The 144179-nt window shown below is 36.3% G+C and overlaps 1 long non-coding RNA gene across 1 annotated transcript; it reads left to right on the top strand.

The window, feature by feature from the left end:
* The first annotated feature begins 68656 nt into the window (after positions 1-68656).
* LOC142603643 (uncharacterized) lies at positions 68657-135980 on the top strand. Its single transcript, XR_012837542.1, has 4 exons — positions 68657-68731; positions 108552-108639; positions 129954-130140; positions 135805-135980. It is a non-coding gene; the product is annotated as an uncharacterized LOC142603643 (long non-coding RNA).
* Positions 135981-144179: the final 8199 nt, after the last annotated feature.

Genomic DNA, 144179 nt, shown 5'->3' with positions numbered 1-144179 from the left:
AAAGTTACCCTGAGAGGTTCTAAAAATCTGTGTAGTGATTATCTTTCTTGAAGAGGAAAGATCACTTTGTACTTGTATTGCTTTATACAGGCATTTTTTTTGTTGTTGTCATTTTGTTTACTTCTACCATTTGACACAGGCCAGTGCTGAGACAGGATGTTGTGCCTAGGTGATATGAATTGTGATCTGCATTAGTCAGACAGTCTCCATATTGACAGTATTAAGAAGGTATTCTTCTCTGTGTGCCATACATTGTACTTTTTTCCATCAAATCTCTATCAAGTTTAGTATCATGTCAGTTTTCAGTTTTAGGTGTCTCTAAGCCTGTGTTTGGAAGGTGTTGATCAAAGTATTCATGCGAGAATCTAAGCAGGTGCTTTACTGTGTTTTATTATGGCTAATACCAATCAAGATCACAATAATACACTAGCCCCTTCATAAACAAAATGTGGAGATCAGGCTAATTTTGTAAGTGGGAATGTTTGTTGTGAGTGAATCAGTATTTTCAAACCTGTGAATAGCTTCATATTTTCTTAAGCCATACGTACTTAATTGTATATTGTGTCTGTACAATCCATTGCTGTGGTGAACAGCCTAGTCTTCAAGAGAATTTTTTCTCAAGTTAGGTCATAAGCCAACAGTCTGACTTTTGAAAATGTGCCAAATTCAAAGAATAAATGTCATCTCTGATGTGATAGTTAAGGTCTGTCATGAAGCAGAAACCTGTAAGTAGTGATTCAGTTCCGTGCTTTCTTTTCTTTTCATTCTCCAAACAGCCTCTGTTTCTAGTGGCAGATTTAATGGTATGATTTACAGCTCTAAAAGACCTTTATCAGGGCCAGAAAAATGACAAACAATAAATATATGGAGCATTATGTTAACAGCCACCACACAATACCTTGTCAGTTACAGCTTGATAGTGATACATTTTAATTTTGTCTTTCATAAAAAATCTTGGCATGTATGCCTCATTTGAACACAGACTTGGAAGTCAAGTGTGTCATCCAACCATGCAGTTTATCACCCTCTATATTTTTTGTCCTTTTCATTTAATGTCATCTCTATGGCAACAGGCATCGCCCTGGAAATAATTTTCAAAACAGCTTATTTGTTTGAGGGGGACTGTCTGAAGTTCAAAGATGTTTGGTTTAGAGGAGCAGGTTTAGTTTATGTTTAATAATAATTCTGAAGAGTTTCATGTAAGCAGTACCAAACTGCATACAGAGAGAGAGAGATTAGGAAGATATCCTTGCTAATATGCTTAATGTTTTTACATGCTGCAGAAACTAATAGTAAGCAGAACAATTTGACCTTTGAACTTCCGTTTACCCCAAAAATAGATATCCCTCTGAATAGACCAACATATTCGATCCGTTATGGACCAAACCTGGAGCCGTTGCAATTGTGCTTGCAGAGTGTTACAAGAGCTGCTGCTTACCTCAGAAAGGAATGGACTTCAGTCTTTCTGGAATTCTGTACATGGTCCCTGATCAGAAGCTCACTAAGACCTAAATACAGAGGAAGGATTTACAGTTTGGTCCATTTTACTTAGGAATGTGGCTAGGGTTTGACTAGGTGTTATGTATTTTGATTGGTATGGATCTAAATGTGCATTTCAGTAGAAACCCTCAATACAAGCAATAGCAAAATTGAACCTTTCACAGACCGCATCTGTTTCAATGTGCCAGTGGCCACATTTAGATGTCATAAGTTAAAATCCTAGCTAGATGACCCTAACAGTGTGGGGGTTTTGTTTTGTTTTTTTTTTTTTACATAGATAAATAGTACATGTTGCAATTTTGTTGGTCTTTTAAATAACATGAACACTTAACTGCATGAATTCCACAAATAGCATCTGCAAATGTTCAGTGCCTACAAAGATTTAGAGACCAAGGTGTTTTCACAAAATGAAGCGCAGAATATTTTTAAAGGAACAGTGGTTTTTAGAAATTAGTAAGTAAAAGGCAACATGTAACCGGAAGATAAATAAGTCAGTCACAATAATTCATATAATACTTGCTGAACTTCACAACTTTCTTCTAAGGTAACAATGTTTTAAACAAGGGTTGTATGCAGTTATGCCAAGTTTGGTGGATTAGATGATAGTGGTCTGCTTGTGGCAAGTGCAATGCCTGTTTGGGGAAGAGCTGTGAGACTCAGCTGCTGCTGAGAAGTTGGAGTTCCTCTGGTCCCATGGCTATACAGCTGGCAAACCCCAGTGCTGTGGCACACCATGGGCTTGTTCCTGCTCGTGACAATTGTGCTAGGAGCTGTATTGGAGAAGAGATCTTTGCTCTGCAGGTGCATAGTTCTAGCTCATAGGAGCCACCAATGAGCCACGTACATATCTACATTTTGTAGAAAACAGAATTTTATGAACTGTTCCAAGCCACAGATTGAGTTGGTGATAAGGGTGAAGAGGACTTCATGATTTAAATACTCTTCTTCCTTTAAGGCTTCCTGCATTAAGTAGGAGTTTAAGACAATTTTAATGACAGATAAATAGGTTCTTACCTATGAATTCTGTTTTGTTTCCCATCTTCTTTACGGTACTGCTGTGAAGCAAAGTTAATTAGGGATATAAAGCTTGGGGTTTTTGTTGTTCGGTTTCTTGGTTTTTTGAGAGTTTTTTTTACAGAAGAGGTAAATTTGCTAGTATAAGATTCTTGATTTGGACTATATCCCAACTCTGAAGATAGAAATATATGTGATTTTTAGTTGAATTCTATAAAACAACAGATAAATAACTATATTGCTTTTCGTTACTGGTTTATTAAATGTTTTGTTCACTTTAAGGTAAATTACACTATTTCCTCTCAGGCTTCTCTAAATTATGTGATGAGTTTAGTTGCATATAAGATTTTTACTATTTCGAGGACCAGGTTAATTTATTTGGAAATTCCATCTTCAGCATAGGGTGGCTTTCTATTTGCTTCAAGTAAGGTGTTGGTGAGCATATGAGGTTTGCTTTATGTTTAGCAGTTATGGAAAAGCTTTATTTTTATTTTTTTTAAATCCTTTTGCTTTCACTATGATCCTTTGTGGCTAACAGGCAGTCCAATGTGAGCAATGTTTGCCATCTGCAATTTAACGTTGAAGTCTTTGTAGAGGTCATGTGTATGAGCACCTGAAGTAACCATTGAATCAGCCCCCAAACTTCTAAATGTTATATTAAATTAAGAAAAAATAAAAACCCCTAAGAGAATTAAAACAAATTTCATTATTGATGGCTATTCACAGATTTTAATAAATAATTAAATAAGAATTTTAAAAAACCTAACAGAGGCCCATGCATGTATTTGTCTCATTGATGTTCTGCACTAGAAAAGATGCAGAAGAAAAGTTGGTCTTCAGAACTCATTCTTAGTGATGCTGCTCAAAGATTTAGAGTAAGGAAGTATGTGATTCTCCTTCCAGTACCAAGCAGGTAAGTGCTCACACATTTCCATTTCTGAGCACCTGGCAAAGGGAACTTTCCTTCAAACCATACAGTGCATGAATTCAGGAGAACAGCAGATGAAAGAAATTATAGCAACTTTCCACATCATCTGGGTTGATGGCTGTTACCACTACCAGCTTGCTCTGGAGAACTGTTGCAAGAAGGGGATTATACAGAAAATGGACTAGTGAAAGATATGGGATTAAAAGCAACCCCAAGGGAAGACCTCCTTTTTGGTATTTTGCCATTACATTAACTAATGGAGTTTAGTGGTTTCCTTCCTTCAGCGTAAACAGACACACACATAAACACACATGTATATTCAGACTTCTAGAGGGGGAGGAGAAGTAACAGTTTTTCTCTGCAATAATTCAGAGCATATGGTAAAAAAATATTGTTTTGTTATAGCTCATGGGCTTATGATGTTTAAATTAAAATAGATTTTCCTAAATAAAAATAGTCTTTATGACATATGGCTATTAAAATGGTACCACTCTGTTTCTCAGCATTGTTAAAAAGTAATGTTTTTTAAATGTCTTATACCACCTTGGATTTTTGGCTGGCATTCAACAGAACTGAAACTTGCCATTCAGAAATTAAAAAAAAAAAAGGCAGCATAGATAGCTGGGTATCTCCATAGCACAATTAGCTTCTCAGTATTTCCATTTTGAAGATTTTTCTACTTCCTTTATAATTTCTTAGAAGCTTTTCCTTTTTTTAATTTTTCTTTTGCATAAAAAATTTAACTCAATGCTTTAAAAAAAAAAAAAAAAGAAAAATCAGTGAAGAACAGCTAGTTGTGAATTGATGGCAGGGAATGTTCTTGATGATGTCAACTCTCGTTAAAATTGAGCAGATTGTTTCCACAGCAAACATCTAACCAAGCAGAATCCAGGTGCTTCCTACTTTCCACTCACCTCTCCTTTTTTTACTTCTAAGTTTGATTTTATTTCCTTGAAAAATTATTCCTTCATTAATTTTGGGGAATACAAAAGAATTGGATAGGTACTCTAGCCTTGCTAACACAGTTGAGAACAATATAGTAAATAAAAATAATTCTATAAGATTTTGTGTCTCTGTAAACAACAGCATGTGCTATAAAAATACAATAAAATAACGTACATAACCCCTTTCAATGTTCCCAGGGCCAGAAGTTCAGAAGGGCTGAATATCTGAAGTTCCTACTGATTTTAACCAGTGTTGAATACAAAGTGTTTCTGTTAGAGATGCAGCTTTTAAATTTCTGTATGAATCAAGTTTTTTCTATTCAATTTATTTTCTCTTTATAAGCAGAGTATTAAACACAATAATTTATTTTATAGCTTTATTTGAATGATGATACCTCATCTTACCTTTTATATGCAATGTGCACGTAGACAAAATTCTAACGCTTTGCACTCTTAGTTTGCTAACAGTAAAATTGAAACTGTACAGCAAAAAAAGAGCCTGGTATACTTTTAATAAAAAAAAAAATTGAAGTTTGCATTTATGATGCTGGGACACAACTAAGGACTCTAGGTAGACACTGTAATGCTTGTGAAATATTCCGCTGTTAGAATAAGGCAGAAAAAAGAATGGATGTTAGCATTCCCAAGTAGTCATTAATCCTCTTTTCAATTTGACTAATCGAAGAACACACGTCCTTTCCTGATGAAAATTTATCAGTACAGGAGTGCTGAACCAGTAGTTCACAAATGCATTCGCCTCTCCAATTAGGAACCATACCTAGGCTCGCCTTTTTTTAAGTATAGTATTCTAAATCACCTGAAAACATTCAGGTGACCTAAAGCTTTGCATTACAGGGCAGCTTTTTGGATCATGTTTTCTTCCAAGAAGCCTTTTGTGTGAGAGCTGGGTGCCACGAAACAAACCTCAGGGACAGAGAAGTTGTTACTCTCTGTCTTTACTTGGACAGATGGAAGCTCAGGTAAAGGGACTGACTGAGATGTTGGCCCAATATAGCCTTGGGGAAACTCTCTGCCTTGATCTGACAAGTGAGGTATTAGAGTTTCTCAGGCACAGATTTGGCAGGCATATTGGCCTATATAAATCTAATGTTCATTCAAATGGGTTTTATAGTAAATTTTACTCAGCAACCTGCCTTTCTGGTTCTTCAGTGTAGGAAACCATTTTTAGAACTTAAAGCAGGCTGGTCTTCAAAGCTAATTATTAGCATGCTTGCCCTGAGCGTTGTAATTAGAGTTTGCTATAGACAGGTGATTTTGAAGACTAATCCCCAAAACTGCCTCTGGCAAATTTTCATTGAGTCTTTGATATCTTGAAGTGTGAGTGCAAACAGATCTATTCTTCAATTTTGCAACTGCAGAACCTGATGACTACAATTTACCTAAGCAGAACGTAATGCAGCAGAACTGTACCAGCAGAAGGGAGGCTGGGATTTGGCCATGCTGAAAAGGTAGACTGAAATGTTTGGGCAGTGGTGAAAACTGCAAAGGTGAAACTCTCAGCATGTACTTCTACCTTTCTTTTGTCATGAGAATAAATGGTCCTTTGAGGACAGACTGCTTTATGCGCTATACAAAAACATACAGAAGGATGCTAAACCTTTAACAATTGCTAAATGATAACCTGCCAGAGAGGAGAGAAAATGGGAGGAAATAAACTGGATGGGCTTCAGAATTTCCTTTTTTTCTAGGGGACAGGTTCACAACATGAACTGTTGATGAGGAACTTAGGAAAAATAAAAAGTTTGGAATCTTGCTAGGAAACTGAGTAACCTGCAAAACCAATTTCCACTTTTTCTGCTTTCTTTAATAATTTCTCCCTTTTTTAAGCCCCTTAAGCTATATATTTCCTACAAATGCCTTTTGAATGGAGTTCAAATCATGAAACTAGTTTACTTTTGACATAGTGCATTTTCCATAATGTTTAAAAGCTGCTTAGGTTCACTGGAGATGACATATACCAGCTGAGATGAGCCTGTTATATAGGAAAAAGAAGGAGAGGGGGAGGCACATAGTGTTTTTTAAGTGACTACAAATATACCCTAACCTAAACCAGTTTACGTTATAGGTTAAAAAAAAAGTAGTCACACAGGGAAATAAAATTTTACGGTAGGATTTTCACTTAAAAGCAAACTATATTCTTAAAATTAATATAATTTTGTTGAGCAAATTGTACAGAGCATACATTGTATTCTAGAATTCTTAATTGTAGAACATTTGTTTCAGCCTCTTGGTTACTCTAGGAGCTTGTTTTCACACACAATCACAGTCAGCTGGAAGTAAGCACAGCTCTTTAAATAGCATGGGTCTTGGATCAAGATATTCAAGTAGTTAGCTGTAGTTTTAATCAGAATGAGCTTGAAACATCATTTATTATGGTTTTATGTTAATAATTTTGTTCCCTAAAAAAACCCCCCCGTATTTCCATGAAAGAGTGCTAAATAGTTACCATTTTTCCTTCACTGAAAAATGATAGCTTCCTTGAAGATATGGCATGCATCATGGATACCAATAGGAAGGAAAATGTTATTTTAGCTCTAGTTTTGTTTACATAAATACACTGTAAAAATTAAGAATTTTGGTCTGTTTTGACAGAAAAAAATTACTTTTTTTAAAAAAATGCTAAGTAAATGATCCTTTGTTAATTAGGTCTACTAATATTGGGCTTGTACACAAATTTCTGCTTCTTTTTAATTCTCATAGTATTATACCAGCCTAGCCTATTGATGAAGATTATTGGTAAAAAACATCCCATGCATCTCATGTTGCATGAATTTATATTAATAAAGGTATATTAAGCTCTATTAAAGGAGCAAAACAGAAATAACAACAACAAATTGTTCTATTAATGCCTTAAACCTCCAAAAGTATTAGGATTAAAAATTCAGTCAGGTGAAACGGCTAATCAAACATTCCTATATAAGAGACCAGATCCTATTCTAGCAGATGCTTAGGGGTTTTTTGTGCATTGTTTGTGGGTTTTTTCCCAGACAAATGCACAATATATTTGTAAGTCCAAAATTATAATGTTGTAAAATATTTTTCAAGTATTTTTTTATTTCAAAGTCAGTTTGAGCCTTAATTCATAAGCAACCTGGATTAATTTATAACAACTATATTAGTTCTTCCATTTGTATTTTACAGCTAAGAACCTGGTTGTGGTCAGGTAGCAAAGGGCACCACTATATCATAGGTGGAAACTGGGTTTAATCTAGAAACTATACTTGTCTGCTTTCACAAAAAAAACCCCAAAACAAACAAACAAAAAAACCCCCACAAAAAAACCCAAACAAAAAAAAAGCATGTTCAGAGAGATTATAACTTGATTAATAGTTAGCTTGCGAGATTTGTTTCACAGAATGTTCTTTACTTCCTTCTAGGATATGATATGTACGTACTCATTCTCTGCTGTGCCATGTAAAAGTAGTCTTGGCATAAAAAACACACAAATTTTCATAGAACAAGCTGTAGGAATTTTGTCGTGTGTATAAACAATAGCTCTTCTTTACATAGCTTAAAGAAAAACATACATTTACGTAGATGTAAATCATAGGAACAGATTTACACTAATGTCTTAATTCTCCTCTAAGGCCAAAGCTGCTTTGCACAGCTTTACTCCTACTGTTGCTGTAACTGAATGATTAAAGCAATTTACCTCCCACTATACCCAGCTCTCCTGTGCTTAATGCACACGGTGATGGCAGACGGTGCAAGTAGTGAGGAGAGGGTCTGACGAGATCCTCCCTGCATCTCAATCGTGGCAGCCTGCTGTAATGATACTGTGATTGATGGCTTCTCTAGCGTGCACTGGGAAGTAGCCCAAATTTGTGGGCAAAGTAGTGAACAAAGGGTATCTTTGTGCATTTTTTTTTTCCTTTCTTGTTGAGCCATGTTTAACTTTTCCTTGTGTAGTGAGTGGGCCTAGAAAGTGCTGGACAGACTTAGATGAAACAGTCTTTAATTTTAAATAGAATAATTTTGGATTTTTTTTTTTCCCTATCTCTCATAATAAAATCACAGCTAAAATCCACATCTTCTTTTGAAGCGGGGGGGGGAGGCAAACATTCTCTTGACTTAATTGTTTGTGCTCCCCCTGGATTTTGCTTGGCAGTAATACTTCTGAAATACTGTGCAAGAATTCAGTTTGTCTTTAGATTGTCTTGTGACAATCCTGAACAATTTTAATTCAGCGAACTACGTGATAAAAGACCATGAATAAGTTGTTCCAATGACCGTTTTTTCTTTTGTTTATTTCTGTCTGTAAAACAAATTTACAAAATTGCATCAGAATATTATTCATAATGTAGTGTACTGGTTGTAACCTTCCTGTTTGTTTTCGCGGTTTTCATTGTTTAATTCGCTGCAGTGAAACATCATTAACCTAAAGACTTTGGGATTCCTGTAAGTGTTTGGACTTGTGGAAGTTCTGTCATTGCAGTATGACTGTTAATAGTGGAAATTTGGAATATTTTTCAGATAAACAAATGAGTTCTCTGTCATTTAAGTGTTTTGATATAAAACAAAGTAAAATAAAGTGTGAAGCAGCAGATGCAGTGACAGAATTAGTATTCAGCAATCAAAGTTTTTCAGTGAAGGGAGTTCCAAAATGGTATGGTTACATTATATTTCTAATGCAATGTCATAGCAAATCCCTTTAGCAAGTGAAAGAGTACAAAATTGCTTTTGTCAATGTAGCCATAGGATTTTTTTAGCAGCCTCTGCTTCTGCACAGTACAAGAAAGACATAGAGCTGTTGGAGTGAGTCCAGAGGAGGGCCACAAAGATGCTCAGGGGGCTGGAGCACCTCTCCAGGCTGAGAGAGTTGGGGTTGTTCAGCCTGGAGAAGAGAAGGCTCCGGGGAGACCTTATAGCAGCCTTCAGTACCTAAAGGGGCCTGCAGGAAAGCCGGAGAGGGACTGGTTTACAAGGGCCATGGAGGGATAGGACAAGGGGTAATGGCCTTAAGCTGAAGGACGGTCGATTTAGATTAGATATTAGGAAGAAATTCTTTACTGCAAGGGTGGTGAGGCACTGGAACAGGTTGCCCAGAGGGGCTGTGGATGCCCTCTCCCTGGCAGTGTTCAAGGCCAGGCTGGATGGGGCTTTGGGCAACCTGTCTAGTGGAGGGTGTCCCTGCCCATGGTAGGGGGGTTGGAACTAGATGGTCTTTAAGGTCCCTTCCAATGGAAACCATTCTATGATTCTGTGCTGGTAGGAAGAAAATAATGTAGAATACCTATGTCATGTAGTGTTCTGAATAAGCAAGCTTAGGTCTGGAACCCGATTGAAGTATAGCGGATAAGTATCTTTGTCTTGGGGATAAAAAGCACATTGCAGCGTGATTTATACTGCTTCTTGTATCCATGCTAGTATCTCTGCTTAGTACTTTCTTGTACCCAGTAGACATAACCATTCTAAGGGAATGTTGAGGTCCTCTAACTATTTGGGTAGTTTATCATCATATGGATCTAGATCCTAGTTTGGAAATACTTTTTAATTGGTTTGAAGGACTTTTGACAGTCACTTCAAATGAATAAGCTGTTTTGCAAAGTGATAATTAATTAGAATTACAGATTAGAAGGTGAAATACTTCTCATTGTTCTTCATGAAAAAAGGAAAGGCAAATTAATTTAAAAGAATAATTTTATTCTACTTTTTTCACTGTTGCCAAGTTTTACTACCAATGTAACCAACAGGGCTCTTTAATCATGGTATTGCTCTCTGTGGTAGAGTCCTGGGAGACTGCTGAACACGGGCTGTCTGGCTGCTTTCTGCTCTTTACTTAGAGCATATCTGTGTATGATTATTCTGCTCTGACTGTCATCTAATTTGAGGTTCAGAAAGGAAAATTCTTTTTAGCAATGAAACATAGTGCAGCAATGACTGTAACAATTTACAAGCATTTCCTACTTTTTCTGGGATTTTTCTGAATGTATCATACATAAGGAGACAATCACAGTATCTTGAAGTGTCTTTCTAATACTAACCTTATACTTTCCTATATTTACTTCTGCTAGATGTTCCCTAACCTACCTTAGAACTGTAAATTTAGCAAGTATAGAATTGTAAAAAATATTAGTAATTACATTCTGTCTTGCATTTCTTTTTTGTGTGTGACTTCTCCCCATTTCCTTTTTTTTCTCCACCTTCATTTTTTTTGTGTAATATAAACTTTCAGATGAGGATAGTAGGTTATGAATCAGTTTGTTTCACTAGAATATGGATATGTTCTAGAATTCTTTGGACACAGAGGCTCACGGGAGTTGCAATAGGTACTTGCCAATCTGGATGCATGCTTGTCTTGGACTTTTAGTTACTAGTATGAAAAATCTATTTCATGTGCATAGATTTTTTTCAATCACTGTTTTGTTCCATGGAGCAGCAATTTTTCCACCATAACATTCAGCTCTGTACTGTATTTCCTTTATAGTGGATATCTAGGTGATCTACATTAAATGTCTTTTTGTAGGCTCAGCAAAATTCAGACCCAAATTAGAGATTTTGAGGCAGGTTCTACTGCAATGAGTTTGTATGGCTCATTCACTTTGAAATTTCCTGAAAGATATTACCTCTTAGAATCTTACTCACAGAAACCTGCATTACTTATGGAATTATGCTGCACGGAAAGACAAGGGGCAGGTATATATTCATGGCACATAACAATTTGTTGAGTCATCAATGCTGCTTCTCTTTCAGGGGAGACAAATGTCGTGTTTCTTTAAAGGTGCATTTCTTAAAAGGCATCAGTTCTTTTGGGGAGTTCTGGTGGCCTTGAACAGAGATGAGTTCCTGCTCTTTTAAGTATGTTTGCAGAGGAAAGGGTATAGAAGCATAGGACACTGTAGCTTAGTAATTTGGTTGAACATCTGATATATAAATGATTATGAAGCCAAATAATTTTTCAGGTTAATTTGATATAACATTGAAAAGAGTGTTAGTGCATGCAACACACTATCAGTGTATTTTTTTCATGGTGCGAGGTCCTTTACAGCTTGACATAATTAACTTTTTATGTGCCTGCTTCCTTCCTGTAGGACGATGAAGAATATACAAAGAAAAATGTTTAGGTTTTATAAATATGGGGATGGGAGGAAATGGGACTCATTTTAAGATGAATGTATTTTGGAATCACAGATATATGAAAAAGAAGCCTAGTATGAAATGAAATTGTCTGAAAACTGTCATAAATGTTATATATATAAGTTCTTATTCTCTGCGCTTTTAGTCCCATTTGTAGCACTATAGCACTTTGTTGGAAGGTGTGTTCTCTTAAGAAAGGTGCTGCTGAAAAGAGCCAATGGATGTTTAATAAGCGTTCACTATGAATTAAAATTACACCTTGGGATAAACTATTCATTGGGTTTTAATTATGATTTAAATTTACACAACTTGTTGTCATGTTCAGACTACTGTCTGTGCCGCCTTCTGAGTATATGGTTAACATGCTGAGTGGAGCTACACACATGTTCCATGAACTGCAGTTTGCTTTGAAATACCTGTAATTAACCCATTCAAGTTTCAGTACTCTGTGTATTATTGAAATTTTAAAAAATATAGTGGTTTTTTTTGTTTGTTTTGTTTGGTTTAGATGATTTATCAATCCCTCCCCTTTCAACCCCAGGTGTCTAAATTTCAGTATTTTTGAAAAGCTCTGGAATGCAAACTGGCATAAACAGAGTAGGCCATGTGTTAATGTATAATGCTGCCAATCCTTCCAGTGGGACAGCAATCGTACCCTTCCTTCTGATAAGTGTGCCGTTAATGGTTGCTCCTGCCCTGGTTTGCAAGAAAAGAAGGAAAGGGGGGAGAAAATTTTAACCACCTCAAATGCTATAGTTATTCTAAAGTACATCTCTGAAAAGCCCATTTATCTTTCTGAAGGGCTGAAGTGGAGCAAACAAGGTATTTCTTCTTCCATTCCTTAGCTGAAATAGTTAATTGTAACACTAAGGATCCAATCCTGCTGATATTGACAAAAACTCTTAATTTCTCCATGCGAATAATCAGTATTCACTGTGAAATCTCTCACCTTCCTGTACAGAAATCTTTAAGAATATCCTAAAAATTTCTTTCCTTCCTAGGCAGAGACAATCCACCTTACTGTGTTTGATAGGAAATTTCCAAATAATGGTATTTTGTTGGTGAATATAGTAGTTTGTTGTAACCTGATTTCTCATGTTTCTCATTTTTTGACCCATATTAAGTATTTTAATAATTAAATATAATTCATTTTATCTTTCTTTATAATTCCAACTACAATGTAATTATGAGATTTGTTGTATAGATCTGAAAGGCTATTGATGCTGCTGTGATTAGACAATGAGGGTGCTGAAGATTAGATATATGCAGAGTATCCTAGTACACATTTGTGACTACTGCATTTGCTCATGTGATCCAAATTCAGGCATTAAAAAAGAATTCTCTTTCACTGTTGGATTTAAAATCTGTTGTGTTGCTTTGGTTTACCACCTCCTCTCTCTTTTGTTTCTGTGTTGAAATAACACCTTGAGAAGATTACAGAATAAACTTTTACACCTGGCAGAATGAATTATTGATAATAATACATGTATATGTAGCACAATCGGACAAAATGATGCTGCCGCTTAGTACAAAGGAATGGTTAAATAAAACATTGCTCAGCAATACTACCATGATCACCTGATAAAGACATTTGGAGATTCATAAAAAATGAGCAAACAGATCTCTCACTAGCCCTTTGACTAAGAGAAAGGAAGAATAAACTGATGAGATTAGAAGCAGGAAAGCTGAAGTCTCTTTCTTCCAGAGCAGCAGGGTATATGGAAGGGACAAGGGCTCCTTAGTGATTCTGAGGGAAACTCAAGGAATGCTGAAGATTGCTGATGAAAAACTGACTCAGGGAATTGATTTTGGCTTCAAACATTTATTCAGATTCTATGTTGTGCTAGCTAGAAAGGGTATTTATCTCAAAACATTAAGTCTTAAAGGTTGTGAAGGACCCTTTTACTTTTGGAGGCTGAGATAGACTATTTCTGTGAAATGGCAACAGCAAGAGAGACTTTATGGTCAGGATGTAACCAATGAGGCCAAGGAAAAAGGGGATTTGGTTGTGGTCTTTGATTACGATGAAAGAAATCTAGATTTTGGGACCCAGTCACAACAGGGATATTAGTATTTGAGCTGTAGAAGAAATGCAGGAGTAGTATTTTTCTTACCATCACTGACACCTGGTTTGGAGAGTCCTTTTATAATTTTCTCTCACCTAGAAGAGTGTAGTAATATTTTTTCATGTGACTTTGTCTCCATAAGCAATAGATTCTTTATCCAAAGTATCCTTAAATTACTATAACTCAGAGTGTCCTTAAATTACTGTAGCTCAGTCTGGAATCAAACCACCAACTCTTAGGGTAGACAAAGTTGCTGTCCAGAGACAGGCATTACAATATATAATATGTTAGTGTGTAGTTGAAGGTGGTGTTGGGGCTCAGAGCCTTGATTCACTGTTTCCAGTATCTGAGCAAAGCCAATCTCAGCTGGCCATTTATGTTTTGGTGATTTTAGAAAATGCCACCCCAAACTGTGTATTCCAATCTTCTGCTTGAGATTACTCAGAAATCCTAAAGTGTGAGGAAATAGGAGGAAATGAGAAGTGTGAAGGCAGAAAAGGAAACGTGCGCAGGTGTAACCCACCAGTTTTGGTTTGCACTGGTGCGGTTTGCATGCTGGGAAGCGTACATTTGTTTCTACTGGCTGTACCACAGACCCGAGGTAGACTGTTTAGCTGGGTTGATAAGTTCAAAAGCATTCAGCACAGTTTAGTGGAATTCACCTGAAAATACTGTTTGAGAAATCAGGACTTCTGTAACATCCGCTTCTGCAGCTAGTGGCATATTTCTTGTATTGCACAATACGGCTGGGCAGACAACATTCTTGCTGGCTCAAAACAATAATTTAAGGTTGTGTGTTGTCATGCTGTGGTTCTGTACTGGTATATGCTCAAAGAACTACACTGTGAGAACTTGCTGGCTTTTGTGGCCAGTAGCTCTGGCATCTGTGTTATCATGCATAGTTTAATATAAAGTATGCACTGGAGACTTAACTGCTGATAGAAACAGAGAAGCAATGATCCTTCTTAGATGCTTGTAGAAGGAAGTATAAGAGATATTTTTATGACCCCTCTCATCACCATTATACTAGGCTATTAATAGAAAGGTGTAATTATTTCTTTTAAAATATCGTTTAATTCTATTTCCATTGAACGTTTTTATCACACAATCTCTGCTATTCCTCTGTTATTTCATTTACATTTCTTTAGATTCCAGTGCCATTCTAGAATATCTAACAGCCAGTAAATGTTGTTCATGTTGTCATAAAATAGGATTTGATCCATTAGCTTATTGTTTGGCAGAACAATATATTGTTATTCATAGCAGCTTATAGATGCATATAGGAAACTTCAGCTTTACTTGTTGGCTACAAGTTGATCCTTAAAGATAAGGACATTTGGTACTGAGTGCCTCAAGGCAATACCTTTTTAAGTTGGCTGACCCCTGAGAAGATGAGCAAGTGTGATCATTGTGAATTCCTTTTATCACTGTCACTTTAATGAATGTAGATGAAACCTTTGTCATTGATGCTGACATTGAGTCTCAAGAGAGATGAATCTAAGACCATATCAGATGACTACTCACAACTGTGCTTTGTCAAGACTCACTGCATCTGAAAATCATTGTACTGGTCTACAGGTCTTGCTGCTTTAAGAGAAATTATTCTCTGTTTGTGACATTGCAGAGACCACAGTGATAGATTTTAAAAGGGTGCAGATTTTCAGTACATATATATAATTTTCATTAATACCATGTTAAACTAAATCATCGATATACCAGATATAAAGTCACTATTTTGCATTCAACAGAGTGAAAATATCGAAATGGAAGGATGAAAGAATTTCTAAAGGAACATATAGGAGAGCGGGTGTGGGAGTAACAAACTCTAGTTACAGTGGTATTTTTTAAAAATTGTATAAAGCAATAATAGCAATGTGGTAATTAAAATAGAGTGTAAATTGGCAAGGAGATTTGATGCTTATATTTACCTGTTCTTGTACCCTGGTCTACTTGTTCAATAAATAAAATATGAAGTGCAATTTATTTTTTTTTTAATTATGTGTGTGAATTGATGATATTTAGTCAGACCAAATTGTGCAAGAAAAAAGTTAGACCCAAAAAGTCGGTGCTTTTAAACAATGCAGTTTATTACTATGTTTCAAAGCAAAGTCAATATAATGTAGCTCAATTGTTCTCTGACAAAGAAGAGAAGGAGAATATAGATGTATTGTAATTGCAAAGAAGCGCAAACAAGAGACAGACAGCTTGGTGGTTGGTAGATCTCATCCTGGTAATTCTTGCAGCTTTTAACTTGGTGGTGGGTAGCTTCCATCGTGGCAATTCTTGCAGCTTTGTTTTGTTCCTTCAATCCTAATAATAAGGTCTGTCTCTCTCCAGTTCTCCATACACAGAGGGAAGAATTGCACTAGCAAGAATTTCCTAATTCTGCAGTATCCATGTCTTAATTCTGCTGGATGTCTTAAGATACACCTGGCTGGACACCTATGCAGAATGATTGATTATAGGCAAAATTATTTACTATAGTCTGCTGTGTTGGTTATTATAGTAGTGTTTATTGGTGTTTAGGCATGGAGCTTAGACAGCGACATCTGCAAGTCTTATTTCCTGCATTTACTGCTAAAGCTTAGAAAAAGAGACATTGAGAACATCTTAATCTGTTAGTTGTTTTACATGCACAGTGTTAGCAAAGGAGCTCAAACAGCAAAAGGAAGTTTATTTATTCATCAGAAATTACAGTAACATCAGTTACTGTGGCTCTGTCCACAGGGGTGTTTTGGGTTTTTTCGACTTTGTTTTGTTCATAAATGACATTTTGAAGCTATGTTAACTCATTGGAAAAGGTCCTGGGGTAAAAGCAATGTGTACATTGCTATCTATATTGAGACCTAGGTTAATCCATTGTACTAACTCTGACCTTTATTTGAATAAATGCAATCTGACTGAAGGCAATTTTTCAGTTTTACTGGGTCTCATGTTAGCCGATATTCCTCCTAAATTCCAGTTTAATAAGGCAAGTGATCATGGAATCTTACAAACTTTCATTTGAAGAGAAACAAGGAGTGGCCTGATTGACTCATATGATTAGGAAGAGTTGTGACCAGAATGTACCCTGAATACTCCAATATAGAAAGCAAACTAATAAAATAATTTGTAACAGATTTCATAATTTTGGAGATATTATTATTGAGTTGACAATAGTATTTCTTTTGTGTAGCAGTTAAATAAAATTCCTGTATATATCAAAGATGTAACTCTCTGGCTCAATAAGAGAAGCAGCAAGCTGTGAATAAATAAGAAATTCAACCCATTTTTATTTTGTGTTGAAACATATCACAAAGAAAACTTTTATACAGAAGGGTTTGGGGACTTTTCTGTATGTTACATATGAACTGTATATAAAAGTTCAGATTTTCCAGAGGTTTATTTTGAACTGGGCTATTGGAAATTCTTCGGTAGGATTACATGTCCTTGTTTCCTAAAGGTTTGCTAAATTAGCATTTCGGGGCATGCCAGTTTAGGCCCAAGAGTTTTTTTCATTTGTGTTGGCTGGGTTTGTGCATATCAGTGGCATCTGGTCGCAACTCTATGTACGCAATGGGATGTTCACATTTTGAAGGCGCAGCTAGAGTATGTTTCAAAGCATGTAAAAGCTAGCACATTGACTAAAGTAAAGTAACGATGATGTTCTTGTTTGTTTCAAGTATACTTCTGAATGAAAGAATCTGTTGACATTAACAAGCTGAGGAATTTATAGTAAATCTCATAAAAAATCAGTAGCAGGTTTGGGCCAGTTTAGATTTTTCTGGGCAGGAGGGATGGTCTAGAGATGATTAATATATCTGAGAAAAGTGCGGAGGCAAGAGGACCTTCACAAATATTTATTTGGAAACATTTCTCTGGAGCAAAAGTAGTAGTGGTGTTGTGGGGCGGGGAGGGGGGTATGTGTTGGAATTGGAGGCTCCAGGAGAAACCCCTGAGTGCAAGCTGTAATTATCTTGACCAGCTTCAACTTTTCTGGATGCTTTCCAGGATGAGTTTTAGCTCATGTTTAAGCTATACCAACTTAAAGACGATTTGACTTAGTTCTGAATTACTATTGCTACAGTAAAAAATGGTTCTTTGGTAGTGTATTTGGAAGGCTGCATTTTCTCTAACAGTTGATAGAAGAATATCTTCTGCTTTGAATTGTTAGTTTGCTTTTATTTGCACTGTGTTAACCACTTGCTTTTTGAAATGTTGCAGTACATTTAGTTTAAATACGAATACAGTTTCAAGTTAGTTTTTTTCCTATTCGAGGATAAGGAATGTTGAAGAAATGAAGAGGGGAGTAATCAACAATGGGGTTTTTTGGTTGGTTTTTTTATACAGGTTTGTTTTGGGGGTTTTTTTGAAGGGCTGAATTCCCTATCATATCCTTCTGCCAAGAGTCACAAAACTAAAGCTATTTATTGCATTTTTCTGTTGCCCAGGTTCTGTGGCTTTTAAACTAGTCATTTGTCCTTATCTTATGGTGACGTTTAATGATTGTAAAAGTACTAGATTGTTGAGCAGTAGAATATTACTTCTCAAGCACAATAGAAATGAGCTCTAATGATTCAAATTTATAGTCTAAAAGAAATCAAAATTAATGGTGCATATATTAAATATGGATATTATTTCAAAATCACTTTTCTTTAGGTTGAGATTCTACCTCAAAATGAGTTTGAACTCATTAGGCAAGAAAGGCATTCAAAACAATAGACAAAAAAGAGAGACTTATTAAAATTTTCAGTTTCAAAATCATCAGAGTTCTTTCCTCTTGAACAGTGTTCATGAGGACATCATCATATCCTTTGCATTTGGATATATAATATTACACATTTCCTTAGAAACCCACTTATATAAATTCATGGCAAGATCTACACTCTTCATCAGTCGATCAATGTCACAATGATTAGGAGCAGATAGTTTGCATTTTTTTTCTGTTGAATAAATGTATATATATTATTGCCTTCAAAGTTTAGCAGCATGCTGCTTCTTATAGTTGTACTGTCATTTACCTTGATACTATTGTCATCATTACAAGAAGAGTTCAGTGCATAATCTCTCTTTCTTGTTATTCTAGAGAAACCTGCAGAAGGCTTTTATCATAGGTGGCCTTTTCTTTTCATCTTGATCCTACCTTTCCTTTTCTTGTTATTTCCAATATTGCTTTCAATCAATTCAAAGCAAGTTTTGATGCAATCCAATTTTTGCTTGAACACAGGTAGTCAGATACAGAGGTTGAGGGGTTTTTGGTATCATCCTGTACCCTTAAAAAATACTTAAGGAAGACATATGATCTGCTTGGCTGGTATATCCATATAATTATGGATACTCTACCTCTTCTTTCCAGGAGATCTGTGCTTTACTTTGTCTTCAGTGTTCTTTGTCAGCATATCAAAAAAAACCCCCACTATTCAGAATTCCTAGATTGATCCAACATATAATTTTTTTAAGCTTTTTTTTCTTTTACAAATAAGTGACATGTTTCATTGAAATACTTTGAATGGTGATGAGCTTATTTATTTTGTTGCACAAAAGTAACCTTTGTAACCTAGATTGCTTCTCATATGCCATCCTAAACTACCTTTGAACTGAAACAGTCAAATATTAGACATTTCTTATCCATTAGGAATTTATTTGCCAGATTTTTAGTCTTTCTGAGATTCAGTATCACATTTATTTGTCCAAACTGACTTCTTGTAGGCTGAGAAACTGTTTCCTCTGAGGGTTGGTATTACATTGCTAATCATGACAGAGAACAAGTGACCTTTGTAATCTTACTTCTAAAGAATGCACCTACCTTAAATGCTCAAATAATTCCAGTGACTTCATGTTATTTACTGACTTTAAGCATGTGAACACATGGGTTTTCCCTGCAGTATAGTAGTAAGAGTGTATTGTATGCTCTCCGTAGTTTTTTGTGTACCTTATTTAGATTTCCAGCTACAGAGACAGGAATGAAAACATGACGTGTGTTTAGGGCTTGTCTGCAAAAGTTGGAATGGTTTGTTTTATCTGAAAATGGGTACCCCCTCTGATGCCTCTTTCTGTCGAGATTCAAGTGACTCTTGTTTTCCAAAATAAGCTTGATTAAATATTATTTGACAACTAATGCTTTTGCATAGTGTTGCTGTTGCGTGGTGATAAGTGGTATTTGGATATGTTAAGAAGTGAGCTCTAATTTGTTTTCATCTTCTCTCCAAGGCTATGTAAGTGTAATTCTGCAAAAACAGGTTTTATACTTTTAGGTCATAATGTGTAGCTGAATGAAACATATATATTAAATTTGAAAAGAATCTAATTAAATAAAAACATTTTTAAAACAAAAAAATATAATCAAAATTAATTAGAATAGACAATAGCAAAGTGCAGTTGTCCTGTGATACATATTAGCTAGAAAAAAGAATAATTATGTTTTTTCTGAAACTAACTGGCAAAACCCAACTGCACTCATGTTTTATTAAAAGCCACTTTCATTGCACTGGCTGTTTTGTCTGAAAAGTAATTTACATTTCCATCTGCAAGTACTTACTTATAAAATTCTGTAGATAACTTCCAGTTGTCAGTACTTTTATACTATAAACTTTTCCTTGGTATATACTGAAAAATTGTACGTTGATTAACATGCTTTAAATATGTGTCTTTGTTAACTTACAAGATTGTAGCACAATGTGTTAATGAGATTTGCTAAATTATTTTCTGCCAACTTACTTTAGTTTGGCACTCCCTCTATGCCCTTTTACAACTGGATTTCTTCACATTTTTAGTATACTGGTTATTTATAGTTCCAGCTACAGCAGAGCTTCTATTTAATGGGTGAAGTACATAAATAAAGTTCTAAATCAGAAATGCAAATGGCAAAGCTGAGCCAGTCCTGACACATGCTGAATTGCAGCACAGTTCACAGCAGCAAACAATTTACCAAGCAGGTATAGAACAAAAAATGGGTTCAGTACCAGAATGGATTACCCAGAGCAGCTGTGGAGTATCCAACTCTGCAGACTTTGTGTCAAAGAAGTTCTTGCTCTCTTACCTCCATTTTAAAAGATTTCTCCGTTTTGAAACATTTGACCTGAATGAGCCCTACTGAGCCCACTCTCCACGAGGTTTTGGCAGAGATGAATTTCTGCCTCCCCTGATGTAGCAGTAGCTTGGGAAGAGTCCCTGCATCTGTGGGATATGGACACTGTCATGTACAATTTCAGTCTGGGACTACAATCTGGATCTTTGTATGCTGTTTAGACAATTCCAGTGGTGTTTGTAGGTTTAGGCAAGCTACCATCCGTCACGATCTTTATCCCTTGCACGGAGCACAAATACTGAGGGTCTTACCTGAAATCCATTTAAGAGTTGATCAGTATACATACGTTAGGTGGCTCCTATCTTTCGTACTTTATTTCTCTGAGAGGCTGAGGAGAGGAAGAGGAGGAAGCTCATTTTTCAGAGTTTAAGTCCAGTAGACGTTGTTCCCTTTGTTTTCCCAAATATTTTCCTCAGGTAACTGACTGAACAGGTTCAAGATGAGGCCATTAAATGGAAACAATTCCAGACGTTCATCTCTAAAATTAAGACAAGATTTTAACTCATTCATTTAGAAACAACTTATGAAGTAGACTTATTGAAGCATGAATATTAGCAGGAAAAAGTTTCAAACAAATCTTATGCTGTTACATCATTGCTGGAGGTTTTAAAGTCAGTGACTTAGAGCATAACTGATCTTTATTTAGGCAGCAGGACAGATTGGGTGAACTTGTAGATACCTTCCAAGTTCCTGTTTTCTGCAAAAATGCATAGAGGAGTTATTTGGATCCAGAGTACACTGCAGGAACAGAGATACATGATCATACATAATCCCCCATGAACAAGGGAGGGACTGGCTAACAAAGTTATTTAAACATGGAAAGCAAGAACCTGGTTATGCACGAAAAAGCATATGATGGTACCGCAAAAAGAGAGGTGTCTTTCTATATAGGCTCTAGATGACAAACAGTACCTTCATACATGCTAAATGTTATCTTAATACTGTCTACTCTTTGTACAAAAATTTATTAATGCTATGGATTCTTTACGTGATGAGCAGTTCTTTAATCTAAGTGAAGTTCAGTAATTAAAAATTGCTTACATTGGGAAACAGATAACTAAAAAGTGCTAAATTATTTACAAAAATAAATTTATGAAAATAAATTTTGAAATGCTCTCTAAGGCACAAGATCAAATAAACACAAGTGCCTTGAGCTCGTTTTCTGTTCAGCAGTATCCGTTTGTGTAGATCACTGCTACCCAGAAGAGAATCCCTTGTGTTGTGCTGCTCATATGTGAGATTTCAGTTAAAGATTGGCACATAAGCATTCAGCATTCCTTAACAGATTGAGGTCTTCGGGATCTTGAGAAGCTTGCCAGATCTATGTTTACTGTTCACAAATGTCACTGAAAACAATTGTGATTTAATTATTAACCTGGCACACTTCTCAGTGAAGTGCTAACAGGGACATTTGTGAATCATACATAATGACCTAAACAGATATTTTTTTTCATTCGGGTCTACAGAAATACCACCAATTGTAAAAACTGAAATATAATCAGGGATTTTCAAGTGCTCTGTCTCCCATTGGGGAATGAGGGAGAAGAAAACCATCTTCTCGCTCAAGTTGGTTGGAAAATCTTAGCTTAAAACAAAAGGCATAACCACGAGCTCTCTGACTCTAGGACAAGCATTTGTTTTTGTCACATTGAAGTATTCTGGATTAATAGTTGCTGCTTTTTCTCCCCTCTCTGAAGCAGCCTAACAATCAACATTCTGTGAAATTCCTGGTCATTTCTTGTTACAAATTTTAAATCTTGAAAGTTTCAAGTTTGTTGTATTTATACGTACTTAGCGTTGAAATCTTTAATTTGGATAAGGTTTCTTTGGATTTTGGTGAGACAGATGTTGGCTTCCAATACTGCTACTAGAGTAGGAAAAAATATCACCATTTCTTCCCCATGTTGTTGTTGTTTGTTGGACAGGGATAAATTTTTGTTTTACTTACACTGAGATTTTTTTTATTTTTTGGGGGGGCCAGAGTAGCATCCTTGTGGTTTTTAATCATGCAGGCATTATGTCATGTAGGGAGAATGTTGCCTTAATTTCTTTATTACAGCACAATCTTTGGATGGTAAGAAGCCAGCTTTCCATTCATTGTCTCTGTGTCATCTCTGGTATATCAGAACCCTTTCTAAAAGGAATAATGGGATCTCAGAGCATAGTGCTGGTTTGCGTTCATTAGTTGTATAGAAATACTGGTTTCAGGTCTTCATATGCAACTGTATTGTACATTAGTTGCAGAAAAATAATTTGGGGCAACAGCATATACTTTTGGGTAGCCTTTCTACAGAAAAGTCATCTATTCTGTAAGCAGACACATTCTTTTAACTTAAGTGACTACACATACTCATACAATGAATAATTTTTCCTTAGAAAAAGCTTAGGATCCCAAAGGATATCGAATCTAATTTTACTTAATGAGAAAACATAAGCCTGAATAAGCAACTGAAATACAATATCTGTTTTGAGAAGGGTAATGTATGTATGCTTTTGATACTCTAGCAAACTGCATTTTTGGTGGTTTCATCGCTGTATTTTATGGATATCGCTTGCTGGTGGGCTGTTCATTTGTACCATGAAAGAGCTTATAAACTAGCTTTTCATTTTGTTGCCTTAAATGGGGTGGGTTTCAAACTCTGCAGATAATTAGATGATCACTAGAAAAATACGTTGTTTGTTTTCTGAGTTTTTAGTCACTTTTAAGCTGTGTAGTGTACGCTAAGAAGTAAACATGTATCAGTGTATAAGAAGCACAGCTGCACTTTGTAGGCATAATACAATGATATAAAATCTTTAAGTGGCTTTGAACCAGTGTCCCTGATTGTTTTACTCCAGTCCACCATGGGACCAGTATTTCTTCCCAAGAAGTAAGATAATTTTAGAAGCTATTTTCACATTGGGAAATCAAAAGTTGTTTAACACAGGTGTTTCTGTGGTTTTAATGGAAAGGTGGAAAATATAGCCTTGAAAACTGGACTTTCACCTGCTTACAATGAAGCTTTGGGATACAATATAAAACAGTAAAGTTGCCTGGCTCAAGCTGTTCTAAAATGCTGGAGGGGGTTGGGGGGTGTCTGATATTATTGGTGCTCCTTTGTTCACGTGTGTGTGTATATATATGTGTTTCTGGATTCACGAAGGACGAAAACTTCTTTCCCTACCCAAACCCTGTGTTGTAAAAATAACTGTATAATTAATGGAAAGCTGGTGGAAACTTTAGAAAAGCTATCTCCCAAGATAAACCTCAGCAAAGATAAGACTCCATGAGTATGGATCAGATAAACGTATTTTAAAAGTTGTGTAAGTTGTAAAATTAGTTCTTACATAAATTTCCATAAGGAAGTTGCACCTTATTTTTTTATGAACAGAAATCTAAAGCAAAAGTACCTTTGCAGAGGCATAGCATCTACATCAATATATATTTATGTTATGAAGCTATAGAAATGCATGATACTAAATAAGTACATTAACCTTTTATATGATTTTTTTTTTTTAAAAGAAACATTTTTTCATTATGTTGTTTTGTTCCAGGTACTGTAGAATTTAGTAAGTATTTCTATGGAATTGTTAAACTAACCTATTGAATTCCATGGTGTGAATTAGGTTATATGTATTTGCAAATAATTGCTGTAGAACACATTTCTTTTCCTCTCTGCCTCCATCTACAGATGCATAGCAAAGTATGTCCTCTTCTGAATTCTTTTGTTGGACCAGCTCAGTCTTGAAGTCAGATTAGGTACACGTGTATTTTACTTTTGATTTGAGATTATACAAAATTTAAAAGATCATTAAACATGCAAGTTTATGCAAGCTGGGGGGTTTTCTTTAGGAAGTTGGTGACTTGCTCCTACCACGTAGGGACTTTCAAGCATGTGTTTCTTTGGGTGCTTGAAGGCAGTAAGTAAATGAAATGATTGTCAGATTGCTTTTTCCAATCTTGATATTGACATTTATACATGCCTATCAAAAGCCTAAACTTAATTTTTAAAATCCAATTTAAAAAATTTAATTGTCTTTCAAACAACAATGTAGTGGGTTGATTTTGTGTTTTGTTAGGGTTTTGGTTTTTTTTTTTTTTCCCTCCAAGGATATCAGATGGAGGATGGGGCTGACAGACTTCTGATGAGTATCACTGCAGCCTGTCATTTCTGCAAATGTACTTGTATGGCCTATTGCAATGGAAGTGAATTCTGGTTACAACTCAGTTCCAGTGTGTTTCTAACTTGTGAAAAGTGGATTTCCTGATAGCAGCTAGATCATGTGCTTTGTGCTGCAGCAGGATTACACATGTGCTGCTGTGAAATGTGAAATCAGAGCAGAGCTAGACCTCCCCTGAGAAACACAGGCTATAAATTGTAAAACCTTTAAATGAAGGGCTAGAAGAAAAAGGCTTGCCTTAGGTTAGGGTTAATTGGTTTTGGTACAAAGAGTTTTATGTCCATAACTTACTGTCTGTCTATCTATCCTCTTCCTGATTTCTCTAATGTTGTTTTGCTTTGGGGCAAGTTTGTATTTGTTTTTCCTGACAATGATATGGTTGAAGTTGAACTGTTCTTCAGCTGCTATGAACTTGAACTTATTTGCTCAATATTTATCAGATCTTTGCCTTGAATGCAGATTCAGTTTTTTCTAAAAAGTTTATTTTCTGAATTAAATTTCTGTTTCAAGTACTTGTACTTTCTCCTTCCACATTAACAAGCCACATTGTTTCATGAATTTCTTTCAAAGTTGAAGTACAGCAAATGTTACTAACGCAAATCTTAAAATGACAGAAAATTGCCTGGGAAATAGCAGTTTGCCCAAATATTCATTAACACAAATAACTTTTAAGGTCAGATCTGCTGGTAGCGTAAATCAGGACAGCTCTGTTTTCTTCAGTGTGGTAATATTTGACAATTAACTCTAAAGTATGATTGGGTTAATTCTCTCCATGAACCCAAGAAACCTAGAAGTGTTTTTCAATCTAAAGCATTCAACCGATCTGAAACAAATCAACAAATAGTTTTTTCCTTAAAACTTCAGTTGCCTTGGCAAAACTCTGCCCTCCGACAGGTCCGCTTAAAAGCAACTCAAGCTTGCTGAGAAACGTGAGCTCTTCTGTGTAAATTAGCAGGCTACTCCACAACATTTAAATGAAATGGTGCCAAAAGAGGTCAGATCTCTCTTAGTACTGTAGTGACAGTCTAATAATTTATTAGAAAAGCACCAAAATGTAATATTTGGGAAATGTTCCTGATAGGGTGGAAATCAGGTAACTCACCATTGCTTTATGCTATGAGCCAGAATTATCCGTTATCACCTCTTGAAGTCAAAGCCTGTTTCATTTACACTGAAGTTGGCCCAACTTATTAAAACTGCAACATGTTAAGAATGTAAAATGTTCCTGAACACAGCTCCATATACAATGAAAATATATTTGTAACTACTCTGGATCTGATACCTCACTTTTATTGCCCTTTAAGATGGTTTCCGATCTCACTTACGCCCATGTAGTCACGGGAGTCACTTCTGCTTAATACAGATGAGACCAAGATCAGAAACAGACCATAAGTGTGTTCATAGCAAAGTGGGAGTAAAATGCAGCAGGCTAGAGTAGACTTGTTACAAAGGCTAGAAAGTAGATGCATCGCCTGCAGGAAGAAAATGATTTTATGTTGCCCTGGAGAATTAGGATATATTTTTGTATCAGATGTACAGGCTACATGGCCATGTCCATATAATCCTGTCAGATGCTGTTTGAGACCATATTCAAAACTAAACTCATTGATTGTTCCTCAAGCTTTAGTACATTCACTTTCTCTCTCCTGTGAGCTCAGTGGCTTTCCAGGTGAAGAAGATTAGAAGTGGTTTTGAGGACTGACTTAAGTTTAAATACCTGGTCATACAGGCAGTTTGAAGGTGACTAACTTGAACTAAATGAGTTGGTGCACTCAGGCTCTTTTTTTTTGGCATAACTAGTGCTCATAGACATAGCCAGCAGTGCCACAGAATTATACTGTGATGCTAGACAAATCAATTTATGATCATTTATTATTTAGTATAAGCATTTTGCCATGGGATTTCACAGTGCAATTGAATGCTGAATGTCATTGTTGTGGCTAGAGCCTATGGGCACACATGATACTGTATACTGCAAAGCCGTTTGAAAGAGTGAAGTCTTATGGTTCCCAAAGTGGGCACTTGGAATTACTGAAAACTTTTGATCTTAGTTTTCTGTACTGCAGTTTCCTGTCTTTAAAACAAGTGTAATAATGCCTGTGCATTTTAAACCGTCATTATAAAAGTAAATGGATGAATGCTTAGGAAGGAAATATAGTGGGGGTTGGTCATAGAGAAGCTGTTTGGAAACTAGCAGTTCACTTATCAAGCAGGAATTACAGAGTACGTATTAAATAAAGCATCAATTCATTTGTTGAAAGAGGAGGTAAAAACGAGCATAGACTAATATTTCATTTGGTGATCCTCTTCCACTCTCCGGGGGCGGGGGGAGCAAAAACATTGAAAACAGTAAAAACTGTAGATACAGTTTAGATATTTAAGGTTGATTTTCAGTCTACCAGGACAATTCATCTATCCTGTGCATCAGTTCCCTGTAGTCCTTTCTGGTGGAGGCTTCTTCCCTTGTTTCCTCGTTCCCTACGATCAAACGTAGCTTTTTCTTGGGGAACTTCCAAGCTCAGGAGAGGCGGGTAGCTGTGTCCACAGTTAATCTCTGCCAGTTTGTGTAAAAGGCCATGATAAAAAGAAAGGCTGTGGCAACTGCTCCAACAGTTGGCGTTCTGACCCCGACTGCCATACTGCCAGAGCACTCCCTAAAACTGGGCAGGAAGCAGGCTGCTGCCCAATCTCTTGGCGAAGAGCTGATCTGCGTCTCTGCACTACGTGTGATGCTTCCAGGAAGCGTGTCCAGGGCAGAATAAAGAGATGAGGTGTGCAGTACATCCAGACACGACGTAAGTCACAATAGATGGTCTTTCCTTGCTGTGGGCAGAAAGTACAACGCTGTCCCTTGTATACGGGTTAGCTGTGTTGGAATAACGTATTGGAAATATGGACTTTCTGATTTTTTTTACTTTGTTAATTTAGCTTAAATTTTTATATGCAACATGGATTTAAAGATAACATGGCTGTTTGCCTATAAGAAAAGTGCAAATGAAATTATGGAAGGAATAGGAAAAAGTTTTGAAAACAGTAGATACTCTGATTCCCTCTGGGTTGTTATTACCCTGAATACTGTAATGTCTCTGTATTCTTTCATATTTGCTGCAGCAGATTGGATTTATAAATACTCCCACTGTCTTTGATTGCAGTTAGATTGTTGTGTTGATTAGATGAATTTGGCAGGCACACAGCAATAAGCAAAGTACAAGCTGAGCAATAAAATGGATAGCAACATTTAATTTAAAAGATGCTTTTGACTAAAATCAGTAAATTAAATTTACGAAACATACATGGATTGTGTGCTGTGTAATTTGAACCATGTTGGCAATAGGCAAATTAAAAAAAGTAATAATTTGTTGTAGATAACTAATAACATTAGAAATTAAATTTATGTAGATTACAAAGATGCTTAGAACTATTTCTAGGAAGGAATTTATTATTTATCTCAGATTACAAGTAGGGAAACTGAGGCATAAACTGAAGCATGAAATATGCTTAACGGTCACTTGTTGAATCCAGCAGTTGCGAAAGACCATGAATCCTAAGAAATTTTTTTTCCCTTTGGCTTTCAGCCTTATGTTCAGTGTCCCGTGCAAATTATAGAAAGTGAAGCTATTATATTGCTAATTGAACACATAGTGGTAAAATCCTTATTAAGACAGTTGCATTATTACATTCTATTGCTATGAATATTTCTCAATTCTAAGGTTTATTTTAATAGGACTTTTGGTAGAGCGTTTACCACCCTTGTTACGGTGAAGGGGTCAAATTATGACCTCAGTTTTACACTGATGTGGATACAGTGAACTCCTTTGACTCAGCCCTACCATTTCCAAAATTAGCACACCGTTTGCACCACATGAATGAAGAATGAAGCTCTGCTGTCATCAAATCCTCTGTCATTAAAAACATTGGACGTTTCATACCAACTGAGATGAGAATTAGGTCTTGTGCATATATTAAAAGCTATAAATTGCTCATCTGTTCATCCTGGTTTTGGAAATTTTTGGGGAATTGCTGCTGTCTTGGAACACAACATGTCTGTCCATTTTACAGTTTGACGAGTCTTTTTTGCTTGATCCTGGAAGAGATGTGCTCATACTGCCCTAGGCTCTGATTCTGGCTCCAACAGCAATCTCTTGCAGGAAGAAGGCTTTAGCTAGTGTAACAATACCTAGAAAATGTTAAATATTTAGGACTAGTTCTTTTAATGTGATACTGGTTTTTTGTGTCAGCTTTCTGGCAGACCCTTAGTGGTGAGTTGATATAACAAACATGAGACAGAAACACCATAGTGTGAAGAGAATTCAGAGGAAGTAAAAAGGTGTCTTCAACTTGTCAACCCAGGCTGTGCACACAGGGAAGAGGAAGGGAAGGGGACAGGATGTCAGTCTTCCAGAACCATTATCAGCTAGTATTCCACAGTGTGCTTAATTTTTTTTTTTCTGCTACATATTGGCATAGAGTGACCTCAATACTAAGGAAGTGGTGGGGTAGTTGATGACATCTTTGTTATATCTTGCTTTCCACTTCAGTTTTAGTATTTGAAAAGCCTGCAAAAGCTTGCGAAGGCTAAATTAAATTTAGAATAAGAGTAATTTTGCATCAAAATAATGTTTCCACATGTGAGATTTTACAAACAACTGTTGGAAATATTAAAATGTATGTTAAAGTTAAAAGAAGCTAAATAATCAACCAACATTTATGCAGTGGTTTCCATTTGCAGTCTTGACTGATCTAGATATTGATTGCTTTGGTGGTGACTGAAGTGGGAGCTTCAGGACCTGCAAATGTCCATATCTCTCAGTAGAAACTCAGCTAGTATCAGATTCACGTCTTTTGTGGATTTGACATACAACGTGCATCAAACAATAAGTTGAATTTGTCTCACAAAACCTTCCATTTTGACAATAATAGATTTGCACAATGCAAGTTTAAACAGATGAAAAATCTGAAGAACAGAGGTTATGGTGAATTTACGTACTCTTCCTCATGCTGTCATTTTCTTAATGGGAATTCACCCATCAACTCCAGCAAGCCTGAGTACAAGCCTCCAGCATAAAAATACAGAATTTCAAACTGTTGATATGACGTCTGCCATGAGCATTAACTTCACTCGAAAAAAAAAGTATCAGTATTTTCTTATCAGTAACTGGAAATTTTATTATATAGAAACATCCAGTTAGTTCTCAGATGTTTAATAATTAAGTAGAGCTGTGCTAACTTGGAATGTAAGTGAAACATGCATTTCTTGGAACGTGAGCCAAAGCCTGTTAAAGTAAATGAAATGTTCCTGTTTATGTAAGTGGACTTTGGATCAGAGCCTGCACAATCACCTGAGAAGCAATTTACTACCTGGCCTTTTCTGTGTATAATGAGAAGGCTGTTAAAAATGCAGTGTGTAGTGTGCTCAGCTGGCTACCTGGCTGCATTGAAGGGATGCTTACAAGCATTGCAGTTGTGTGTTCACGGCCCATTATTTTAAGTCATATTTTAATTATAAAGGAATTTGAAATAACTTTGTCTATTTTGGGGAGAATAGACGCTACTTTCAATATTTAAAATACTATCTGATGGGATTAGAGCTCTGTGAAGTGCACCACCATAAAAGTGATCATTAATTTCTGAGCTGATTCATGATTACTAAGGCATTAAAGTGTACATTCTTAAATCACCATTTAAAATTGCACTTTATAAATCATAAGAGTATCTTGATAAAATTGCTCTAACTAGCACTTCAAAGGAGCATCAGTTAGCTCATTTTCTGTGACACCTTTACGTAACCTTTAATTCATGCACTCATGGGGTAGCACATATTTCACAAATACTTCCCCTAAAATGAGTATGTATGTTCACATAGCAAGGTTGTATGCAAAATTTTACTATATTCCAAGAAACCTATGGTTTTAAGATTCCTTTAAGAATAAAACTTAAATGCAGACCTAAAAATGCATATGCAGAATCTTAAGACTAAGAATTAGTTTTATTATCATATCATTGGTTTGATAATCAGAACAGTCCCATCCAGATCAGTGGGGGAGTCTACTATGGGAAAGGGATTTACCATTTGACTTTCAAAATTCATCTCATTATCCCAATGAAAAATGTATAGATAAAACTTGTGACCTAGGCAGTTTGAAAATGCTTCATGTGTCACTGTGGTTTCTGCCCTGCCAGTCTTTCAGTAAAGCTTATTGTGACAAATTATGCTGGGATCCTCAGTATGTTCTATCCTAAAGAGCAGGAGCCCCCTCAAACCTTTTGAACTTTTCCAGATGAAGATATTTCCCTTGAACCTCTTATCAGTGCTCAATTTAGCTATTATACTACTTCTACAGAAACATAATCATACATATATCAGAGGATTCTCATCACAATTCCAAAGGCCAAATTAATTCTTAATTCAAAGAATCTGCCAAGGATAAACGATATATTTTAGCACCGGCTAGTTTCTTCTTTCCTGATACTATATTTAGAGCCTGTTGTTAGGCAGAGTCTTTGCTTGGGCAATTGGCCAGGTGAGAGTTTTGAAGTACAGTTTTTCATTAAAATTTACTTTTATTGGGAGGTTTATTTTAGAGGAGGAAAAAAAGGATTATTTTTTTTTAATCACTTTATTTTCTTATTAGCACATTAGATACTGAATACTGGGATAAATATTAAGCTGAACTATGTCACATGCTGGATCCTACAAAGTAAGAAGACTTTTAAGTACTTTGGTTGCCTAAGCAATATTAAAATCTAAATGTTCATCTCATTTTGGGCTAGTAGCAGTGAGGAAGGCCGTGCCAGTCATAAACGAAAGTAAGTGAAGACAGATTTTTTTTATCTTCCTCCTCCCCAGTATTTTTTAGTTTAAGGTCTTCAGATCATGATGTAGATTGCTGATAGCTTTAATAGTGTGGGATTTAATTGTTTTACTGTAGAAATGCGATTGTGTTAGTCTATTACTTAAGTCACTTTTTAAGCAGTAAACCTTCTGAATGCATAACTGAATCCCACCACTTACCATTTCATAGAATTAATCATTTATGTCCGTATTCAAGGGGAAAAAATCAACATTCAGCTTGATTGCAATCCAGAAAAAGTAGGCATGTTGTTAAAATTTCTCTGGAAATCTAGACTCTTGTCTGTCTACAACCCTTCCACTGTATTGCTATTGATCTAATGTGGTATCATTGCACTCTAGGTAATACCAAGATTCAAATTTGCTGAGAAGAGTAGATTTAATTGGTGAATTACTGAGCTCTTGTGAAATCTCCCGCCACTCATGATATCTAATGCATGCCTTCAAGGACTGAAATTAAAATACAATTGCAACCAAGTACTGTGCACAGTCACCCTTAGGTTAATATATTATTTGAAAGGTTTGACTCTCAAGAAGTCAAATTAACTATTCTCACTTAAGTTGAGGGGAAAGTTCCCATTGACTTCAGTGGAAGCCCCGAGAACTATGCTACCTGTGTGCATTTCTGAAAACTCCGCATGAAATCCAACACAGTGTCAAACTGTTATTCTTAAGATCTGGAGTTTTAAAAATGAACTACAACCTTTCTACTGCAAAAAAAGTGGATGACATTTTCTGGAGAGTAATGGAAAGTAAGGAATGGAAAGGATTAATAAAGGTTATTAGGCCAGCGCAGCGCAAGTATAGTATGTCTGAAAATATTTTGTGCTGTGGGTAATTATTTAATATTTAGGACCATGCAAACAAAGCAAATGGCTTTTGGCCTTTCCTTGAAATCATCTGACTGATTTGCATTGATGTCATGATAACATACTTCAAAGGTTGATGCCTGTGAAAAGTACAAGGACACATACCTTGTGACTCTACTACATATTGCTAGAGGCCATTCCAATTGTTCCCATTGTGATGTGGGGAGTCTTCTACTTCATTTATTTTTTAACTGTTGATCTCTAAAGACTGTTGTTTGCATCTGTTTATTAAATTGCAAACTCAGCTGTGAAAATGGTTTTTATGGTGTCGTTTTATTACGGTCCCATTTAGAATTGGAGCTGAGCACAAACATGATAAATATTTTTCTTTGTGGAGGCACACATTGTTGGAGGGTCATTGAAATAACATGAAACTGGAATTGTTTGTTTACGAGATCAGATTCATTCATTACTTTGGTGAGGAGCTGTGAAATGTAAATCTCACATTCCACTGGACAATAACAGCACCAGCTTGAACTCATTTAGAGGTGTGATATTCCATTCAAAGGACGGCTGTTAATTTTACTGACCAAATTTTGGAATTGGGGTAGCATTGATATTCAGGAATGCTTCTGAATTGCTTTCCTTCTATACCATTTTGATTATCTTTGGGAAGGAGGAGGAGTTCAAACTTTATCTAAGAACGTTTCTATTTTGAAAAATACATAATTTTATTGTTATTCTTTGTTAATATTCTTCTGTTTCACATCTTGCCATCTTTCTCAGAAAGTGTGTGTTGTGAGTGTGTGCAGGGATATAAAGAATGGATGTAATTGTATTCTTTAGAACCAGTGTTCATTTTTTCACATAGGTTTGTGCTTGTGTCCATTTTATACTGGTGGAATTTAATTATTTTATCAAAGTTTTGAGCAGTTAGAGACAAAAGATTTGATTCTGGTGTATAGATTTTGTAAAATAACAATTTAAGCCATTAAAGTAACATTTAAGAAAGATTTTTAACTTACTGACTGAAACTTCAATGATTTAAAGGAATATTATGGAATTTAGTAAATTCTTTAGGCAAGACTATTTAAAGCCCAGCCTGATTTATAATACGCATGAATAAGAGTAAAAGCAACCAAAACTGAGACTGATCTTATTAAAAATTGTTACCAATTTCAGCTAAAATTACTCAATGAGACTAATGACTCAATAGGAAACATTTTAAGTGCATGGGTTATTTAACAAGTGAGTATTCAGCACTTTTCTAAAATTGCCTGGCTTATTCCTGTTGGTTTTGCTTTGGCACCTAAAAACTAAGTACCCAAAGCCTCTAGTCAGATAAGAACAAGATCAGTAATACTGTCTATATACACCTATGTGTTGCCACTTGAAAGTATTTTGCTTTATGAAAAAAGAGAATAAATGTCGCATTATCCCTGGAACTGACTTGTCAGATCTTAAATAGGAAACCCATCAGATTCGTTTTGTAACTGCTGACTTTCCTGTGTTTTGTTACTGGCTATGACATGCTGCTGTTTGGATGTGATATTGATACCAGCAAAGTAAAATCAAAGAAAAACTATCAACTGCTACTGCCCAAGGAGCCAACAGCAGCCCGAGTTTATCAAGGGATTTGACACCATGCTAACCTTGATGTATTCCAGATAACATACGTCTCAAAGAGAAACATTAGTAATCTGGGTTCTTGAATATTTGGAGGGAATGACTGCAGCTGGATCTACCTTGTATGTGGATCCTTATTTTTAAGTTTTTATCTTTTTTTTTTTTTTTTCCCTCCCCTTGAGAAAGAAAGAATATTTACAAAGATGTTCTAGGGGAAAAGAAACTAAGTTTGGAGTATTGAACAGTGGCATATAAAAATATCAATGATGTCACAAAAGCTCTGTCATGAAGACATTTTATTGTTGATGAATTGTAAGAACCATCTGGGTACTATTCTAATGATTCAGAGGCCTCTGTATGGATGGTACAGATGCTTCTTTTGTTATTGGTGTGATCTTGTAAATAGTTAAAATATTTACCAAGGCACCTCTGAGCCGAAGCTGTACCATTTTATTATTTATACCTTTTCAGAGGGACAAAAATGGAGGTGTCCACTAAATGTGATGGATTAGGCTTATAAACAGCCATTATTGCCATCAAACCTCACATGTCAGCTCCCCCTTTTGTGTCTGTGCATTTCTAAGCTAACCAGTGATCCATGCATAAGATAGAAGGTTAAGAATGTGCAGAGAGAAAGGGGGTTGACTCCAAGCAAGATGTATCTTCTGCTGATTAGAAATACAGCTGTAGAAAGGGAGAGAAAAGAGTTTTTGCAACATGACACTCCCCTTTTCATTTCACACAACTCACTGTTTAGAACCTGCAAATCACTAACTAGCAGAGTCACTTTGCTGTTTCATGTAACTTAGTGCAGCTGCCTTTTGTTTTCCCAAGATAAAAATCAGGAAATGCAAAAAAATTAAACAGGACCAGAGAAGAGGAATAGCAGAGGGAATGGGAGGAAAAAGGTTGAGCAAGTGACTTCACAACTTGTTGACAGAGCAAAGTACCATTTCGTTATAATTAAGTATGCTTTAAAAGCTAGACAGAAGGGAAAGCTAACAGAGCTTATTCAATATAATCCCTGTCAGTACCTTAAAGCTGAAGAAGTTATTTCTACAGCTAATGCACATGCAAAAAGAGAAATTATTTCCAAAACTAGTAATGTATCTTTTAAAAATGTTTCCCTTTTCTCTGAAAACGTAGAGCACATCACAGCAGCTTTTCCAAATGTGCATACCTTGTCACGTGATTTTTTTCCCTATTCTTCATGAAAAATTATTTTTATGCTAAAAGCTTTATGAATATAAAAAAATCTTTTGAAACTTCAAATAAACATTGAATAGAGTGGGTTTGTTAATTTTTGGTGTGATACTGAAAAGTAATGTGCTATAGTCCAATTGTTTGTGATTTATTTCTTGTTATTGTTAAAATTAAGTTGTTTAATATGGCAGCGTGTAACTGCTGGAGGAGCAGAACTGATTAAAAAATCATATTTGATGTTCTGGAGGAATTGCATGAGTGCAATGGTGATTTATTTAGGCTTGTTTTTATGTTACTACCTAGCTAATTTCTCTTTTGTCTTAACCAGAAACTGATTGTGGCAAACTATTAGGTAATTCTTATGCACAACTGAAAACCATAGATTTGTATACCCACGGGCTACAGAAAAAAAGATAAGAAAAAAAAAAGATAGAAAATGTTTTTCTTCTTTCTAATATATTGTTTGAGAACTTCAATTTCAATGCCACTGTTAGAGCAGCTGAAAACTTCAACAGTGAGTTTACAAAACTGTCACTTAGAAATAGGCGGTGAGACTGGAGGTTACGTTTCAATCATAAAATTATGTGGAATGGTATTTTCAGACATTAAACTGTGGTTTTACTTTAATTTATAAAATACTAACAATGGCCAGTCTAGTAGTCGGAGGCATTAGTATGCTGGTGCACTGACCATCTCGCCTCTATAAGTACTGTGATCTGAATTGCACAACCAATGTGGCAAAGGTCCAGATTTCAGTTGCCACTCCCACTGGGAAAGGAAAAAAACAAGCTTGTATGCAATTTATGTCTGCAGTTGGTCCACTGTATACATTGAAGAATGGCAATTCAATCTCGTTTTGGTTAAATGTAATCTGTGTCAACACCATTCAAAAATGCTTAAAGAAGAAGAAGAAAAGGGTTTTTTTCTAAAACTTACTATTGCAGTGAAGCGGACGTACAAATGTAGACGCTTTTGCATGCAATAATCCAGGTCTGGTCTCCTGTCTTGCTGTTACCTAGCATCTCCCACAAGAGAAAAATAACAGTAAAATGACAAATGCCCAATAAACAAGCATCTGAAATAAAGGAATATCCTCATCTCTGACCTCACAGTTTATACAAATTTCTGCAGGCTTTGATGTTATTCTCTGGCATTAGCGCTTAGGAATGTGAAATTAAATTACTCAAAGCAGTGAGTATGGGAAGAATTTCAAGTCCCAGTTAGTCTTAATTAGTGTTTTTATTTTTCTGGGAGTTCTGCTTGATAGCCTGATAGCTAAATAGGCAAAGAAGGTAAATGCTATGCCCCTTGAATCAGATTTTAATTTAGGATACGGTCAGAATGCAAGAATCACAACTATGCTGTTTAATACTGTATTACTAGTAAAGCTTTAACTTTGTACTATTTTTGTTTCTGCAAAACACATAAAGATGTTCTTGAATACCCTTCAGAAGGCCCCAGTGCTGTGGTGAATATCTGCAGGTAGTTCCATGCCGATTGTCTTCTGTTAAAATCAGCGACGGGATGTGGAAATTTTGCCTTGCATGTATTTTTGCAGGATTAGGTCATGAGGGCTGATTTTAGTTTCAAGGAACCGAAATATACGTTTGGGTTCTGTGTGTGATAAGTGTTTTCATTAACATCTCCTAACATCCAGACTGTTCAATTATAAATAAAAAGCAACGTACAGAACAAAGCAATCTAGGAATGTGCGTTCTAGTGGCATTTTCATATTTTATTGTGTTTTGTGAATAAAGTGGGGGTTTGTTTGGGACTTTTTTTCGTCAGGCAAAAGGCATACATCACTGCACTGATTTGTAGCTCGGCTCTCTTTGAGAGCTTGAAAAATGTTAAAACAAATCCTTCACCATTGTCTCTTTATGGCCTACAGAGCGAATGTTGGGTTATTCAGTGTTTTAGACCTCCCATTAGCTGGGCAGAATCTGGAATTCTTCTTGGTTATGATTCAGTGATCATACAGGCAAAGTGTAGGTTTAACTGAAAAGAGAATTTTATATACTTCTCAGCCCTGATGCTGTTACTGATGCATTCTGAATATATGAAGGGGAAGAGGGAAGAGGCTTTTAAAAAAAGAAGCTCAAATCCAGACTTTCTTGTAATCTTGTAGGTACCAGTGACTAATATCTCATGCAGACAAAAGCTGGTTAAAACTGACTTGAGATAAGCATTCTTCTGCAATGACTCATCTTCCCTAACAATAATGGAAATGTAGCCCCTGTTTATGAGATAGCTGGAGTGCAAATAGAAGTGTCCATGAAGCTGAGGTTAATTACAGGAAGGACTTTCATGGTAATTGCTAATAAACAACACTTGTCCTCCTTTGAATCCGTATTATTCTCTGCAGAGGAAGTTAGCTTCTGCAGTTTGAATAGAATTTTGAACATTTGCTCAGGAGGTGTAGGCACTAAGAGGCAGGAGTGAATAATAAAAGTCAGCCATAAAAGGGTAGGAAGCTGACCACATTGACATTTTCTCTCTTATAAAATGTAGAATTCTGCACGGGTTACTAAATTCCCACAGATCGTCACTGTCTCAGCATGTAATGTGGTATGACCAAAAAGAAACAAATGCCTGCATCCATTCAGAGATTAAAACTGAAAACTAGTCAGTCTGGGAGTGATCGTGTCTGCAAAGGGACAGTAAAATTTTTTTTAAAGGCTTCTAGTTCTCGGGGGTGTCTAGAAAGCTGATTTCAGCTTTAAAGGGTGTGTTCTCTGAGAGATTAAAATGGATTATAAATCCACATAGAAATGAAATTGTAGCAATTAAACTTGGAAACGTGCTGCTGGTATTTTAAACTGTAAAGAAAGAAACTATGGAAGTATTTTTGTGATATTAATTTTATAAAAGATCTTAAACTGACACACGCACCCCCTCCCTTGTGTATCATCCTTCTTAAATTCTTAAATACCTGTGTATCTGCTGTATAGCCTGCTCCTTTCGCAAGAAATGCCCACGGAGGTCTGTAGTGGGAAGGTGCAGAAGGTGACCAGGTCTTAGTCTGTGCTCTTTGCAATACCACATAAGTATCTTTATCTTATCTATATTTGTTAAATCAATTAAAGGAACATATGGAAGTTAATCCATGGCTGACTTACTTTTGTAGTGTGGCACAGTATGAACACGTGGGATTTCTTGTCAGTGCAGAAAATACAAACTAGCTTTTTGGTAAATGTCAGCAGGTCAGGTTTGTGGCTGTGTGGAAAACAAGTCTGTCCTCTTTGATAAAATTATTCAACATTTATTTTAGGTGGTTAATGATTTAAATTCCTTTTTACCACAAGTATTACAACAGTAAAACAAGAATGGTATGCAGCCTTTTTGAGAGATGCAGAGTTCAACTGGCTTAGCGACAGAGCTGTTGGAACTGTATTTAAATGTTCCAATAACTGAAAAATGTAGATTCAGTGGTCTAAAATTAATCTGCCATAATTCTTCTTTCTTATCAGCCTGTGTGTAGTTGCATTTTATTAAAAAATCAAAAATTCAGATTGCTTTTGTTTAGATGGATTTGAACCTGCACCTTTTACCTCCAACGGGTTGCCTTGGGCTGGAGATATGGGACCCTCTTCTACTTAATCAAAATAAACATTTACTGGAGCAGGCACCAAAATCTGCAAGAGGTGGAGCTATACACCACAACCGGATAATTAGGGCATTCTCAGGAAGTGGGAGATTTAGGCATGTTTTCTCCAAGGGAGAAGGGAAAAAGAAGTAAAGATGACTACTTTCTTTTTGCCATCTTCGTGGACGTAGTTTGTCATGTCCCTTGTTTTTCTTAGCAGTATCTCAAAATGAAGTGTTTTGCTTGGTCTTCAATGAAGTATTTAATATCAAATATTTTCTTCTTCTGTCATTGAGAAAATATAATTTGATCCAATATTTCAGGGTGAGTTATCTTCTAGGTGGTTTTATAGCCTGATTTTTCATAGTAATGGTAAAGTAATAAGTGACTTTTTTAATAAAAGTGTTTGGCAATGCAGGGCACCTCTATCAGTAGGAAATGAGATTGGTGAGTGCTTTGAAGTCTAGCATACTCCTAAAATGCATCTGCAGATGAAAGTTGTGCTGCAAGCCATAGATCTAGTTGCATAAAGATCATAAACGTAAATCACAGGTATGTGTATGACAGGAGCTGTGATAATTGGTGGGAAGAACCAGGGCTATATATGCAGCACGGGATACAGTGTTGTTTAGGATCCTTGGTGTGGATGGATGCTCAGTGGATGGAGAAAAAGGAGCCGAACTTCATCTGCATGAACTTCAAAAAATGACTGAAGTTTTGGAAGTTGTCCTTCTTAGATTCGCACAGAGATGCTGCCAGGGAGAGCAGATCTTGAATAAAAGGCAGTGGAAGAGAGGGAGAAGGCTTCCTGCCTTTGCCTCTGCCGGGCCCTCTCCTGGAAGGGCTTTGCTGGGGTCTGTCAGACACCCCACGTTACAGCGGTTGCAGGACCCAGCACATGCACACAGGGCAGTACTATTATCAAGGCATGGAGGCAGAGAGAATCTCAAGTATATTATATTAGTATAATTACCTCTGTAATTGGAAATTACCCTCCAACAGGCTTTCAGTTTTCAAATCATAAATAAATCTTTTCATTTAGTGAAGGCGTCCCTCTTATGCTAAGCATTAAGAACATACTGTACCCTTGATTACTTCAGATTTTGTAATAATATTTAGTTGTTCAGGACCGATCACATAATTGGCCTGTAATGTGCAAAATTTTGGCTTCCTAAGTCATCAAGAAGTTTTGATGTGTTCTGCCTAAATACATATTCAAAGTGATTTGCAAAATTACAGCTACACAATTGTCTAGAGCTGCAGAGTCTTCGAAAAAGCCAAAAAAAACAAGACCATGAAAAATGTACAAATATTTATTTTGACTGTAGCCTCCTTAACAGTGCTCTATTTCTAATAATTTCTCAGGTTTTTTAAAATTAAAAATAGTTTTTTATTAAATTTGCATTAAATGGATATTTTAATGAAATAATTCCTGTTTCATAGAAATACAAAACTGTGAACAGTTCATTTTAAAAGATGTAAGTGGAAGCTTCGGTATGAAGCTTGGAAAAACAGACGTTTGTGAAGCTTTTCCTCACAACTTAATGCATACATCTTTGAGAGAGATCTGCAGAGCATGTCAGAATCCTGAGCAGGCAGTTCTAATGGAGTCTGAGACAATAAAATATTTTTATTCCTTGAAAGACGTATATAATCATCTTGTTAACATGATTTTACTTAAGATAAATGGATAGTGGGCAGAACAGAAGGGTAATTAATAGTGACCTTGAAGAAAAAGCTTCAGTTTGTCTTTGCCCCAGTGACATACCAGACCTGTCTCTCCCAGCCAGGCCAAAACTCCAGGTGGCAGAATACTGGCTGCGTAAAGCTTATGTGACTGAAACATTCACACGCTATTTTTTTCCTAAATCACATTTGCAAAAACCATGCTTTCTCAGAGCATAAATCTGGACAGAATCTGAAGGTAAAATTTCCTGATAAGTTTTATGGAATTGTCTGCTCCAATAATACAAACCTCCATTTTTTCTGTCTTTGGAATGGAGTGAGTTGTTTGGCACCTGACTAATGCAGCAGCAGGGCCAAAATTAACTCCTGTTTCACCAGAAAACTTCTTGCTAAGAAGTCATCATATCACATTTGACTGTCAAATAAATTGTTTTGGTAACTACTCTTTCCTTTTACATTTATAACATACATTGTTATAAAAAGGAAAAAATTCTGTTAGACCCATAAACTTGAGAAAACCCAGTTCTCACCAGTTCCATAATAATTGGATTCCGTTACCATTGTTTTCAATTGGGCGGTATACCTGGCCTGCAACTCTGGGTTGAAAAACTGGAGGGACTGTTTGGATAATGAGTTAGAATTCAATGCAAATTGGAACCATTAACTTACTCAATAAGTTTATAATTTAAGCAAATGCATAAATTGGATAAAGTAAAAATACAGGAAAGTTCAAGGTTAAACATTTTGAAATAATTGGAAATAATTTCAGAGGTATCAATTTTACTTTGTAAAACATCAATAGTTTTATTAAAATAGTTATTTTTATGAAAGGTTGGATTCTGTGATATTTTTAATAATTATGGCAGAGATCAGAATTATGAGGCTTCTTCTCCTCTCCTCTTATTCCTTTGAATCTCTCTTTCATCTTTCTGTGACTGAGTTTTGATATTTACCAAGAATTTCAGGTAGTATAGAAAAGCCCAGCTGTTCACATCCATACTTTTCAGTAGAGGACCTCATTAGACAGAGTTCTAGTTGGCTATGAATTTATTCTCATATTGTAAGTGCTTAGTAAACCTATTGTCCCACACGTATGTCCTAAATTAATTTACTTATAAAGGTTCTGAAACTACTTGAAATTTAAGTGCAAAAACACGTGACGGAATAATCCATCCCGCCATGTTTTTCTTGGTGATGATTGTCTGGGTCACGGCAATACAGTCTGAAGATGCTGCTTCTACCGCTGCCACTGTCCTGATGAAATACTGTTTTCTGTATACGATAGCTGAAGCTGAACAGTGGGAATCTTAGAACCCAGAGTCCAATTTCTTCATTCAGCTTTTCAGAAACTGATTTTCATAACTCAGTTATGAAAATCTGTTCATACCTGGCCATCACACTGTATGCTCCAATATCCAGGTGAGCATCTAAACAATATAAAAAAAACCAAAACCACGTACTCTACAGTTACACAAAACCATAGATGTAAACACATTTTTCTGTTTTCCAATCATTTATTAACATGCATCTTATTTTCCTTGCAGTCTAATCCCTTTTGAATTCTCTGTACTGATGAACTTTCACATTTAAATGTCTTTCATTGCTCACAACCTTCTTGTTTTCCAAATTCTTTCTTCACTACTTACTTTTTATAACTTCTAATATTCATATATTTTCTTTTCTGAAGGCACCTGGTTTCTTTCTTGTTTCTACTAATTATTGTTTTCATTCTCACTAGTGGAGGTAGGTAAAGGGGGAAAAGTTCACAGAAATGTTCATTTTAGCTTAGCAAATACATATTCCTCTATATTTGTAGCCTCTCTGCATTATCTTTCAGAAAGATTAAATATGTTTATTTCATTTATTTGTGTAAAGGTGCACTGAATTGAAGGGAAAAGAAACCTTGCTGAAAGAAAAACACATCAGACTGTGGTGCGCAGAAAGAGAATAAAATTTGAAAATTATTTCTGCATCTACCTTAAACACAATATATAGTGTTCGGTAGAATAAAGCCTTACATAGATGGAAGTTTTTTCTACTATTTTTTCTACTATAGCTGCTATTATTTCTTCTTTTAACTTGCAGTCTCAGCTTGTTTGAGACTATCCAGTACAAATAAGAGTCCTCTGCTGATAATTTTTACCACCGTGGCTTCTGTATATAGATTAGATTCATAATCAATAAAAAAAAAAAAAAAATCCACTGTTAAAAATAGATTATTTGTTTAAATTAATAATCATTTAAATAAGCAATAAGAAGCAGTTCTAATGTTAGGGAAAGCTATTAATCACCAGTTGGGCGCCCTTCTAAATTTTAAGATGAGCATGAGGCCTGGATAAATTATCAGTGTTTTGGTTTCCCTTCCTGACATTTTATCTGTGTGGTCTTCAGGCCACAGGAGTATTTGTTGGTTCAAACCGTGCCTGAAGAGATGGGATGTTGCTTATTTACTGTAATGCAAACCAAAAAAAAAATCTAAACAATCAAAACCATCAAAATATAGCTGTTTAGTTCCACATGCTTAAGCACAATGAAGTTTTTAGGACAGCAGAGTGGGTGTGGAATGGGAATTTCCTGAGTTTCAGTCCTGAGCTGCTCATGGCTTTGGCCGATAGCCCTAATGCGAATGACATTAGAAACGAAAGGGACCAAAGCCCCGTGTTATGAGAACGCCAGGCAGGCATTCTGCGTGGGGGTGGAGCTTCAGTAAAGGGCAATCGGGCAACCCACATTTTGGACTATTCTTTTTTTTCCACATATTTATGACTGACTCTAATCAAATTACATTTTCACCTGTTTTTCCACAGGACTTTGAAATCTTTGGGGTTTGTTGTTGGTTTGTTTTGGTGTTTTTTAAAGGCTTAGTGAGAATTTTCTTCAGTAAGTCAAGAGAAAGTTTTATTTGCCTTATGAGATTTTTAAGAATTAATATATTTAAACCTACAAAAGAGAGTTTTCATTTAGAATCCGAGATATTCATGTTAGACATTTGGTAATGCCTTGAAAATAATTGCCTTTGATTATTTAGAGGTTAGTGGTAGTTCTTGAGGTCTCTGAGACACGCAAGGGCATATCTAAAAGGTTTCTCGTGAGTGGCCGTACGTTTATTTAAGATCAGTCTTTGCTATTCTGTGCAGTGTTATGTCCTTAGACTGGCTTGATCTTCAGGTGCAGCTTTTCTGTGCTTCTTTAAAAGAAAAAAAAAAAAAAAAGAAGAAGAAAAGAAATGGTTCCATCCGCATTTGGTTTTCTTGGCTTCTTTTGGAACTGTTTAATGGACAACTGGTTTGTTTTATTTATCTGACAGGGTTTCTTCATATTGTTTCAGGTTATCAGCACTCTTGCAGATCATATTACAGCTTGTGCTCGGGTTTGACCCTCGCTAGGGTTCACTTTAAATCAGATCCTTATCATTAATGCAGTGATAAATAGAGATGCTTTGGAAGCAGTATACAGATTATTTATTTAGTGCCTCTCTGTATCATGTTTTATACAGCCAGGGATCAATGTCAGACCTTTATGGATATAGCTTAGGTTGCTTTCAGTAACTACAACCTAAAGCCCTTTAAATAATGTTAACTTAATAGCTGACATTTTTATGAAATAAGTCTGCACGGAGGGGAAATGTAATATTGCTCTACAGTTAGGAAGATTTTGATTTTTAGTTTCATCCCAAACCTAGAGGGATGTTTTTAGTTTAACAACTGCCTCTGAAGTCCTCACTTTAAAAAATAAATAAAAAGGAAGACAAATGCTTTTAAGGAAAAAATTGAGTGCTCTACCACAGGGATGACCCTGGGTTATTGCTTTTGTAATGATACTTTTTGGGAGGTTCTAAATAATTTTGTGGTTTAAGGTCTCTCATTCCTGTATTTTTCCCCTTGTAAGTCTTGCTGGTCCTCTTATGTCATAAGTGATTTTCTTTTTTGTTAGATAAACTTATCCTGAATTAAAACATATTTTCCCATTTTCAAGGTTAACATTGTTCATAGTCTTATAGCTTTCTGTAACATTTGTTCTCAAGTCTTGCTCTGAAAGATGGCAGATTTGTAGTCTGTGTGTTTCCTATCTTGGTTGTTATTTGTGTTAGTTTTAAAGTCTCCTTCTAAGCAGATAGCATGTAATCTTAAGAATGAAGAAAACAAGGTTTTCTATGAGAATTATCAGAAGATTACTGTGTAACAAGCAAACTGAACTATTGCTAGGTAAATGAAATAATTCACTTAAGCTTTTATATTGTTACCATTTTTATAGAAGACCTTTTTTAAAGCAGTTTAATAGGCATATAAATAGAGAAGTCCCCAGTGGAAAGATATTTAAGTACAAATCTATGTACTTTTGAAGATAGATCACAGGATTCAGGTTTGGGCATAAATACCAAAATCTCAAGAGTTGTTCTGATAAAATTTCAGCCCCTATGGTAGAAATTCTGAGTATTCAGTGCATTCTGAATATTTTCTTCCTGTTCTTGGAAATAAAATCTGTAAGGGTAGATTGAGTTATTTGATTTAGTTAGAAATCACCCTTCAAAGAGAAAAGAGAAAATATCAAAAATATTCAGAACTGTGGAATGGTTTTGAGATTTGCAACTGATGGATTTCATCCTCTACATGGTCTGTTACTGTAGAAATGTGTTCTATAACGTATAAAGCATTTGAAGTCTAGCACGTTCAAGGAAAGCAGCTATAGGGCTTTTGTTACCTTGTCCTTTTTCTTCCACTTGTAATTTTAGTCCAATCGTATGGCTAAGATGAAGAGAAAACCAAAACTGAAACAAAATTCAAGCCCTTCAGAGATTAAATCTCCAAGCCCTTCCATCATATTAGCCATATCTATTTCAAAGTTTATCTGAAAACCCATAACCACCTTTGAAGGCTTGCTTCTGCAGGAGCTATGAAATATTGCGCCTGGTCACTGGAAGCAGGGATAGTGACTATCCAAGCTGTCACCCTCCCTTCAGGAGGCAGCCAGGGAGCAGCTGCCCTCAGGGAAATGTGATGGGTGTTAGGTTGGACAGAACAGTGCAAGGGATTTATGGTCTTCAGAACTTTATGCTGACCAGAAGATGGTTATGTGCTTATATCAAAATCAAATTTTCATTTAATGGAAAAGTTGGAAAGATGTTTGTATTACTTACTTTGAATGGTCTGTATAATTCCTCTCATAATCTTGTATTGCTGTAGTAGCACTAACAAATACTAAGAAAAAAGTCAAACGTTCATTACAAAGTTATAGTTAGTTTTACTTTCCTTTTTTCTTGCATGTTAATCTTACAATTTGTTGGCCTTTCATTTCCGGAGTCTTGGTTTCTGTTGTAGTTATTAGCAATATAAGAATATTAGACCAAGTAGGATTCTGTGCGACAGGGATGTCCACCTGGGCTTCATACAGAGCATTTGAAGTTGTGGCTGAATTAGAGTGTATTTCTTTAAAAGGATGTTTGTACTTCTTTAATAGATTAATGTAATAGATTAATAGATTATTGTTTAATTGGAGATCTGTTAATGGAGAATGATATGTTTGATATAACAAGTTTCAGTCTTTATCTTGGAACGGATGAAGTGATGCCTGTTAAATGGATCCAAGGAAATCTAGGAATATTTTCCAATATAATTTTTGAAATTACTGAAACACATTTCTTATGAATGAAATAAATTCCTCCTAAATAAGAAAACTGGAGGTACATGATTGATATGAGATGCTTAAAGAAAATTTAAACAGAATGCATTCCTATTAAGCAAAGTGTTAATTCGTTCATCTGGAAGTCATCCAAAAGAAACAACTATCATCTTGGTTAAGTTTGTTCTGATACTGTGAACTGTATTGTTGCATGTTTGTGAATGAGCTTAGTAGCTTACTTAGCTGGATTTCAAAAATATTATTGAAATTACTGCTTTATTAATTTGTCTATGACTTAAAATTTCAAACTCTCATAAAATGTGGGATTTGGGGGGGGTGGGTTTGGTGTTTGTGGGGTGTGGGGTTTTTGTGAGGAGAGAGAGTATTTTTTTATTAGACTAGTTTGGCAGGGGGGAAGATGTGGACTTTTTCTGGGGATGGGGGAAAAAAGCTCTTCTTTTTTCCCTTTTTCTTTTTTCTTTTTTTAAACTTCAGTTTTCAGAATTACTCGTCTCTTCCCATCTATACTGGCCCCTCTAATAAAGGTTATTAATTAATTCACTGTGGCTCATCTTGCTTACATCCTTGAATGTTATGGTTAAAACAACACCACAGCACTTGATTTTAGTCATCAATGGTTTTATATTATGTCATTTGTCTTCATAAGTCTCCACATAAAGCTAAGAATTACTCCAGTGATTGATAATCCAAATTTCAAATACTGTCTGGTATAAATGTCACTTCCAGGTCATTATTAATAAAGCATGTACCTATGTGGAAGTACACGTCTGCCTCTGCAGCTGGTTTCTGTACAAGCTCAATAATACCAAGTACGAAAGGGCTTTAGATGGATATTTAACTGTATTATCTGTACTTGTTGACATGTTAATTGGTCTTAATGGATCTTGACAAATACTAAGTTAACGATAACTGAGTGCAACAGATGGATAATAAAGGAGTCTAAAAAACTAAACCCAGATTTTGTCAGCAAATACTGAACTTGCTATACAGTAGGCTGTTTCTGTTACAGCTCATTATTAGATAAAATGCTACTGTTTGCAAAACTGCATTGTTCTACTTTTCCTACCACGGCTTTACATCCACTTTAAAGACAAGGATGCATTTAAATCTAGATGCAAGCAGGAAGGGCAAGAACTTCCCCTGAATGACGGTTACTGATATTCTCTCAATGTCATTAGTGATTACTTTTACTCACACACTCCTGTGAGAATGTTAATATTGCTCTGTTGGCTTGGAACTGAAATACTTATAAATATCCATTTAAAGGAAAATTTCCAAACAGGAAAATATAGAAATACAAACATTTCAATTCATATCAAACACGCTGTGTAGCATGTTGTTTACAGTGCAGTTCTAAATGCTGAAACACTTCACAAAATCATCTTATGGGCTCTTATGATTTGGGGACTGTAATTGAGTGCCAGAAAACCATGTTTAAATAGAATTAGGGATTTGACAGTCGTTGACAACAGCCGGGCAATTCCACATTATCCTACATGCTGGCCCACATCATGCAGTACTCGTGCCATCAAAACTGTTGCTGAGCTACAGAGAGATCCTGTCCGCTTAAAGCCTGGCCTGTCAGTCTGTCTCGGGCTGGGATTTTCACAGGACTGTGTAAGACTTGAGCACCCACTTGCTATTTAAAGAGCTTTAACTATGTTCTGCAACTGTTTGTGTAAAAAAAAAATTGCCACCTTTCCAAATATACCTGCAGGAGTACAACTAGATGCTTCATTCACATTCAATCAACAGAGTTAGGAGGAGAAGGGATGGGCACCGTGAGCCCTGAAAGTAGCTGGAAGATGGAGATGAACTGTGTACTGGAAGCTCTGCTCAAGGCAGAGACCAACTGACGTGCCTTGCAACTGATGAGTGGCTCCAGCTTCATTAAAACCTTTGAATCTGTTCTTGTTTCTGCTGACATTGGTCCTTACTTAAAATGTCAATGTAAAAGGCCGGTGCAGATTAAAGATAACAGAATTTAGCATATGTGGAGGGTGTTTGTTGATACATCTGCAGAAACTGTAGAGCGCTTATCCAGTGTGCTAAATTAAACCTAGTGTATTTCTGATCCATTATCTTCTGTCTGACCAGAGGCTTCAGAAGTAGGTGAATGAAATGCACAAGCCCTCTTACATCATGACAGTGCCATAATCTCCATATGGAAAAAGGGAAAATCTTTCCTAAACCCTAAAAGCCAGTTAGATTCTACCTTGATGATTATCTCATGACCCAGATCTTACATTCTCAGCTTACACTATATGAATTCCAAGCAGGTCTTTTGGCTTTAAGTTACTCTTGGGCATGCTTACAGCATTGTGTCAGGTTTTTTTCAGCATTTCTGGTACATTTTCTGTTTCCTAGTCTCTAATGTAATCTCTTCTGGAAGCAAGATCTGCAAATTCAGCTTCCCAAGGTAGCCAGAATTTGGTCCTGAGTGTGACATTCCTATAGAATTCACAAATCCATGATATCTCTGGCCAGTGTCAGCTGTGAGCATAGTGATTTACAATTTACCTCCTGCACTGCAACAGTGGTTACAACATAGACTCAACCTTAGCAAAAGCATTTCTAAGAGCAGTCACTAGCCCACAAAAGTGATCTTTAAGGTGAATGATTCTGAGCAGAACGTTGCTGAAGTTCAGTGATTTTTAATCTGGTGATCTTAGCAAATATTACACTAAGGCTAAGTAATAATGATGGCAGATAAAGACAACAGATCAAAATTTAATTTTACAGCTCAATTTTCTTTGAGTAGACACACAGAATCTAATAGATTTTATATTTCCATTGTCCTGGCAAGTTAGCGTTAGATTTTTGTATCCCTAAGAACAGATCTAACAGTTACATAAATGTTAACTTTTCTTTTTTTTGAAGAAAAATATTACATATATTACTTTTACAACTGTATAATGTTGATTCAATCTTCAGGTTTTTAATCATGGTTTGTATTTTATATGTACATAATAATCAATCACTTTTTTCTTATTAATTCAATATCTTCCTTTAAACATCTCTCAAATGCAGTTGTGCTACGTACATTTACTTTATTTTACCAAATAACCTGGTTTTATATTTTGCATTTGTAATTCTTTCATGTTCTCTTCTTTCATATTCTTTCATTTTTTCTAAATGAGGCCACCTATGAAACGGCTGGCAGGTAGTGAGAAAATAAGTGTTTAATGAGTGAGGAAACTATTATAGCAGTCAGGAAAGGGAAATTACAGCATATGTAATAGGACAATCATTACTTTTATAAAATGCAGTATGAAATTGTTAATGTCTCTTGACAGTTCTTTAGTAATTAAGATTTCATCTTGATTGTCTTTCTGTTAACATGAAATGATATGATCGTTAATATTGTTTAAATCACAATGTTAAGTGAATGAAAAAATCATAGCGTATAATCCTCTGGATAGTATTTGTTAGAGACTTGAATGTTATACTCAAGTTAGAAAAATGTTTTTTCATTGTTGTGAATGTAAGTGTATAAAATTGAAATTGCTTCTTGGTAATGTTATATTTATATAAAATATATATATGAACACACATATATACTTTTCTAGCTTTTGAAAATACATAAACTGTATAAAGGTTAATTATGAGGTATGACTAGAAGCTAGACTTTCAGGCTAATTGATAATCCAATGAAACTCAGTATGCGTTAAAAACATTTGTAACAAATGTAATTGCTCAAAAACATATTTATGAGACAAGTAGACAGTTATTTTATCATTATTGTAGCCAAGATAGTGTTTCACATTAGATATAATCTAGAAAAGAAACATCGAGGCAATAATCAAGCCAAGCAGGTGCTTGCTCCGAGGATAAAGGATGTCATGAAAATCAACCTCCCACAGAGCTGGAAGAGAAGGGTTTACAACTATTGGGTCTTGTCATAATGATGCATGACAGAGAGGCACAGCCCTCCTAGCGAGAAAATAAAACAGCAACTTACCTCCACCCAGAGAATTATGAAGGGTGCATTAACAGAAATAATCCTAAAATACGAAAATGAGCTAACATCAACAGAGAAAACTGATTCAATTCATTTCATAAAGAACAACGCAAGTAAGGTCTTTGGCAAGCATAGTGTGCTTAGATTTAAGCAATGGAAGTTAGATTTCTGACTGTTGGGACTTACTCTGTGGCTCTTGGAAAGTCACTTGGTGCTAAAATCTGCTACAATTTCCTACTGTCCTGTAAAAGATCTGAAATTAGTTTCTTGATTTCTGTATTTTAGTTCCCCAAGTGTAAAACAGGAGTAATAGCAATTTTCTGTCTTGAAGGCTTGTCACAAGGATGAATTAATTAATTTATTAGCTGATAAAACACGGCAATGACAAGCGCATCTGTATAGTACGATAAAAAAAGTAAAATTTTAATAGATCATTTAAGAAAGGGAGAAGAAAAAAAGACAGTATCGCAAACCAAAAGCATTCCCAAAAGAAAACTATGATTCTCAGCTTCAATAACTTTATTCCTAGGAATATTTAGTGATATTGTGTCTGACGCAACCCACCTGTCACTGATCACACTGTTGAATGCTGTTTTATGTTCTGCTCGAGCACTTTTCAAACATCGCTGACATGTTCTGTCCATGAATGCCAGAGTATACAAATTATTTTTTTTAAAAGAACCAACCTCTAATTTTGATATTTTGCATTTCATTGCAAGGTTTTTAAGATATTTTTCCCTACCTTTGTTCCAAGCGCTCTGTTACACAACAGTGAACACATTCTTAGGTAAAAAGTGGAAAGCAACGAGTGCTTACAGTATGTAAGGTACATATGGATAAAAATCTGTAGGGTTACTACCAGGAACATACAGACTTTCACTATCAACCATTTAAAATCAATTTGAAGGCATTTGGAAAGCATTTTAAAGAGCAACTAGGCATCAATAAAATTTAATTAATTAGGTCTATGGATGCACATGTAAATTGAGTGTTAATGGTGCTAGCAATGCTTTTCCATTAAAAATTAAACTCATGATTAGTAACGAAGGAAAAAACAAGCCAATGTTGTTCCATAAACAAATCTCATTTTCTTTAATTGTGCCCCTACTTTAGATAACAATCATAATTCTCCATTTGCTTTGTTAAATGTGAGCGTCACTCCAGCATGGGAAAGACAGATCGATTGCCAGTTGGTTTTAGATATCACAGAAGTATCATTCAAAACTTTTGGTGCAATGTTTTTGTTTATATTGCCTTATCCTGCCTTTGAGTAAGAATGGAAAGTTCTTTTCTCTTAATATCAGGTAGACTACTTAACGTATTAAGGAGAAAAAATATGTTTGTCAGCCATATTTTTATAAAGAAGGATTTAATAGTAATGTGGGGATTATTGGGGTAATCTACTTTATTTACCTATAGGTCTGAGTATACACAGATGAGAATTAATGTGTCAATTCAGTCCAGGATATGGTATTTGAAGCTTCGATTCTATTCCTGCCTCTCCTACAAACTCGGCTCCTGTAACTATACTTTAAGAACAAATATAAATCAAGAAGAAAAAAAAAAAAAGTGCTCAGTTTCTGGAAGAAAGTCAATATCTTTCAGGAGCAAGTGTTAGCATCTAGCGCTTGTCAAACAGAAATACATCCACACAAGTTGGACTAAGGCTTCTACAGTGTTTTAAAAGCAGGTCCTCTCCTCGTACGGTGCTGTAGTATCTCCATGGTTCTGGATTCAGTTCCCAGGCAGGCAGGGGTAGTTAGGAATTAGAGACTCTGAGTTTTATTGGCCAGATCCTCTGAATGATTTAGGCACTCATTCTCCAGTTGCTCCACCAGCAAAATGAATATGTCACTTCATTACCTCACTACTGTAAATATATAAACACCTTAAAAACTGCAAAGCACGCAGCAATGAGGTAGACATGGTTACCATATAAGTAAAGAGCAATGCTATTATTGCCTTTGAATGTTATATGGTGGACAATGATAAAAAGAAATATTAAAGAGACAGGCAAACCAAAAGAATCTGAACCAATACACTCTGAAGATTCTGAATCCAAAGCTTAACTTGTCCCTTTATTCATACCAGCTTTACTGGCAGAGCATCGCTTAGCCTGTGGAAAAACTATTCTTAGTTCACTCTGTCCCTCCATATGAGGAAAAATGTTAGGACAAATCAGCTTGTGACCACACATTTTTCATATTAATAGTTAACCCGTGCATTTTATCGAGAGCTTGGATTGTGGGTGGACTTTACAATGTTACTATCCTAGAAGGATTTGAAGTCGAAATCAATTAACCCAGACAAAGTAATGTCTCACTAGAATCTAAGCAGATAACAGTAAGGAGACTGCCATGTTCTGTGTTTGCAGAGAATCAGTCAAAAATATTTAAGTAGCAGTAAAAAGTGACCTGAATAAAAGGCATAGGAGTAGCAGGGCAGTATTTTACAGATAATGCAAAATCAATCAAAATATGAAGAGAGTATTTTATAGCTTCCACACTGAGCTTTGCAATTCCTCATTGTTGGACTTGGGAACTGGGAATTGCATCTCTCTGTATAGCGCCCTCATTTCTCAGGAGCTTCTTTGATAGTGTTGAGTAGAATAACAGGAAAAAAAAATTGAGCAATATCACAGGCTTCTTTCTGTGGCCTTGCATGCCTTCTCACTATTCATAACAACGTACTCTGACAGCTGGGAAACAGGGGTGTTCCATACTTACATGCTAAACTAGGCGAGACCAGTTCAAATTCTTCATAGCCTCAGGGTGAAAAGCAAGAAAACTTTGTTAGAAGCAAATTTTCAAAGGCAGAGAATTGATTTTCTCTTTTGTTCTTGAAAAATCAGGAAAAAAAATGTATACTAGTAGTGATAAAACCTCGATTGCCTAAATCTCACTGTCTTAAAAGATAAGTATGTGTTTAAGTTATTGATTAGCTTCTGTCACCTAATGTGAAACTTTTGCCGCTCATATGTGAAACTTAGAATTTTCATAAGTGAGTGCAAACATCCTACCAAATGAAAATTGTGCTCCAAGGGTTTGTGGGTTTCTTCTTTCTCCACATAGAGTTAAGGCGCCCTTCCCTTCCAACATCAGCCTTCCTCCCCTGAAACACCTCATGTCTCTTTGGTTGAAGTTCTCTGTGCTGTCAGTGCTTGGCTTGTGACTCATGTTGACCAGTGACTGAAACAATAACATGAAGCAGTGTAAGGGACCAGTGTTCTAGTTCCATAATTGCTTCAGGACTAATTCAGCGTAGGTTGATTTGCTTTCCCAACCAGTATGTCCTAGTCATCCCAACATCTTCAGACCAAAACCAAGGAAATGAGTGCACAAATTTAGTAGAGGAAGTGACCAAATCTTGGTCATTTTGTATTTATCCATGCATTTGATTTATAACAGCCATAACAATGTACTTCTCTGAAGCACATAGAAAACTGTAACTTTGTGTGTCTAATAGATTTTATACTTTGAAACATGACCAAAGTGCTTAAAGATAGTATAATGATTAAATATTTCACGTAGACAGCAACCCCAGGAAATTTGTGCATCTAACTGAGAAGTGGCTTGTGCCTTTTCACTGTGGTTTGGAGGACAGACCTCGCAAATTCCATGTGAATCATTAGAAAAGAGCACAGAAGGCAGCATCAAGCATAAAGTCAGCTACTTGAAATCCTGGCAGTCAAGTCTGTGCTGATCATTTGTCTGATCCCAGAGATGTCTGTCCACTGGCAGATTTTCAGGGCACACAGATGTTCAAGTAGAACTCGACTGTGTCTTTGCCTTACCTGCTCGGATAGGAAAGTAAAGGCTCTTCATACTGTGCATTGCCTTGCACCTAAGGTACAGTGCAGATCCTGCTTATTTCTCGGTATTCTGTGATTTAGTGCTGTGGTCTGCCATTAGGTGGACAGAGAGGTTAGAGGTAGCTCGCTTTTAATTTCCCTCTTGTGCTTGGTTGCAAGTAGGGAAAAGAAAGTGTCTTTTGGAAGGCAGTTGTAGCTGACTTTGTTAGGCACAGGAGGAGCAAAGAAGGTACTTCAGAACAGAAATACTGGGATCCTCTTAAAAAATCCTGCTCGTAACTGCCCCCTCCTCCCACGTCAGATAAAGTTTGTAAGCATGCTTTCAAGCAGCTTAAGTCTCCTCCTAATCTTATAAGAGAAATGGAACTATTTGCTGTTGCTTATATCTGCAGTGGTTTGTCTCTTCTGTCTGTCATGTGACCCAGATCCTAAACCTCTTTGTAAACTTCAATTAAATGTTTAGCAACAGATTGGGGATGTGTTTTATACAAGTGTTGGTGAGTCTACTAGCATGTTTTGAAGACCTGTAGTTTGAAATGATAAAGAAACTAGGTGGAAATTTTTTTTCTGTTGGACTTCCAGCTGATCTCATATGTTCCTGTTTTCACACACCAATTGTGTTTTTACGAGTGCAAATGAGGATACATTCAGAACTGAAGACACCATCTTAAGGCTCCTTTTTGTTAATGTGAGCCTTGTACTGATTAGCATTCAGTCAGAATGGATTAAGAGGTGGGGAAAGAAGGGGAGACTTATAAATGTGCTAAATAGCAACAGAGAGATGGGGGGTTTTGAAGTTTTGGAGATTTGGGCTTTTTGCCTCCCCCCCCCCAATCTGTTAGTTACCTCTGGGTTGAAATATCATTGAAATATCATTACTCTGGGACCTTGCTGTCCTGCCTAACGTTTGTTCGTTTAGGGCAGATTTACAGCAGAGGGAAAGGGTTGTGTTTGAACTGTCAGATAACTGTTAGCTCTGCTGCAGCTTCTTCAGCTTGAACAAGTTATTGCCAAAACCAGTCGTATTGATTCCGATACAGCTATGGGCAAGCAGCAGTTTCTCTTTCCTGTACATCTTGACTGGTTTTTATTCTTTGCAAATTCTGATAACTGTGTACGATTGGATTTGGCAGAATGTTGTGAACAGGAGATCTATTCTCTTGTCTTGGATGTTGAGCAAGCAATTTTGTACGAGTTGCTTTACTTTCTTCATGGTTAGTTTTACTTTCTATTAATTGTGAGGCCACTTATTAAACTAGTAGTGAGAAATGAATCTTCCAATTCTGTTTCTAGAAAATGTCACTTTCAAAATGCTTTTTCAGTAGAAATTAAAATACCTTTTATGAAATAACACAATTTTACACTTTGTAAAATGTGAAGATCAGTCCATATTTTGAAGTAAAAAGAAATTAGTTTTTCTATGGAAAGAGAGTTATTTTGTTTGGAATATGTACTGTCCCATGCTTATTTCCATCATAGTAGTAGCTACAGCTACTGAATCTCAAGGTAGTAGTCTTCTGTTATCAAAAGCTGTTTCCACAAACTTATTTCTTCAAACATTATATTAATTTTATACCCTTAAATATGAAAAAGACAAGGCAGTATTTTATTTTGAGAAATAATTCCTTAGACTGTGAAAAATGTATTTTTTTTTGTTACTGTATTGAATTTTAAATTTCACAAGCTGAAGTTATGATGCATAATGAATATGAAGGTGAGAAATTATTGCACTATGGCAGACAAAAGGCTTTTGGTCTAAAAATGTTGATAAGGTAGTTCAATCAGTGCTAAATAAATAACTTTTCAAAATAGATTAAATCTTACAAATTGTAATCTATTGTCATACTGTAACATTTCACTAGAAGTAGCATTATGACAGACTAATATTACATGATATAACACATTTTAATGCATGTTAAATGACATATTCAGCTATAACGTGCCAATAGCAGTATTCTATAATACACATTACTCCTCTAAAGATATATAACAGAAAAGTAATGATAAATCTATACAATGAAAGTATCCATTACTGCTCTTTGAAAGAGAACACGAGTATATGATTGATTATAAAACAGATATTTTTGAAAATTCATTTAATATGAAATTAAGAAAGTAATGATTTTTATTGGGAGCAGAATTCCTCATGGGAAATGAATACATTTCAATAAACTGAGTGTTTAATTTAAAACACAAATTCCAAGATTGAAACTGGCTGTGCTAGGAACTGTCAATAGGATGGCAATTTTGGTTTTATAGTAGATTAATAAATGCAAAGAAAGAACAATCATATGAGACAGTTGCCGCAGTCTCTTTTTCAACTCAGCTACTATATTTTTCAAGATATCAAGCACAATCTCGTTCTGTTAGCAACTGAACATACAGTAAGCAGGTCTCTGTTCTTGCTGTCTAAAAAAATACATGAAGAAAAGACCAGGGAAGAGTTGAAAATGTTGAAGCAGCTTTTCTAGACAGGATAGTGGCAAGATCCAAAGCTTTATTTATTCTCAGTATAATGTCCTATTCTATGAGGCTGCTTCTAATTTATTTTTGCCTATATTATTATTTCTATTTACTGTATAATAGATAATACAAAAAGGCCCATCATGAGAAATATGCGGTTTTTCCCCTCATCAACTAACTCACAAGCTGACTGAGTTTCAACAATCATAATCGTTTCGTTGATAACCGCTCTATATTGATGGTAATTCGGTGCTGATCTGCAGGTGGTATCCCATGCTGGTGACTCCTCTCATCTGAGTTGTCTCTAACTTAGTTCTGTATCGTGCTGTGAGTTTGGATAGTGTTAAAATTGACGATGATTTCATGCTATCCTCTGACCTAGAAGGCATATTACCTTCATGAGGAAATATCAGAGCTTTATGAAATCTAGTGAGAGAAAAATGAGAGGGAGAAAAAGTTTCTGATGTTTGTTTTTCTCATGCTGCTTTGCTTGTGTCAGGTTTCAGGCCTTGAATGCCTTTTGGTTTGTCCATGTACTTTTTGTTTGTTAAACTTCATGTGCTTATCTAACTTCCTAATCTCCTGTGGGATTTTGATAACCTTAGCGGGTTTTTTCATGCTGCTTCTAGTGCCTTTGCCATGATTAATGGGGTAGACCACTAAAGTGGCCACCTCCAAAATTATGGAATGTGTTAATCAGATGGGCAGATGACCTCAGGGAGTGCAACGACCCTTAGGATCAAAGGTCAGATTTAAACAATATGACAAATACAAGGATGTTGTCATTTCAAACTGAAAAAGCGTAACTAGATAAAGGGTAACTTGAGAGCGACATACATATTTCTTGCAGTTTTTATGTATACAAATTGACTTTTACCATTAAAGAGCAAGTAATGTATCTTTTATGGCTTGCTATCCAAGGTCAAAGTTACAAGGAGAAGATTACTGGTAAGGGACAAGACAACAAAGAGCACAAGATTTGGTTTCAGTGTTTGGTGTAAAACAACCTGCTATTTCTGTGCCTTCATTTTCGTCTCTATAAATATTACAGAATATGATCCTTTGTAAAGCTGTTTAAAAATCATGCATTCATGATACTACAGAAGGGCAACGCAGTGTTGCTACCAGTGCTGCTGTTGAGTAGCTGTTTCGTATATTATCCATTTAACTGGAAACATGACACCATATGGTATAGTTAGTTTTAGTATGGAATTTTATTTTTCTCTCTTAATTGTTAAAGTGATCTCTGTGGAGTCATATTATAGAGGAAAAAATGGCTCAGTCTTCAGCCTGGTACAGCTGAGGAAAAAAAGGACATAAGACAAATTTGTGCTTCCATTACACTGGCCAGCCAGATACCAAACCAGACTTTGTCATATTTTAAGACAACTCTAAATTACAGTGGCTGAATAAGCTGGGAATCTGTCAGAGCATCGCATGATTTTCCTAAACATGGTGTGCGTTCTGCCCAGTGCTTTCTAACTAACCTTCTACTAGGCCTAGGAAATAATTAGCACAGAAATGCAATATGTCAAGGAGAATCATCTGTTGCCCGTCGTGGTGACTTTTTAGTCATAGCTATACAAAGCAGCTAGATGTGGGACAGGAGTTTGAAGGCTAAGTGTGTCGAGCCAGTGAACGATTGAGCAGACAATGCTGTATGTTCCATAAAGCTGCTATTCAGCAGGATTTGTAGTGGACAATATAGTCTATAGTACCTATATCTTGGTCCAGTTATTTAGTATTTTTTCCTATCTGCACAAATGCTATAAAAAGCAGTATAAAACCCCCTCATCTCTAAATAAGCCAAGTATCAGAAGTATTTTATAAATTTGTTTCTTTCATAATGTTACTGTTGTGATGGTCCAAGGACATCGCTAAGCCAAGTTTTGTGTTGGATCGCAATATCTTTTGTTATGATTAACATATCTACTTAGACTTATTTTTCAGCTCTTATAGTCTATCCAAGTTTGCTGCTTCTGTTTCAAACTTAAGAATCAGTCAAAAGCATCCCTGCTGATTTCCCCCCAGTTATGTGTTGGCTGGTTCAATAAAAAAATTTCTTCTCCCCAGAAGCCTAAACTTGCCCTAGGAAATTCTGTCACGAATGCCCGGATGCTCTGCTACATGTTGGTTGTATTGACGTTAAAGGAGACAAAGCAGTGAGGAATAACTCATAACCATCAATTCGCCTTTATAGATTGAGCTCTAACTTGGTTGTGGCAGTGTGATTGAGTAAAGAATGTAGCTCAGCATAGAAACTAAGAAGGGTAAGGCAGGCTGGAAAGGTAACACTTTTGATACTTTCAATTAATACTGAGCATTAATTTAAAAAAAAAAAAGAGCAACATGGCCTACTTGAGAAATGTTTCTTTCATATGTCTTCAGATTACTTTTGGTTTGCAGGTAATAACTAAAATGAGTTCTACTGAATATGGTCAATTAAGACTTTGGATGGAATGAAGTATTCCATTCTGAGGGCAGATCTATTTATATACTATGTTCACCAAAAAAAAAAAAAAGGAAGAAGAAAAAGATAGATAAATCTTTTATAACAATAATAAAAAAGAAAAGAAACCATTTTGCATGAAAACATGTTTTAACTGTATTTGTAACACTCAGTAAATAAATTACAGGTTTTATATCATTCAGAAAGAGCTGCGAGTGATTTATTCAGTTATTAACTTCACACGCTTGGAAGAATGAATTAAATACCAGTCCTCGTTGAAGGCTTTTCGATTATTCTGCCAGAATATACCACTTAAAAGTTTTGGCAGCTCAGTGTGTGTTGCGTGATCAGCAGGAAGATTTTGGTGGAAGCTAAAGCAGATGAGTCTGTATCCTGACAGTTTACAGCATCTTATAAATTCCATAAAATGAAAATGAATTATGTATTATTGGGTTTACATAAGGTCACCAGATGAACTCTGACCCTTCTTTTTTCTCATTTGGCTCAATTATTAGATGAAATGACAGATCTGATCTCTTTTCAAATTGTATTAGAAGGGGCCTCTTTATTTTGCCCTCTAGCAGCAATTCTCTGACAGAACTAGGCAAGTGCATTAATTATGATTGATTTAGTGGGTCTATAAGGTGATTATTTCTCAAATTCTACTTCTGTGCGAAAACCTTTTGACCTCTCTCAGGCCACACAGCAAATGAAATCCATAAGAAGATTTAAGAGGGGACTGACCAGCCTGCAGTTTCTTCTGCTGTTTGAACTCAAAACACTTTGGGACACCCAAGCAAATCCAAAGGATTGAATTACTAGGACATACTGTGGTTAAAATGTTTAACAATTTGATATCTCTGTTTAAAGAAAATGGCATGAAATTGATCACAAGGAAGAAAAAGTCCCCTTTTTGGAGGGGGGGAAGTGGCAAAAAAGATTTTTTGCTTTGTAAATTAGACACAATAAAAAGATCAAGATGCCTCGTATCAAGACTCTGCTGGAGTGTGTTGCGTTGCAGTGAGAATAGAATTTCAGCCACATTTTTTTGATAAAATGGCAAAATACCTTCAGAAATCAGTTTAAGGGTCTACTTTTTCTTAGTGTGACTATAAATATTATGGATTACATGTGCGTGTGCATATGTTTATACACATATATAAGCATAGTAAAGAATACAGTTTGAAACCAAATATGAGTTCAAAAAGAGAAATTCCACACTATACATTTATTCCTAAGTAACACTGATGCTTTGTTTATAGGCTAATAGAAATATGAATCCTGTTTCCAGATAAACCACTCTGATTTTGGCAAGCTTAATTCTCTGGGAGGCCTGCAGTAATATACCGTACAAGTGCAGTAATTCTAGATATGAGCATTGTGTAATAATGCCTTTTACAACCCTGTTGTTATCCGCTGGTTGGAGGATATGTGAACTGAGGTAAGTTTCTTGGGAGCAAAGCTGACTGGCCCTCAACCGCCAGCTCAGAGCAGTGCCTATCCGCTCTGCCTTCTCCATTTTGCCTGATCTAAATTTTTACTGAGTTGCTTCCTCCAATAACCAACCTTTAGAAATAGAGGTAGGGGTGTAGAAGGGGGGGGGGAATTGAAATAGAGTTAAATATACTTCTCCTTGCTAGCCTGGACTTCTAGTTCTATTATTGGAAGAGTCAATGTCTTGCAATTATGAAGTAAATGCATTTTTTCTTTTGAAAATCAGATCTTTGATGAATGTAGTTGTGAATAGTAATCTTGTTAACAGTTGGATCAAATCTGTATTTATTGAGCATTTCTGTTGCAAGATATTCATTAGGACTACTGTAAATTTGTTTGGGAGTTTTTTCATATACTTTGTAGAGAGGGCTGTTATTATTCAAGTAGATTTTTCAGGAACTCAAGAGCAAAAGTCAGAGAATCCAGCTAATCCAGATGAGGTTTTGACAGTTGATTTTAACTTTGTGAATGTAAAACTAAACAAAAAAAGATTAAAATAGAATTAGAAGAGAATTTCAGACAGATGTTAGTACCCACAGGTAAGGAAACTTTGACTGCAGTTTAACATACTACAATAAAATAACTTAGTACTACTAAAGAGTGATGAGTTCAAATAACAGCAGATTAGTTGCAATGTTCTGTGTTGTTCCAAAGGCACTTTTAGTTCAGCTTCATATTGTTTTTCTTTGATTTACTTTAAAAAACCCAGTTTTGAATTGCAGATATAAGTAACTAGAGAGTGCTTAGAGCTGTTACTGATGGAGAATTAATTAGGAAGATAAACTTCTAAAAGTTTACTTCATGCTCATTTTAGATTACTGTGATAATACTTCAACACCTCTTTGGCCCTAAATGTAATGGAAGATAACTTTGAATTTTAAGACAATTTTGCTAGAACTTCACATTAGCAGAAGCATGCCATTCTGTTGGAATACATATGTTTCAGCAAAGTATTAATGAAGCACAGGATGAACAGAGAAAATGTCTGATGCTTTTTAGCATGGAGTAATTTAGGAATTGCCCTAGGATGTAGGAGGTGCATTCATGTCTCTTCTCTGCTTGAGACAGGGTGATCTGAGATGAAAATCTCTGCTTTGAATCAGGCAGAAAAGGAACATGACCTGGCTTTTGCAATCCAGGAAGCATCCCTGCTGTTTAGTACTTGCATTCATGCACATACAGTAAAAATGGGAACCGTGAAACAATTCTTTTTCTATGGAGCTGGTCAAAGCAGCATCCGTGATAGTCACCAAATAGTGTTGATCGTACTCTAGTCAGATCTGTTAGTGACACCATTTCAGGGAAACAAAAATGTTGGGCAAAGTTTTCAGCTACCCTGTGCCAGGTTACACCAGGGTGTGGCCCTGCAGCTTTTTGGAACTGTTTTCCCATAAAACTGTTGCTGCTGATCAGCACTTATTTTCAAGTCCCTTTATCACTAGTAAATTGCACATGGTATCTCACCGGATATTTTGGAGTTTCTACTTTCTTAGCATAAATGAGAAAACTACCAACAACTTCATTAGCATCCTTTGCAGTGGGCACAAAATATTTAAATAGCAAAGTGTGTGTTGAACAATTATTTGGGAGAAAAGTGCCTGTCGAACATTTATTACTGAGTTTTCTGGGGGATCCTTTACTGTCTGAATTAATCTCTTCAGCCATGCAAATTCCTGTGCTAGAGCATGTGCCGAAGCAAGAAAAGCACAGCAGTTGTCTTCATGTTACGTATCAGCTGTTCTCCCAGATCTCTGCAGGAGATCTTAGCACAAATCCTGTCACATTCAATGGTTTGGCTAGTTTATCACTACGCTTTGCCAGTAACCTTGGTAAAGGCGTAACACCTGCATTGGCCAATGCTTGTGCCTCTGTTCCTTTCTAATGATACTACTTGCATTGCACTTAATAAGGATGTAACTTTACACCTGCTCTGAAAGGTTTGCTGGCATAGGCACTCCAGCTCTGACATCGTATTTCTGATGTTTAGATTTTTGCTCTTGTATTAAAAAGTAGATAAATGTCATAATGTCCAGTTTTTGACACCAAAAAAGTATAGCGCGTTCAGTAAAAACAACCTGATAACTGAAGTTATGCTAATGAAATAAAGTACCATAACATGGACTGATGTTCAAAATACTGGCTTAGGGCCACATTGTATGTCCTAGCATTGTGTGAGAAGCTATAGCAATGTCTTCTCTGTGCAGCTTACTGATACCTGCCATTTGGTTTATAGGTAGGTGACCTTCAATAAATTGAAATAGTGAGATGTAGCAGTGGGTCAAGTCAATCATCTTGCTTCATTTTGAGTTCATTCATGCACTCCGATGCTTCAAGTATAAGATTCTTTAAAATGCATAAGTATTTCAAATGATTCTCAACTGTTGATGAACTTCATTGCTTTTCAGAAGGAAGAATATGACTTGTAGGAGATATTTTCAAACCCTAGACAAGATGGGGCACTGATCTGGAAAGTAGTTCTGTGTTCCTTTTTCTCATTGTTTACTAAAAATGTTTGAAGACATCAGTATTTTGAAAGCTGAATGATTTAGAAAATCTGACTCTGAGGTTTGTGAATTCTTTTAGAGGTTGGTGGTTTTGGGGTTTTTTTTGCATCATTCTGGATCATATACCTTTGTGAGGAGTATAGCATAGAGTATAATAAAGAGGTTGTTCATTCTCAGAACAGATAATTCAAACATTCAGTGAAACCATTAGAATCTTTCAAAAGACCACTTTTTCTTTTTACTGTAGTAGAATATGAATCACTCTTTTTTCTAAATGATACAAAATCAAACCCAGAGGTATTCCAGGTTTTTTACAGATGGTAATTAGTTCAGCTGCATCTTTTCCTTGATGTAGATGGAGCTGTGGCAATCAAACATGTACGCTTGCTTATTGATCTTTCATTAAATAAATAAGAGGTCTCAGGCACTAAAGTTACCATCTTCACACATTTGTAAACAACACTAATGCTTTTCTTCTTGATCTGTCCCCTGCTCTGCTGTTAGATGACGAATGCTCACACATAAGAATTCTATAGAAAGAAGATATCTGGTCAATTTTTTAGACACTGGGAATTTCCCATAGGATATTTATGACTATTAGATTCCTTGAGACATAAAATAAAGGAGATGGAAAAATGGAGAAGTCTGCTCCCACATTGAAGGCAATGTATGTATAGCCATTGTGAAATTAAATGATGTTTCCAGGCATGGTATATTATTGGTTTCTGTAGAATTCTTAGAGAGAATATACTGCTGGGCTTACCACATTTGTGACTTAGTAATATTTTTTTTATATAGTCTGAAAGTTTTAAACAGTAGACAGACTTTACCAGTGATTTCTACAAGGATGTGATGGAAATCTTTCCCCAGATATGATTATATTAATTTTAGAATAATCTAGTAAGTTTGATTCCTCTCCTGACAGCTTTTGCTGCTATGGTTGCTCTGTATTACAGAAATTATGTTACAACATTCTAAAAATGTTTATGTAGTAAAAATAGCCTTTGAATATTGCATCTCAGGGGACCAGTGGTGGCTTCATATACCACGTCCTACTTGTAACCAGCCATTTGTGTGATGCTGATCTGTCTCAGGGTAAAGTCCTGCAGGGTGAGATGTCCCAATGATTGGTTTCCTTTGCACCCGCTTTGCAAAATTGTGCGCATTCAGTCTAGTAGATAAAGTTACTTTTTTCCCCTGTAACTTTATGCTTGTCATTCTTCTGTACGTACATAGACACTAATGTTTGATGTATGGATAGAAGTGTACTAATGTGGGCTTTATATAGTATTAAGCTGTCCAGGTAGACAGGCCCAAGAATTGTTTACATGGATTCTGCATAGCTCTGTATTCATTTCTGTCTTACCGTGCTGATAAATCAGCTTAGATTTCTTTTTAAGAAATAGATGTTAATAATTCTAGTGTCTGATTATGTCAGACTAGGCCCCTAAAAGCCTTGGTTTTACAGTTTATAACTCCCTTGCAAATGGGAACGTTATTTATGATAATGAGTATTGTTTGTTTGTGAGCAACTTGATCTTAGATCTGAGCTTGAGACCATTGTTCTCAATACACCTAAGAGCTGAAGCAAATTGGAAGTGACGTTCAAAGGTTACATTTTAATCTCTGAGTTCCTTGTGCCTTGTTTAGAGATAACTTTCTGCTCAGAAAGCTCTATTTGCTTGGCTTGAATCTGAAAAGAAAATGTATTACATTTTAATACTGACACAAACGAATGAGTTGGTTTTAGTTTCTGTCATCCACAAACTGCTATGTTTATAATACCACGAGTATATTAATGGACAGATTTAATGATATATATATTATTTCTGTCAGGATCCTCTAAATTACTTTTGCTACCACAAGACACAAAATGATGATGTATTTCAGTGAACAAAGGAAGGTAGGTTACATGTCGAGTGCCCATAAATTCTTTGTTTTAAAAACATCAAGGCCTTTGATACAGTACAGTGCTTTTCAAGAGATTTGCTAGTAAAAATTAACCAGTGGGGTGGAAGAAGGTTTCCTGATGTGCCTACCTGTCTCACATTTCCCCAGACCGTTTTCTTCCATTCTAAAGACGGCATTGCCTGACCTCCTTCATTACAGTTTCTCAGTTTGGTGGATGCCGGCACAGCTAATGTGTTGACAAACATGCTACTGTGGAATATCATTATGTTTTGGGGCCTTACCATAATCTTGGAAAGCTCTTTGTGTCAAATGATTTTTTCATTTTTTTTTAAATGTATTTCCCTTCTTAAAATGCCTATTATAGAAGTTTGTGCTCTATATTTTAGTTGATTCCCATTTTCACTTCTGATAGGTGGCTGCTATCTTTCTGCTACTGTTTTGGGTTTTGTTTATTTCTGGAAGAGGTTTGAGGAATGGAGGGTTGAGAGTAGAGGTAAGAAAGAGGTTCATATTCATATTTATTATACCATCTCTGTAAGAGACTTGATCACTTCGGCATTTAGCCGCTAGTTCGCAGCTCTGTTGCCATTCAAAAGCTGGGAGCGTTGTTAGAGATTGACAGTAATTTCAGAGGCTGTAAATCATGACAAGAGGAGAAGTAGTTAATCCACTTTGAAGAGTTTCAACCTGAACACCTATGTAGAAGGTATGTAGTGTTACCAAATCAAGCTTTCAGAAACTAGGAAGGAGCAGTTACTCTTTACTGTGCTGCCTCAGCTTAGTTGCTTGGGAGAAAAAAAGTCTTAAGTCATGAAATGAATCTGTAAAGAGAGAGTCATCTTAAGGTTACAAGGGCAGCTTGGTGTTGCACAACTATTTAGTATTAAAAAGTGAACACTTGGCATTTTGAAAATACATTTTAGTGTAGTTTTGAAACAGAAGTTGCTTTTTAATTGTATCTCAAAGATGCATCTACACCCTCATTTCTTCCTCTGTTGTAGTCATGAGCAAGATTCAAATCTTCTCTCCATAGCAAAGGTCTCTCCTTTGGGAATCAACAATAAGTAGATGGAAGTAATAGGCAATTTATTTAGATGAAGTTAAAACCAGAGGTAGCCTTTACGGCAGTCAGTGTAACAGTTTGTAATCACTGAAAAAGAAAATTTCTGATCCTCCTTTCTCTGAAGTTACTGACAGGAAAAAATCGTGTAACTGGTGATTGTGTACTTAGTGCTGCACTACATTGTGTAATTATTACCTGTAAAGGTTTGCTTTGTTCAGCTTTTTAAGTCACAGATTGGTACAATGACATTCTGTTTTTAAGACTGAGGTATGTTTCAGTGATACTGTGATGCACTCACTGTCAGAAATTTAGAAAAATGATTTGGAAATAGAATGATCCTTCATAATTTATCAAGCAAAGCATAGTCAGTCTCTTGAGGGAATACCACAGAAAGAAGATGCCCCACTCTTTAAAAAAAAAAAAAAAACCAAAACCAAAAACCAGTCACTTTCCAGGCATCCTACATACATACTATCTCTAGCTTCTTAAAGATTTCTTTACTCCAGTCTTTTAGCAAAGATTTGGGCTATTTGATCTCAAAAGACCTTGGTTTCTTTTCTTAGACCTTTCTGCACGTAAAGAATCCTGAAACAAAAATATTCTCCTGTGAATGCATTGCAAATAGTTTCCTCTTTCATTTTGAGCTTTACATCAAGTAGAGTAATCTCAGACTCTAGTTTGTTAGCACTTTTTAATTATTCTCCCCAGCATTTTCTAATCTAACCTGAGAGCCCTTTGGAGAAGAGAGGGGTATCAGATGTATTGTTTTAATTTTTATTTGGTATTTGTTTTGATTGAACTTAAATCTTTGCTATATTTATTTATTTTTGATTGCGGTATGACTAAGAATGCACTGGTGGTATTTTCAGCTTGATACATTTTTAATTTACAGCTAAGACAGGTAGAATTTAGTTTAGCCTTCTGTTTGTGAGTTGTTAATCTGAGTAAATAAAATTCCAAATAGTAAATCACAGTTAGTTGAAGATTACAGATTGTGTGCAAATGGAATAAATTTATCAAAGTGTTTTAAAAATTTAAATAATCAGACAATTTGTAAAAGCAACAAAAAATTTACAGTGGGGGGGGGGGTGAAGGTTGCGTGTACTAAATTATTTCCTGCAAGCTGTTTACTTATGTTTTTTCATGATATAATCTAGTGTTTCAGACCAGATGCCATTCTTCAGAAGATGAGTTAGATATGAGAAAGATTATTTGGATTTAAGTTGTACAGTGGGGTGGCAATTACAATTGACTAGATGATTAAAAAGAAAAAAAAGAAATCTTTGAATCTAAACAAACAAGATAATGCAACTCTTTAACTGAAAGGGTGTTGAACTGTTCCCACAGTGTTGCCTGAGTCTGGAGAATAATTTGCCTCACAGAGTCAGTAATTTCACATGGATCTTCTTTTCTCTGTCTTGCAACATTTTCCTTGTTTAGAAGTGTAGGAATCTTAATAAAAGAGTAGAAACACCACAGTAATATAATGCAAAATGGGACTTGAGAAAAGAATCTGGGCAATTTTATATTCAATAAAGAAATATAAATCCAAAGCAAGATTCTGAGAAGGGGGAGGAGGGGGGAGTAGGAAAAGGGGAAAAAAAAAAAAACCAAACCAGCCTTCACCACAGATGCTCAAGTGTTCATTACCCAAATCTTTGCAGGAAGCGATTGAATAGAATTACCTACAAAGAGAATGTGGCATTTTAACATTATACAATCATGTTCCTCATGGCAGGTGACATCTATCTCCTTGACGGAGACTGTATCTCAAAAATACATTCACCGAGCTGTCTATAAATTCAAATAAACCCTGCAATTTAATTTTCAACATATCCATATGTTTGAGAATCAAGCTTTCAGCAGTTGAGTACAGTTTGTGTTGATACTACTGTACCCAATGAATAAGAAGGAAACAATGCAGTGCCACTGCAGCTATAGCCAGGTTTGGCAGGGGGCTGCAGGAGAGAAAGGATTCGTCCCAGTGTTCTGGGTCTAATTCAAGACCCAGTGAATAGAATTTCCCAGAAGTTCATCCTTTCTTGTTTGGTCAAACGCAACATTTTTCATGGTTTAGAGGAACTATGCCATTACTTAGTTAGAAACACAAAGAACCAAATGTGTCATTGTGTACCATGGAAATGCAGCCAAGAATCTTTTAAGATAAAATAAAACCTTTAATTCTTTAAGAAAAATAATACAGTAGAATGCGCATTCATTTAACTTCTTAAGTATATATTTTCAGAATATCTGATCAGTAGTATTATGTGCAAGAGAGAGAACACCTGAGACAGCTGCTGTAACAAAAGGAAAAATGCAGTAGTTATTTTATGGTTTTCAAAAAGGCATTTCCAAAATAAGTCTCATTCCTTTGTGCATGCCTGTTGTATTTTTTGCTAATGAAAAATGATATCTTCTTACAAGCTATATGAGTGCTGAAGGAGCAGCTTGAAATAATGAACAAACAAGTAAAGATGTTAACTGAGGATTCATTTGCTCTTCTGGAATGTGACAGATACTGTTGGCTGAGAAACGTAGCCTTATGATGGTAGGTCTATTCACACAGTCAGTAGGATCCATGAGAGTGTGTTGGGATCAGCCATAAAATCCCTAGTAGCTTAAAGCATTCGAAGATGCTTCTGATATTACTCACCAGCAGAACTACAGAGTGTTAATTGGGGTGTCAAGTGCTCAGTGGTTTCATTCCAAGTTTTTGGTGCAACCTGTGGCTCTATAGTGGTAATGTGAAATTTTGCTTTGGAGCATACCAGAACAAAAGCTGTTAACTCTTGACTATCTCTAAGGTCTGGATTGGACCTGACACTACAAACCAGAAAGGGGAAGGCAAAACCACCCTACATGTCTTGCTCTACCAAAATCTCAGTGCTGGGAGGACATGTGAGTTCAAATCAGTTCACACACTTGTGTGTTCCCCAAGACAGATAACCATAGACAGAATTTTGACTACCTTGTGTGAATAAAAAAGGAGCAAGGAACATCCTCCAGTCGGTGAGGTGGACTGTCCTCACTAGGTCTCAAATTTTATTGAGATAGTCTGGAAATGTCAGATTCTGTTAAACTCTGCTGTTAGGAAGCTAATCTGTGACATACTATTGCAAAAGTATTTTTTGTGGCGTATTTAACTTTTATAGCGCTAGTATTGTCTCATGTTTTTCCACTAGTATTTAAGGTTTCTGTCTTTATTTGCATATTTCAGCCTTTCAAAGGCCAAAGTTGGGAGTGTGTCAGACTTCTAGTACAACATAGAGTGAATTTGGGTACTAAAATGAGTAAAAGTCAATACTCGGGTTCTCCAGGGTCAGCTCTTTTCATCAGGGAGAACATGACAATCTCCCATCAGACCATTAGTGGTTTTTTATGGGATAGGGAAGAAGATACTTATTTTCATTGTTGTGGATCATATTATACTATTTCTGTTCTTCAGTAACAAACTTTCTGAGCTGTCCAAAAGTGCCAAAAGTTTGTTACTGATGACTGTTAAGACTATAATGGTCAGTATGTTCGATAATTTTTTTCTGCCAGATATATTTTTAATCATGCTTTTTTTTTTTAATAGAGGAGAATTTGCTGTTGAATATTTTGTTACATATAACATTAAGAAGTTAGACATATATAGCTAGCTAATAAATTATGAAAATACATATTTAGATGACCTGATGTTAAGATACATGTTTTCATGTCATCTTCATACTCTTATTGTGAGGCCTTCAGATTTGAACCCTAGCCACTGATATTTTTTGAGATAATAGAACTATGTTGACTTATCCTGCCAAACATATGGTACTTGAATTTGTGGAAGTTTCTGTGTAATGTTTCAGTAAACTTTTCATTGATGTTAGATAGAAGGATTTTGTTGTGGAACTACATGGGATACTTTATCTTATTCTCATCTAACACAGAGCTTTCTTAGATTTATTTTTTTTTTAGAGGTGCTAAATTGTTTTAGAAGACATTAATTAATTGTAGTCCTTGAAAACAGTCCTGAAATGTGTAGTTACATTCTAACCAGCTGCAATTTTCTAATCTTTCAATTTTCATCAGTCAGGGTCATCCGTATGTATAGGAATTTTCTTCAGTCTTCTGTTACAGTTGTTTGTTCTTTTTTCAAAAATATTTTAACTAAAAAACAAGAGACCAAATGTTTAAAAAAAATGCAGTTGTGTAGCTTTGAAAATTTATTGCACAGCTGGGGGCATTTAAAGAACTTAATTAACAAGCTCCAGCCTTAACATTCTCTCTCTTTAAGGGGGAAAAAAAAAAAATCAGTTAAGGTTTGTCCAATTAAATTTTAGGAGAGTTTGTTGATAAAAAAAAAAAAAAAAAAAAAAAAGCTGTGATTGTGAGCTTACAGTTTAAAAAGAGAAGCTCCAGAATAATGAAAACTTGCAAGCTGATTAATTCAGTGGAAAGCTGTTCTGTGCATAGTTTCCACAAACTCATAAGCACTTGGGCATTTTTAGCCCAAATTTAATTATAGCCTTTGATAATCAGGCTTCGCTCAAAAGAAATCCCCTTCTTCCCATAATACTTGATGATGTAATGCTCTATTATAACTCAGAACTCTTCCCCCAGCACCAAAACCAAGCCGTCTTCATGTCAATGGGAAAAAAAAGGTGACCTCTCCTCTCAGAGTTTTACATTTCATGTTCTGCAAACTGATATATATCATCCTAGGTTGTGTTGGTTTGTGGGGTTTTTTTCTTGTGTTGTGGGTTTTGTTTTGGGGTTTTTTTAATTTGCTACTGGCTGAAAACAGCTAATAAAAGCTCAGTTCAAAGCTGTCCATTTCTTAGTGGGGGGGAAAAGATGTTATTCTGACATCATTGCTCTGAATGAGCAGCCTGCAGTTCATACAGTATACGCTCCCCTGGAATGACAAATTTTCTGCCTTTTTCTTGGGGGGAATGTTCAGGCAAAAGGAAAAAATGCATAAGAGAAGCAAAGAAAATTCATTTGTATAAGCTGGCCCCCCTACTGTGGAATTTTCAATTATATATATCTAATTATGGCTGTCAGTTGATGAATTGAGAAAAGACATTTTTTGTCCCCCCTCCTTTTTTTGTCTCTTCGTCATCTCTTCTGTTAGAATGATTATAGCACACTTACACAACTAATTGCCTTACTGCTTATTAGTGATACAATTATGCAGGCCAGACTCCTTGTGTGAACAACCATCTGCAGAGAAAAAAAAGTGACACTATTCAAAACTATCCATAATTTAACCAATGTTATTCCAATGCACTGAGCTCAGACAATTGTTGGGCCTTCATATTTCATACCCACCCTGGAAAAAGAGGTTTGTGGGGTTTTTTCTTTTTTCCCCTCTCTTTCTCTCTTTTTCTCTGTGCACTGATTCACCTCTTTAGACCCACTGTGAATTGGAAAGAAAGGAAGAGGAAAAAAAGTGCTTCATATGTCAACAAAAAGGAGGGAAGTGAAGCATGGCTAATGCCCATTCCTCCTGTGGGCAATTTTTCTTTAAATTTTATACTAATAGGCATTTTTTTCTGCTTTAGAAACAGTTGAGAAACTGCAGATGTCCTGACCACAGAAATCTGTGTATGTACATTTGTTGGCTTTTAAATGATTTTAAAGCAACTGATGTACAACACAGAGCAGAGTAGAAAGTTTGCAGTGCATATAATTGGTTCTTAGGAGAATGTGAAATGAATGTCTTTATATCGCAGCTCCCAGAGTGGTGGGTGTTAGAAACCAAACAGGTGAAAATGCAGGAGTCAAAACAAAGCTTTGTGTGTTGCTGATTAAGCTAATATGGAATATTTAAATGTCTAAAAGATACTACTTTTAAGCAGTAGCTTAGAGATAATGTCAAAATGGCTGCTGGGGAATGGGAGCGGAGAATGGGGGGGGGGGCGGTTTGTCATTTACCTTAGTTTCTCTGTACGGTTGTATTTGTCAAGTCTCTGAAACGTCACTCTGCTGTTACTGAATTTTTAGAAAAAGTAGGAAGTTGTGGAAACCAGAATTTCTTTTTTTTTTAAGTCAGAATGTGAATACAGAAACATATATAGGAAGAAAGAGCAAAACCTTGGTGTCAGTTCCTCTCGACATATGCTGCAGAAGACTAATAAATCTTTTAGCTTACTAGAATGTAGTCAGATTGTAAAATAAGGAAGAATGGAGACATTTACAATCAGTCTTGGAGATACAGTTACATTTGTCTTGGAGATACAGTTAAAAATGCACAGTTCTTCTATTTCCAGACTTTTAAAAATATTGGTGTCTATGTCAAGCAGAAGCCATCAGGTGGCTTGAAAGAGGGAATTTCCCATTCCCTCATCATTCTTCCCACTCTTTCTAGTGCTTGTTTGACTGTCATTCTTACAGCAAATATAGACCAAAGTGTACATGTTTATGCGTTTGCTTGTACTTCTAGAACTTTTTGGCTCTATAGGTGAGTGTTCTCATATAAGCTTTGGTCTGAATTTGGACCTCTGGATCTTGGAGACTTAGGGTTTAGAAATTTAGTTCTTCATCCTGATTCATTCAGAATAAGTGTGGTGTCATTTATCTGTAACAATTTTAATGTAGTGCCCTGTTATTGTGAGCATGCCTATTAGAACAAGAATGAGCTCTATTTGTCTTCAAATAGGATTCCTGCAGTTTTGTTCATGGAGTCTCTGAGGCGGCTCCTTTAATCTCACTGATTTAAATGCACATTTAAAACTGAGAACTCCAAATTCCTTAAAAATGTCATACTTCTAATGTCCAATTTATGTGAGCGGGGAGTTACAAATCCAGCTTCTAATGATTCTAGTCCTGAACTTCTCAACTTTGAGTCCTGTCAGCACAGGGCTCAGGAAGGAAGAGAAGCATCACCTTGCAAATTTGTGTTTTACTTATGCCTCAGTTTCATGGAACGGACCATTTCCACTTTCAGATTTTATTTTTTTTTCCAGGACATGCATCTTAGTGGTGTAGTGAAGGACTGTGCGTCTGCAGTTTTTCTGGTGGTAGTGTTATCTGCTGTGTGATTTCTTTCATCTTCAGTATATCAGGAGAAGAGTTCCTAATAATGCCAGTCAGAATCTTGCATTGGCAAAGCTTGCAGGCTGGAAGTTAATGTGTTCTTGAGGGTCTTCAAGTTTTTACCTCACCAATACTATCTCTGCCACAAAAGCTGAGTAACTCCATTTTGGTCTTTCTGTTCTGGAAAGGAAACCCTATTTTTCTGCGTTCTGAAATTACAGCCTAAATCAGAGGAATAATAGTGGTTAAATGTTCAGTACCTTACAGAATACTTGCATACCAAAGCACCTCGTGTTTCTGACTGTAAAATGTACTATTAATACTTCAGGCAACCTGATCTTCTAAGAAGCTTTACAGATTTGCTTCTTCAGTTAAGTATGGTTGACAAAATATCTTTGAGCTGTCTCAGCTCTGTAATAACTGGTGCACTGCTCCCTGCAGTTAAGAGTTGTGATACCTTATGTTCCTCTCAACGAACATATTTTTGGTACTCTGTAGAGAGAAAAGCTGACAATCTAATTGTGTAGATTAGAGGAAAAAAAAAGCTTCTGATCAACGGAACGTCTGGAAATCATCTGGACATCGCATACCTGAACACTGGAGATCCCAAAAGGCAGATTAAGACTTTCTGATGTTATAGCCTATTGCATAGTTCCTGGAACCTTCCCCATGATGTTATAGTGGTTGTGGCAATAAAAACTGCAGTGAACAACAAGGAGGACAAAAACGCTGGTAGTAGTATTTAACAAGCGTATCACCATGCATGCATGTGAGGCAGCTGTAGTATGCAGAAGACAGCTTTAATGCTGGCATATCCCACACTTTGTGTGCCTTACTTAGCACGCTTCCGAATTTTTTTGGATAATTTCTTGTGTGCATGTCTAGACTGTCTTGAAGCAATCAGCACAGTATAACATGTAGCTTCATATAAGCTTATTTATCCATCAAAAGCATACTCTGCAAGTAGATTATTTTCTCTTTACTGGTTTTGTCTCTCTCCTTTACCTACTTCTAAAAAACATACAAAGTGTATGTGTTAAAAAGTACTGCTGCAGCATTTCCTTGCGCTGTGTGAACACTCAGAAAACGGTTCCACAAAGGGGCTGGAGGTGTGACAATGGCTGAAGGACAGTTATTTAAATACTATTCTTTACCACCAGACGCTAACTTTTAAACTTATTCAGTATCTGTGCTACTAAAATATTTATTGAATTTAATTACTTGGAGACTGTCAGGAAGAATTAGCTATAGGAACCTTCTCATTCACAAAGAACTTTAATAAAAAGCAAACAAAAAAAAAAAAAAAAAGAGGGAGAGGGAGAAAACAAGCATGGAATAGTATGTACACCTGGTATAATTTCAAATAGCTCAAGGTTTTCCAGAGGAATTCTATGTGTATTTTAGAAACAATCTGGAGAAGTGGGTAGGGCACACGCTCATGACATGTGGAAATCTTGGGAGGGTTGTTTTGTTTCTGATTTAGGATGTGAACTTCTGAAGTTTTTTAAAATTTTGGTGAATACTTCTGATCACCAAGCTGTTGAGTAGGCCAGATGTCATACTTTCTGTCAGTTTTTTCATGGTAAATGACAGAAGATATAAGTTTTGTTTCTCATTGAAAAGCAGCATAATTCAAGGTCTTAATTTTTCATGAAACAGATGCCTTTTTCCCTACTGAGCCCTGCTGCTAAGGGGGTGTGCTTATTTTATGAGTTCCATTATCATCCAAATGCCTCTTCTTGGGTCTCCAATAATTTCTGTGATGCACCCTAATGGTTTTGTGTTTTGAAGAAATCCAGTGGATATGCATGGAATTCATAAACACACTTAGCTGTTCCTGCAAATCATGATTTTAACGTCTTTTAGAGGTTGTCAGGGTATTTCCTTTGCAATCTGCTTCAATGTACAGAGACTTTCATCAAAAACATTGGATTACAAGGGATCTCCATTCTCTTTACCTTCAGCTAGTCAGTTGGGAACATATAGGAATAATCATAAACTGATATTTTACTTGCCATTTTCTTCTCCTCTGTAGATAATAAATTATCTATAAACCATGTTTCTCAGTCCTAGTTTCTGGAATTACACTGGAAGCCAGCCTTGCAAATGTATACACATTTGCTCTCTGCTACTTTGAACTTTTCCCTGTGGATTTTGTGCTTCTCCTGCAGACGTCCATACACGCTGGGTAGTAACTCAGTTGCATCATTGGGAAACATGTTTAGCTCTGCAGAGTTTTCTTCCCCATACTGCTTCTCTGTGCTATTCACGGGGATGGATAGTCAGACTGGGAACAGGAAAGTCTGTTTTGCCACTTTACTATGAAAAGCTACTGTCAGGGTCTGTGATCTGGTCTACGTAATATAGTAGAATAATTGAGAAGTAGAACAAAAATATACCTGACTCTGTGTGAAGGGAGGAAAAAGAATGGGTTGTGAGGTAAAATAAACTGCTGAACCAAACAAAAACTCCATTTCTTTTTACTCAAAATCACTAATATTTCATAAAATGTGAGAAGCTCAAGTTTTATCTAGTGAGAGGAGAACTTTCAGGTGTTTACTTAGCTTTATGGAAATTATTCTAACAGACTGCCGAATATGTACTTGTGTTCTGAGGTAACATTTTGTATTTCTCCGAATTAGATCTTGACAGCATTTTTATGGAATTTTTTTCTTGATTTTTTTTTAATCTCTTGACTTTGAAGAGAATAAAACAAATACATGAAGCAAACTGATTAAAAAATAATTTTTTTTTCACCAAAGATGAGAACTTTTCTGCACAATTCTCATTCAAGAAATGTTCAAGAATGTTTCCCATAAATAATGTCAAATTGGCTTGAGGTAGGTATGAGGCAAATAGTCACTGACAAAAGACTGGATGTTAGAATATGGTCAAGAAAATTCCAGGCATGACTCTGCTAGCAGAAGAATTGAATCTTTCACTTCAGCAATCTTTTTATTGTGAATTTTTTTTAAAAAGTGAAGAGGAAAACTGGAAAATACTTACTATTGCCAAGTGTCTATCCCCCAGAGTTTGAATAATAGTCTGAACCTTAGAGCAGAGGCACAGGAAGTTGATTGCTTTAACTTTGTCTAAGAAAGCAAACTTATTGTTGCCTGCAACTTTTTAATATATTTCAATATCTGTCAACTCTTCGAATATAAATTTAAAGCAACTCTTACAAAAGGTCTATTATGATATTATTTACAAATATTCTTCTTGTTAAAGCAACTCAATCTAGGACTAGAAGAAATAAAATTGTACAAACTTATGTGTACTACCCAGTGTCAGAGGATTTAAATGAGGATGTATTTGGCCTGTAATTTTTTGTACTGCTGCAGTAATTCTGCAAAAGCCTCTGGAGCATGACATTCAAAACTAAATGGCATTAAGAGCATTATTTTTACCATAAAAGTTGTAGCAATTTACATAACCTTTGAAACAAATGGTATAAAAGTATGAGAATAAACATATTCCAGGACTATTTTGAGTGATATATTACTTATATGAAAGAAGACATTTCTGATGTTTAATTTTTTAAGACACAAAAGTGTAGCCAGATCCACTGGTTGGATATTCATTTAAACTGAAGTTAAATGAAGATTAGCTGTAAAATATATTAATTTTTTTATCAGCAAGATTAACTGCTGTAGCAGATTTAGCTGTTGACGTGGCAGGTTTCTGCTTCTTCAAAGTAGATGGTCATGATAGTTCATTTCTGACTTATAAATGTATTAATGCACTTTTTGTAGGAAAGATCTCCAAAAGTAGCAGCATGACAAGATTAAATATTGGGAGGGGGAGTTATAAGTGTATGTATATACACATAGTCTGTATATGCATTTACGTGTATATGCATAACCATCTATGCACTATTCCCTGCACGCTGCCTTTAGCTTTTCTCTTGCATCCTATTTTTTGAGCTGGCAGTCTGTAAACCAAACCAACCTCAAGTGAATTCATATGACCCTGTGTTAAATCTTTAAAGCATTTAATAAAAGAAAACCCCACACCCTCCTCCCAGAATCTCTGATATTAGAATATGTACAATGCGATACCATAGTTACTTTTGATAAGTCAGACATTGCATTTCTTTTTCCCCTGATGTTTTTTATTTTCACGTTGACCAGATCTAATCTGGGGACTGACATGATTATACCAACACAGGGAACTTAAAGAAGTCATGTGCTGTCACCAGTATTAAAGGGGGGAGTTGGTGGGGGGAAATCATGGCAAGTGAAATAACTTGCTTTGGTTGAGAAATCACTTAGCCTGTCATTATTTTACACAACCAAATACAGTGCTGGCCATAATCTGCTGCCTTTCAAGTAGGAAAAAAATACATTACTTATGCAGTGAATGTTTTTAATGTAACAAAGAGAAGGAATAAAAATGCCTTACAACAGTTTTATTAAAAACAAATTCCCACAGTAAATACATATACACTCTGGTACCATGGTGAAACAGCCAAAGACATCACTGTTAAGTGCTATGGGAAGTACTTATAAATTACTTGAAATAAAAAACATTGTTGCCTGGACATCAGGGTTGAAATGCTGCAGTTTGTAATAAATTAACACAGAACTTCACTTCCCCTCCTCTAACAAAGCAGCCATTTGTCTGAATAACCCACATTCAGCTGTGAGTTATATTTTCACAACTGCAACTGCATTCATTTGCAAATCATTCTCCAGTTTTAATGCTCAAGTTTTAAATACCTTAAGAACTAATAAATAAAGCAAAGTAGAGCAAACAGTTGGCTTGTAGCCTAAAAACTGGCCTAATTTCTGGGGGGTTTTCTTTCTTCTTTTTCCTCTTTCACAGTAATTTTGTACATGTCTGACATTTCTTTAAGCTGTGTTTTGTTTTTAGTCTGAATGTTTTTTCACAATATTTAAATTTAGTGAGAACATTTCATATTAGCAGCAAAAATAAAGACTACAGTTATTCAGGTTTGAATATTAAAATGCTTGTGAGGATTTCATTCCTTGACTAGTTTAGAATAATCTTTGAGTTATCTTGACATTTTTCTGTTGTGAATCACTTTTATCTCTTGCAAACAGGATTTTATTTTTATTGATCCTGGGTTTTACGCAGAAGTTTTACTCTTGAGAATGAGTCTCTCATTTTCTAGATTAATTTTAAATATAAATCAGAGAGCTGTTCTCTGTAAGGGAATCTACTTCCCTGACCTATTGGGTAAAAATGAAATGCAATACTTTATGGATATTTAAATAAACTCTTCAAAGTAGTATGATAGAAACATTTATTTACAAAAGTTGAGTTTTGAGGTTATTTTCCTGGCATAATTGAAGGCTGGTTTCTATAGATAGTATCTTGGGCTTTGTTCCTCTTAGTCATTTTGTTTTGAATAAATTCCTGTGGGCATGCCTGAAAGGGTTGGTAGTCATTTTCAGGAAGTGAAATTTAGGGAACAAAGTTCCTTGCAGAGACTACTTTGGTTTAGAATTGATCAAGTTTTCATAAAAGAGGATTTCAAAAACTTCTAAAATCTCTTTTATCCTTTTGTGAGGGTAGCCCATCTACATGGTGAAGTGTTTCTTGGTGTAAACAGTATCCCATGAATAGAGGTATACAATTTTAATGCAAAACCTTAATTTACAAAAATATCTTCCATTCATATTCGTTAGCATCGTACTCACTCGTGTGGAACTAAGAGCATCAAGGTCAATTATTTGAAACTACTTCTTTTAACTGTAACTGCTTGTTTGTAAAAGGTTACAGCAGTTTTTGAAGAAAAAGCATTCTGGTCCCAGTTCCTTTCTGCACATTCTGTCCCCACTTCTCATCCCCCACCCCCCCACCCCCAATTAAATGCATGTACATCAGCTGTATGCATACCAAACACCTATGTGCTTAAAACTTTGAAATAATCTCATCTCTCTGCAGATTTCAGCAGATAGGCTGTGGGGTCTTATTTCACATAACATCTATGCTAATCTGAGAGTGAAGGAGGCAGTTCTACATACCTCTTCCCTCCCACCCGCCATTTAGTTTAGAGATAAACGTGTCTTCTTGCTGATCCAATTTAAAGCTAGTTTATTTTTCCCCATCTGCAACAGAAAATTATCTGTATTCTGCTAGATCTCTCCTTTTGAACCAAATGGAGAAGGAAAAAAATAGAAAATGCCTAGCTGACAAGATGGGAAGGGAAGATACTGCCACTTTTGAGATTAGATTGCTTAGCTTGCTTTAGCTGTGACATGAAACTGCTCCTGGTGAGCTACGTTGTGGAACTAAACATGGGTTGAAAAAAGTAGAATTCATCTTTGAAACTGAGTTTATAGGTAAAATGCTATAACTCCTCAGGCATTTCTGTAGTCTATTGAAGAAACTGGCTGCAGCTCTTCAATTAATGGATTATTTATTTATGTATGTATTTATTTTAGGGAAATGGGTTCTGTTTAACCATCCGTCCTATGGCCTTGCCTCTGATAAGTTCCAGTTATATTCAAGGCTATCTTAAGCAGGCAGCATTTTCTTAATAAAGAATATGAAGGGTGTACAAGTATCCTACTACATCCATATAGTGGAGATCTCTGTAAAGCGGTACAGGCTGCCAGGTGTACTGGGTATCATTTTAACCTGGGCAGCAGTCATGTATAATACAATTATTATGTGTATACTACAGAGTCGCCTTGCTAACCTAATAAAACCAAGTCATTCCTTCAAAATTATTGAAAAGAAGGAAAGCAAGACTTGCTTATGAAATTTGTAAGGAGCTTTTCAATTGCATATTATCCATATTATCAGTTACTGAAAGGATTAAAACTGTTCATGTGCTCCTTTCATAAATTCTTAGCAATAAATAACGTAGAGTTATCAAATTGCAGGTACATTTTCATTACGCACAGGAATGTTCATAACAAAAAATTGAGTTCCTTTTTATTTCAGAGAGATTTGTATGAGGATAAAAAAGATTGGGGTTAAGATTAAGAGGTAATGACGTGACAGGCTTTAGCTAAGACAAAATCACTTCTCTAGTTAGCCCAGTAATTTCAGCAATACATCTTCTGTAATTTTTTTAATCACTTAGTGATTACTTGTGTGGTGCTATTTGATTCATTGGCCATCAGTACCTGATTAAGATTCTATGCTTAGGCCATCGTTACTTTTCAACAGGCCACCCATATGGTGTTAGTGTTGAGCCAGTGCAAATCCCTCAGCTTAGCACTGTGTATTCTGTTAAAGAAGACTATGTGAAATGCTGACGTTAGCATATGTTCTCCTCTTATTCTGTTGACCTTTATCCATGGCATTACACTAACACTGGATCTTTGGAGTTGGTCCAGTAAGAAATTGGGTTGAAATTATAAAATTAGCCATCTGTCTATTAAAAACTTTACTGAGCCAGCAAGTTGGAACAAATGAGCACAATGATGCAATGAAATGTAACTATCAGTAATTAGGTGGACTTTGGTTTTGATTTTTGTATGTTTTCTTTTCTTTCAATTATGAATGGGCTTTTTTTCCTTGTCTTCCATTGTGATTTCTTATGAGAAAACATGCATGGTTGATGAGAACCTATGACTTGACATTTATTACATATTATTTTTCTTCCTGTATGTTGTTCCCATTTGATATTCTGAAAAAAACCTCTTATCATTAATAATAAGCCTTTTTTTCTTTTTTTTTTTTTTTTTAAATTAAATTAAATACACAAACTTGATATTGCTGGCATCCCTCTTAAGGATGGGAGGGTTTTTTCCTTTCAGTTTGGTTTTCTTTTCAGTCTAGTTTCTGCAATTTTAATTCTGGAAGTACTGCAGAAATATATAATAACTTAAAACATGGTTGCAGTAGTGATAATTAGTCGTTCATGAGCTACAATTTCAAAAAGCTCGAACACTCTCCCTCTTCAATTACAAGGTCTCTAGTAAAAATAGGAACTACAGTAGCTTGGGCTGTAAAGAGCCTAGTGGAGCATTTTTGAAAAATAATTCATTAACTAATTAATAAAATAGTGTTTGTTTATTTACAGTAGATAAAATGTTTCTATCGGGAAACAGCCTGCTAAGACTGCAGCTAGCTTGCTGTGCTGACAGCAGAACATCTGCAGTTTAATTTAATACATTTACTAAATGAAGTGGGTAAATAAAGGGATGTTAAACAGCTACTTCCCAGCCTCTGATACTTCTAGTTCTCTCCAGAGGTCAGAAGCACCGATGCATGATTCTCCTTCTTTCCGTTTGCCTTGTTTGCAGGAGGTTCCCGTGTACCAACGTTGTTTCAAAGGGTGCCATGTTGCAACTGTGATTGATGAAATTACATTGGCCCATCATACCTCACTTTATCTGCTCATCTATCTCTTTAAATGCTCTGTATGTTACTGTCAAGGACTATTTTACTCAGAGTATTTATGAGTACTTTCAGAATGCATTTTTTTGAGTGTGGTGTATGGTCACCAGTCACAGCAAATGGAATAACCGAAGAATGAGGATTATATGTGTCTTGCACAAATTCTGGACTAGTGAAATATGGTTTTAGTAGGTCAGCAATTCAGTCCCAGCCAAAAATATGATTACTTTTTCTTTCATAAAACATCCTACTGGTTTTGGGTTAATAACATACCTAGAGGTGGGTATTTTACCAAATATGGTACTTTAACCAAAGGTGACTTTAAAATGCTCATCTGACTCATCATTTATAACCCAAATGCAGTTTGCCAGGTGAATCTCAGAAGAAGCTGTAACCATAATGGAGGTGTTGAACTATACTAAGAAGTGCTTAAGCCACCACTTTTTGCCAGAAGGCAGCTCTTGAATTTACAGCTTGAATCACAGATAGATTTATACAACATTATCCATGAGCACTAGGAAAAGCAGAGAATATAACACATTTTTTCTCCTTTACAGTCATGTACCTTAAACAGAAGTCCATTCGGATTATTAAATATTCAAGTATTTTTCATGGAAGGATTAAAATGTTCATTTATCTAAGGCTAGCCTCTTTCTGTTATACCTTATAATGAGTCTTGGTAATTCATGCCAAAGATGATTACTTTTTGATGCAGTCCTGGGCTGCATCAAGAGAGGTGTGACCAGCAGGTCGAGGGAGGTGATCCTGCCCCTCTACTCCGCTCTTGTGAGACCCCACCTGGAGTACTGCGTCCAGCTCTGGGGGCCCCAGTACAGGAGAGACATGGAGCTGTTGGAGTTGAGTCCAGAGGAGGGCCACAAAGCTGATCGGAGGGCTGGAGCACCTCTCCTATGAGGACAGGCTGAGAGAGTTGGGGTTGTTCAGCCTGGAGAAAAGGCGGCTCTGGGGAGATCTAATTGTGGCTTACCAGTACCTGAAGGGGCCTACAGGAAAGATGGTGAGGGACTGTTTATCAGGGAGTGTAGTGACAGGACAAGGGGGAATGGGTTTAAGCTGAAGGAGGGTCGATTTAGATGAGATGTTAGAAAGAAATTCTTTCCTGTGAGAGTGGTGAGGTACTGGAACAGGTTGCCCAGAGAGGTTGTGGATGCCCCATCCCCTGAAGTGTTTAAGACCAGGTTGGATGAGGCTTTGGGCAATGTGGTCTAGTGGAGGGTCTCCCTGCCCACAGCAGGGGGGTTGGAACTAGATGGTTTTTGAGGTCCCTTCCAACCCAAACCATTCTATGATTCTATGATTACTTATAAACTTTGCCTATTTTGCATATGTAATTCAATTCTGTATCCACAGGTTTTACAGGTAAAATCCAGGTACTTCAGTTAAACCTGGTAATGCAGCGGTGGGTATTAGAATGATTCTCATTCAGATGAATTTGCAGTAACTGATTTGTTTAGCAGGTACAACTCTGCCTGGCTCTAAATGGTGGACTTTTTGTTTAGGAGAGGAGTCCTCACTTCAAATAACACTTTCGCTGCCATGTGCCCGAGTCATGGTACTCTGATGTTAGTTCCACATTTTAATGGCTAGAGTCAGCAAAATAAAATTTAAAAGTTTGTAAATTTATAAAATAACTTGGAAACTTTAGCAGCATACGTTAAATGAATGCTGAAAATACTGTTCTGCAGGTACTAGGTAGATTAAGCCAATAATGTAACAGTTTGCAATAACCATGATTTAAAAACATAAATAAATCTATAGGAATACACAAAATCTTATTCTCTCGTAGTGAAAGAGTGAGTTAGCATGTTAACGCCTCCTTCCCCTCCCTCCTATAAATCAAGGAATTTAAAAGGCTTATGGAAGAGATCTGTTCTTGATAGATAGTGAGCAGGATGAAAAAGAAGTATTTTTTCACCATCTAATAATAATCTATTTCAATGTCATAAGTAGTGTTGGAATAATAAAATAGTATATATTATGTCACAAAAATATATATTGGACATTACCAACAGCTTGTGATTAATCCTCATGTACCTCTAGAGGTATACATTTTTCACTGGTGAGGTTGAGCTGAGGACAAGAGATGTGCGGCAACACTTTGCTGCTTCTTTGAGATTCTGCTATGAGGACTCATCTTTACGTTTAGTATATAAAGCTCTCATGAACAGTTGTTTTTTGGGAGGTCTAATGAATCAGAACTCACACAGGCATGACCTTTTTCTCTGGCTACCACCTCCCACACCCTGACCCCAGGCAGTTTGATCCCTTGGTACAAAGGGGTGGTTCCATCAAGTTTGCTACTGGATCAGTGCCCTATATTGGCTTGTTACGTATGGAACTTCCCACAAAATAAACTGCACAATGGATCAAGTAGAGAGTGCTTATTAAGGGTATCTGTTCTGTTGCTGGAGCATCTGTTTGTCAGAGCAAAAATAAAAGTTATTTATTAGCAAAAACTGACGTTTACATATTCATACAGAAGAAATGTTTTAATTCGGACCCTATTATATGCACACACATACCTATATCAAAGATTCTCCAAAACATGCATATGCATTCTTTTTTTATTTTAAGGGAGTGCATAAAAGTTTTGTAACCATGCTTTGAACTTATTCATAAGATTTTATGTGTCTACCTGGAGCAGATTTGAAATTGCTTTTTATAAAATATGCTGCATTTATAAAATGCTTTTTTGGATGCCTTTTTATTTTTCAGTGTTTTTATCAGCCCCAACTCTAGATTTCATAGAGCCTGGGGAATTTACAAAGGAGCCAACTTGGAGTAAACTTAAGTCACAGATATTATACATACAATAGTCTGTCTGCTGACGCCAAGCCTCACTTTCCTCCTCCGCTAATAAAAGCCAGTAACAGTTGTCTGATCTTTTGCATCAAAGACAGTGTTTATGAAGTGGCCTGTATTGTTATCTTAAAATATACATATAATTCCTGCATTAAAAGCTTGAGAAGAATTATGAATCAACATTTCATAGTAAATTGTACACAGATTTGAGGACTGAAATAGTATGTTTCATTCATGAATACTGGAGCTTCAAAATAGGAGCACCCATGAAACAGGCTTCCCTCCGACTCGTGGTATTTACTTACCTGAATGATTTTGTGTCTGTGTGTGTGTCCAGTATTTTAAAAATTTAAGCAGTAATAATCCTTAGTTTCTCTAGTCACAGACTGGGATATCGGATTCAAATTTAAATGGAGTCCAGCTCTTTACATAAACATCTTTCAGGTCAAAGTCCTCTGATTATCAATAGAGAAATACAGAACAGACTGCAGGACTGTTATTCCAGCAGCATATTGCAAGGCTTAGGGATCATTGAGACCACCTAGAAATAACAGAGCTCTTGACCAGTTGGGACTGCTCAGTCTGGTTGGCGGTTGACTTTATCATGAAGTTCTTAAGAGTGGGCTATGGTCTAGGCAAATTGTCTCAGTGGCTGGAGCCAACTCCTAGCCGAACTCAGAGTCCTTCCTGTCCCTAGTTATGTCTATGGACAATGTTACACGGTCCAGGTTTGCCGTGGGAGGGCACTTTGGAAAGAGAGCATCGGGGAGCACCCAGCCAGCCTAATCACACCACCAGCTGTAGGGTCCCGAGGAGAAGGGAGCTAGGAGTGTTCGGCATCGGTGCCCTGTCTCTATCCACAGATTTCTAGGCACTCCCTGTGTTGGAGCAGCTCAGGACCAGGACGAGGGGCTGGAGGTAAAGCCTGTCCTGTGAAGTGAAGCATGCATTGTCAGGTGCTTTCTGTCTGAAGAAGCACATGCAGATGGTTTACCTGTGGGTATATAACGGATCAACTACGTTAGAGACACGTGCATGAGCCGTAGGTTTGAAGATGATTCTATGGATGACAGAAAAAGTCTATAGTTTATTTCAAATATTATTTCTTGTTCTTCCGTGATGAATCTTTAAAATACACAATCCAAGGGGCTTTACACAGGATCCTTTAAGTAGCAGTAGATCTGGGTGACTATTTTGTTGGGTTTTTTCCCTGGCAAATATCAATTCATTGAGCACTATGATTCGTGGCACCTAAAAGTAACAATGAATTCAGATTGAATTCGGTGAATACGTTCAAGTAAAAAATATATTGAAATATCCAAATGTTGAGTAAGTTCTCTGGTATGTTCAAAAATTCTAATGAAACTTGCCTGGGTGTGACATAATACATGAGAATGGGTTGTAACATTGTCATTTTTTTTCCATATTGAAGTGGGTAGCTGGTGTTATGGTACATATAGGAGCAGTATTTGTGAGGAACTGAAGTAAATGGCAAGGAGGCATTGCAGCTTGAGACATCCTCTTGGCCTCATTTAGAAATACAGGCTTTGAACTTTCATCTCCTACCTTTCCAGATTGTCTGAGGGTTCTTGGACTTTGTGAGACTGCCTCCCTCCCTCTCTTCGTGTATCTAGCCCTTTATTTCCAACCTGCAGAAGCCTTTATTTTTAACAAGCAATTAAAATGTCCCAGGGGAGATATTTAATTTTGTGCCAAAGAAACATTTTGAGGTTTTTTTTAGTTTGCTGGAGAAGGATTGATTTTTTTTTTTTTTTTTTAACATGGATAGTCCAAAAACTTGACACAATTCCTGAACTTTGTTTCTGGAATTAATTTGGGTTTTTTAGTGTCAAGCAGGACAGCTGCAGATAAAAGAATCCAAAATTTATTTGTTTGAAATTGTAATTTGACTTGAAGGTGGAATAAAACTAATGTTTTGGAAAGCTTGATCTTTATTTACTTTGGTGATCACGCTGTATAAATAAGGTGTTTTGAATAGGCTTCAATGTAGATCCATTCTAAAATTATATACTCATTTATCATCACAAATACAATAACTGCTGAACAAGTTTGGCAGTGCTTTCAGAAGAATCTTCCAGAAACATTTATATTTTTGCCAAAGTTCTACAAGATCTCCAGGCACTTGCCTTAGCCAGAAGAGTATATCAAGCAGCACAGGGCAAAACAAAATAAGAGAAACTAAAGAAATCTCTCTCTCTTGCTGTCCTGTTTGCAAAATATTGAATTAGGAAATTTGTTTATAAACAAGGGATAGTGGGGAGCAGAGGGATAAATCTAGGAAACATACGTTACTCCCTGAAGTACGGCAAAATGGCTGTTCTAGAGTATTTTTCCCAACTAATTTCTAGGCTACAGAGTTTTCGGCATGTACTGAAACACTCCAGTATGGAATGAGCTATTTCTGTTTCAGTGTACAAACCCTCTTAGGTCTCCATCACGTATCTCTACCAATTTCATGTATTTCATTTTCATCACTCTAAATACAGTATTTTTCATTAGAATGATTTTTAAAAATCACTTACAGGTAGAGTGGATAACTTTGATAACTTACTAATATATATTTAGTATAAAAATTCACAAAGTACTAAATTTGCATGCATCTGGTGTTCCTGTTTCGTAGCTCATGTTATAGTTTACTTACGTCTTAGTCATTTGCATCAATTAAATTGAATTGGAATATTTTTCTCCTCCTACTTTAGCCCTTCATCTTCAGCTGTCAACATGCACATGCCAGTCAGCAGTGTAGCTGTCAAAGCTGACACCAACATCTATAGTTGTATTTTTCTGGTGTCTGTATCTGTCTTATTCTGAGTATTTCTTAATGTTTGTCTTGCAAAGGATTTGCAAAGAATTAACTTTCTACTATCCCTATACCTAAGGACCAGTGGAAAATGGAATTTCACTGTGGAAATTTGACTTCAGCAGAGTTACTCTGTTCTCATTATTAGGGTCAAATTCTGGAGGGTTATAGGCTTTCAGTAGTTTTTTCTTTGCCATCGAGAAATCCTAGCTTCACTGAGGTTAATAAAAAAAATATTTATTTCAACTAGACCAATTATCCCATAATTATATATTCCTGATACTTCAGCTAACACAAAACCTGTGATATTTCTTCTGAAAAGTAAAATTGGAGAGCATAATAGTAGGCAAAACCATTTATGGAAATAGTCATAGTAGTGTGTAGTGCTGAAACCAAGTTGTGAGAACATTGCTCAAAATATATCCAAGTGAGCGTCTTTCATTGGAATGGAAAACTTTGTCGTTTGCTTGGATGGGTGCAGTATTTGTGTGCTTTACAGATCACTGAACAAGAAAGGAAACATTTCAAACTTACGATTTTTCTTGTGCAGATTAGGAGAAAATATTAGAAGCAGCTCAGCAATGAAGCTTTTAAAAAGAAATAAAAAGCACCTAATTTTCAGAGCAAATGAGACCGTATAATGAGTGATGTGCTCCTAGTGACTACTGAAAAGCTTCCGGGGTAAACAAACAGATGGTAAAAATACTTAAGTTACAATTTTTTCAAACCACAAATACCTAAGTCACAGGTCTGTAGCTACAGATTTCAAAGGAAAATTTTGCATCTGACTTTTCCACAATGTAAACATTTTCTTCCTCTCCACAGAGACATAATAAATTGGTACTTCACAGGAGGGTTCTGAAGCTTATTGAATATCAAAGGTTTTGAAACCTGAAAGGTGCTCTGGTATAACAGGTATCAGTAAAGCAGGAAGAGAGGAAGTTTGGTGTGACGATTGGCCAGAAAAAAGTATCTTTAAATTGAACACCTGCAAAAGCAAGTTGTGTCCGTGTGAGCTCTGGCCCCAGTGATTATCTTACTGGCCACCAAAGACATACGCTTGCTGCAGAAAAGTGTTGGGAGCCTGCTTTAAAAACTAGGTATTTGTGTGAAATGCGTCTCACTGTATGTATTAATCTCTGAGTTACTGCATGGCTTCATGCTAAAGATAGCTCATAAAAAGTCACATATGCTTCAGAAATTAATGAGAGACATGGTTACGTTTTGTTCTATAATTAGATCTATATTGATACTCAATGCAAAGAGAAAATTGAAAGGACTTATGATTTAGAAATCAAGTTACAGCTTACACACAGAATTATCTCTAAATATCAGGAGTAGTTCAGAACACTTTTCACCTTTAGTGACTTTGTGGAAATCAAATCCCAGTCTAACACGATAATATTCATGGTAAATTAAAATAGGAACGTATAGATTAGATTAATAATTTCGTCAAAGTCTGTTACAGATAGAACAGAGTTCAACAGAGACTTCCTTTTTCTGTCAGGCAGCTTCCCCTTAAAAATGTTACAATGGATCTATATTGATTAATTCCAATATCCACATTAGCTCCAGGTCTCTGGGATAGGAGAATTGTGTATGTGAAAGGAGCCATGAGATGCCACTGGTGCTGTTCCTCTGCTCGGAGACACTGTCAGCTAGTCCTGGGTGGATGTCTATCGCATTCCTGTAATCCAGCAACAGGGATCACGCAGCTTGTCTCAGCACTCCATCGCATTAACCATAGCTGTCCTTTCATAGTGTTTCATCTCAAGGTCTGTCCCAAGTCTTCCCTATTGCATAAATTCCTGGCTTTTCTCCTATTTCCCATTAAACCAATTGTCTCCATTTCTCAATATCACCATGTCCTTTGCAGTGAGCTTTTATAGTTATGAAAGCTCTTAATCTGTCTCCGTTGCTCTTACCTAGAATGAATGTCCCCCAATTCCTTCAGTTCTTCCTCTTGATTCTTTTAGATGTCTGATTATTTTTGTCGATATGCTTCCGGCTGTTCCATGTATTTAGTAAACTGTGATGCTCAAATCAAAACTCAGCTGAAGTCTTCCAGAGCCAAGTAGATAAACTCATTTCTGTTACGACATGTCTTTATGTTCCAGTATGCCTATAATGTTTACATCATAATATGATATGTTCTGCTTTGTTATTTCTAGGTTTTAGCATGTTGCAAATTTTGATCAAGAAAGAAATATGCGGAAGTCAAATAGGATTTTGTTTCTATTTCCAGGACTGAGACCTCAGTCTTATGCCCTGGTGGATCAGCAAACACTGTTTTACTCCTTTTCCCTAGCAGAAGCTAAGAGTGCCCCTCAATTAGGGGAAAGGGCTGATTGTTTAATTTAGGCCTAGCCAAGGGTGATTTCTCAAGAAATCTTTCTCATCTGTTTTTGCAATGTCTTATGTTTGACGGGTTCCAGTAGGAAAAATGGGAGTAGGAAGCAGTTTTGGTCACTCAGTAGTTGTTAAGATTGCTGTTTTGACTCAGTTGCTGTATACACAAGATTAATTTTGTACCTACTCCTTTAGCCAAAATCAGAAATGAGTGACATGCATCTAATAAAGTTGCTATTTGTCTTGATTTGTCCAGCTGATCTCACCAGTGCTTAGTTTCAGAAGAGTCCAAATGACTCCCAAGGCGTAAAAGTAAATTCCTTTTGTGGCGAGCAGGACAGGAATGCTTTTTTTCTCTTCCCGAGTGGCTGATGTGTTCATATGAGAGGTTTTTCTTACCTTTATGAAAGTGGCAGATTTTAGCTACTTTGAGTTTATGTGATGGGTGTCCTGAATGGGTCAGATCCTGTCTGCTTCCAAATCCTCTTCCAGAGTTTCAGATCTGTTCTCGGTGCTGACAAATTTCCCCCAGTGCACTTCAGAAACATTGGCAGAGTATGGAGGAGGCAGAGTATCGTGATCAAAAAGAGCGTGAGGGAGCTCTGCCTGAGGAAAACTTAAAAAGAACCCTTTTGTAGTTACCTGTGAGTAAAGAGAAGACTAGAGGCTTGCGTTACCTAGAGAAGTAAAGTTTTCTGCTTCACTCTCTCTGATAACCAGATCCTCCAGACAGCCTGTTGTAAATGATTCAGCAGCATCTTTGGCTCCCAGCAGGAAAACTCTCTGAATTGCTCTTGGTAATAGCTTCAAACCTGCAGCTCCGACAGGTATTTTTAGGTCTGTCTTGAAGACATATCAGCTTCCATACACTTCAGCTTCTTTGTCTGGAGTCGCTACAGCTCCAGACATATCATTGAAATGGGGTATAATTGTGGTCTCATGCCTTCTCAATCCACCCACCAATCTCAACTGCTTTAAAGGAGCCTCCTGCTGTGCTACAGGAGGGAGTATTTAGAGCCTTTCTAAGCAAAGCAAACTTGAACTGTGGGTTGTGCCTGAATTTAAAGACTACCTTGGAAGGAGGAGGAGTGAAGATGCGTTGTGAAATCTCTTCTTTAGAACAATATGATTTATAATAGTGGAACACTTCAAGCTATGAATTTCATCGGAAGTATGTGATTTACACTACTTATCGTTCTGGCATGTTGAATTTTCAGTGAGTATTTTCTGTCCTAGGACAAATGGTAAGATATTATAAGGCTGATTAATAGAGGTCTGCTCCATACTGTTATAAAAGTGAGTGTGATTTGGTGAGAAGTAGGGAAATAATCCAGTAAGCAACACATAAATGTCAGTAAGAGAAATTTACCAAAAAAGGGCAAGAGAGAGGAGGAGCAAAGCCCCTTTCACTGCTCCATTTAGGTCAGGATTGTGTCCACGCTAGAACACTAGAACATTTATTCACAGAAATAATCCCTTTGAACTCAGTGAGACTAGTAATTGAAGTTTTGTGTACAGGCTCCATGCAGCTTCACTGAGCAGCTGCTGTTTATCTCATGCAGTTTCAGTTTTTTCCTTTCAACAATTTCTGGATGCTTTATAGATGATTCCCAATAAAATGGGAAAGGAGAAGAAAGGAAGGGTTAATAAGGGAGCTGGGAAGTCTAGAAAGGAGACTGAGATAGGAAGGTTTTTTCTTGTTTTTACTACTTTTGTGCAGTCCGAAGGATAAAATCAGCAAGACTGGAAACTTTTTCAGCCGGTGCTGTATTCTCACATTTAAAATATAACTTTTAATCTTCTGTAGCTGTTGAAAGATGTGGCTCTGGCGAGCTCCTTGCTTCTAATCAATGAATAAAGTACAAATACCACCAAGTCTGTCTTTCATCATGCAAGTGAGAAATCTGTACGGTCACTCTAACACATCTTACCAAAGAGCAGCTGGGATAAGATCCGTGCTTTGGCAAAGTGGAGGGTTTTTAACTGCTGGAATAGAGCTGGTTGAATTGTTGGCTTTTTGCAATACAAGTTTTTATGACTTCTTCTAATATAAAACAGAAGATAAAGGGGAAACGATGCAAAATAGTATATCAACAGCAGATAACATTAACTTGATAGTACATTCTATTGCATAGTTTCATGAAGTATCTCAGAGTAGTAGAAAAGCCTTTTTCATCCATTTAAACTAATAGCTGAACAAAGCAGTATTAAAAGTCAGAAAAAATATTAAATAGAAGTCTGTGCACTTAATATAGCGAGCAAACGGACGACTATGTGGATAAAGTTTTCTGAAGAGTTAAAGATATAGAAGTTAATCTCATAATTTGTATCAACTCTGTTTTAATCAAGACTAATTACTTGTTGGAACGGTGTGTAAAAAGAAGGAGAGAGCACAAACATGAAGATACACTGTTTCTTCATGTAAAGAAGAAACTCTTCTTTACTTAAAAGAGTAAAAGGACAATATGTATTTTTCCAATATGGAGAATTTAATTAAATTTGTCTCTTTAGATCTTTTTAGAACTACAGCCAGAAACAAAACCAAAAAACAGCAGTGGCAACCACAGTGATGTCTTACATAGATTGGAATTAGTTTGTTACAGCTGAAACTGAATCATTTTTCTCAGGAAGTATTCTGTAGAAACAAAAACATACAAAAACAATAGAAAGAAAAATATTTACTCCAGTAAATGAGTTCATACGCGTTGTATGAACAATTGAGTTATTTAGCTTAATTGGCACAAGTGCACATAGAGAATTAAAATTATGTCTATCAAAATTTTCCACAGAAATAATAACACATGAGTAAAACTGGGGAAAAAAGTAATTTTGTGGCAAAATAGTATGTTCAGCAATAGAAGTACCTAAAAAAGAAAATGCTTTTCTTATTTGAAGATAAGGTAACATCTACTTCCTACTGAGGTAAATTGCCTCCATGCAGAAGCCCACTGTGCTCAGTGTTAATCTTTCCATATGTTTCAATGGGCTTTAATTAAGTCATAATTTTCAGTTTGCCTGTCTGCATCCCTTTGTCAGCAGCTGGTCCTTTGTAGAACCTTCTGGGCTTAATTTATAAAGGTTTTCCAAATTTAACCTGGAAAGATCATATTATGTCTATTAATGCCCCGTGGCATTAATGACAGTTCAGCTCGAAACACAGATTCAGCTTTAATTCTGAACTTCCCCAGTCACTTCTGGGCTGTTTTCTGGATCAGGGGAACCTGGGCTCCCAGCTTCCATCTACCGTGACTTTAGCCTAGTTCCAACTTCAGGCAGAACATAAATGTTAAGGAGCCCTCTCAGTGGAGCTGTGTTTAACAAAAATGTCAGCATTGCATCAGTCAGAATCCGTCTCTTTCTTCATGGTTCGTCCCTTTAATATCTTCACTTTGTAAGGTCTCCCAGGCAGTGGTTACTTCTTTGTATGGGTGTATGTGAGATTAGAGGGGGCAGTCACTGCAATAATACAAATAATATTAACACAAAATTTAAAATAGAAAACTATGCTGTGATATTGAATTTAAAAATAAACAATTCAAAAAGAATACCATTACTTGCCTAATAATACGTCAGTGGTTACTTGCAATATAGACTGGGTAAATGCACATTCTGTTCTCCCTTGCATGAATTTAAGTCTAATGCAAAATGGACAGATCCATTCATGCCTATGAAATTAAATCCAAATAGGTTTGCATAAGCATTAGGTTTAATGATCACTGCACAATATAATTAAAAGATGTTACCTGAATATCAGATTTTCTGTGTGCATGTTTATTTGGAGTTTTAATTGAAAATAAACAAAATCAGAAGTGAAAAAAAAAAAAAAAAAGTAGAAAAGATGTGTGAAATGTAATGATAATGGTTGACTTCTAAACAGCCAAGGAAATTATAGTCATCTTATGTGTGGGACAGGAACAAACACCTCTTAATTGCACTTCATTATAACGTACCTTTCTCTTCTCAGTTGTATATATTAATTATAAAAATCATGTTTCAGAGACAAAAAGCTGTACAATAGGGGTTTTTTTCTTTTCCCTCCCTCCCTTATGCTGTCTGCAGTGGGATGGAAGAACAATATCAACTGTCATCCACAGAAAGAGCTTAAGAGCTTTCAAAGACAAATCATAAAAAGAATGAAAGGCTATTATAAAAAAAGGAGGAAAATGCTTTGATTTCACAGATTTGCTACTTATTAATGTTTAAGGTTCTCTCTTCTTTTTAAAAGTATCTTCTCATATTGTTTTGTATGTTTTATGTGCAGGTACATCACTTTTTGATGACTATATCACATGACATGTGGATTACGTAGCTCATTATTAACAGATGGAGGTTGAGGGGATAAGATATGGTAAAAGATACTATAGCAACCCTCCAGGACTTGTACCAGTTCTTTGGATAAGTTGTGGAAAACCTGAGCATGAATTTCATGACACAAAGTGTCACTGTCTTTTGAGGGGTTCCATTCCATTCCATTCCATTCCATTCCATTCCATTCCATTCCATTCCATTCCATTCCATTCCATTCCATTCCATTCATGAGTTTCTTTGCAGCAACACTTAAGATCCTTGAAAAGCAAGGCCACGGGTGTTTTTTTAACCTGTATTGTGTTTATCTGGGACCAAACTTTTTTATGGCTGCAGATTTCTTTCTTCATTTGGGTTTTCAGTTGCCCTGTTTCCTATACAATTAGCCGTGATATTTCCTTAAAATATACATTCTAGCTTAGAAAACTGAATAGTCTCATTGCCTTTGTTTGAATCTAGGAGCTACCTTACTGATGATTTTGTGACTGCTGGATGTAGCCTTGCAATGTATCTATCTGCATGAAACTTGGTATGTTCATATAAGGACCATAAAACAGTGAGCCGTTGTCTGGTTACACTGGCTTTTAGTATCTATCTTTTTGAAGTTTTTACCATTTCTTCCATTTTTTTTATTTCACTGTAAACTTGGAATATGGTTTCCTGAAGCAGGAGTCTGTGATGCTATGTGTCTTGTGTGCTTCCTAGGGCTAAATGCTTCATTTCACCTGAGCTTTACAGCATCTCCCTCAGCCTCTGTGCATCTTACAGGTGCAGTGTCTCGGTCAGAGTTATAGGCAACCCATTTTTTGTTTCATGCATGGCCTGTTGATTACAGGTGAAGACCTGCTATTGTATGTATTGTGTGTATAACAGATATATTCTGGAGGGGGGGGGGGGGAATCAATGAACTATTTCATTAGTAACTATGACTGTCAATGATTCCTGAAAGGGTAGGTACTCACAGAGATACAGGTGTTTTGATTATCCTATATGGTTTTCTGTATGTAGCTTCCCAACTTTTAAACTGTGTCTCCTTCAGAGATTAAAGGAAAGGAAAAGCCCTGCTATCTAAATGGCAAGTTTGTTACTTTGGGACATCCTGAAAGGCAGATGCTGACTGTCAGTTACAGTCCCACTGCTAATGCATTCAGATTTAAGCTGTTGCTTTTTCAGACACATCAGGTGACTCCTCCTAAAGCTGCAGTAGCCTTTGCTAGGCATTATATTTGTTCTGGTGGGAGGGAAATCAACAACTTGAGGCTTATTAAAGTGGATGTAAAATTGTATGAAGGGGAGAGGTACTATCTATAGGTACTCTATTCAGAACACAAACTATTACTTTAACACTTGTCGTACTGATGACTTCCTTCTCTCTGCTTCCCCGCCCCTCCCCGCAAAAAAAAACAACCCAAAAACCAAACCACAACCCAACAGAAACCACCCACCCAACCAACCCACCCAACAAACCAAAAACCAGTTATTAGTGAAAACCTATCAAAGGCATGACCCCTTTCCCTCTCGTGAACACTGGCCGCTTATATATTGTTTCAATGGATTGGTCAATTTATTAAAAAGAAAATAAAGAGTAGAAAAGAAAAGAGAACTTCTTTACAGAACTGCTCTAAATTGCAGGTTGGAGCTAGACTGGCAGATCGTTCTGAGATCTAAGGACAGCAAGTAAGTTATCTTTGAGTTTCTCTTCTCTCTCATGTATAGTTCCATAAAAGCAGCATAAGCTCCTCTGAATGTATTTTCTTCATTCTTCCTATTATAAAGTTTGCTCCGTATTATATGTCAGAGTAATTCAAAGACACAAATCAATAGAATTTCTCTGCACTCCTCTCTATTTTAAGGCCATTGGTGAGGTAGTTTAACCATTAACATGTATAAAGCTATCTAACTACATGAAAAATAATCACATGATACATTTTTTTTTCTGAGGAAATATTAACTTTAAGCTGGGATAACCAACTTCCCAGAATTCACATGAAAAACATAATGAAGTTAATATTAAATAAAAGGCTTGTGCAAGCTTTTATTTTTACAATATGTGCTGATGTGTCCCTGATTTAATCATGGTTTTTTTATGATTAATGAACGATTCACCTTGAAGACCAAACTTTGATTCACATCTCATCGAGAATTTGAAGAAATCATTTGTTTAGAAAATAAAAGAAAGCTGCTTTGTGTGTTACACAGTATTAAAACTTTAGCACAATACACACTCTGCAATATCACAGGGAATTGAAGCTGACAGGCCATGGAAAAGTTTCAGTTATGACACAAGTGTTACCAACCTCAGACTGTTCAGGCAATCTGTGTAAATTCAAATAATGAAAATTTCTCTTTTTTTCATTCTCTATGATGTTTTATTCATGAATGTAGACTTATGCAGCTGAACTCAAAATGTAAGCATGTGGAATATTTTTATTTATTTTCAATATTTCTATTTATGTATAGCGCAAAAATAAATACATTCATCCAGAAAAACAGCTGGAAATGTGACTGAGTTGCTTTTGTTAAAGAAGATGCACAATTGTGCAAGTTCAGAGTTTATATTTCACTAGGGGGTATAGCCATTTCTGTGACACTTCACCTACATAAAATATTATTAGGTAACAGATCTGAGGAAAGATACGAAGTAAACTACTATAGTAATGAAAGTATCTGTGTATAAATCCAGAGCACAAAATTATTTGGCTCTAGGATATATCCAGAGATATATCCATCTTAACATAATTTTTTTTTTCTGATCATGAAGTAAGGATTATTTTGAAAAGGTGTATGTTGGAATGGGAGGAGGTAAATTTGCAAGAAGCATTATTTATAAATAATCCCTGATATGATGGGAATGCTTTCATGTGCCAATGACCTGAGATCTACAATGCTGGATGTTTTAATTTTTAGAGGAGAAACACAGCCTGAAGATTGTCTGGGGTGGATAGATAGTAGTTAATTTGATAGCCTAGGCATTCATTGTGTGTTATCTAACCACCTTTTCTGACAAAATAGTTTTATTACAATGATAGACAGATGACCATTCTGGTGTTATCAATGGATGACAGAAAATTGTTTATACCCTAGTATAATGATATATAAAAAAAATTGCTGTCCAAGAATTAATGCAGAATTCATGGCAAAATTCAGCTCTTTATATAGAAACACATATTTATCCCTAATTCTTCACTGAAGAGCAGGGGAGCAGGTTTTACACAGCGTTCTGGCCTGTGCTACATTTAACTTTCACTGAATAATTCTTCAGTGGTAATGATGCATGAGCTACAGGATGAGCAGTTGAAAAACACAGTGCAAAATCAAGTGAGTTGCAGTTTGTACGATAGTTCAAAATTTGTCTCTCCAGAGAAGTGTGTTCTGGTTTTCCCGGTGGAAGAAACCCTTCTCTCTTTTGTTTTCTTCATTTACTCATAGATAAGTTAACAATCAGTTACTTATTTTTGGTAAAGTCTTACAAGCAGAGGATTATATAATTCAAGTTGATTCCGGTGATATTGATGTATTACAGTAACATGAGGATAACAGAATTGTATAGTTGATTTGCTTTCCTGTGAAATTTTCGTGATTATTTGATGTATAACTTGATGTTCTACTCTCCAACTTAAAGGAGTTTAATTGAGAACTTTTGAAAAAACTTCCATTTTCTGGTTCAGTGAGTTCACTGCTGTTCATTTAAACTCCACATGCCTTACTTGGCTTTCACATTTCATAACTCTTTGTGGCATGTATGATTCAGGCTGATTCACCTTGATGTTGACATCACAGAGTTCAATGACTTCTGTATGGTTTGTGTCACCACTTAAAAATAATATAGCTCTGAGAATTTAGAGTGATCTTTGTTCTCTGGTTTGCTTAATATTGTGGTTTTATGTTTTTCTTATTTGTTCAGAACTATTTGTACTTTGGATTATTAATCTATAACTAAACGTTGCCCTCTGTGTTCATCCTGCTGACGATATTTTGAACCAGACCAAAGGTATTTTCTTTTAAATTGTGCAAAGCATTTATGTCAGTGTTTAACGTGAGTTTCTTCACTTATGATCTTTTTAGAATCATGTCAGAAGGGGACAAAATTAGCACAGAGCAGTATTAGTACCTTCTATCATTTTACAGACGGAAACTCTGGATATCCTGCCTAAACAAAACCTTACCTGGAATGCTGTCTGTCTCTCAATAGCAGTGCATCAAGCAGAGAATATGTACTGTCACTTGAACAATTACAGTTTGAAATGAACTATGGCAAATTGCTATCTGAACTCATTGTGTAAACAGCAACAAAAACTGGTGAGGAAATATCCTGTATCACAAGGAACTGGGAAGGAAATGAACCCCAAGGCACTGTGTCGTCTCTAGGCTGTCTCCATCTTTGCCTCTTCCAAGACCCCTCAGGGAGGGCACTTGAGCGTGATTGTGCAGAGCGGAGTTGCCTTTCGGTGGACTACCCGTGACCGGCTATAGGGGGGGACATCCTTCCGCCAGTGAGAGCTTCCAAGCCTTGCTCCGAGTCCTTGCTGGAGTCCTAAGTTGTGCATAATCAGGATCACAGTTTTGGCCCACTCAGGTTCTACAAAAGATTTCAAGCTTAGGAGTTGTTTGAAAGTTTGTACCATATTAACCTAAAAAGAAACGAACCAAGTGTGATGCCATAAGGAAGCTTTTGTTTGGGTTAAAACCTCAGAATTAGATGTTGTTTGCTGCTCTGAAAGGTTGAACAAATGAAAGTAAAAAAAATTTCTTGCTCATCACAGGTAGACTGAGTTCCTTCTCAGCCTCGTGACATGAGGCCTGCACAGCTTCTCTGCTGCTACCGTCACTGTAACCTGTGCCGTTGTTGAAAGCAGCCTTAATTGAGTTATAAGATGGATATTTGTGTAGAGATCTATATGATAAAAAAAAATTTGATTCTTAATGAGTATGTAACAGTTTGATGTTAGTCATATAATGTGTTTTCCTTTTCTTTTTCACTATGATACTGTGTGTCAGCTTCCTAAAAAATTAATCCAGTTATGAACGTCTGGAAGCACAGCATGCTGAAAAATAGAGGCTGTGTGCAGAGTTTTCAAACAGTTTGGGAAGGGGGAGGCATGGGAAGAAAACTCTTGTCAGCCTGCTTCATTTGGTTGCAAGTGTGCCATATCATTAGTAAAGTTTTTAACTTGAGCAAAATTTCAACGGCCATCAGAGAGTTTTTCTGAGTAATCTGTATTACTTAATCCTAAAAGGTACTCCATTGATTTCAAGGGAGTAGAGGAACTTCTCGTGCTACAGTTCAGATATCCATTTTACAAATTAAATATAAATGAACATTAATCTACGCTAGCATAAATGTTGGAGGTTCTTTGTGAGTAGAGATTCTGCATGCTTTTTTTCCTGACTGCTATCACTTTGAAAGAGTATATCAACTTTGGACCAAATCTCTTCGGATAAATCTTTCTGTCTGTGTATTTACCTTTAAGTGTGCAAGTCATAAATTTGAAAAACATGTTCCCATTCATGTCCTATCACAAATTTAAGTGAAATCGAAGAAAATTTACTTGCTCACATTAAAGTTAATTAAGTTGGAGACCTTCATCATAGATTCTAAGTTATCAAGAAATTATTTTGAACTGCAAAGGGAGTATGATGAATGTTATGGAAATCCTCATGATCATAACTGGCATCTTTAAAACAGTGGATTCCTGCTAAATGGCATGTATGCACCACAGATGTACATCAGAACAAGAAACAAAAATGCCAGAGTTTCTCTTCCTCTCATTCTTCATGATAAGTGGTCCCTCTTCCAAACTTGCAGAATGTATAAGTAAGGTTGAGTTCTGAAACCCGTCGAAGCCAGATCAGTTCAGCATTTTTTTTAAGAACCCTGCATTTGATGTCTGGCAAAATGTATGCTTGAGCTAATGTTCACCAGTGTGTACACACTAGGTCAAATCCCTTAGTGTTACAAACATGATATAAATGGTAATTTTTATTTCAGTAACAGAATAAAGACATTACTCCAAAAATAGAGAGGGACTGTGTGAAAAGAGATTAAGTTTTAGTCAGTGCTTTTTATTGCACACTTTTCAGTGCAAGTCTGCAAATTGCATCAGCCATCAAACAGAGAATTAAATGGAATCTATCTCATCAGTAACAGCTATTTTAGACCAACTTATGACAGATTTATAAATTAATTGCATGCACAAATAAGTGTGGGATAGGGCACAAAACCTAGATGGCTATGTTATATGGGGATTATATATTTTGTGTTGACCTGGACCAAGTAAATTTCCATGTACTTACAACGCTAGTAACCATTTTGTTCTGTTTTTAAAGCAAATGCAGCATAATTCCACTAGTAGGAAGAAAAACAGATTTGAGCTGCATAAATACAATTCAGAATATGGCTTGTTCTGTAATAATGTAATAAACAGTGTGAAGGTGGCTCAATATGCCTCAAAAGTATTACAAAATAATTTCTGTTTGCAAACAGAAATAGGTGCCATAAATAGGTGCACTGAAACTAGGACTGCACAACCCTTTTCAGTTAATTTCATTTCCCTGAAACAGTTAATTTCTAATTATTTTATTAGCAATGCAACAAGCTAATAAAAATGGAAGCTTGTACTGCTTCATAGACAAGGCCCTCCGTAACGTGCTTAGAGCCCTTTAGTTCTGCTGTTGTTTCTATGTAAGAATCGATACCGCAGACAGCAATTATGTGTTGTTGTTTTTTGGCTAAAATTCCCACACATCTGGGATAAACAGATATTCTATTCGAACTTCCTCTGTTAACTCCACCAGTTTCCATGGAATGACTCTCTCTATGCTTGTTAAGTAAATGATTGTTATAAGACTGTGGAGACATGGTCGATCAAATTAACCCCTTTTGTCCAGCCTCCAAAATGGTTCCCTTCATTTGCCTAAATTCAGCTGCTTTGGGGAATTTTTTCAAGCTTGAAGGACTCTCTGGATTCATCACATTAGCAAACTGTAACCTGAGAAGAGGGTCTTTGGAGCAGCAGGACTTCTGTGGCCCCCAATTGTTTTGCTAATCAAGATTATTGCCACTATTGAGATGTGGAAAGATAGCCTAGCTGACAAAATTTGTCAGCTTCCCATGAAATAGTTCTGTCAGTTTAGTCAGGGTGCCGGCTAATATTAACATATAAATGAAGTCTCTCCCCCTCACCCCTTAATAGATGCAGAGAAAATATAAACACACACACAAAAAACCCCTCTGTGCTTAAATCAAACAAGCTTCTTTTCTCAGCTCCAGCCCATGTCCCTGGAAATCCTGTGAGTAGTGGAGCTAAAGGGAGGGGGGAGGGAAGTAGAATTTGCACAAAACTACTTTTAAGCCATAAAGCAGCAAAGCTCCACTCCCCTGCTGATAGCAACAGGAGATTGATTACGCCTGCAAAAGTACAAATGGTTGCCTGAATGCAAGTGGCAGACCTCCAAAGCAGTACGTTCTATGTGCTGGTTTTACATTTTATAGCAGAGGACTTGGATACAAAGTGGAAAAGTGGAACAGGGGGTATGAAAGAGTTATCTTTGCCCAGAGGTCAAACCTATGAGAACCGCCCCTGCTAGTTTTAGTCTGACCGCAGAAAGATAGCGGGGGGAACCCGCGCTCTGCGCTGCAATCGTCCCCCACCGTCACTCCGCAGACTGAATCACCCAGCACCTGTTTTTTGCCTTGCACTTATGTTTTCTCATAATCAGAATACATATTGTATTTTCCGGCTGACCTACAAGGCGATCTACTCTGGTGCTCTTTCACCCACTTACACAAATTTTGCACTACTTTGTCGAAGGCAAATGCTTTGCACCGTTCTGGCGGCGACTCTTTCAAATCGCAGCTGTACCAAATCATAAAAAAGTAATGCAAACTTACACTCATTTTAATTGTAAATGGATCTACTGAAAGCTCTCTTAATCTTTTACCCTGATTTAAATATAAATAAATTAATATCTCGTGATATTTGTAATCTGCAAGTCAGCAATATTGGCCTTTTGGTACTAAATTAGCTCTTGAATGGCAACTGTGCAGCAGCTTTGTGTAGTTAGTGTACGCATCAGAGGTGACTCTTCTAACAAGTTCAATAGGCTTTGCAAAGCATAGCTTTAAATAGAAGAAATCCTTCAATCATGATTTGTTCTTGCTTTATGAGAAACAATCAGATTATTCCTTTGTGCTGAACTGTGACAATACTCTAAAGCATGAATGAAAACTAGAATGTATGTTCCCCCAGTGGATTACATCAGCCTTCTTGTTCATTAGGCTAACATGAAAAATAGATTTAATGTGTAAAATATCTGTCACTGAAGAGAATATTAAGAAAATTACTTGGAAGCAGTTTGTGGGAACTTCAGAGGTAATGAGTTAATGACAAAGCACAGGATTTGTTAAGTAGTTCAAAGGAGATCGTTCCTAAAGAGTTCTAGGGGAGTAGCTAAGCTCCCTACTTCACGACTTTCAGAAGTTGTCATACAGAGTTCATTGCAACTTCTCCAAAAACGTTGTGTAAGATACTGCCTTAGTTGCCCAGAATGTGGAGCTAAAGAAGCACAATCCAAGCAGTACCATTGTTACCTATCACCCCCAGTTTAATGGTACGTGTTATGTTCGTGCTCCTACCTCTGGTCTGAACTTCACTTTTCAATATTCTGAGAAGCTTAGTTAAAATGTGTTAGAGTTACTTTCTCAGCTGAGAACAATAACTGGGAGTCACACTATTAAGCATTGTTGGCAATAGGATAGATTTAATAATAATCATAATAGTATAAATTCTATTATGGCTAAAGTCACAGTCTGCTTAAAAATTCAGGTCTCAGAATCTTTGTGAATGTCCTGGATTTCCCTTCTAGCTCAGTAAAGTTTCACTGCATTGAATCCTTCTCCCTCCTGTGCTCTGGCCACTCTCCTGCAGGGTGTGAGATGGGGAAAGGCTGAGGGATGCCTTGCTTACTGCCCAATATGCACTGTGGTGATGTTTTTGTACAAATGAATGAGTAGTCTTTGCCCTAGGGAGTTTACAATCTGGAATAGCTTTTGGTTATCTGTTACAGTATCAATTCATCAAAACATATGTATTAATTTTATGTTCATCCAGCTCTAGACCTTCTCACAGTCTGGCTTCTGTTACAAGCATCACATCTAAAGCTTCTTAGATACCTTTAATAGCTAAAGGAGTCCTATTGACAGTAAGGGGTCAGTCTTCTAATAAACAGCTATCTTTCAGGTCAGCGTCATCCAGAACTCACATAAAGTCTCCAGGAGTCAGCGAGATGCACTTGACCACGTGCGTTAAAACCTCAGTTTACTCTGCATGACTTTCTCACGTTTGTTTCTGGTCACGCTCCCTTGTTTTGCATCTGCAGGATGTATACTGTCAGGTATACAGTTCCACTAAGAAAAAGAAGTTCTGCCCACAGGGAAGGGTGTGGAGCTTTCCCGCACTGTGGCAATCGCCCAGCATGCAAACTTGCCTCGGAAGGGGAGCAGGGTGGTGCTTATAATGGAGTCCTTCATACCTCGGAGGGAACAGCTGCCTCACACTTCAGTGCTCACAAACAAAACACCTGCTTAAGCCCAGAAAAAACAGTAAGCAATGAGCCTGGTTATATGTTGGATGTTGTCTAGACTTTCTCTTTTATCTTTTTTTTTTAAATATTTTAACATATTTTTCTGCATTTTGGACATTTTGAAAAAAATGTGGGGTTTTGTTTATAGAAACATGTTTTTTCTTCTCTGTTTGTGGAACGTGAAAAACCACTGCTAGTAGTTTGCTTTTCATCATTAGTAACGATAAATCTCCATAAGTTTGGTTCAGACAAGCATCCTACAAGTTTGGCTACCCAGCTTTTAGATCCACTTCAAACTGCGCTGCATTACTGGAATACAAGCAGCCCTTCATTCTTATCTATCCTTTTACAAAATGTTGGACAAATACTGAACACTGCCTGGTTTAGTATTTTTCTCTCATATGTTGTAGATATATGGGTTGTATTTCTTGCACAGAGTAACTGTAGGGTTTCACCCATGCTACTGAAGGATTTTTTTAGTGTAACTTCAAGGGTGTAAGGATCTTTGTAAGGAAACTGGCATTTTGACATTTTAAGTTTAAGCTACACTTTTCAGTGTATCAGGCTGGGAGACTAAAATGACTCTTCAGGAATGGCAGAGAGATAAGTAACTCCACTGAAAAATAATAACCCTGATTAAAAGATGATGAACTTATATCTCAAGATCACCAATAACGTAATGTAACTCTGCACTTCTGAGATCTGTTTCACCCAGATTGATCCTCATTTCTGATAGATTTCCATCATTTTCAGCTGAATGCCCATCAGTGCAGGGAAGCTGTCCATACCAGTCCGACTCTGTAGTTCATGTCAATGGCTGTTGTCATATGGTAGCTGTTATCATCTGGTCCTTGTGATACAAATGTATCATCTCCACCAGTTCATAATGAGCCTGACTGATACCATAAAACCCGATACTGCCACCAACAAGAATTGCCATTCTATTTGGAAGTTGCAGAAGAGAGATTAAAGACTTAACGTTTAAATTTAAAATAAAATATTCTCTCACCATTATGGGTGGTCTCCTTCCCAAACGTTGGTAGGACAGTATAGTAGCACTATCCAATGCTATGGCCTGAACTATGAATTTAAAAAAAAAAAAAAAAAAAAAAAGAAAGAAAGAAAAAAACCCATTGCCTTCAGTGCTGTCAACCTTTTCATGTTCTATGTTGAATATGCACATAGCATATACATTAATCAAAATAAGTTTGAACTTCCTTTTTTATTTTTAGCCTTGCCCTGAATTTTATTGGACTGACTAACTCTAAATAATAAGCATAACTATTTTATTTAACCAAGGGAAATGAGTGGGAACAAGCTCCGACTGACAATGGCTCTCTGCTGGAACCCAGAGAAGCAAATGCAAGCAATGCAGTAAGGAAGATCAAACTTGTTACACTGCTGATATTCTGAGAGTTTGAACTCAGACTCCCTGCTGGCCTCAATTTTACAATGATAATCATTTCCTAAAATGTCTTCATTTTGTAAATGAAGCTGTACCTCCCTCTGAAGCAGGGGTTTGCAAAGATTAAATCATTTACATTTCAAAGTGTTCATTTTTTGCCAGTGTGAGAAATACTCAAGCAGGAAAATGAGCGCTCCTTTTAATTTTTGAAAGCTAGGGGAGCATTCATAGTGAAAATAATCACAGCCTATTACAGCAGCCTTGCTTGCCTATTCCCACTTCAAAAGGATGAGCCTATCTTTTCCCCGCCCAGCACTGAATGACCACTTAAATGAGTGATGGCTTATTAATACTATGACTCAGCCACTTCTCGATAAGGAGAACAATAAGGGGTCAAAGCTTGAGCATCCCTTACAGGAATTAATGAGAACATGTTGCTGGTAATTTGGTCTTTTGGAGATTGCATTTAAATTAAAAGGTTCGTGTGTCAGGCTTAATGGTGTGACCAATGTCGCCACTATTTGAAATCCAGAGACGGCATTTTTGTGCTTTCCACCTGTATAATTTCATTGACTGTATTAAGGTTGCCTTGGAGGTTGGACACCATTTAAAGAAAAAAAAAAATCAGAGAAACTGACAAAAAAAAAACCTTTAAGGAAGTTCTCAAAAATAACCCTAAAAAATTACACATATTTAAGGTCTCTTAAATTAAACATTTGGGCATAGTGTTGTTTTCAGGGGCAGGATATAGTATTACAAAAACAATGAATTGCATGTATTTGGGACACATTACATTAACATTTCTGCATAAGACCTGGAACTGATTCGTTTTCAAAGAACGCTTACTCTGAAGTTGTGTGCTGTTCCCTTTTGAAGAACAGTTTAACCAGGCGGAGGTGACAGTGTTAGTGCGAGTGTGTGGGCCTTTGCTTTGGTTCCTCATCCTTCTCTCCTTTAGGCTTGGCTCCTGGGATGTCTGTGTTCATTCTTAACTTTTATTTTCACATTTTATTATTGATACTGAAATTGTTCTTGACACTTTGAAGGAAAGGTATAAAATACAATGGTGAGATCAAGGTTATTTAAAGGAGGTAACTTTACTTATATTGTTGCGTATGGTATTAATTACAGCAGGGAAATCCAACCTACAGCTCTTCTTTTATGAAAATAGTGCATGTAATATCTTTTCCTATCTGAAGCCAATGCAATGATGATCTAGATAGGATTACAAATATAAAGGTGTTTGTTGTGCTAACTAGTTAAATTTTTTCTTGCACAAATGTGTATTACATTTTCAAGACACTTTGAAAAGGTGTGAATCAATTATTTATAAACATTTCAGTCATAATTCCAAGGGAAAGTATAGGCCAATTCAACTGTTTTCTCACTGGGCAGTGGTGATAAAAATGCAGAAAAAATCTAGATTAATATAAAAATAGATAAATGAGAAACCTAAGAATTTTTAATGGCCTTGATATGTTATTTCTGATGTATCTAGAATTCATAATAATTTCCCTTTGTTTTATTTATCTTCTGTCAAGATTATATTGCTAAATTTGTTGGACAACTCCTATAAATGTTAAAAGATCTAAAACTAATACAGTGCTATAAGAAAAGCAGATACGTTTGTACTGATGTTAGTTGAAAAATTTATTAAAAATTAATGGAAGAATATTCTTATACAATACCAAGCCAGAGAGAAGATTCTCTATTCCAGCCAAGAAAGATGTAGATTTGCACTGGAAAACGGAAGAACAGTTTCCAATGCAAGTATACAAAATGTTGAATGATGTCCCAATTAACCCTCCTTATTAGGCATTAGTTCAACATTTGTGTGATTCTTGGGGAAACTGATAAAATGTCATTTTGAGCAATAGCATCATCAAATTAGGAATTCAGAAGTGGAGGGAGGCAAAGTCTGTATGGTAGTATCGTGATGGCAAGTGACACTGAGTTGTTTAACTCCTTCCCTTGTCTGCAAAGATGCATAAAAATGTATTGGAAATGCATGCTGCAAATGATTGTTCCTCCATTTGTCATTAAAACAGAGTTTCTGGGTAGCTGAGATAGTTTCTTGCCCCCTGTTCACCAGACTGACAAGATCTCTTGATTTTGTGATCAATCTTTGCTGACATCTGTGGGATGTTCAAGATATGCTAGTTGAGTGCTTGCTTCTCATAGGAGTGCTAAGCCTTGTAGGCTTTTAAGGAATTAGAAGCATCCGGATCCTTTGTTATGACCCTTGCTTGGGCCCCAGGGATAGGTTTTGTCCTTTATTTAGTCAGGTAACCATTGATTACTCTGTGTCTACTTATGATGCAATAGGCTTGTACATATTGCTCTTGCCAGAGGCAATGAAATCTTGTACCATTCTGAAAGATAAAATATGACTACTCCATAATCAGGAGAATATTTCATGAGTTGGAGTCTGCAACGGCTTCTCTTTGCTATGCAATAGCTTTTAAATGAAGGTGATACAGAACAATGAGGAAGAGAGGTAAAAACTGGGGAGCCCAGTTGAGTTGGTGCCAAGGAGAAGGGCTGGCAGCCCCCAGCACTGGGCACTGGGAAGCTGGAGCTGCCTGGAAGTGCTGCCAGCCAGAGCCTCCCTAGGGGTAGCTGGCTTGAGGCAGGGGACTCTTGTTTTGTGACTAGTGACTTGTTGTTGTTGAGAAAAGTGGCAACAAGCCAAGTAAAAGCACTTTTTGTCCTTTACTCCCAACAGGGGACTTGGTAGTGGTTTGTCATGTGCCTGGGCATAATCCAGGCAAAGTCCCCATATGCAATTAAAATAGATTTTGCTACTGTATGTGTTTCTTAGGAAGTGGTACTCCAAGTTACTGGTACTGTTCATTCTTATATTTAATGTTTTGGTCTGATTTCAGTGCTAAATTTTCTCGGGGATTGTTTTTGTCTTTTAATCAATACTAATTTCTCAATATCAGCACTCCTTTAAATAATTCTGGTAGTGAATAGATTACATAAAAGAGATATCATTTGTATATAGTAATGTCTATGAGTATCTATCTCTCCTTAACGTAAATTCCAATATATTTCATGATCAGAAATCTCCAACGTATAGGTTTACCATTTAATAAAAGTATTAGCAGCACAGACTTAAATCTCACAGATAAATTATATCCCTTTTGAACTGTCATCACGGTAGTCTATCATCATTATTTTTATGCCATTGCAGCCCTAGTTAGGCTTTTATTTGCAATTTTAAAAGAATATTATTCAATTTTAAGGTACTTGAATGTAATAGACCTAATGGTACTAGAAAATCAATCTTAGTTGTTTATCTGTAGCTATTGCAAGGTTTTGTGCTATTTTCCACAGTTGAGATATTCTGTAAGAAGGCTGTAGTGGAATACATTGTCCCAAAGATCACTGATCTTAGATGATCATGACAGATATATGGCAGGCAGAGTCTCACAATTATTCATGCTGAGTAGTGGTTCTCCAGTAGAGTATTCCTATTAAATTCAGTGGAACACTCCAGGAAGTAAGGGGCTGTGCAGCACACTTTAACAGATAATTTCCTTTAGCTGCCTTTTTTCATGACAAATCTATGTTTTGTAGAACAATATTAAGAATCATTTGAGGAAAATGTCTTTCATCAGAAAATATCATCTCATTAAAAACAGAAAGGTCCAGACAATCCTCGTAGTTTCCTTAAAAATAAATCTTTTCTGGAAAAAAAAAAAAAAAAAAAAAAAAAAGGTAATTGTATCCAGATTACAGTGATTGGTCTAAGTAGAGCGCTGCCCCTGCACTAGAATACAAAATGTTAGGATTCTCCTCTTCTGCGTGAAGGCATGTTTGGAATATCTGTTCCAGTAAACATTTCTCCAATACTGTAGAAACGTTTCTACATTAATTCTACGTTAATCTACATTCTATCATAATTGTAGAAATTATAAATTAAAAACTTAATAGGAGAAGTTAAGGGAATTGATACAGAAGGATTCTAGGAGGTGGGTAGAATATTCACCTGGGATCTGCAAGTGGGGAGAACGCTGCCACATCCATGTGTCTAATTAGCCCAGATTGGATGCCAACATTTTATTAAAACTTAAAATCTTCCTTTTTCTTTTGTGCAGGTATAAGGGCAGAACTGGTTGAATGTGAGACTTGGGGGATAAGAAGTAGGTGGCGCTCAATTCTGCTTTTTAAAAGAGTATCCTAATTGTAAGTATCTGCAAGAGTTGTTTCTTTCTTGTAATTTTAATAGATCAAATAGCCTTATCTTACTACGTAGTATCATTACTATGCACCTATAAGACAAGAGGTATTGCTTTTCCTTAGGGGTGAACACTCTGGATCTAATCCAGATTGCTTAATGAAACATTTGCATTAACGACAGTGATACTAGTTGTAGTTAAAGTCAAATTTGTACGTGTTTTCATTATTGTAGCTCTCAAAACGCTTCATGTTTATTCAGGATCGATTCTTTCCTAATGATATTGGAAGTAGCATGGTTCCCAAAAACATGTTTTAGCATTTCTCTTCTGAGTACTGTGAAACATTGAAATATTTTCTGTTGAGTTGATTTAGATTTTGTATCTCATAGGTCCTGATCCCTCAACTGAAACATTTAATAGGCAAATGGCTGGGAGCGGTGTTTTTTTAAACAAAGTATTAATGAAATGTATATAGTCTAGAATGAAGTGTACTATTGCCAGATTCAGTTGGAATCCCAGTATGACCTGGGGCACTTTAAAAAAAAAAAAAAAAAGCAATCTAAAGCACTCCAAGAGCAAGGCCAAGCTTAAAGTGGATTAATGTAGACCCGCCCCTCTGAGGTAAAATTTTTTCATAACTGATTTTATTTCCCTTGATGCAAAGAGAAATGCAACATAGTCTCAGTTGCCGTCTGATAGTGAACCACCTTTGGGAACACACAGCCAGTTTGATTGTGGGACACTTAGTCCAGGTGGAATTTCTCCAACTTGCTGGAGTTAAATTGTTGCCAGGATTGTGTCCTGTGTATAAATAGAGGAAAGAGATAGTCCTGCTGGAGGCTTGATTCTCAAAAACTTTTTTTTAAACAAATGGCATTTCTGAGAAATTGAGCAAAATGTTTCAAGATAAAAGAATGTTAAATATAGCTAGAAATAAGAGAGCCATATGTTCAAAGCGTATCAGCTTTGAAACCATGCACTTAACCCTGGGACTCAACAAGATTTCACATTTTAAATAAAAATTTTAACTTCCTGAAAAGATAAAGTTCATTTATCTTGAGGGTAGCCTAGAAAGAAAAGAAGGAAAATATAATCCATGGAGAAGCCTTTCACTAAGATAAGTATCTTTGACATTGGGGGGGTGAGGGGGGGGGGGAAATATGTGTAAAAATAAGATGGGTCATATCCCTTCCTAAGGAACTCTGTTGTTACATTTGTACATCAAAGTAGGAGTGAGGTTATTTTCTGAATGGGTTTTTTGGCTAACAAGTACATTATCTTCCAAAACCATTGCCAGAAACATAAAATCTTAGTTCGATGGGAAAGAAATGCACCGGTTTAGTACTCCTATTTGAAACATTATACAGAGCCCAGGCTGTTCTAAGTCCAATGCAAATGTTACGTAAATACACCCATTAGAAATTTGGTCCACTGGAAGGAGTTTATTTGGTTGCTTCTAAATGATACTGATAAATGTCAGCATTTGTGTGTAACACAGTATACGTGTGTTTGTGCAACAGTCATCTATGTTCAATTGAATTGATTTTATTTCTTACACAAACTAAGCTTTCATCCTGAAATAAGTTTTCCAGTAACAGAAGGGCAGACCAGGAAATGTGTAAAATGGATCAGTGCCCAAAAGACTAAGTTATACATCTATTCTTGGAAAAATGTGAGGACATATTGTCTTAAAAAGAAAGGCATAAATTACAGAAGAATGCAAGTTCATTTGAACTTGCATATTGAGCTACACCATCTATACAAATCCTTGTTACGTTACTTAACTGTAGCATGTAGGTTCTTTATTGAAGGTAGCCACCTAAATATGCATACACAAACACAACTAAATTTCACTTAGTTATCTGAGCATATGGGCATATTTATTCTACTATGAAGTCATCTTTGGCTTTTTATAATTGTATATTTTTATATTAATTTTTAAGTATATTACCCTACAAGGAAAAAATAGGAAGGTGAAATAAAGTGAAATGGTTTTTATTTTATTTCAAATACATTGAAATGAAGCTTTTGAAAGTATAAAATACTACACAACCTGATAATTTTCTAGATAGAACTTACTCAAAATTATGTCATATGAAAGTCATCCATGAAAAAAGTTTCAACTTATTGAATGATTATTGTCTTGAATATAAAGTAGACTGCCTTGACTGCATTAACATGTGTTACAGAATATATGAGGATCTGTTTGAATGGTAAACTTTACTGTTGCTCCTTTTGCACTTGTCCATCATTACACTGTGACAAACTGACATTTACATTTTTCCTAAAGGTTAAAAATATAATGCAAAAATAGAAAGTGAGAGAATATGTAACACTATACTTAAGTGACAAAATAATGATTGATAAACTAATGACAGTTCTGCAGAACCATTGAGACATTAACACTGTATATCAGAAGAAAATCATCCAAACCAAATCCTGAGCATCAGGAGCCTGGTCACGCTCTTTCTGCAGGAGCGTTCCCCTCTCTGCGTAGACATAGCAGAGACAGTTTGCCAGAGACACCTAGAACAAGATAGTAAATAAATATACACTATCAATAAATTTTCAGACTGTTAGTGCTTATTCAGACTCTGGAACTGCTTCTTCATATGAGCAAAGTAGACAAAAGTTTTCAGATAAAGCTTTTACATTTGTAAAGTGGATTATATATTGCTTCCAGTAGCAATGGACTGGGCTCTGTGCGGAGCGAGTACCTTGTGGTGCTGTGTCTCAGGCCCTGTGTTCCTGTGAATCCCCTTGGGTCCATTTGGGTTCTGGCAGAGCCTGTGTCCATCACCTGGCCTTGGAAACTCTCAACTTCTCTGCATCTCTGAAAACCTTTCAGGGCCAATGAATGCCATTGGAATGGAGTGGCCATAAAGTGGTCAGCTTCCCTAAGGATTTTACTGGTTTTCATGGAGACCTCAACAGCGTCATAGGTCTCAGTGGGTTGGCAGAATAGAGTGTTCCTTCTTCAGTGGAGCTTTCTTGCATTCAGGCAGCGTCAGTTCTTGTCATTTTGGACAGTTCACATACATCATAAATGCTTTCCAGGTTGAAGTCTAACGGATCTCATTGGCTGTGTCTAAACTTCAAAGCAGGTGCCCCCATGACGTACCTTGAAGTCCTGGCCTGTGGACCATCGAGGCTGTGGTAGCACCACAGCTCTCCCTGCTCAAATGCCTGGGTTACCTTCTAGTGGGAACACCAGAAGTATGGGTAGCCAGATTCAGATCCTGAGAAATGCTTTTGGTTTCCAGCCCTTCAGATGTACCCAGGTAAAACCTGTTGAATTTACACTCCTTGTTTCAAAGAACTTACAGCCAAACTGTTATCATGTTAACCATGCCTGCACACAAGCTAGTCTGATGTCCTTTCAGAAATCAAGTTCACCTTTTCCCTGTTGTACTGTACGCTTCATAAACTAGTAAAACTGCAGTCATAGTGGAGAAACTGCACACAGTGCCATTGACAACAGTCTCTGAGAAACAAGGAAAATTTAAGGAATTAAAGGTACAATAATCTCAAATAAAACCTGCCCACCTACTCAGTATCATAAATGCATTTTGGAAAAGTGTCATGTTCAATATATACATGAAAAGTGAACACACACTTGATTGTCGTGTTAAGAGCAAAAGTAATATTTTTCAATAATATACTAAGGCATTGGTTTCAAACTGTTGGAGAATCACTGTTTGAATAAATGCAATGTGTTTACATGATGCATGCTTTCTCTAGAGGTTACCCTACCTTCTGATGATTGAGCCTAACCCTGTTTAACTACTTTGACAAGATTCTTGCCTGAAGTAACATTTTAAATTAGCGTTCTTGTTTGTTTATGTCTAGAGATTGAGGGGAAAAATAACTAAAAGCTTTGGAACAACTATTGAGTCTGCACTTGCTCTAAGCTGGAAGAAAATAATTTTTAGTATATGTTTAAAATTATATAACACGTTTCAGATGTTGGTTCAGATTACTGTTAAAATGGCATTCAAATCTGGGAGTGTTTCTTCTGGTTTTATCCTTTTAAAAATTTCCACTGTGCTTTTTTTTCATCTTTAATTAAATTTCAATTCTTTTTATAATACTAATTAAAGTATTTACAGCAAGAAATTCTATCCACTTGCAAAACTGCAATAAATTGTAACATTTTCACAAACAAACTTTTTTTTTGCAAAATCTTTATCCTGTAAGACATTGAAGGGTAGATCATCAGCTGGTATAAGTCACTGTCATTCACTGGAGACAGAAGAGCAATTTTGATTTACAACAGTTTAGAATTTGGCCAATAATCTAATTAATATAATCAAAACCATGTACAGACACCAGAATAAACAATACCAAAGAGTAAGGCAAGTAACCTATCTTACAATGAAAATAAAATGAATGTCCCAGGCTTCTTAAATCACTGTTTCATTACATAGCTTTGCTTTCTATCAGCTTTGATCTTCTTCATTTCATTAGAGCAAACTTCTCATTAGAGGCATGAATTTCTTCCTATGAAATTGATCTCACATTCAGCACTGATATCTAGTGACTTTTTCCAGTTTCAGCTTTAGTCTTTTTATACAGCACTTAAAAAAAAAAAAAAAAAAACCAACACAAATTATTACATCATAAGTACAAGAACATATGGCACGTCCAAAAGTGAATACACAATAAATATGTTTCTAATAAATACTTTGGTGCTGAGTAAATTACAGAAGAGAGAAGACGATAAACTACCATTCTGCTATTAATTCCTTTTCTTCGCATGGTAGCAGTTATTAAATTAGTTTAATCATAGCCAAGCAGTTGAGGTGCAGTAGCACTGTGTATTACACTAGTCGTTAATCATCTCACTGTTACCTTGGGCTTTCCTCATCTGTTTTGTATTCACCTTATCTCTCAGATGTATAGCTTGTAAGCTTTCTTATTTGGTATAAAAAATGGGTGTATTTTAAATGTCATAACTGGGCCTTGATATATGATTCTGGCCTTCAAGTTTTGTCAAAAATAAATACTGATTATAGAATCTCAGAGCAATGGGCAAAACTCATTTAGCCTCACAATAGAACATTGTGCAAAAATTTTACTTTGTTTAGCTTGCATTGATTCGCAGATGCATAGGGAAACAGGAGGTGAAACTCAGAAAGACATGCCCACTGCATGCCAACTTTAGCAATCATTGTACCCAAAGCAAATTCTACAGCGTTGGTGCATTTTTTTCATTAAGTTATAGCAGTTCATTTATGATATTCATGAGTTCTGAGTATTTGGACAAATTGGGACATTTTCAGTGGGCTTCTTTATCTATAATAAAAGCAATGGAAGGCCTGCATTTTGGCATCTGACGAACTCTGTATTTAGGAGTGAATTTTTATGTCTGTAGGCTGGACAAGTGGGGCTTCTGCAGCTACACTGTCCCATTACAGCTTTCTAATTAAAGATCAGCTGCAGGAAACAGTAAATTTAAAATAGTGATGACAATATTAAAACTTCCTGAGGAAGAAGGAGACTATTGAAGATAAGGAGGCAAATATCCTATTAGAAGAAATAGAACTAAATGCTCTATGGCGAATCTAAAGCGTTGTGCAAGTATTCACAGTGGGCTATAGATGAGAATATGAAAAAGATGAGTGTTATAACATCAAGGGGTATGAATGACAAACAGATGCTAAACAGACAAATGAGCTATGGCTGAAGTAGGCCAGTGCTGTTGTATGCTGAGGGAAGAGAGAGGAGAGGAAGAGGTGGATAAAAAGAAGTATAGCCCCAGAGAAAACTGAAAACCATGCTGAGAAGTAGTCTGGAGAAGATCACAGGAAACAGCTTATGGAATTAAAAACATTTGGGAAATTACAGCACTTAGGAGGAATTAAACATAAGAAAGTAATGGTCATCTATGAAAACAGAAACTTCAAAAAGGAAGGGACTGCAGCACAGAACCTGGAGGAGAAGAGCTAGAAAATCAGGAGATATGATCTCAGCATGAATAAAGAGAGATATACTAAGGACCCCATGCAACTTATCAGTCTCTAGGAAGACCTTTTATGAACAGTTAACAATAGACTTTGGCACCAGAGAGCAAGGAAATGTCTGAGAGAGAGGAATATCTGACTGAAGTGATGGTCTTACATCAGTTCCATCGTGACTGGGAAGAATGCGTATCAGATATAAATAGCGTCTTAATTTCTTACAAGCAGATATAACTTGCTTTTCACTGATACTCCTTACTGTTAATTTTTAAAGATGCCAAAATTATATAGATAAATATTAGCATAATTTACAAAGTAATGTAAAATGGCATTGGAAGCAGCAGCACTAAAATAGTGCAGATGTATCTTCTATTTTCCTAATGAATTAACCATATTGAAAGTGTTATTTTCAGACTTTGATTATCGATGTAGGCCAGTGGAAATATTTGTCAAGTATTCAGATTTAAGAAATGGACCCAAGCATAGATAAAAAAATGAGTTCATAATGAGAGCAGATGCTACAGAGACAAAAGATATCTTAAAAAAATTGTATATGGCTTAATCCCATAGCCATTTTCTGTAGTGTTTAGAGTCTGACTTTTAAAAGTATTTAACAGCTGTTCTGCTCAGCAGTGCAACATGTGCCTGATTAAGAAGCTGCACACTTCATGCTTACCTCTCTGCTTATGCCAGCCAGGTATCTTTTGCTGTGTGCTTGCCAAGTCATTTCCCTACCTAAGATGACATGAAGTTGCATGGGAGCCCAAGTTTCGTCTCATTGCCTTTATGCTAATATTTCTGAGGTGCAGACTGTAGGAATTAAATACTACAATCTCATTGAAATGGACAGGATTTAGGTACCTCGGTACCTTTGTGGATCTTGGCCTAGCCCAGAGTTTCATGAACTGTTAACACAGCGCCTTCTGCCACCATCGATATGGTCCCAAATTTTAAGTGCTTAGTTATCTGAATAGAACTTGCTTGTTAATTTGTTAAAAGATCTGTGAGACGTAATCCCAAAATGTAAAATAGCTTCAGAAGATGACAATTTTTCCTTCCAAAATCATCCAGAAGATAAGAAAAGTAGGTTAAAATTACTTCAGGGATGGGTTCCAGCTCCTTCATGTGCTGGGCAAAAGAGATGAAACCCATGGGGGAAAAGGAGGAGTGACCAGCTGTGCTTGGACAATGCAAGTTAGTTCGAACCAGGGGGTGCGGAGGAAAGTATGCTTTCATTGCGTGTTCTGCAAATGACGGTCCGAGGGTGCCCAAGAGCAGAACCTCAAATTTCTAATGAAAATTTTTTGTTGAGCATGTGTGTGTGTTTGATCTTCTACAAGCCTCTGAGGTTGGTTGCCAAGAGCTTTTGAACTTTTGGTTTTGTACTTTCTTGCCTGACAATATGTATAGGTCTTACCATAACAGCTTGTTTTAAACTTACAACAATCATTAAATGCTTTTGTAATCATAGTCATGGTCATATTTTAGGTGGTATTGCAAAATGGCTTTGTAAACTGAGCATCAGTGTGAAATACATGAATAAATACAAGAAATGTAACAAATGACACAGTCATGACAAAATTTGGGGGGGAAACAGAAAATCACATGAGCTACTTGATTCTCATCAGTCTCCAATTTAGAAAGACGAGATGTAGCAAGTTCATCAGGGAGACTGTTACAGTAATTGATTTGAAGCTGACCCTGGACATACTGTTGCCACAGTAAGCACCCTAGAGTTGCTGCTGCTGCAGTAAGCACAGAGTTTGGAAATATGTATTATAGGCAGTTGACAAGCAGAAAAATGGTAGGATGAGAATACGAGAGAGAGAAGAAATCGGAGTCAAAGGCTACTCTAAATTCCATATGGCAGCAACAAGTGCAAGGCAAGCTAAGCTTACCTCACACAACAGAAGTCTCAAGTGTAGAATGCCAAGATAGAGCCAAAAAATACAACATTTCTTCCTCATCCACTCTAGCAGAAGTTTAGTAACTGTGCAGCTGGAGAGATGAGAGGAAACAAAACAGCAAACTTACTCAGAAAATTTAAAGATAAGATACATGTGTGCTAATCAGATAGTGTTTATATCCTTCTCCTTTATTTTTCCCTGACCACTTTCCCAAATCAGAGAGGTACCCAGCCCTCTCCTAATTCCTCTTCAAGGTTCTGTTAGCAGGAGCATTCAAAGGAGAAGTATAATTGCTTTCTTTAGAAGATCAGCCAACTTTAGTGCAGCTAGAGCCCTCACAGAACAGCATCTACCTACCCTAAGGAAGCTGAAGGTTATTTTACTCCCAGAAGAACACACTGTTCCACCTTATGTTTCTTCAGGTTTTTTCTTAATCCAATACTATTTGCAACTTTGCTTCTGGGTAATAAGAGCTCATTTCAGTACTAATAATTCAGAAACCTGAAATGAAGATAACTGAGGCTCTAGGATTTCTGCGAGTTGTGCTGAGCTTGAGGCTCTTTTTTCATTCTTAAAGATGTCTTTGAGTCAGCAATACTTAGCTAAAATAGTCTACATGTTCCAGTTTTGGGAGACTTAAAAGTCATCTTGACCTAGAGCTCTAGGACTGTGAACACTCTTATCTCTCTTAATCTGCAAAATATTTCTAGGCAGAGAATACGAGGCTGCATGGGCCAGCAGCATGACAAATGTTATAATACATTAATTGCATCAGCATAATACAATACCATTTTGTTCTAGGTAGCCTTTTACATTGTGAGGGCCTCAAGATGTACTCCAAATTTTTATGCAACTTGCAGCTTAATTCTGCATTGATAATATTGAAAGTATTGTTTTTACAAATTTTACAGAAAGGTTCACATGTTCTATATGCTTCGATGCTGTTAAGTACAAAAGAGGTAAAGAATGAGGATTTGTTAGCATTTTGAATGAAGCTTGTTTGGATAACCGCATCTAGTTATGATATTGTTCTGTATGGATTTCCTATTATTTAAATACTCTGTGGTGATGGATTCTGTGCATGTGATACAGTAGTGATTTGAAAGTAGTTATTGTGATCCATTAAAGTATAACTAATGCAATATCTATCCCATAAAGTCTGGGAGACTACAAAATATTATTAAGATGATAATGTAAAAAATTGGCAAAACTACATTATATAACATTAACTTTGATAAATTTTGTTCCATAAAATTAGGTTTTGAAGTAGAAATTTACTAGGTTAGTCATCTAAGTATCTGTCCTGCAAAAGTATATTTTCTCAAATTAAAAAATGTCTTTCTTACAGAATTGGCTTCAAGTGCCTTTTCTTATCTCTTATGGTTTCCAGTACTGTGTAAATTCATAGCTCAGAGGAATGGTGTAGTCTCACATAATGAGTTGCATGATATATTGAGGACATTTTAATGTATCTTGGTTTGAGAATTATGCTACTTTTCCCAAATATTATTTTGTTTCTTCAACATTATGATAAAACCTGATTCAAATAACATTAAATACCTTCTTTAAAGCTTGCCCAGGCACCAGAACCGAAGGGATATGGATACAAAGCAATCCTTAACTCACCCCTATTGTGCAGGAACAGAACAGGAGCTTCAAAGCTGCTGGGGGTCTTACATATCTCATATGTGCTGCAACAATGAAACAAATTATGAACAGGGCTTAAGGCTCAACTCTGAATTCTTGCCTTTGTGAGTTTGTGCCTCATGCATGGAGAGCATTGATTTTGTAAGGTACTCGGGGACGTGGCCTGTCTGTCTGTGAATGGGGCCAGATGGATTATTTTCTGAAGTTTGACATTAAGGCAAGGATATCTCCTTTTTTTGGTCTGGTACTTCTAAGTCTGCACAAGAAGCTTGAGTAATATTAGGGAGTTTTAATATATGAATTAATTCATTTCAATGAAAAGGTATTTACACTGATAAAAACATAATTGTTAATTTCACGCAATGCAATGCCATTCTGTTCTGCTTTAAAATACGTTAGTAGAGAAAATGCAATTATGTTAACGTGCAGAATCTAAACCCACCCCAGTTTTAGGCTGTACTGAAGAAATGATCGTAAGGTCAAAGATGCATGTTCAAAGTTATTTCACAGAGCAAGTCTGAAGTGGTAGCCAGTTTTGCAAAATGTTTCAAATGTACTGAATTGGCTGACAAAAGATGCTATATCGTATGACAGCCCTAGCACTGCAGTCCCACTGGTAACGGAGAGCCAAGTTACATTAATTGCCATTGAGTTGAATCTGCTTTTGGATAACCTCCATGGGTTTAGTCCAAGAGGGAAATACTATTCAGTGTAACAAGCTAAGCCTTTAGCTGTTCAGAAAACAAATGCCGTTTTAAATTTGCTTACTTTAGTCACCTACTGATGATCTGAAAAAAATCTTTTAACGAACCAAGTATTCTTAGCTAGGCTGTTGCCTTGGCTTATATGATCTTTCACTGCATAGCCATATGGAAGTCCTGTGATCAGAGTTTAAATACTTCATTCTTTAGGCTGGTAATGAAACATAGAAGCAATTTCTCTTTACCCTCCCACCTTAAATTTTGATTTGGTGACATTATCAGATTTCTAGAGATGAGCTGAATCTGTCTCTGTCAATACAGAGAATTGAACAGAGGGAGAAGATGGCATTACAGACAAGAGAAGTCAATGGTTACGGACCAAATCCTGCTCTGACTGAAGTGGCACAAATGGCATGAATAGTTGCAAATCACTGGCAGTAAAGCCTAATAAAATGTCCTTTCTATTCATAAGGTTGTTCCCAGTTCATATTTGTATTCTGTAAAACAAACTTGAAAAATCCTTAGAATATAAATATATTTTATAGGAATGGCACACTTTTTGGACTACTGTGAAATAAAACATGGTATATGTTCATGGTATATGTAAAAGAACAACTGTGGGCATTCCATTAGGTATATTTGTTGTACAGGAACATGCATCTTAGCATAAGCATCCACAACTGGATGTTGTTCTTGTAAAAGTCAGTGGGAATCTTATCCGTGATTCACAGTTCTGAGACTCTGAAATGCAAGTTTCTTAGAGGGTAAAAAAATCAGTGCAGATAAATTAACCTCTCCTCTTTCTGAAGTAGAAAGATTGCTCATCATAAGTTTTGTTATGAAGTTGATCCTTGAAGTGTAGTAAGTGTGAATATTAAAGATACCATGACAGTTCTAAGAAGTAGGTGCAGAATACCTGCTTAAAACTTACTGGGCTATGCTTTGCCGCCTTCTTGGCTGTTTCTTCAGTGTGCTTTATGGTACATATGTGGAACTGACTTAGAACCTTGCAGAATGCACGTTTGTACAGTGGAATGTTATTAAATGAATTACTGAATTATTTTCAATTTTTTAGTATAACTACTGCATTTCAGAAAAGCAGAGGGAAGCTCTTTTAGATTTGTTATAATTACAGCTACATGGCAACATTTTCTCAACTTGTTACTAGGGCTCTGCTTTTTTTTTTTTTTTTGGCCTTTTTTTTCCCCCCCCCCCCTCTCCTTACAATCGAAACAAAATCACTGGCCTGTTCACAGAAAAAAAAAAAATTCTTTGGTCTCAAGGCTTTTGTATTCAATAGGGAGATTGGACTGTGCTCCAACAAACAGAATTATTCAGCAAGTCATTGCCTTCAAGAAGTAATGTGTAACACCTTGTTTTGTTCCGTGGTTCAAAAGGCACTGTCACTGTTGTACACCAGTGTTCTTAAAAAAAAGACTATAATTCATATGCAAACTAAAGGGGGGATTCATGATTTCATAATAAAATGTTGAAACGCTTTGATCATGAGCTGGAAGGAGGTGTGAAACAGTGCTTCAGAAACAGACAGATATTTGTGTAATCAGCCTTTATGTATTGCCAGTTCAGAATAATAACATATAAAAAGCCCCAACTTACCTCATCTGCCTGGTACAGCCAAGGCATAAATAAAAGAGAACAATGGAATTACTATTACTCACTCACTGAGCCCCAGCTACATCACTGTATTCTTTATAATTGCTGGCAAGAAGATTAATGTTTTGTTAAATATCAGAGTAAGGTCACAAGGGGGCTTGCAGGGCTGTCTAAACATCTACATTTTAAACTCCTTTCTTCCTTCCTTTTTTGATTTTTTTTTTTATTTATTTATTTTAATTGCACGGAAATGAACTTGTAGCATTTCCTTTACTTACGGTGACTTTTACATTTTGTGCATTTGAAAGGCAGCTTCCATTTTTGACAATGCAAAAAAATAGACAAGGGCAACGATTGTTGTATGGCTGATAAAGCTTAATCACCGTATTGATAGGAAGATGGTAGGGGTTTGTGTGTTAGAAATAGACCCAAGTTCCATTTTGTCTGTCATAGCTCTGTTCCTCCACATCTGTTAGTTCTGTGTTCACATTAGGAATTTTTTCTCATCATATAATTGTCAGTTATCCTAAGTAATGATATATTCAGTTTAAAACCAGTCTTTGTAAATGTCTATTAACTTATAGCTCATGAACACTAGGACAATAACGGTTCAGGAGAAAACCTCATCCACAGATCTCTGGATGTTCTCACTTTTTAGAGGTGATTGACCCCAGATCCATCTAGTGTTTCTTTACTTTGTAGAAGGATTCTCTGAAACAGATGCTCGGTGTGGGGGCCAACGTGACGCCTGCCACCTGAGTGCCACGGGAGCACGACACACCCCCTCTTTCCCTCTCATAGCGCTCAATAAGCTCCCCGAGCAATCACCTCTGTGAACACTGAGTGGGGCATTAAGGGGACCAATAAAGCCGAGAAAGGTTTGTATTAAAGAATACTTATTCTTTGGTGTCATTCGCACACTAAAACACCCTTAAGTCAAGAATTGAGAGGGCTCCTTAACAAAATGGTGTCATTAGGAATCCGTTAGTGTCTTTTAGTGGAATAGGTCTGTTCCTGAAGAGGGGTAATTTTATGTGATATTACTGACTTTTATGAACGATGTATTTAGTTATCTAATATTAAGCAAAGCTAAGGACTTCAGAGAGCAATATATGGACAGCAGTGGTGAAAGTCATACATTTAAATTCTACCTTTTTGCATAGAAATAGCAGTGCTGCAGAACAGCAACAGCTTTATAAGCAGCCCGCAATACCTGGACAGTTCTAAGTGGTTTCAGAAAAAACAGGTTTAGTGATCTGAATTAAAGGATTCAAGAACCCCTGATCTTGATCCAGTTTAATCTATGACTCTTGGAAAGTTACCCAGTTTGTCTATTAGAAATGAAAAATAATGAAAAATCTGTTCTTATTTTCCTAGAGGTCTATTGAGAAAATACTGTGTCAGTAATTATATATGAACAGGCGTTAAAGTGTTGTAAGGATCCTATTCTCTACATTCTTGGATGTGAAACTGTGAAAGTTAGGTATAGAAAATACAATTTGAGAACTAGATTGACTAATCCTGAAAATATCCTTCAGTTTCATCATTTTTTGTTATCACCATTAAAAAGCATACCAAGTGGTATTACCGCACCACAATCATTGAATAAATACTGGAGATTTTCCTTTATGGTTACAATCCATTGGAGTCCTAAGGAGCAGGAAAAGAGCCTGGAAGAAGTGGGAGTGAATGGGATTTGTTGAAATTAAAATATAAAAAATGATAACAACAAAAAACACATAAAACCACTTGCAGTTCATTTAGTTTTTTAAGAATTCTTTATGAACCGTCAGAATATTGTGAACAAATTACTCCATAATTTCAGTTTGTACATCTCCCCTGGAGACGTGAATGCTATTCCCATTTATGTCAGCCAAGGATCTGGTGCAGTTTTCTGTTCTTAGCAACAAGTGAAGTGAAAGGTATGGATGGAAGGACTCATCAGTCTTGCACCTATTTTTATGCAATAGAAAAATTATTAAATATCAATCAATAAATATTAAACATAAATCTGTCCCCTCTGATCTTCCAGCTTCAGCAGGGCTTGCAAAGAGCCAGCATGTCCAACCAGATGTTTCAGGTTTTAACACCAAGCTTTGTTGGTTAGCTGGTTCTCTTCACAGAAAACATCTACGGATTTGTACCTTCTGATGTTGCAATACATATTACTCCATCTGTTCTCAGAAAGATTTATCTAGAGAGTGGAGGTAAAGCCCAAGCCTCTGCAGGGAAAATAAATAAAGTAGGAAAAGAGCAGAGGGAATAATTTTAGGAGGCAGGTCCAGTTCTTTAGTTCTTTATTAGCACTGGAAATGAAGAGTTTGCCAAGATTTTCAGTCTAATTTCAGAATGTTCAACTCAGTAACATAAATCTTTTCAAATATGGGGTTTCTTACAGCTTCCTCTCTCACAGATACCAGTGAGGTTTACTTACCAAATTTTGTCAGTCTGGGTCACATAAGTCTTAAACCTGCCCGTTTTTACTTGTATATGCTTGATCATGAAGCTCATCTGTCAAAAGCTCTTTACCTTTCCTCAGATTTTCTTCCTTGTGCATGCTTCTTTGGTGATGTTTCTCTAAGAACCATGTCTCTGGAATTGCTAATGAGATTTAAATAGAGAGACAGAACCTAGGCTTTGCCAAAAATCAGAGTGGTTTTGGACTAAGCCAAACCTCTGGACAATCAGCTGAGACCTACAATCTGGAGTCATTGCAATTCTTTTAATCCTGGCTCTCATCCAGCTAAGTCCTTAACCCAGCCCCTTGAAAACATGCTTCTCAACCATCCTCAGTGGCTCTTTTCCATTGCGTGGATAAATTTCTTTTCCACTTCCTCTGGGGTGGCAGGAGGCAAGCCAAGCTGCTGCTGTAATGTCACTGTACTGAGAGTCCCTGAAGGGCAACTTCAGTCCCTCATACAGCATATCAGAATCAAATATTAGAAAACTTGAAGACAAAGTTTTAGCTTGGGTTTTGTTTGATATGGTCAAGATCAGAAAGGAAGTTGGTGGCAAAGTCAAGGATGGGAGTTATTTTTGCAGACTCTTGTTTCTCAGCTCTAAACATGACGTATACCAACAAAAAAACCTGTCTTCATTGTATGTGTTAAAGGAAAGGTTATTGTTGTTTACTTGTGAGCATTTATCCATTGGTTGAAAACAAGAGAGTTGGTTAAAATTATTGATACGTGGTCAATGAATCAGTGAAATTAAAAAAAAAAAAAAGAAAAGTAGAACATATTTCGTGTAGACAGTCGTTAATAATTTATAGACACAGTATGCAAGGCATTTGTAAGTAAAGTAAATATGTAGAAGTATGTATGTTGTGAATAGGAGAAAAATAAGGTGGAAAAAACAACCCTAGCAGTTATTTATTAAAGACATATGACACATTAAAACTTAAAAAGTCAAAAGACTGTTCAGGTTAAGGACCTATAAAAGGTATTAACATGTACAAAAACCAAGAATGTGAAATTAATTAGTCTTGCTTTAAAGGGAGTTTTCCAAAGATTTGAGTTCTTGTGATTTATGTTAGGCAACTATGGGAAAACATAGTTCTACTTATTTGTTGATCCATTCAGCTGGACTTACTGTACTCATTTATCACCTTGTTAATTCAGACAGATGTGATGTCATCTCTCACCGCTCTCATCCAGCCTCTCTCTGCTGCAGTTAAGTTAAATCACTGGAAAAGAGCAGTCTGGAGCACAGAAGAGTGCCATAATTGAAAATAGGTACATTTTCCAGTTGAACATTCCTGCGATTTGGAACTGAAAACAAAAGTGAATATACAGCTTTGTTCCTGGGAGGACAAGAATGGGAATTATGTCCATCCTATACAGTTCAATCAGTGATCGTATTTTAATAAGTACCATCTTTCCATTATTTCCATTACTTTGAAGTACAAAAATGTTACTATGTCAACTTTTTTCTCAAGTGGCTTGTGAAAAAATAAGTCATTAAATGACTAGAAGAGGGAGAGATACTACAAATATCAAAGGTAAGAATAAGTAAACTTGGTAATACAGTGTGCCAGTGATAGACATCAGAATAGAATCTACTGGTGATATCATGGCCCTGTAAAAAACTTTTCTTAAATCAGAAGACAATACTGCCTTCTGCGATTCTATTTTGCCCATCACTTTGTGATAGCTGCTGTTGTTTATTAGTAAATATCAAGGAAAACAAGATAGTGACAAAGTGGAGTGAGTTCAGTGGGGGGGCTGCCCCAATGGTCAGGGCTGGAGAACTTGCCCTGCAAGGAGCGGCTCAGGGGTTGGGGCTTGTCCAGCCTGGAGAAGAGAAGGCTTTGGGGGGACCTCACAGCAGCCCCCGGTGCCTGTGAATGGGTTAGTGAGGACACAGACAGGTTTTTCACAGCGATGCATGGTGGGAGGGCAAGAGGAAGCAGGCACAAGTAGGAACAAGAGAGGTTCAGACTGGAGATGAGGAGAAACCTTTTCCCCCCAGGGTCAGCCAAGCAGGGGCACAGGTTACCCGGGGAGGTTGTGCAGTCTTCATCCTTAGAGAGTTTCAAGATCAAACAGGATAAAGCCCTGACTGGTCTTCACAGACCATAGCTGACCTGCTTTGAGCAGGAGGTAGAACTAGAAACCTCCCAAGGCCCCTTCCAACCTGAATTATTCCATGTCCCTAAAAAGGGAATGAAATTATACCGACCTTACCCATGAGAAAAAAAGATTGAGGCTTTAATATTCAGGAAACAGATCACAATTCTAGAGTTAAAGGTAAGCTGAGTTTTCTATTAGAAAATATGTTAAAATATGATCATTCAAATGATTTTCATTGTAGTCTAAAAGAGCCAGGGAATCCGCCTCCCTCTTCTGAAATGCCATGTCAGGACATGAATTAGCAAGGGAGGGTACTTTGGAGATAGTAGTCATGAAAATTGTGTAATGAAAAAATATAACCTTGAAGCTCATGTGTCTGATAATAGAGACTGATGGTTCTTACTTTATTGATAATCTAAATATAAAAGACAGGTTGCAAAACCTATTAGTAAGCTCCCTGGGAGTGGGGGGGTTTTATTATATTTTTGCATGGTGGGTGTTATTGATTTATATATAGCTGATTTGCCTTCAGAGATGCGTGTGTGTATCTGTTTCACCTCTAGGCCCAGATTTGGCTATAAAGTGTGGTCAACGTTTTGCATCGTCGCTCTTAATAAAATACAGGGCATACCAAAGATACAGATTTCACAAGCAGCTCCATTACTTGAGACTCAGTGTATCAAAACTAATCTATTAATAAAAATCATATGAGATTTCAAGCTACATCCTGACAGACATTAGGTGGCTACTTTGTAGTAAATCATTACAATTTGGGCACATAGATACCTTTGAAGATCTGCAGTACTTACTTGAGGATATGGCTGGGTTTAGCACATTGGAAAACACTACTGGCAAAATCTGTAGTGATATAAATCAGACATTTAGATGAGAAGTATATTCTCTTAATTGTAAACAAATTTACAATAAAATATTTGATTTCTTGTTAAACCTTAGATGGAAAGAGAAATTCTGAAATGGAAAAGAGTTACTTAGATCTCTTCCACAAAGATGAATGTGGGCTGGATTTTGTTAAGTCACAGCTGCCCCTTAGAATCTGATGCTGTGAGTAGGTTAGTAGGAATAAACTTTAATTTTACTTGCAAGATGGGTTAGACAGCTTTTATATCTCTGAGGAGCATTCAGAGGGACACTGTGGCAGGCCCTGAAATATCATAGACCTCCAACGGTCTAGTTTCCACGGTCATCGCATTATTTGTTTCATAAGGTCAAACTTTACAACGTAGTTACTAGCACAGATAATTCCTTCAGAGATATTTTATCTATTTCATCTTTCTGTATGTGAATTTGAGAACTACTTTTGCAGAATTGTGGTTTGGAAAGATAGACCATATGAAATTTAATTTCTTAGAATGCCACAAAAATATACTATTATATGTAGGCAGAAATCAATGATAACTGCAAATATTTAAAAAATAGTAAAAATAAGGAAAAATCAATCTAACTATTGAGAGAGAAAAATTAGTATGACTATGGATGGCAAAAGCAAAAAAGAAACAGAAGCATTTGGATTGTTAACTACTTAAGGAGAAAGAGTCTTTTAGCATTCTGAATATTAAGATTTTTTCCTGTCATTCCATATACTCAAAATCCAAAAATAACAAGTTTCAAAACTGTATTGCACTAAAAAGCACAGAAATGAACCTAAATTGGTTATGTGGGACGTAATCTTTTGAGTCTTACCATAGTCCAAATTCACCTACTGTAATGCATACATTCTTTTGTGTCTAAAAAAAAAAAAAAAAAAAAAAACCAACCAAAAAAACCAAACCAAAAAAACCAAAAAACCCAAACACTTTAGTCCTTTTTTCTTCACAATTAAAAATGAGGAATTCAGGGCAGATGCCTGTCTACATGTGAAGAAAGGCTTCAGGTTCTGTGACTCACTATGATAAAAATATATGACAAAGTCAAAAGGGAAAGAATCAAGTAGGTTGTGTTGAGTCAGGGTGGTCTGGGACCTTCAGCTAGTTGAGAATGTGTAAGAGGAATAGCAGGTGGGAGAAATTAGAGTGAGGATAGGAAACCTGGTGGGATTAGAAAGGGTGGATCTGAAGGTAAGTCTCTGAATTTTCACAGTAATTTCTCATCTGAATCATTCTGGCTATCACAATTGCCAGATCTTCATACACTTCCAGCATTCCATGAACACCACAATTCGAAGCCGTGTAATCCTGGGTTTGTACCAAAACCTCTGCCACTTCACATCTAATCCCCATTCCTGTTCGGAGGGCTCCAGCCCTTGCGGGAGGCAGCTCCCTGCCCAGCCAGGGCCGGGGTGTGTGTTACTGGGTGTGCACGCTGGAGGGTGCTAGTATTTAGACAAGAGTGTACTAATTGTGATGGGGTCTTCCCACACAGAGAAACCGAAATGGAAGATCTGAGGTTTTGTCATCAGCTGCTGTCGGACAGCAAGCTGTGACTGTGTGTCAGTACTTTAATTTTGCTTATCATCCAACCTAGACAAACATTAAGTAATTTTTTATGTTTATTCAAAAATTTGGAGTCAGATTATGATTTCCGTTGCTTATATTACACGTGCTTAATGTACCTATATGCAAGTCTGCATCTTATATCATTTTCCTATTAGTGTATTTGTCTTTGTTTATATGTGTATTTATTTGTGTTTTCCTCAGGCTATTTTGAATGTCATTGGGGAGTTAAAGAAGATGTATGGCATGTTCTAAAGAAATGCAATAAAAGATAATATAGCATATTTCTTCCATGCCTGAGTATATTAATTCTTGCTTACATAAGAAAATGCACAAAACAAATTGTAAACAAGGAATCATTTGGAATCAGATTATGCATGAATAATGATACGCAATCTCATCTCAGATATAAACAAAAAAAAAAAATCTAGTTTAACTGCTAATGGGTTTAGGAAACATTTTTCTTTTTCAAAGGAAATTACTCAATGTAATAAAAACATGCTTTTTAAAATAAATTGATTAATTTACCTTTTGTTTCAAGATAAATAAATATTCATAAATACTGTACTTAGCCCTAAAAGAGGTACAACTCTTTCACATGTACTCCATCTTGGTGATGGAGTTTGACCTTGGCTTTATGACGCTCATGTCTGTTTTCTTTAAAAACTCTTTCTCCTTTTATGGCTGTTTTTTCTTGCAGTTCTGCAATTCTGTTGGTCACTCTGCATCTGATTCAAAGCTTATCAAGGGGGAAATTCTTACTGGCTTCACTGGGCTTTTGTATCAGCCTGTGTAGTTTTGATCCTTTTGCCTGTAAAGTTTATTGCAAAATTTCTACAATGTCTCTTCTGACCAGGACTTTTGTATATCATTACATGCATGCAGTTATAGTTCATTTGTTTGTTGACTTTTCCAAGTCTGTTGCACCAGAAATTTTTTCCACATAATGATAATTTTAAAAAAAGATGCAATTTCAAAAAAGTTGGGGAATTGTTTGCTTTTTTTGTGCTCTAGTAACATATAATTTCTTCCTTGACTATATGTTTTTAACTTTAATACCAGAGGATTAAAAAAAAAAAAAACCAACATTTTATTTAGGTTACAGATTTAGTTTAAGTGCACGAGTATAGAAAGAGAAATCTTTTTTTTGCTCACATGAATAAAGCTCCTTAAGTGTTTGCAGGATTGAGGTTTTAATTTGTAACCCTGATCTGGCTTCACGTACAATTCTAATAAAGTTTAATGAACATTATTAAAAGTTTATATGCAGGCAAATAGGGTTGCACATTTGGAGTAGTCATTACTACCTTCCAAAAGAGAAGTAGCTTGAGGTAGCTCCAATTTTCCATTCACAGAAATAGGGGCATCAGGACAGTAAGGAGGAGAATAGAGTCCTCTCATCTTCCAAACAAAAACCAACAGTATTTGGGGTTTTTTAATGGGAACCAGAAGTGCTTCTTTTGCAAAGTAAAAGAAGAAAGAACACTTCTGCACAATGTTACTTCCAGTTTATACCTGAAGTATAATACACATGCTGTAATAATGTTCAGATTCAGTAGTTTTAGAGTGCAGAGAGATCTGGCCAGTCGACCCTGAAGAAACAGCTCGTTAACACTGTAAGAAGGAACACAGACAAAATGTGGCTTCTCTATCTTGCACTAAACCGCGTCATGTAGCTGTTTCTCAATCACTGGCTAATGTTGCTGCTCCACTTGAGAAAGTATTACAAATACTAGCAAAAGACTTTCACCGAAGCTACCTTAGCTGTACAAAAACAGTTTAGCTTCACCCCTTTGTTGCTTCGGCTTATCTTTATAACACATAACCTGGAACAAAATACTACGGTAAGATTTGCTCAACAGAAGTTATCGAAACTCAAGTAGTTATTCCTGTGAACTGGGTTCTACACCTGTGACTTAAGACTGAATGTCTGATACCAGAGGGTCTGATCTGGAAGAGATAATCATGTCAGTAAGTTGTTGTGGGTTTGTTGGGGTTTTTTAACTCTCATTGGTTCCAAGAGAGGTTAGTCCTGCAAATGAAGTTACTCATGTACTTAACTCTTTGCTGGATCAGGTATTGTAAACTCTCTGGGGGAGGACCCATGGTTTTTTTTATTTGTCTGTAAAGTGCCATGTATACCTATGGCACTGTATAAATAAATAATAATAATAGAAACAATAAAAACCATCTAGGGATTAAGCAGGCCTTTTAAAGAGGCCAAATGTTCTTCACATAAATCTTGGATCTAATTTGAGCTCTAATAAGCTCCATTTCCTGCTTTTCCAATATTTTTAAGCTGCATTGCAATAGCTATCTTTTTTTTTTTTTTTAACAGTTGTTTTAAGAGGGCCCTAAGGCAAGTATCTAATCAACCTAATGGAATTTTCCATGCAGTTAAGTGTTTTATTCAACTCAAAACATTGTCTTTGATTAGACTTACCACCTTTCCTTTTGCATTATTTTGGCAGGCTCTGCAGGTGTAAGAGCTCCATCTCCACTGCAGCTCCATCATGTGTGAAATAGCCTCGCCGTGTGTGCCTGCATGGTCGCCTCTGAGCTGTGGGATGAAACCTTCAGAGCCAGCTCTGCAGTTCCAGTCCCAGCTTTGGATCTGCCCGTGCTACGTTCTAGCTGTATGACAGCCCTTTGTACAAGGTACTCAGGTCAGCTTTTAATTAGCTAACATGTATCCTGCTAGTAATGATGTAGTACTGATGCAATCCAAGCTAACTATCCTACAGTATTTACCTGGAGCCTGGGATAGACTTTGCAGTCTTGTTGAACCCTAGTTGCTGTGCTTGTGCTGAGTCCGTACTAGATTAGTTAAAGCTAGCTCTTATGCGCCTGTGAGAATTACAGTCCTCGTAGATGGCACTGTACGTTTTCTTCTGTAGAATGTGGCCAGCTCAGGTGCTTTAAACAAACTCTTTTAGCCTTCCAATGTTTTGGGTTTTTTTTTTCCTTGGTTTTCTGGAATGAAAATTAGTTTAAATCATATGACCGTATAACTTATTACATTATGCTTAATATTTACCCACCTTATGAGGTGTTGTGAAGATTTTTAAAGTAATATTTATACAGCATTTTGAAGACTAAAAGCATTGCATAAGTGATAATTATTATCTACATTTATTTTCATGCCTCACTTGAAACATCTTTGTCTAAGATACTTAATTTTTCTTTTGCTCTTTTTTTTTTTTTCTTTCCCTAATTACTGTGTTATTTAACTTTATGTGAGATTTTGGGATATAATTTTGGAGAAGAAAGCTGCTGTACAGGTTATATTATACTGTGTCAGGTAGTTCTTCTCTTTTTGGTTTTTCATCCCATGATGAACTGATGCTTTCAGCAATCCAATTTGCAACCAGAGGTTTATTCTTGCCAGAACAGAAGAATAGTTTGATTGTTCAGGAAATCAGCCAAGACTCAGAAGGCCCAGATTTTCTCCATTCCGACACAGGTTTCTTGTTTGACATTGGAAAAATCACTTCATTTCTTCATGTGTCAGCTGGCCATCTGTAAAGCACAAACGGTGTTTCCCTACTGTGTACTTGGGTTGCAATATTACTTTTCTATATTAGGCAGTGTTCATAAGTGTGATAGGACAGCCAATATACTTCAAAGGGCATTGTTAATCTCCGTGTGCAGATCACTCATAGGATCTAGTGACCTACAAAATGGATATGCAACCTGTATTTCAGAAATATATACGAACTTAACTCTCAATTAACTAAAGAAGACAGTTTCTCTCCTCTTTAGAGTGAATCAGTAAACAGTCTTTTCAGGATCATTAATAGGCATATCTCCAAGGTCTCTGTCAATACCTGCTTACAGGAAAGAAGATATATACAGTACTTATGGTTTGGCCCCAAGAAACACTATGATGAAGTTGTTTCTGTGAGTTTTACTTTGGATACACAGTTATGTGATTTCGTGTCAGATACAAGTGCTCATTTCGTTCTGTAATCTGAAGTCCATCCACCTTTCTAGGTGGAGGCTGTTATATTCAAGTTATTCCCTATTATAAGTACTAGGGGAAAATACAAATGCATTGTACAATGTATGATCAGACGAAAGCTTCTAAACATAAGCAGTCATGCCTTTATTAGTTTCTTGATCAGCATGCAATTCTGAAGATGTGGGTAAGATGGAGATCAAAATTTATCATATTTTAATTGAATTCAGTTATGCATTTCAAATGGTTCCTCTATCCCAGTGGGAAAGATCCATGGCAAGATAATGTTACTTAATAGTTTTATTTCTAAAATGCACCTTCTTTTCTCTGTGCATGCAAGTGCTTTACGGCTCAATAAAAACCATTGTGAAACAGGCACTAAAACATTATCCTAAAAATCATTTCACTTTCTGCCTTAAATGTAGCCATTAAAGTAATAAAAGGAGGTCTACTACACAAGGAAAAAATGAAAACCAGAAAAGTTTATATGTGGGGATAACTGATCATTCTAATCATGTTGAAGTTTCTATCAGTTGCAGTTTCACTATCTTGAAATTGTAATGGATAGACTCAGATCCAACATTTCCCACTGAAATATGGTCGGTTGCTCAAAGAGGCAGATGTTTTCTGAATGTATTATTTTGGAAGAATGAAATTATAACCTATGGAAGACTATGAACTCTTCATACTTTTGCAGCAGTTAATGTTCAAAAAATTCAATTGATTATTATTGGAAGCTGATCCAGTAGTGTCACTGTATTCATGTCCAGTTCTGATGGTCTTCCCTTGTACATCCAATACCGAAGGTGAAATGTGTGCTTCACCATAGTCAAGGGAATTTTCTTATGTAAAGGCAGGAATTCTTCCTAACTTTTTCAATTTACCTTGTTTTTCTAGTTAATATAAAAGGTGTAAAGGAGTAATAGAATGTTTTTCTTTTCATGACCCATTTGTATTCAGAATCTAAACTGCTCTTTTGTGAAACCAGGTTAGTTCTAGGTTATTTGTTAAGCTTATTCTAGAACAATATCTCAACAGATACTATGTGGTTGTATCTTATTGCCTTAACATGAGATATTTGTCCTCTTAACTTTTGCTTAGAGGTGTCCCATCTCATATACAATATTAATAAGACAGATTTTGAAGGTTTTATTAAGATTCTTTTGAAAGCTGATACTGGTTTCCTATCTATCCTCAGACGTTTTGGAGACTGGCTGGTACTTGATTAGGCTGTCTCCCCATTTCTTTTTTTTTAATGCAGCTGTGTATATCCTCATAGACACCCCACTCTGATCTGAAACTCACCTCTAAAATACTATTTTCAAGGTTTCTCAAAGCATGATGCAAACCCTATATTTTCTTTAAGTTTGAGATCAGGAAAGCAGAGTTTTCAGAATCCGTCTGTGCATCAAATAATTATTTCTTGTGATCATAGTACCTGATGTCCTCCCATATAGATATTCTCCTCAGACATGACCACAAATGAGTTTGGCAAATATTTTTAACCTTTAGACGTTACTTTCTTTGTGTCCCACTTCCTTCTTTTTTTCTTCACTTTCTGACAGTATTTTAGCAGGTTTTTCATCACAGCAGCTGTTTAATTAATTAAGCTGTTAATTAATTCTAATATTGTAGAAGGTACTTTCAGCTTTAAAAGTCTTCAGTTGCAATTATTCTCTTCAGAATCATAATTCTGTACATATATATGTGCGCAAATATGCATTCACACATACATACGTATACCCATATAAACAGAGCCAATCAGTGGCCGTAACTCCACTATATGATCCTCTGCATTTGGTCAAACCAACCAGGGAACCTGCTTGTAACCAAGAACTGTCTGTTTAGAAGAAATGCACCTCAAGAATTAATGACTGGTCTGAAATATAGTTTTAGATTACATCCAGAAAGTTTGTATGTTCAGCTTTCTCTTATAAAAACAGGTATTGACAGACAAATTTTGTCACACTATGAAAGAGGCAATCAAAAAGAAAGCTTGGAAATTGTGTCCTGCAGTCACTAATTTTACAGACAGAAATAACGGATTATGTTAAAATGACTAGCACTATGGCAGTAGATCTGCACATCTGCACGTTCTCTTAGCTGATGGTAGCGCTGACTTCTTACAGAAACCAGTTTTCTATAAGTTATCTACCAATCTGCAATACGAAGAACCTCAAAGTATTTTACTGTATTTTGATATCTACTGGCTTGTGACAGATGTATTTTTTTAAACCTGCACATTGCTATCATTAAGCTGCCTAAAGACTTGCTTTTCAACTGAAGCTTCTACAGAGCTGCAAAAGATGAAAGTGCTTCAAAAATAAATTTGTTTGCCATTCACAGTGTGTGGTGATGCAGGAATCATAAGACAGTACTGTGAGATGTTGAGTAAGAAAAAATAGCTCCCTCCTAAAATTCTTTTGCCTAAAACTGGAAGCTAAAATTTCTTGTGTGAGAACTCATAAAAAAATAGTAATGAAAACTCATTGAGAAATGAATAGTCAAAACCTGAGGTGTTGAGCAGAGCACTGATTAGCTTAATTTTAATTGCAGGTTTGGCAGTTATTAAACTTTCAGAAAAGACACCTAGAAATAAAAAAGCAAGGTAGTGAAATCTCAGTATTACAGAACCAAGCGTGTACTTACTAATCATGAAAGTACATGTTATCATGCCAGGTAGATCTTGGAGTTTAAGGCTTGTACATAACTCTGGCTAGTTAGCAGGACACCAGATGATGTCAGGAAGTTGTTTCCTATAGGTTAATGGCTGTGTGGTTAAATTGCTCAGTTTCAGTGCGTTGGTAAGTTTTTTAATGAGTTTGCCATCCATGGTCCCAGAACAGCCATGTGGGGCTCCTGATAAGCAATGCTTTGAGCTGAGATCAAGCTAAAGTAATGAATCTGCTGAAGGATCGCTTTGGTCCCAGAATCCCAAGCAGTTGTTTGTAGTCACTGCCTGGAACGGTATCTTGTTTGAATATTTCAAAACTAAGAATGCTTTCCTAGTGTGAAAAGTCTTCACACGTAATCCTAAGTTGTTTTTCACCCCTTCATTGATGGAAGTCTTCCAGTAGCTTCCACTCTGTCACCTTGGCATCATTTGTGCTCGTGATCTTTTTTCATACTTCTCCACATATCATCTTTTTCATTACAGGAACACACTCTGCTCAAGGAATCCAAATCAAGTGCTTCCAAACATTAAAGGTATTTGAATGCCAAACCCAACTCTGCATCTAAATTTTACAGTCCTTAAAAAGAGTAGAAACAAAATGTATGGGTGACGCATTGGCTCAGTAACATGATTAGCAAATTTTGACTTGAGTTCAGGAGGGCAGATTTGCATCCAAAGTATCAATAGCTCTAGCGACCAGCAGATTTTGAAATAAAAAGCTGGATGTGAATCCTGCTTTATTAATTTCTGTTGACAAGTGAATTTAACTTTGCAAAGTGTTTTTTACTTACATTTTCTTTAGTTACTATCCCAACTAAATTTAGCTTTCCTAAAACAATCTGGGAATATAAATGAGTTTCCTGTCCATGCACATTTGTAATTTTTGTGCTGCTCATTTCTTTTTTGATAGCACATTGTTTTATTCTTTCAGTCTTAAAAAAAAAAAAAAAAAAGATAAAAGAAAAACCTGCCACAAAAGTGAAATTTTTTTTTATTGCATTTCATTTTAAGTCATCTTTTTAAAGATCTGTCATTTATACAATGACAAGAAAACTTTCTAAATTGGAACTAATTTATGAATTCCTTCTTTTTGGCATAATGTCACTTTGCAAGTTAAAATGATAATGACTGGAAAGATCAAATATGTTTATCTAAAAAAAGAAGAGGGGTTTTAAGAGTTTGCTCTCATTAGAAATCTTTGCAAACTCTGTACACAGCAGGCATTATAGATTTTTTGAGTGCAAAAATCCTTTAGGTTAAGAAAAAGCTGTAGCTGAGAAAGGTAAAGTTTGAAGACAGCTCAGAATCCCTTTGTCTAACAACTATAGATGGGTGAAATATCTGGGTTTGACTTATGTGATTGTTAGAATGAAACTTGATTTTGTCGCCAAACCAACCCTTCGGAGTACTCCATATACGTGAGTGGATTCTTCCTACTCACCCTTCCACTCATGTGCAATCCTTTGATTGCACAAATATTCACAAAATAGTGTGGTACCTGGCACAGTATGTGATGAGAGGTTACAGCACCAAGATGCACAACTGAGTCTTTGCAACCAGTAAAATTATGTGTTGTTTCTTAATAATTTCCCCCTTACAACAGAGTGATTTAGGAATATGCATCCAAATGGCTTACAGTGGAACTTCAGTACACTGGAAAGCTTTCTGACCTCTGTCTTCTCATTACAAGGACTGTGATACTAAGGAAACAACTAAGTTGTAGCAAATGAAGTAGAATTAATACCATTATGCTCACAATATGCCCTGGGGGGAATGCTGTCGACTGATCTAATAATACCAGAATCGCATCCTCACACCAATGTAAAATACATCTATATGTTTCTTATCAAGACCACTGGTGGCACAAGTCCTTGATCCAGGCAAGTAATAGTCTTTAATGCTGTACAGAAGAAAAGTTTCATTTGGTGCTGTTGGTGTGCCCTGTACTATTGCTTCCTCTTACACTTCTGAATTTCTTGTTACTACCAGTAATGTTGGCATTTCACCATCTGTTTTCTTTTCCAAGATGTCAGTTTGCATTTTTATCCTATGTTTTAATCTCTCATGATGTGCTCTTCACCAATTAAGTGTTTAAAAGTAGTAGGAAGAAGGTATTAGTCTGTGATATAAAAAGGAAGAAATATCTTTCCCCCCACTCATTTTCTTTCAGTGAAGGTGTAAGTATTTTTAAAGCAAGTACTTAAAAATAATTATGAAACAATTTTGAAAATACTACAAAAATGTCAGATGAGATTTTTCTAATGCTTTGTCTAGGCACACTGGATTCAGTGCAAATTTCAGATTACAATTGAACAAGAAAATATTTTCTACCTTATATTACCAAAAATAGATGTTGAATGGGCTCGTAGTTTCACCTTAGTCTCATTTTACCTGTAGCTTTCACGCTAAAAAAAATCCTTCTAATATCTGATGCAAAAGCATACAAATATTAGAAACAAAAATATAAATATGAATAAGATAAGAAAAGATTCAGGCTACATTGTTTCCTATTTAAATCACTCTGAGCATTTTTCTTCTCTGAGATTATGAAGAAAGTTCCTATCCAGGTTTTTCCTTTGACACCACGTACAGTTGTTCACTGTGTCACTGAAGGAGATCTCACAGCTGAGTGGTGATCTCTCAATGTCTGTCCTATTCTCAGAAACTTCCACTGTCATGCCCTGGTTGTGCTACTTTCATTGACTAAACACAACTTTTGAGGATTGGTTGTTTTTAACATGCTGAAAAAAAAAAAAATAGTGAATTAGTATCTTATTCACAGTATAACCCAGAGAAAAATAAGTATGCTTTGTCTTTTTGTCTCTAGAATAATTGAGTTTTTTTCATCCTTTAGATGCAAAATTTCTAAGACAGTTCGAATGTGATGTGGGACAAACCCCCTCCTCTACATGTGGTACTCATACTGGTACTACTGAAGCACATAATTCAGTACCATTCTCCATTTTATACTCAGTGTCTTGAAGACGAACGCATTAATAGGAAGACTACAATTAGATAACATGCCCATGAGCTGTTAGACAAAGCTGCACATCACTAGTGAAATATAAAAAGTGAACACAAGAGTAGGTGCTGCAGCTGGCTGGCATAAAAAAGGAAGTTTAATTTCTGTCACATATTTGAAGCACAAGAAGATGGGAGTGTCTATGATCAACAACATATTAAAAGCCTTTTCAGAGAAAATAAGTGATCCCAAGCTATCTGGATGCTATCCAGATTTCTTTGGAAGTGCTGTAATATGCGGATAATTGAAAGCCAATATCTGGATAAAGATTTAATGTTAATCTTTATTCTGAGATCAGAAATCTTACCTATCACTTTACATTAGCTGTCACATTTATAGGATCATGTCCTTGACTATGTGCTTTACTTCAAATTCTTTTATTTCAAACATAATTTGAGAAATGTTGAGATGGACTGAGGAGCATGCTGCCAAGAATCTGTAGCATTTGTGCAACATATTCAGGAAACTTTTCATGAAGCAGAGAGACTGTAAAAGATGATGATACAAAATATTCCTGAACTGCATTGTCAGTTCATTATCTATCGATGTGGCTAAAGATGTCCTTGAAATTATGTATTTAAAACTCTTTTAAGTCATTTGCAGATGGTGGTGGGGCAGTATTTAGCTTTTTTGTGAAATCCAACAAAAACACAATTTACACCAGCTATATCAGTGATAAATTTTGATTAATCTTTTCTATTCATTAAAAAAGTGTATTAAGCTAGTTAACAACATGACATAGAGCACTGTGAAAATTCAGTTCCAGCTCCACTTCCTTTCTGCCTCTCTCCATATAGAGAGCTGGAGCATTATTTAAGAAACAGTACAAGGACTGTGCTATTGTTACAATTATTCCATTTGTAAAGGCATGACAGAGTGCCAGAAGAATTAGTTCATAGCTGTTTCTCCTTCCTTACTCGTAAGAAGGAAATATGGTAGAAAAGTCATGATACTGTTCTAGAAAGATTATCTTGGTGTATTTTTTCTGGTTTTCAAGGAGAAGGAAGAATGATAGAGATCTGTAGTCTTGCACAGTTCCTTCTTGCTACACAAATTATATTTGTTATATTTCCTTCATAGAATGTCCAGTATCTGACTACAAGTGATCACAGAAAAAGGTTTTGGCTGAAGACATACCTGGATATTTCTTGTTGTGAATGTTGAGTTACTACAATGATGTCAGGGTGGAATTGCACCAGTGTGTCTGAGAAAATGGTTTTGGCCAGCTTTTTTCTTTAGATACGTGAATATAATTTTCAGTGAAAGCTTTAGAATTCTTCACTGTTATGATCAGTCCTTTCATTTTGGATGCAGTTTGTCAGGCAAGTATTAAAAATGGTTATTTTGGAATGTTCTGCCCCCAACTTGTAGTATTGCCATTGTATTGTGATGTTGCCATATTGTAGTACTGTAATATTGACCACTTAACTGGTTTCCCTCTTCCTTTCTCCTGTTTGAGCTGCCTATTTATCTTGACAAATCTTTGAGCATAGACACCAACTCTGGGTATTATTTAATGTGAATTCTTCAGGTTTACCATGCATACAATTTCTTGCCGCAGTACCAGTGTATATGTGCCTACTATGGTCAAGTGCTGTTTGGACTGGGTTTCCAAAAGAAACCCTGCCAGTGTCGTAGCTTGTTGGACGCAGTTATAATAATTCCAGTGGAACCTCCAGTGGAATCACCCAGCTGGTTAAAAGTTAAAGAGCCTCAGTCAAGCTGCCAAACTCTGGTATTTAACAGCAGAATTTTTTAAGATTCTTTTTCTTCTGTACCTTTTTGCTTTGGAAGAAACGTAGCTTAGCGAAAGTCTGTCATGGCCTGGGAGGTTTGTGCAGACAGAAGGTAGTTAGCAAATGGAATTATGTGCAGAAAGGCTTTAATCCCTGCAGCCCTTATATAAGAACATCTGCTTGGATTACAGGCCATACATAAATTGTGTGTGTGCTTGTTTTTGTCACAGATCCTTTCCCTCCACCCTGTTCTACCCACATCTTATATGATACAATGAAAAAAAAAAAAGTGCTAATTAGTACTTCCAGCCCCCCCATTAGTGAAACTTGAGATGTTTACTAAAAAAATAATTATGACATTCCATTCATAAATCTTTAGCAATGTCAGCATTATACTGATGGAATTATGATGTCCCAGTACAAATTGTCTGACCTGCTTTATGTTCCCCAGCACATAATTAAGGTGGTGGTGTGTTAAAGGAAGTAATTTTGTTCAAAGCTTTGGCACCAGCCGTGCAATGTCTTTTGCTCGTATTACTAACAGTTACCAGTCAATGTAAGGAACTGCACCGTGTTTGACTCTGAGACTAGACATATTCTTGTAGCTCTGAGCACAAGGCTTTGAGCAACACGTGCAAAATTAAAAATAATGTTCTGTGCAGTGACTTTGTCAGGATTTGGGTCTTACTCTCTTGAGGATTAGAGTGAGCAAGTAAATTAATGAATGATGACAAGAAAAGCTTAAAACCAACAAGCTTTAATTTTTTTCACAGGTATTTTGAAATATAGCTTGTTTCTCTTCTTTGTAATCTTTGAAATTTTTTCTTTCTTGAGGATAGAAGTTTTAAGAGACTCTTGAGCAGGATTTTGACACTCTGTTAGAAAATGTAATTTTATTATCAGACTGCATCTTTTGAATATTGATTCTAGAAGCTCATAGTAGTGTACATTTTTGGAGAAAATACCAGTGGCAATATAGGGTCCTGATCCCACAAACAGCTAAGAACGTGTGCTCACTGAAGTTCCTGAGTAATCACATTGACATTGAGAAATACAATGTTCCTTTACAATTCAGTCATCCAAATGTCTTCCTTGCCATTTGCAGTCACTGATGAGGTCTTAAAGCCTGTTAACTGTAAGTTGGGTCTGAGTCTTTGTACAGTATTTTATGACCCTTTCTCATATATTCTTCAGTGACTTCTGGGCACAGGTCATATTTGCAAAATTTCCTTGCATGTTAGATTGTAGGGTTTGGTTGAGCGTAAAAAAGTTGATAAAATGCTTAATTACTATACAAGGTAAATGTGAATAAATGTATTTTCTTTATCCCTGTGAAGCACTCAGGATTGGATGGATGATAGGAAAATTGCTACTGTTAGTTTAATTTAGGAATTGAAATACCCAGTACCTTGAAGACTGTGAAATTGCCTCTTGACTTCACTGCACTTTAGAGCATACCTGTAATGAAAACCTCTTTCTTTTTTTTTAATTCAGTAGAAAAAACTTCTGCTTTATTTCATTTATTTTCTTTGACACGTCAACGGAAGTGATATTGATGATGATTAACTGTAGAGTCAGCAAAATAACTCCAGTGTGAAGGATTAATAATAGGAGCATTGATAAGGCTGATTATAAACTGCAATAATTTATTGCTTAAAAAAACCCTTTTGGATTAAAATTTTCTGTAGTCTTACATAGGTTATGTCTTTAAACAGCTACAAATTCCATTTCAGTTTATAAGTCAAAATCACATGCACACAATTCCTACTAAAGTTAGTACACTGTATAATTTTTATATTGTCGAAAGGAAGAGTCAGCTATGTGTCTAGAAGCATGTGCTTATATTTGACCATGGCTGAAACATTCCCCTTAAAGTCAGGAGAACATTTAATCCAGAGTTACCTTTAAATTGTCTTTCCAGCTAATTACATAGCCTGCGTGTATACACTCCCATGCCATCATTTATGTTGAGTCTGCCATTTTTTTATATAACATTCTCTTAAGATTTCAGTAAAGCTTGTAAGATATATTTTGATATCATTGGATCTTCAACACATTCAAAACAGATTAATAACCCAAAATACACATTTTAAGGCAATTTCCCTGCTGTGAGATGGTACAATACTGGTCTTTCTGCTCTGTTCTCTAAATGAAAACACACCGACTAAAACACCACAGAGATTCCTTGAAACTTGTGTTCATTTCAGTTGATCTGAATGATACAGGCATTTCATTTCAGCATGCTTTTCTACTGTTGATTCAAACCTACAGCTAAGGCTCCTAAAAAAATCACACACCTAAATGTGTAGAAATGAATTATTGAAAATTTTGGGTTTTAATCATCTTAGAGCAATGTCAGTCTGTTTTTTTAAGTCTGTTGCTTCTGAGGTCTAAGAAATATGGCACTTGACAGATTGTCTTGTGAGGCCAAACTTAGCTGTTACTCTTTCCTGTAAAATATTAATTGCTGAATAATTTCCATGCGAATACACTAGCAATTATTAATTGCTTTACAATGACTTGGCTGTTTATAGCCTGTAAATTGAAGCATTAGGTATATGTAAATATCTTGACTACAGTGGGAAATGGAAAGACACTGCTTAGTAATAAAAGCTGTCTTGTTCAATTAGCAGAATGTTACATATCCTGTTTCCTTCTAAACGCCATAGGGTCTCCTAAACATTCACAGGGTTGGTGTTGACTAAGCAGTCTGTTGCATTGCAGATTACAGCAAGCCTTGTACGTAAAATTACCATTTAAAATAAAATAGAACAAAAACTTTACTGAGTATAAGTAGGGCTGTGGCTAAGCTATTTGAAAATCAAAGCTAAGGGGGGAAAAATCAGAGTAACATTTATTTCTGAACAAAGAAGTTTCAGAGTGGCTGAAACTATTTGACAAATAATCTGAGTAGAAACAAAACTGACAAAAACGTTTCAACACAATGTTGAAATGCTTCATTTTGAAAATGTCAAAATGACTGTTTTGACATTTCGAAATGTTTTGGTTTTGTGCATTGTAATGGAAGCCAAGGAAATAAAAGGCTAAGTTCACAGAGCCATGTGAGGGCTGTGTCCTCTTACCAAATAAATGCCGTGAGATGCCTTGGCTGAAGCACATCTGTCGTCTTGCCTTCCAAGAGAATGCCCTCACCCTTCCACGAGACGATGCGTACTCTGATTCTCATCTTCTTGATGACGATCCACTTTACATGGTCGACTTGTATATCACTGAGCAGAGAAGGAATCATTCTCCCATCCTAGTAGTTCGAACATGTGTGAGGGAGACAGAAAAGCCTGAATTTCTCCCCATGCACTGACTCCATCAGAGACTCAACTTTAACCAAGGACCCTTGACGTCTCAAGGAACTGTATTACTCGATGTCATCAGCTACTTTGGTGTGAAACATCCTTAGCCTTCTCCTTTGTATGGAGTATTTAAATGTTATTTGCTGAAGGGAATGGAATTCATCATAAGCTATATTTGGAGTATCTTTGGGTAATAATCCCTGGGTATTAATTTTTTTTTTCTCCCTTTCTTTTTCTTAGTTTCCCCAAATTAAACTTTCTTTATGAGAAGATCTTTTAATAACTCATTTAACTTCTGGGTTTTTTAACTAGTCATCTGACAAGAAAAAATAGTCAGTATTTTCACATTCCTTCTCCAGTTCATTGAATCTTCAAAAACGGCAACGTAACAAGATTCCATATTTGGACTGATGGAAGTTGCTGGAATGTGTCAAGGATCAGAATTTATCTTTACATCTATTTAGTTGCTGTATCAATAGGTGTAAATCAGCATAGCTCCATTCGTGTCACTAAGGTGTGTAGTGGATTGACTCACTATATTTTGACTTATATTAGGTGAATTATGAATAGATGTGATAATGGATTTGCTTTTCCCCCCACTACTTTCAGTGAGTAAGTCCTTACATGCTGTTATGCATCTGCTTATCTAAAGACACATAACTAGTTCCCTTGACTCAAATAACATATTCATAAACATAAGGTAATTAATGCTGTAAGTTTCTGGAAGACTGAGATTTAGGATTATAAGTCTAGTACATTTTGAGAAATAATAATATCTGTATTATATATATTTGTGTGTGTGCTCTTTGTGTGCATGTACAAATATACGTTGTTAAAATCCATCATTTCTGTTCTTTCCACCACACAATTGAACAAGACAGAAAAAAACAAACTTAGCTTAAAGAAATTATATTAGCCTCCATTCAAACAGTAGTTTAAACCTTTCATGTTACTAGTTCCTGTGGGCATGAGGGAACAGCTGTAAGAATCTTATTTAACTTTTTTCAGAGTATTGTTGTCATCTACAACTGCATAACTGAAGATAGTAAGTCAAAACTGTTGCAGATCAATATGATACGGACTTTATTACAACCGAGGAACATATGTATGTAACAGGTTATTTCATAATATTGTCAATCGCCATGTCCCCCTATTCTGTTTTTAAAAAACTCCCCCATTGCAAAACACGTTATCGTGACACTTTTATGAAACCAAAAAGAGTGCATATTTATTTTTCAAAATGTTCTTCAAGAGTTTCGTAGAGTTACGTCATAAAATGTTAAACTGTGCCCTTTGTCTTTTCCTCTCATCATTTCCATCTGCTGAAAAAATCTGTGTGAAATATAACTAAATCAGAGTAATCATGGTGCATGAGGCCACGAAGAGCAAGTCTAACCATTTATATAGTGCTAAGAGGCCTAGATCCTCCTGTTTTCAACCCCATTGTACACATGCCTGATTAAAGTTTAAATATATGTCATGGTTCAGATTAAGATAAAAATGGGCTTTTCTGAATCAAGACCTCTTACCTGCTCTTCCAAAGTCCAATAAATTCAGAGTACTTTGGATTGCTTTCACTGCACTTAAAGGTCAGGCCTTTAAACACATGTTTGGGGAAAACTTTTTCATTCAGGCAAAAGCATATACCTTTTTGTGCTGAGATAGCCCTGTTAAATTATGTCTGATTACAAGGTTACACGATTAAAGCAAAGGCTCTGACCTCTTTCTGTAATACAAACAGGGAGTCAGATTTAGGGGCATGAAGATGTAAATTCGCACCTCCAAGGATTGTCACAGGGATTGAGTTAAGCCCTTCTCAAACGTCCCTAGATGTGCCTTTCCAGCCTAGATGGTCTTGTAATTTTGGGTCCCACCCTCTATAAATCTAGTGAATACGTTAGTTTTCTTAGTAAGATAAGTACATATATATCCAGGGCATATATTGTGGATCATACACTTTTAATCTACAGTAGATTCCTGGCAGCATATACATAAAAAA

Source organism: Balearica regulorum, chromosome 13, assembly GCF_011004875.1.
Source record: "Balearica regulorum gibbericeps isolate bBalReg1 chromosome 13, bBalReg1.pri, whole genome shotgun sequence".
Classification (NCBI taxonomy): domain Eukaryota; kingdom Metazoa; phylum Chordata; class Aves; order Gruiformes; family Gruidae; genus Balearica; species Balearica regulorum.
The sequence above is the reverse complement of the archived record's forward strand: the minus strand, read 5'-3'. Positions and strand labels throughout refer to the sequence as shown.